The sequence below is a fragment of the Dermochelys coriacea genome, chromosome 3, assembly GCF_009764565.3.
Source record: "Dermochelys coriacea isolate rDerCor1 chromosome 3, rDerCor1.pri.v4, whole genome shotgun sequence".
NCBI classification, from domain to species: Eukaryota; Metazoa; Chordata; order Testudines; family Dermochelyidae; genus Dermochelys; species Dermochelys coriacea.
In genome coordinates this window covers 13,432,658-13,567,652 of record NC_050070.1, presented here as the reverse complement: position 1 = coordinate 13,567,652, position 134,995 = coordinate 13,432,658, and the positions used below count along the sequence as shown (strand labels likewise).

Sequence of the window (134,995 nt, the reverse complement as noted above, 5' to 3'; positions counted from 1 at the left end):
AGCAGGGCTAGAGGCAGTGAAGGGGATATTGGAAGAGAAGTGGAGCAAGGGAGTTAAGAGGTGATGGGGGCAGGGCTAGGGGAGCTAGGAGTCATGGGGGTGGGAGCAGGGCTCGGGGAGGCAGGAGGGGAGCTAGGGGGTGTCAGGGGAGGCAGGTTTGAGGTGGAGACAGAAGTCTGATTGGGTGTAAAGGGAGTGACGGGCAGAAGGAATGTGCACACTGCAGGAGAGGGCCCTGAAGGGGGAATTATGAGTTGGGGAGGTGGCAGAAGGATGTTTTGGGAGGGTAACCGATTAGGGATAGGGCAGGAGGGGTGATTACATGTCCAGGAGGCAGGGGCAAAAGGAGGGAATTAACAGGCAAGGGAGATTTGGGGGTAGGGGGGTAGGGCAAAGACAAAAGGTAAGTGCAGAGGGAAGAAGACAGTCTTTCTGCAGCTCAGCTCAGCAGCATAGAGGATGCCAGCTTAGGAACTGGCCAATGGATACTCTGGCACTTTGCTCAACATTGCCTCTGGGAGCCAGGACTGTCCCCATTCATGAAGGGCCCCCCTGCTTTTGCCCCCATAATTCAAGCACTGCATTTCATATGAGAATGTGTAGAGTCACTCCCTGCTCTGCAGTAATCAAGAAGTTGATGTCTAAGACAGAAATACGATATCCATGATTGAAGACTGTCCAAAAATCCTTTAGATGTTTTTAATTAGGATTAGGCTTTATGGCAGTTGAACCATAAAAGATGTGAGGAAGTTCTGTGACCACCACCATCTAAATAAAATTGTGATCTAGCTAGCAGTGAGCAGATATGCAATGAGCTATAATTTAGTTTTCCCACAGTTATCAAGAAAAACATTTCTCTCTTCTTTAAACCTGTGGTTCCCAAACTTTTTAGTAATGTGGCTCTTACAGATATTTTCAAACTTAGTGGCTCCGCACAACCAAATACCGTCTTATTTTTTTTAACCGAGGACAGAAGATTCTAGAGTTCAGGACACTAGATTCAGGAGGGACACTATAGCGTGGATTTTTGCAAACTTATTCAATTCCAGTTTAATTAAATAATGTGATCTGAATTGGGTTTTTAAAACTATCATTTGAAATTATGGATTTTTTTTTTAGTATGTCCGGACACAGCCTAAGATTTTAGTGAGAAAAATGGGCCTGTCTCAAATTGCATAGTTGCACAATGTTTGGCTAAATTTCTGATAGCTGCAGGTGTAAGTCATTTTCCAAGTTTAAATATTTCTGTGCTTAATTTTCCCAGAAATCCTTGCTGAAAACCCAAACATAGATATAACTTGAAGTGAATGGAAGCAGCACTTTCATAGCTTCATCACTGAGTTCTCCATATTCTTCTTTAACAGAAATCTAGAATTCCTGGTATTTTTAGATATGAAACTTGGTCTTTAGCATAGTGATCACTTGACAATTCTATGAGATTTTGTTGAGCTATACTTAACACCGTTCCAGCCTTAACTGTTATCAAGAATGGGTTATCAAGAATCCAATAGGGATCAGGAGATCATGTTAAACACCAGGAAAATATCCATAATGGGAATACAATCCAGACAAATGAGTAATTATTTGGTCTTGAGCATTTTGATCCCTTTCACTCTGTTCTTTTAAAAAGTCTAACACCAGAAACATCTCAGCATCTCCCTTTTCAGTGGGGTATGTCCAAAGACAAAGCTTCTTTATGACTTCCTGGATTTTCTCTTTCATATCTACTATTTGTTTTCCTATCTTGAAGTGTTGTGTTTAGTGCATTCAATTTGCCATATATACCTACTAGACCCTTGAAAACAAATGACCTATTGATCTCCCACTCCCCACCCCCACCTCCGAGCCCCAGCAGAAGCCTCAGGGCTCAAGTCTCAAGTCTGGGCATTCCCCTCATATAAGGATACATATGGATAAAACCTATATATGTCTATCTGTTCCCACTCAGGCCATTGCTAGATGCTTTGGGAAGATGCTGGTGCTGAACTGTTCCTTGAAACTGCAGATGCTGGAGAAAATGTTAATGCAGAACTTCCCCGAATCGGACAAGGTAATAGATCTGATCATCTTTTTTCTGAGCTGTCTCCTTTGGGGAATCAATGTTGGACAAGATGGAAGCACAGCGTGGGGGAGGGGGGTAGAGAAGTTTCTTTGCTACTACAACTGACTATCAAGGAAGCCTGCATCTGATAGCAGTGGATTTAACAATGTGACAGTGTAACCTACTGGTCAGTGTGTCTCTAATGGACGTCCCTCTGTGTCTGATCAACAGAGGACACAGATCTGTTGGAGAGCCTGATTCTTTAGTTCCAGCTCTTGGAACTTGTGCTTTTAGCTCTGGGAGTCCTTGGTTCAGTCTCATGTGTGTCAGCCAAGATGGTAGGCATCACAATAGCAAGCCTCAAAATGGTCTCTCTGGTCCTTAATGTTAACCCAGCAACGTTAACTATGATGAGGATGGTATAGGCCAGCTATACCTTGCAGCTAAGTAGCAGGATCTTGGACCCTTATCCGGTATCTATCATCCAGGGCTTAGAAGGGAAAGATAGTATACCTCCCTATCCCATGATGCAAATGGCTAAAGAAGAGAAAAGAATAAAGTAAACAGATGACGGCTTTTATTTAAAACAGAAACAACAGTGAGATGTGGTTTGATAGTTTGGGTTTAAAACCCAGGCCCAACCAAATTGATACCCTGGCAATAAACAAATAAACCTAAAACAAAATCCCAGATACTGCACTGTTTCTAGGTGTTGATACGCAGTAGATGGTAAGACACCGTTGTCATGGCAAACTGATGGACCCTGAGTCTCAACTGCTTCTTAGCAGGAGATCAACAGGATCTGCTGATGCTAAAGAAATGCCTGGCTCTGCAATCATCCCAGGGTGAGCGATCAACAGGACCTCTGTACCTTTCTCTGAAAAGAATGTGGGATTCAGAGATTGGTAGCACAGTCTCAGTTCTTAATGCTGTTGTCTTCAGATGCCGTCTTCTGATCTTCTAGTCCACGTAGCTGCGCAAATACAACAATACTGTGGCTGTCTCTAGGATGGACAGCAACGAGGCAGCGGATGCTCAGAGTTTATATCGGCACGAGTGCACCAAAGTTCTGAGGTAAAACTGGCAGCTCCCCAGGTGGAACCCCTTTGAACCAATTCAGACGGTTAGCTGCCTTTTCCACCAGAGTTACAAAGGGCCTGAAAACTTTAGCAAGAAGCTAAACAAAGAATGGAATCGAGCTGTTTGTCAGGCATGCCGTTTTGAATTTCAGACTCCATATCCAATACATGGTCAAATACCTTAACCAAATGTAACGGCATAAAGTACAACTTATTCTAAAGCACAAAACTATTTATAATCTCTATTTCATGTTACATTATCTGGCAGGTTTATGGAGCAGTGCTGAATATCAACAGAGGCAATCCCTTCAGGAAGGAAGTGGTAGTGGATTTGTGGCCAGATCTCAAAATTGTCATCACCATGCGGCAGACGGAGGTAGATCAAAACATTTTTTTAATCTGAGCTCCAGAAGAGCAAATTCACTGTGGAGCCTGTTGTGATTGAATCCTTTCCTTTAGCTTCTCGGGTGGTGTCAGCTTGGAGTGGGAAGGGAATAGCAAGGCTTGCATGCTCCAACACCCTGCAGAGTAGGTGACTTGGCTGATTCCTAGGAACCCACCTATTCCTTATTAGTGGCAACTACAGGTGTAAATGTATTAGGCCAAATTCAGCCCCAGTGGAAGCCGACACAATGCCCGTTGACTTCAACAAGAATCACTCTTGCTTATGCCGTGCTGGCTTGAGCCAATCACTAAAAGACAAAGGGACCAGAAGCAGCTGGGGGAAAGGCTCTCAGACTATTAAAATGGCCAAAAGCTTCAGGAAACTGCAAAGCCCAGGTTACTCTTCACTTAGTGACTTGGAAAGATGAGGGTCCACCTCCATCACAGCTGTTAGTTACTGTGGGGTTGTGGAGAATAAGAAATAGATTCTATTCTGATGCCTGGTGTTGAGAGACACTGTGGACAGTGCCAAAGAAGAATATCCTAATCAGGGAACTCCTGAAGATCCAAGGAACCGCTGGATCTTCAGATCTCTGCTCGTGGATCTCTGTGAGCTTTGGTTTCCAAGACAAAGGAAAAGGAAGGAATTTTTCTTAACTATTCCATGCCTTTTCTACTCAGGATGAGATGGATGACCTTGACCATTACACCAATGCCTATGCAGTTTTCTATAAGGACCTACGGACTTACCAGGAGCTACTGGCCAACACAGATATCATCAACTGGGAACAGATCTTTCAGATCCAAGGTAAAGTCCAACTTTACAGAACAGGTTACCTGGGTGGTATAAAACATTCTGAGGGGGAATAGACCCTGCCATTGTATATTGGCTAAAGATTTCTTATAATAACGTGAAATACAGAATTCAGGAAAGAGGTGACAGTTGGACAGAACCCTCCTTGAATTTCACCCATGCTGTCATTCTTCATCATTAGGCCAAGTTCTGCTCTCAGAGGTCCAATTTCCTTGCTGCAGCAAGGGTATTTTTATTTCAGTCTGCTCTTTGTTAAAGGCAAGGATCCCTAGAGAACATCCTGCTCATTAACATGACAGCTGATAGAGAGCTGGTTAATCTAGTAGAAGGGGGTAATGAGATCCAATAGTTGGAAGCTGAAGCTAGATAAATTCAAACTAGGAAGAAGGTGCACATTTTAAAGAGTGAGGGTAATTACCCTCAGGAACAACTTACCTAGAAATATAGTAGATTCTTCACCACTTGAAATCCTTAAATCAAGACTGGATGTCTTTTTGAAAGGGGTGCTCTCTTACAGAAGTTACAGGTTTGATGTAGAAATTACTTGGTCAGGCCTGCATTGTGTAGGAGGTCAGAGTAGATCATAATGGCTCCTTCTGGCTTTAACATCTATGAAATTGTGGAGAATGTATTGAATGGGGAAGAAAAAAGTGCAGTGACACTGAGGGTTTTGAAGATTTCAGATGTGCAAACAGTGAATCCAAGCTTTTTTTTATTTATTTCCATGTGCGTTTTGTTTTTTAAATGTCACTATTTATCTTTGCCTACACAAGGTTCCAGGATGGATCGTATGAAGCTTCCAACACTGACTCGTTTAGACCTTGCAACAATGTGAAACTATCCTCTTTCCAGATGTTTATCCTCCCAGACCCTGACATGCTGCCAGACGTCAGAACTCAGTATGTCCAATTGCATCCATCCTATTTTCAATAAATATGATAATACTTGGCTCATATCTAGCACTTTTCATTAGATGTTAAAACAGGGGTCTCAAACTCAATTTACCTTAGGGCCAGTGCCAGTCCTCAAATCCTCCCAGCGGCCCAATAATGTCACTGAAGATGGTGTTTAGAAAAGAAAACATTTTATATGTATTTTTATTTTGAATTTATTAGAAATAAAACTGTCATACAACTTTATACAATTCTTCGCCTGCCAGACTTTTTAATGTTTGCTAGACACCTGGCAACGCTTCAGTTCTGTCAGTTTGAGGTTTGGCCTCAGTGAGCAGTTGAAATCTTCAGGATTGCAGCAAGGTGTGCATCAGATAGTTGTGTTCGGTTTTTTGACTTGTTTATATTCATGGGGTGGGGGAGGAAGAAGTGATGCTGACTCTGCCCGGTGCCTAGTGAGGTCTCTCTCCCCCAGCCAATGGGAGCTGTGGGGGGCAGTACCTGTAGCAGACATTGCCAGCAATGTGCCTGCATGCGTCTCTCCTCCACGGGCCACAGTGGGGTGATTCTCTGACTGCAGATGACTTTGAGACCCCTATCTTAAAGAGCTTTACAGATGTGGAAACTGAGGCACAGAGAAGTGGAGTGGCATAACCTCGGTTCCCCAGCAGGCCAATGACAAAGCTGGGAATAGAACCCAGGTCTCCTCAGTCCTAGTCAAATTCTCTGTCTACTAGGCCACACTGAAATAGGCAGAATGGTAGGTCATTGGGACAAACTCTGGCTGAATGAGGGAGAGCCTGGGAGTGGGGAGGCAACTCCAGGAAGTGAGAGGCACTGTATATATATTTTAAGGGCCTTAATAATTTTTAAGGAAAGGCAGACCTCGAGGCGTGTTGTTGACCATGATTTATTTTTCACTCCAAATCAGGTCCTCAACTTCCTCTAAAGGATCATGGGTGGTGCAGTCCAACAAACATTTCTTGTACTAAGAACTGCCACAGTTAAACAATTTAAAACATCATGTGCACATATTACTACAGGGGTGAGGAAACTTTTTTGGCCTGAAGGCCACAGCAGGGCTCCAAAACTGTGTGGAGGGCCAAGTAGGGAAGGCTGTGCCACCCCAAACAGCCTGGCCCTGCCGCCTATCCAACCCCTCCCACTTCCTGCCCCCTGACTGTCCCCGCTCAGAACCCCTGACCCATCCAACCCCCCATGCTCCTTGTTCCCTGATCACACATTGGTCCCCACCCCCATCCAAACCCCCGTCCCCTGACTGCCCTCCAGGACCTTTTGCCCCTTATCCAACTCCCATACCCCCTTACCATGCTGCTTGGAGCACCAGGACTGCCAGCCGCCACGCCACTGCAGCCAGAGCCAGCCGCTGCAGCCACAGCACTGGCGGCACGGTGAGCTGAGGCTGTGGGGGAGGGGCCGGGGGCTCAAGGGCCAGGCAGGATGGTCCTGTGGGCCGGATGTGGCCTGCAGGCCGCGGTTTGCCCACCTTTGTATTACAAGCTTACTCCCAGGACTCAGACATAAGACCTCCCTGGGCACCTGGCAGATAAGGACTGGACCTCCCATCTAGACTTCCTATACAGTAATGGCACTAATCCTCCAATTTCTAGTCTGGGCTAGCAATCTTTAGTTTCCTTTTCTGAAGTAGAACAGGAAAGCCATTGAACTGGGAAAGATGGCTCTAATTCTGCTTCAGTGGCTTAGGGATGAAGTATTCTGCCTAATGCATTTCCTATACCTTCTCCCAGGATGGACCCTGCACCAAGATTGGCTTACCTTGATGTCTCTCATACCAGCCTGCTGAATGAAACCTGGTCGCGGGGAGGCAACAAGTAATGCCAGAGGTAAATTGCCACCTCATTCACTGCTTCCCCACATCTGCGTGCTAGATGACAACGGACACCTTGTCTCCTGGAGTCTGACAGATCAGTTTGCCACCATGATTCACAGTTATATCCTTCCTGAGCACCGCAGGAAAGGTTATAACCATCTTGTTGCTACCCTGTTAGCTAAGAAGTTACATAGCCAGGGCTTTCCAGTTCAGGGTAACGTCCTGGAGGAGAACATACTAGCTATAACATTGTTCAAAAGCATGAACTCTCAATTTCTGCCCTGCCAATTTTTCAGACTCTTCCACATGCCTTTCCGGTTTTTAGCCAGTCCTGACTTATAGTCTAAGCACCGGTATAAGTTATTGGTCTCCTGAGTATTCACTTACCTCCTCCACTGTAACTAGGTGAAATATTACAGCCTGTGTTATATGGGAAATCACACTAGATGATCATAATCCCTCTTATAGCTTTGAAAATCTCTCATCTAATATACCCTAATAACTGTTCACGGCATCTCAGTTCAGCAAATCAAAGAAAGATAGGAATGGATTTAAGTCTAGCATTTTGTTATTGCAGTTCAACTGACATCTCCCCTGCATTCCCTCTTATTAAAAGGACAATTTCTTTAGTTTAGCGAACTGTCTTATAAGATCACCTATCTTGTCTCTCCGAAGATACATCTTATTAGACCAACCCACAATTACTGGACAAACCAGACCTCTGACCCCTCCTGGCCTCTTCAAGTACACCCCATCTAGATCTCAGGCCCTGGGCTGTCACTTGTCTCTTGGGGGCAAAAATCACATGATTCTCCCACTCTCAGACCAGGCCCTGGCTTGCAGTCCCCTGTGTATCAACCTCAGCAGACATGTCCAGACCCTATAGTTCTGTTCCCTCTAGGGGCAATGACAGTGGTAACCAAACAGCCTCCTTCAAGCAAAGTATTATTTAGAACAAAAGCATTTCAGAGAAAAGTGGTCTTTAATAATAAGGCACACTACATGCCTCTCTAGCTCACCAGGTGGTTGTCTTACTACAGACTCCATGTGGAAGATAAACTTTCTATTGACTCTTCTGCAAAACCACTCTGTCTGTCAGCCTCTCTCCTCCCTGTCAGAGCTCCATGATATTCTCTGGACAGCCCTGGAGACTTGCTCCCTTTCCCAGGGCAAGGCACTATGGATATGCCTACACTGCACTTAAGGTGTGACTGCAGTTCCTGTAGACATGCCTGAGCTAGCTTCAGTCTAGCTAGATCAAAGATAGCTTGACTAACAATAGCAGGATAGTCACAGCAGCCAGGAGGTGGGATGAGGGGGTGAGGGTGGGGAGCCCGGGTACATACAGGAACAGCTAGTGTGGTCATCTGTCCCTGCTGCTGTGGCTACACTGCTATTGTTACTCAAGCTAGCCTTCGCCTAGCAAGATCTAGGATAGCTCTGGTACAGCTACATGTGCTGCAATCACACCTCCTAACTGCAATGTAGAGATGCCCTTTAATCTGGTAAATCTATCTCTGGCAGAACAATGTTTACAACTCAGAGGCAGAGGAGCCAGGATCCTTGAAGCTTACACTTGGCCCATTGCCTTTCAAGTGTATCTAGGTGTTCTTATCCGGGAAGCTCCTGTATTGCTTTGCTGTTTGTTCTTTCCACAGCCACTATTGTATAGTAAACATTTCACTACCCCAGCATAAATTATACAGTCTCTCAGTAACTACGTTCTATCACTATTCATAGATTAGCACACAGCAGCTCCATGACTGTCACGCTCATAGTTTCACACCAGCGAATGATTAAGCAATGAATGGCACTGTTTCCTTTGTTAACCAAGCCCATGGGGATGTTCACAGTACCTAGGAACATGAACTCCTGCGTTGGGCCTGCAACAATGCAGTGGGAAAATTGAATGGTATATTAAATACAATGCTTATGTTAGCAGCTTCCCTTTGTGTATTTGGGACACATCTGATTTAACTACATCCCCCCCAAGAGACATCAAAGATAAAAATATGCTGAATGTTAATCAAAAGAGCAGTTCTCAGGTGCTGCAAAGATCTCTCTCCTGTGATGCAAAAGAAATGGCTTGTGGTTCTTTCAGATGTTACATTCAAGTGAATTCTCATCAGCAACAAGCTAACATGGGTCCATCCTTTAAAAGACATTTTGTCTGCAAACAATGCTAGCATGAATACAAACATAATTTTGAGATGTCACTTCCATCTGGTCACCCAGTGTATTATGTGCTGGAAGTCTGTGATATATTGTCCAATTTAGGGCCAAATCTCATGAGTACTTTCTATTGAAGGTAACAAGTGGTTCTGCATATAGTCATTTAAAAAAAAAAATCTCATTGCACTTTTTGAAGGAGAAAGGATTTGTCCTAGTGTATTTTCCTAAAGTTTCCCCTCTTCCTGTAATGGTGTTGTCTTCTGCATACTAGCTACTACCCTCCACCCCAAAGATGTTGCATTTCAGTTTGTAAAATGCTTTGGGAGTGTTGTAATATTTGGGCCTATAGATTTACCTTACTTGTGAGCCTGCTGTGGGAAAAGTCGATACAAGTTCATGGTGACACAATTACCCGCAGAGTCCACTCACTGCTGGGGTGCCATCTCCTGGCCTCTCTGGAGATTAGCTCTTTCCATGGCTGATGCTCCCTTCTGCCCCTTGCTTCACATCCTACTACCTCTCTCTCTCCCCCAGTCCATGTGACTGCAAGTGCTTCTTTGTGACTTGGCCCTCTGCCTAGGTCACTATGCATCTTTCCCTATTCTGGGATATCAAAATCTTTCCTAACAAATGGCCTCAGGCAGTCTTCCCATTTGCTGCCTAGCTGGTTGCCACTTCCCCACAGGCTAGCAGAAGAACCCATGCCCACCTACTACTTCAGATTCCTACTCAGGGACCCTCTAATCAACAGCCAAGATCTGCACCCTCCTGAACCTTGATGCCTTACCTTACCATCTAGCTCTCCCCACTTCTCTGGGCTCACCAGCCTCACAACTCCCTCCTCCCAAGGAGTATCTGTCACCTATTTTAATTCTATAGCCACCAACCATACCTCCCAGTCCCTGTCCCTGTCCCTGTCCCTGTCCCCCAGGGAGTGACTTCAGCCTATTTCTCTGTCACTCCTTCCACTAGGGGCTTCCGACCTTTATAAACCCAGCCTAGCTACTCGCTCCTCAGTTGGGCTCCCTCAGTCAGTCAGGGGATTCCTTAAACCACCTGGTTCCCCTCAGGTGTGGCTTGTTTGGTTAATTGGCCCTCTTCTTAGCCTGCATTAACCCCTTCAGGAAAAGTGGGGGGTGAACACCCATTACAACCTATACCAACAGATGTTGATGGGAAAAGGTGCAATAGGGAGGCAGACTGAATTAGTCCAAACAAAGAGGCCTAGGGATCCAAGCATGGGACCAGAAATCAATGAACCAAAATTGATGTGCTGGCAATTAGGCCTAATTAGTGGATACTAATGGGGATGGGCTATTCCACACACCACTCACTGCCCTTTGGAGTTCTTGAAAAAAGTAAAGACATTGAGGAAAAAATATGGACAGAGGAGTACGCTACTTGACTGAAAGACAAGAGAAAGAGAGGGAATGAGCTTCACCATCATAGCTGCAACCCCAACCCTCTCCTGGGATTCTAGTATCTAGCCTGACACCCTTGTGCCTTCTTTGTCCTAATCTAGGGAGCTGTACTGACCAGACCAAGCCAGAAAGCAGGGTCCAGATGATACCTCTGGCTAAATTCCAAACATCACCTGAGATATGAGACTTTGTTTCCCTGGGGCCAGTGTCCTACACCTTCCCTATGTATATTTCCTCTCCCTCCCCCCACTTTTCCTTCTGTCTTATAACAATGTTTTAGTCAGCCAAGACTGCATATTTTACAACACTACTATAAGCCTATGACCAGAAAGAGACAGCTAAAAGCAATGTCCTAAAGAGCCCAATACTTACACAAGTTTGCCAGGTCTCTCACTGGCTGATAAGACCATTTGCTGAGTTTGTGTTTCTCCAGCAGCAAGGTTGCAAGTGAGAGTCAACACCAGAGACATAAGCTGCATTTTCTCTCCTTGCTGTTCTTTTCTCCCCCTTTTCGTGTGTATGTCTTGTTTCGTCATCTCAGAAATGGGGTTGGACTTTAATAACAGCAATAACAGCTCCAGCCCATCTCAACTGATTTCTACTCTTTCCTCCCCAAAAAGTAGTCTCTTAAATGGTAATAAACTATCAGAAAAGAGGGGTGTGTGTGTGTGCGCGTACGCGCGTGCAGGAGGGGGGCTCTTTTTAAATACTTCCTCCAGCTAAAGGAACAGAGAACAAAGGATATTGTTAAAATAAACCTTACTTAAAGCATTTGAATTGTAATGTATTCATGGTGTTTCCTTATCTTTAATAAAAGGTTTAAAAGAATATGTTTGCTATGGTACTAAACAGGCTGAGGCATCTGTATAACAAATGCCAAAAGTTATTTAACACCATATAATATTTGACAGGGATAGGAGCAAGTTAACACTTGCGACTCTTTGAGCCCATATGCTCCCTCTAAATGGATACAATAGATGAAAACTACTCTATAAATGTAATACATGATTATTTGATCTTGCTGTAGCATGGGGCTGTTTACTGCCTCCCAAGTGCCCCCTCATGGCTAGGGTTGCTTATGTGGCTATCCTGCCTCTATTTCCCCTTCATCCAGCTCCTTTAAAAACCTCACACAGTCCCCAGGGACCTTCTAAACTCAAGCCTTTCATTGAATCTTCACTAGTTCTTCTCAGGCTGGCAACAGTCTGCCAAAAAAACCCACAACTCAAACATCCAAACAAACACACAGTTTTTCAGCTCATCTTCCCTTCTTCAACAGCCAGTTACAGGCTTTATCTGGCTAGGGCTCTGCAGAAGCCCAACTTGCTCCTTAGAGCAGCTCAATCCACCAGCCCCAGCTGGCTTCCAAACCAAAAAGTAGGACAGGCCCCACTACAGCTTCTTGCTGCCTTTTATTTTGGAATCACCTGATTCCTCTTCGTTGGGGCTCATCTTGTAATCAGAATTGTCTTGGGCCCAGGCACTCCAGCCTATGGGCAAGGCACCCAGTTACACTTGGGACTGGGGGGAAATATTTTAAAATGGTGAATAATAACTATATCTCTGGGCAACGATGATGGCTGGTTTGAAGAAATTGCCATGTGCTCAGGGTTGGAAATGAATCTTTCACAACATTGCAAGAGTTTTAAATTTGTTATTTTTTGGTAGAAATTAGAAGGTTATTAGAAGGGTAAAATTCTGTGAAGATATCCATAGATACTGAAAATAAAGATAAGTCACATACCTGGCTGTATCTGGGAGGGATAAGCAATAGGACGGAGTGAGTTTGTGAGACTTTCCCAAGAAGCTGTAGTTTATCTGCATAGCACAGCACAGATCTTATGGGGTATTGGGGGTGTGGTAAACCCAACCACCAGGGTGAGGTCCAGGTCTGAGCTGGCAACTCCAGGAGGAGGATGGAAAGTGAACCTCTGCAGGAGGCTTGTAAAGAAGAGGAAGAGCTCCATTTTGGCAAGAGTCTCGCCTGCATAGATCCTCTGACCTGTAATGAAATTTACCAAGGATGGAAGGATTTCAAAAGTAGCAGCAACACAACAGATTTGAGTTTTATCTCTAGGAAAGAGATGTAGATAAGTGCTTATCAATTATTAGCTAATTCATCCTCACAACACCAGCAAGTCTTATCACCTCTATTTTACAGATGGGAAAATATGGCATAAAGTGGGTAAGTGACCTCTTTGAAGTCATACCGGACGTAACGGGCAAAGGAAGGATTAAACGTTCCCTGTTCCTAGTACCTTGCTCATTCCACCAGACCATAAGGTCATCCAGGCAACCTCTAGAGCCCATATACAAGGGGACAGTCAGAACCTCCTTTCCAGCCTAAAGGCTGGGAGGGAGCACGCTGTATTCTTTCTAAGGACCATTTTATCTTGCTCAAGGAATGGCAATGATAGGTTTTGGAAAGAGCCATCTCCTGCTCTCCTTTGGCTCAGGGTCCAAAGTCAGGGGCCATTCAATCTGCTGTCAGTTTTGTGATAGATCACCTTCAGTTCTCTTAAGTTAAAGAGAAAAGGGAATATTCAAAATATGTTCTCCCTTCTCATTCAAATCTGCTTATGTGATCATGTGCCTCTCTAGGGTTGTGCTAGCTCTAGTGAGGAGAAGGTCCTACTACCTTGTCAAGATCTATCAGAGTAACTCCTTTAGCTGCAGTTAGATGGGCTAGTACTGTTGATGCTGAAGGCCCCAGGTTCAATCCCGACTGACCATCATGATGTTTATGTGCATGAGGTCATGTGATTTCTTTTCTGGAGGAATTTAAATAATCCATTTTTATTCTGTTTTAATTGGTGAGTTTGAAAGTCCTGGTAATTAAAGTCCCTCTTAAAAACTTACTTTAGGAATAACATAGCCATTAAATCTGACATCCTCAATAGTCTCATGAGCTAAGCTCATTGGCAAGATATTAGCAAACCTCTGAATTTCATGGATGACTGTGTCCGTATATGGCATTTGTGTCCGATGTTCATAACGAAGCTGGGCAGATCCTATAACTCTTTCGATCTCTTGGACTTTTTCTGAACAATTAAGAGAGTGAAAGCAGGTGCTTATATGGTCAATGCCCGCCCATAACGCACTGGATGTCTGTAAGCACTCATCCCTATACCTCCACCCCACCCCGCCTCCTTCCCCCGCAAGGTAGCCATAAACATTTGATGCAATTAGGATGACCTCCTAATGTACATACTGTTTTTATTTTTATTTTTGTTCAGGGTTCTCTCTTGACTTGTAACAATGTCTGTCTCTGTATGTACAGATAAATGCAAATGAATTGATAAGAGAATGTATATAACGGGCCACTATGGCACCATATCTTTGAAGCTGCTTGTCAGTCTTCCCGGTACTGTAAATAAACCCCCTTCAGTATTGTCTGTGCTTGCCTGATTCTTGGGGAAAGGAATCTTTTTGCCTAACATTTTACTTTCATGATAGCTGAGTCTGTCTTCTCCCTACTGCGAGGGATGACATCATACCAGAGGTCTTGCATTTGAACATGGGTGAGGACTGTTGTGTCTGTATGCGTATGGACATAGTTTGTACAAAAGCACACTCAATACATACAGAGCAGAGTAAGAGAAGTGATGAACAGTCAGAAGGGCTCAGAAATCTTACTCTGAATGGCTGGGTATTTCATCATAAGCAAAAGGCCCCAGCGGAGTGTGGTGGAAGTTGTTTCCATCCCAGCCCTGAACAGATTACTCACCAGGCTTTGCAAATTCTCATTTTTGAAATGGGAATTGGGATTAGATATTTCCTGCAAGTACAAAACTCTCTGTTAAAGTTTAAAGAATATTGGCAATCAGGGAAAATCTGCATTAACCAGCCCCCTACCCCATCAGTACCTCCTGCTGCCTGATGAGAAAGGTATCAATGAAACTTCTCTGGTCATTGGGATCTAATTGCTTCAGGTGTTTGATGAAAGTCTGCTGAATAAAGGAGTACAGTTCTTCCAGATTATTAAAGACAGTCTTGTGATTTCCTGGTAGGAACCAAAGGAAGGGAAACATATTGAACACCTAAAGGAAGGGAATAGCACAATTAGCAAAAGGAAACAGAGCTTATAGTGGTTAACAAATCATTCATGATCAGCCTGTGGCTTTACAGTAATATGTATTGAGATGATAAACATGGTCTTGTAAATAATAGGGCCTGTTTCTATACGCCTTCCATATGCAGAACTCCCATTGAGGTCAATGAAACAACTCTTAGAACTCATCATCTTCAGCAATGAATTAATTACAAGAGTTAACATGAGCATTAATATTAACAATAACATTAAATCTATTACAAGTGTACATCCACAACCAGTTTTGTTATGCCAAACCTTTTGTTTAGATAGACCATTTTTAGGTGGGTTTGTTCAATACCCCTTTTGAGTCTTTGTAGCTTTTCGTTTACCTCAGGGTTTTCCTTGACATAGGCTTTTAGTTTAACCACATCCTTTGGGCTTTGTTTTTTTAGAGATGAGTGAAGCAAGTTTGTAAAGGCACTTTGCCTTTCAGGAATTCTTTTCCCTTTTTAGAGGGTTGAAATTTGAGCTTTCTGGTATACCATAATCTATGGTCTGGCTGGCTATGTTCTTATTGCCAGCAGCTATGGGCAACTTTGTTCCTCCCTTGTCAGCTAGGTAGTTTGCATGGACACCACACCTTAAAGAGTCACAACCATTTTCTATCATCATGTCTGAACTACAGTTCTGCTTTTCAACAACTGAATTTTTGCATCCATAAGGCATTAGGTGCCTCAGAGCTTACTTAGAGGTGATAAAACATATCCAAAGAGTCCAGGAGTCTGTTTACAAGGCTGCTCTGCTGTGTAAAGCCAGGAATCCAGCCTTCCTATTGAACCTGACACACTAACTGTTCACTTTCAATATTAGTTAACAAACAAGCCTCCTTTAAGTTATCTGCAATCATAGTGCCGTCAAATCCCTTCCACTTAAGGTGGATTTTAGCCAAAGGCATTCTTACAAAATATTCAGATAATGCTACAACAGTTACACTTTCACTTGGCAAATAATCTTCCTCCCTGACAAGACTTGCTTTAACCAAAGTAATATCTGCTGTGGTGTTCCTCCATGCCATACACCTTATTCCATTAACTTCTGCACTGCTAATAAACTCTGTATTATTATTCCCATAGTTAGCTTTAATATGAATTTTAAGGTCAAGTCCGTCAGAGACAATAGTAATAGCATTTGCACACAAGGCAGCAGCACTGGGCTCTGTTTGGTTTGCCTCTGTGTTTGGAATAAATGGATTAGCATTTACTGGGTTTGCTGGTTTATTTTTTACATTTGGACACTGGTTTGATGACAAATGACATACCACTTGTCTTTCATTAGAATATGAATTTTTCTGTTCTGGGCTTCCATGAGCTTTTTTATGAGAGTTGGGGTTAGTTTTATTTTTAAACTCTTCCTTCCTTTTAAACCGGGGTGAATAGTGATTATTCTTTCTGAGGGACTTATTTCTTTCATGACTTTGATTCTGCACAAATTCATCTGCAATTTCAGCAGCATGCAAGACAGAACTGGGCTTTTTATCACATATAGCAGCCTGGACCTCATCTGGCACCAAATTTAACATCTGTTCAAGGATAATTAATTGCATTAATTGTTCAAAATTACCCCAATCTTTCTCACCAGTAATCCACTTCCTGACAAAACCTAACAGATTATGAGCACATTTTACATTTTAAAATTTCTAAATTTCAACCTGTACGTTTCAGAGATAACCTTGAAATGTTTTAACACAGTATCTTTATATTTTATATAATTCAAAGCTTCATCCATACCCATTTCATTGAACACTTCCCTAGCTTTCACAGTCAATCTGGTCAGCAGGACAGGCATGCACTGCACTTCTGGGATATGGTGAATTTCACATAGACGTTGAAAGATAGATAGAAATTCCTCGATGTCTTCAAAAAGAAAAGGAGTACTTGTGGCACCTTAGAGACTAACAAATTTGTTAGTCTCTAAGGTGCCACAAGTACTCCTTTTCTTTTTGCGAATACAGACTAACACGGCTGCTACTCTGAAATCGAGGTCTTCAGTATCTTTGTAAATGGGACAAATTTTTTTCCAGTTTTTGTTGTCATGAGGGGATTGATTTCTAGGCTGTGGCAGCTTTTTCTGCTCTTCCAAGACTTGGAGCTGAAGTCTGGCAGATTCTTGTTCCATCTGGTGAGCCTTCTCCTCAGCAGCTAGCTGTTCCATATGCCTTAGGTGGGCAGCTCTTTCTCTTTCTCCTCTTTCTCTTTCAGCAGCTTCTTGTTCCATTTTAGCGATCCTTTCTCTAGGTTCTCTTTCCATATCAGCTATCTTTTGCTTTTCCTGCAATCAAAGATCTGCCATGGTTTGTTCATGTTCAAACTGCAGCTTGTTTTTCTGATCACTGGCCATTAACAGATTTTTCAGTTCTTGCTCTGGGGCCTTTTTCTTAAAAGACAACCCCCTCTGTGAGCACAATTCTTCCAGGCTTTTTCTATCAAGATCTTCATATGACGGTGGGTCACTCATTATAACTGATTTTTAACCTTTAAACTCTCCAATATCAAAATTAATTTTTTACAAGCGTGTGGTTCTGATCCAAAAACCCAATTAACCTGTGGTAATGTGTATCCTAGCCAGACTATGCCACTGTGATTGGAGTCCCAGAGGAGCCACACCAAGATTACCCAATTAGGGCAAACCGCAAAGAATGGGGCAGACAATCCCCCAAACTGGTGGATATTCCAGTACTTAGATTTACCAAGACAGCAAAAAACAGCTTCTATAATACTTTACTGGTTACCCAGATTTAGCCAACAACACAGTTCCCTTAAAGCAACCCAGCCTTAGGCCTCCACCCAGACACCCAAGTTAAATATGATGACGATTACTGAAAATCTTATTCATCATATAAGAAAGCTCTACCAATCCCAAAGGAACGAACACATTACCTCCCATCTTAATGAATATATCAGATCTTACCCAAATACATGCTTACAGCCAAGTCTTCTTAACTAAGATAACATTTATTAAAAAAGAAAAGAGAGAGAGAGAGAGAGTATTAGTTAAAATATCAGTATACATACAGACACGAGTATAGGATTGAGGGCAGAGGTAGAGTCAGGGTGTAGCCATGAGTAGAGGGGGGTTCAGCACTCACCGACGCGAGCAGAAGACTGCACCTATGCTCCCAGGGCTGCCCCTGACAGAGGCGCCAACTTTCTATTTTCCTTGGGGGTGCTTGATCCCTGCTCCTTCCCAGGCCCTGTTCCCACTCCATGCCTTCCCCTAAGACTCCATCCCTGCCCTAACTCTTCCTGCCGCCACCCTGCTTCTTCCCACCCCATTCCACACACTTCCCAAAGCATACCCCGCCCTCGCTCTGCCCCCTTCCCCAAGTGCCTCCTGCATGCCGCTGAACACCAGCGGGTGGGAGGTGCTGGGAGGGAGAGGGAGGAGCTGATCAGTGGGGTCGCCGGTCAGTGGGGCTCCTCTCCCTTCCCCACACAAGCTCCTTCTGTGCACCCACCTATGCCCTTCTTTGTCAGGGACACCCTACAACTCCCCACAACCTCCCCCATGCTAGAGGTTCTGTGAATCTCAGTTCCCCCTCCTCCCATACCAGGGTCCCCCATTCTCTCCTCCTGCCACAGTGGCTCTGTGTGCACCCCATCTCCTAATTCCCTCCATTCCCCTCCATGGCTGGAGCTCTGTGTGCCTCCTACTTCACCATACCAGCTTCTCCCAATCTCTCTACAACAGAGGATGTGTGCTCCACCCCCATGCTCCCCTCTCCCTTTTCCAGGGTCCTCCATTCTCTCCCCATGGCAAAGGATCTGTGTGCACCCACACTCTCCTCTATGCTCCCCATTATTTCCTTTCCTATACTATGAATACTGTGTACCCCATTCCAAACTCCCTCCATTCCCACCTTCCCCTCATGCCAGGGGCTTTGCGTGCCCCTCTTCCCCAATTCCAGGGTCCCCCATTCTCCACCCCCATGGCAAGGGATCTGTGTGTGCCCCAATTCCCCCCTTTACCACCCATATTCCCCATTTCCCCTCCCTCCATACCAGGGTTTTCTAATCTGCATCCTGCCAGGGGTTCTGTGTTCCCCATTCACCCCATGCCCCCTGTGATGATTTCTGGGGATCCCAGCAATGTGAGTCACCTTATTACCCTCCCCCTCCCTCCTCCAGTGAGAGAGAGACTTGCCAGCTCCCTGACCTCTGCTTTCTGTTAGCTACCCAAGCACTCTCCGCTGGGCTATGCAGCCCTCACTTTGTGTTGCAAGTTACCAGTAGGTGCACCCCAGTCCTTCGCCGTGTTCCCCTGTGGTGCCCAGCCCCTTAGCCACTGAACATGCACAGTAACACGAGGTCTGCTGTCCCCAAGGGGCCAGCGATGACACCAGCTCGTTTGATCCAGCGGATTATCAGCACTTAATACCACAGGAAGCATAGATGACTCTGTGCCTGCTGGCAGTGGTGGGGCACAAGCCAGGAACAGCTCAAGTCAAGACTAGCCCTGCCTCATATGGAAAGCAGCCCTGCCTCTCTGCGGAGTTAAAGCAGCCCCTCTGAGCAGCTTCCAGCTGTTCCTCCACTCCTGCCTCTGCCTCTCCCTACTTGATGCAGCTCCCTGGCTCAGCTGCTCTGTAGGGAGGGGGCCTGGCCAAACTATGTGACTGAGCAATCTGGGGTGTGTGTGTGACCCCGTATGCCCCCCGCCCCCATCGCCTCTGCCAGAAAGTCTAATTTGCTTTCTAAAGGCTAAACTTAACTTGCCAGGCTAACCTCCAATCTAAGTAAGTTTATCTCACCCTAAATGTCGTTTGCAGCATTTCAACCACGCCTGGTTGTGATCCAGTTTTCAAAAACATAAACATGCTGTTTGTTTACATCCTAGTTGTAGGATGCCAAGGTCTTCTTTGTTCCCCATATACACTCCCCCATGCCTTAGAAGTGTATTTTAGGACAAAGGTTCTTGTCCTCTGCTGCGAGTCTCTAGCTGTTAGTTCCTTTCTAAAGTTCCTACAATCCTTCATCTGTGTTCAGCCTAGATGGATGATGGGAGACACATTGTGAAGGACACAATGCTTAATTTATATCTCAACAGGGAGACAGGTAAATAAATATCCCAGAAAATGTTTGTCAACCCTGCCTTTAAAACATATTTTGATAATATACACTTAACTCTTTACATAGTCTCTGCACATGCATTTCACAACGATATTAACGGCCAGCTTGACCCTGCTTTCATTTAAGATCTTCCATGACACTCTTTGGTGAGCCAGAGTGTACATACCAGGATCAGAATCTGCTTGTAAGCCCATTGCCAGTTGGTATTGAGGGGTTTTAGGGTCACATCCTTATACCAGAGTTCTCTATTCTCCACCTCATGCCAAAGGTTGTGTGCACACCCCCATTTCCTGCCATTCCCACTTTGCTCCAACCATTATTCTTCTTTCTGTCTGGGGGGCTAAGTAATTCCGGATGTCACCATTGTGACGGGTTGGGTCACAGAAACCTCCTTGGGCACTGCCACCTGATGTGCTAGAACTACTTCTGAGCCCATTTTCCCTGGCAGCTTGCGACTTCAGTGCCTTGCCTGGTTGTGCCAGACTCGCTAGCCTGCTACAAACACAGACACAGGTCTGAACCACATCCCACAAAAGCTTCAGGCTTAACTGAAAACAGTTTAAGAAGTGCTCCTGTCTCCAAAACCCAGATACCCAATTCCCAATGGGATCCAAACCCCAAATAAATCCGTTTTACCCTGTATAAGCTTTATACAGGGTAAACTCATAAATTGTTCGCCCTCTATAACACTAGAGATATGCACAGCTGTTTGCTCCCCCAGGAATTAATACTTGCTCTGGGTTAATTAATAAGTAAAAAGTGATTTTATTAAATATAAAAAGTAGGATTTAAGTGGTTCCAAGTAATAACAGACAGAACAAAGTGAATTATCAAGCAAAATAAAATAAAACATGCAAGTCTAAACCTAATACAGTAAGAAACTAAATGCAGGTAAATCTCACCCTCAGAGATGTTTCAATACACTTCTATTACAGACTAGACTTCCTCTTAGTCTGGGTCCAGCAATCACTCACACCCCTGTAGTTACTGTCCTTTGTTCCAGTTTCTTTCAGGCATCTCTTTGGGGTGGCAAGGTTATCTCTTGAATCAGCTGAAGACAAAATGGAGAGGTTTTCCAGGGGCTTATATAGCCTCTCTCTTGTGGGTGGAAACTCCTCTCCTTCCCTGTGTAGAATTACAGCTACAAGATGGAGTTTTGGAGTCACATGGGCAAGTCACATGTCCATGCATGACTCAGTTCTTTACAGGCCAACACCATTGTCCACATGCTAGTTTGAATGTTCCCAGGAAAGCTCAGATGTGGATTGGCATCTATCAAGGTCCATTGTTAGCCAAGTACTCCCAATTACTTGAATAACCCCTTCACACTGTGTTGACCAGATTTGCCTTAGATGCTTCCTACAGCAAACACTTTAAATACAAGCATAGAGCCAACACTCATAACTTCAGATATAAAAATGATACATACATATGAATAGGATGAATACATTCAGTAGAACATAACCTTTGCAAAGATAGGTTACATGGCATATGTAGCATAAAACATATTCCAAGTATATCATATTTACATTCATAAGCATATTTCTATAAAGCATTATCGGGTCCAATGTCACAGCCATGTTGAACTCTATGAGGAGGATGGGTAGAGTTAAGAGAAATGGGTATTGTTATACTAGAAACAGTTACAGCCATCCGCCAACTGTTTGAGCTCTAGACAATTGCAGAGGTGTTTGAGTCTGTGGCTGTGCTAAAGAGCTGGCAGGGCTTTATGTGTCTCCCATTTGCCCCTTTTGATTTTCTATTTCCCCCCCCCCAACCAATAGAATTTTGACCAATGATGCCTAGAATAGTCCACAGAGAAAAGGAGTACTTGTGGCACCTTAGAGACTAACAAATCTATTAGAGCATAAGCTTTCGTGAGCTACAGCTCACTTCATCGAAGCTTATGCTCTAATAAATTTGTTAGTCTCTAAGGTGCCACAAGTACTCCTTTTCTTTTTGCGAATACAGACTAACACGGCTGCTACTCTGAAACCTAGAATAGTCCAAGTACTCTTTCTCTTTTTGCGGATACAGACTAACACGGCTGCTACTCTGAAACCTAGAATAGTCCTTGAAATTTTAGAATTGATTGGATATGGCATTCAAAAGTTGTTGTGATACAGATAGAGAAATGTCAAGTTGAGTGTAAGGCCTTCACACAGGGCAGGGTTACTCCATCACTGGGCCCTTGGTGACCACAGGGTCACAGCACTGCTCAGGTTTGGCCTGGCTGCCCTTCTGTTACGATGGAGGAGCAAGTAAGGCCAAATTTGAGTGAGTGCCATCGTAACCTGGCACATGGGCTCACAGAACTGCTTAGGTTTGCCCCACCTTATGAATTTGGGCCCTACACACGTGCCTACTTGCCTATTAATTAATCCGGCCCTGCCTTCACAAGATCAACCAAGCAGGAAAAAGGCAAGTGTAGCTGTCCCACTCGTGTTTGTACCTTGACCAGCTGACAGGTGTTATAACTACAGCTAGCTTTCGCTGCACTAGGATTGCAACATTTATTGATATGTTCAAAGTACACTTTTTTTCCTACTGCAGACAAGCCCTTAAAGAGAGAAACAGAAGCAGAGGGTAAGGTTGAAATTTTCAAACTTGCCCAAACCTGTTTATAACCCCTTTGCCAATTGGCATTGAGGGGTTTTGAGGTCACACCCCCATACCAGGGTTCTGTATTCTCCCCCTCATGCCATGGGCTGTGTGCACCCCCCCCGCCCTCATTTTCCCCCATTCCCACTTCTCAACCATTATTCTTCTTTCTGTAAGTCATTCAGGCTATCAGAGTGGTTAGACAAACACCTGGCTAGAACGGTCTAGTTATTACTTAGTCCTGCTTTGAATGCAGGGGACTGGACTAAAACTAGATGACCTTTTGAGGTTCCTTCCAGTCCTTACTTCTATGATTCTATGAAAGCTCTTTTTCCTTCTCTTCCAGTTCTAGGACTACATTTTGGGGAAATGCACATTAAAAGGCTTTTAAAAGGATGCCAGTGTATTTAATTTATTAAAAATCCGTTTCCTTTGCTAATTATGAAAATAATTAATATGAGGCTAACATTTGCATTTCTTTATTGTCTCCTATCAACTCAAATACAGTGATAAATGTATATTGTTTAAATAATCAATTCTGATCAGAAACTTCTCAAAAGTAGAATATCTTGTCCTATAAGTGCAGATTCTGTCTGCACTTAAAGTCTGGGTCAATATGAATAATGTGATGTATTCTGAAAGAGCTGATCATCATGAATATAGAGTGTTTATAAGTTGCTATGTGGTTTTCTATAGATGATCTTTTAAAATTAAAAAGCCTGATCTAATATAACAAGTGCATGCTCTCTTTGTCTTAGGTACTTATGTGGCTATTCCTGTAGTATCTGAGTACCTTGGAATCATTTTAGTGTATTTATCTTCACATCCCCCCTGTGAGGTAGGGCAGTGGTATTATCCCCACTTTATAGATGTGGAATTGAAGCACAGAAAGGCTACATGACATGCCCAAGGTCGCACAGGAAGTTTGTTGTGGAGCAGAAAATGGAACTCTGGCCTCTGGCTAACACCCTAGCCACTGAACCATTCTCTCTCTCCATTTGTATTATTTATTTATTTGTAAACCTGGTTTAAATTGATGTAGAATGCCCATTCATAAAGTTGCACTGAAACCAGTGCAAGGTTGTGTGTTAAACAGATCCACATAGGTTTATTCCAGCACACAAATTCTTTCGGTGATCCGCCTTTGGTGCAAACTGTTTATTTCAATGGAGCTGTGCCCATATACGCCAACAGAGGGTCTGACCCCAGATGTTATCCTTCAGCATCCTGCACAGCTCCACCCTGGTTTGCATCTTGTTTGTTGTTGCATCCCCTATCTCTGATCTGCCAAGAATGTTGTGTTGCCCTCCCATTTGGTTTTTTCTCTACTTCCCACCTTGTTGACTTCTTCCATGCTTCCCACTTTGTATGGGGCCTTTGACCAAACCTTAAGCGCATGTGTGGTGGAATAAACATTGGTGGAGTATCTAGACTAGCATTTACAAGTGAATTGATTAATTTGAGTTAATTGGCAATCAAAACATTTGAGTTAGAACAGGACCACAGATTCTTGACTAAACAAGCCCACTAGCCTCATTCAGGGATCTCACAATTTAATTACTGTTAGTTTCCAATTTGTCACGCATAGGATCCTTATCAAAGAGCCACAGTTACATGGTTTGGTTTAGCTTCTTGTTTATTTGAACCCCCACTAGTTCTCATTTGAATTTGTCTGGATCTGGCTTCCAGCCAGGGGTACTTGTTATGCCTCTCTTGGGTAGATTAACATTTCTCCAGCCCTTGATTAAATTTTGTGGCTCCTTTCTACACCCTCTCCAATTTTGCAACATCCTTTTAAAAACATTCTGTTCTCTTTTCCCTGCTGCTCCCAGCCTACCAGCTCAGTGACTGTGGGATTTCTCTGGCCACCTCGCAGGGGAGGGATGCACAAAAGAGTGGGCAGGATGAAGAGTGTGGGGGGACAGTGCTATTCACCCCCACAAGGATGAAACAGGATGATGACTCCATCACTACTAAATCCACACTCACATGTTTTTAAAGCTGAAGTTTCTGACTGTATGCAGATTCTTTTCCAATATGCAAATTAGCCAATTTGTTTAAAACATTAATGGGACACAAGTTCCTTAACTTTTTTCCTTAGCTGGTGGCAACTCTAGAGCAAGGATCATTTCTCATCCAAACTGAGAGTATGGTCACAACATCATCCCACATATCTCACCACTCCCTATAGTCACTATCTTTCATCAAGGGTGATGTGTGGGCAATTACTGTGGCTATGATTGATAGTCAAGTGGCAGCCAGCAGAAAGTGAGCTGACATATGACATACGACCAGGTTTGTGTGAGACATGCCATGACAGATGTCCCGGTGTTCTGCTCAAACCCCAGTTTCACTAGAACCAGTATAATCCCAGTAAACCAGGATGTCCAGCCATTCTGTCCACAGTATTTTTCAAAGGAAGGAGCTGCAGATAACGTTTTCATAACAAATGATTTTTCACCAGCAATAATAGGGTTAAGTTAGGCATCATGGAATAGGGAGAGGAGATATAACATATTGTGTACAGGCATTTTTAACAAAGCTGATCACTTTGTTTGTGGACACAGCTGGATTAGGTTGCATTCTTTCCATACATTTTTTTTGGAAAATTCCTGACTAGTACGATATTAATCCCAAAGAAATGACGCTGGCAGATCCAATTGTCATACTGCTGCTGTTTGTGGTAACTTTTGTTTCTATTCTTACTGTGAAAAGGAGCTGGAATAAGAGAGTCTGCCTGAATTTCCCCCCAGGACCAAGACCTTTACCCGTCCTTGGAAATCTACACCAGCTGAACCTGAAGAGACCTTATCGAACTTTGCTTGAGGTAACAGTTTCGAATGGGATGGACTGGGTAGGCTATAATTGATCTCATAGTTGTAAATGGCAGATGGAAAAATGCAAGCTAAGTAAAATGCAGGAGTCCCCATTTTTAGAAGCAGTGTGCACTGCGAGGGGAAACGCTTAGTGCAGACAAAACGCGGGTAGCACGGCTTAAGAGTTAGCTAGTCAGTGAGGCATTGATCATTGATTTACCATTGACTTCAGCCAATCTGGGATCAGGCCCTTCAGTCTGGCATTATATGTATGTTTATTTGGCCTATCTAGAACTTTGATCTGTGCTGGGCTTCACGCAACATATCTTAAAGCCTGTCACAGATCAGTGAGAGAATGTGACAGAAAAGTTCATTAATGATAATAATTAATAATACTTGCAGTATAGGCTAAACCCAGGTAAGGGGGGTGAACATGAAGGGACCATGAGGAGGATGAACTTATCCTGCCTGCCATGGAGCAGGGTATGGGGGGCATGGCTGGGGATAAGCCCCTCTGGGGTCTTCCTGCCTCACACAGAGGTGTTGTGTAAATGCCCTATGGCCATGTGGGCACTTTCAGCCACTGAGCTGAAGCGGTCTCTGAAGAGCTGCTTTATGCCCAGGGTGAAAGACTAATCCAGTGTTTGAATTGTATGTATATTTATCTAGCCTATCTAGAACTTTGATCTGTGCTGGGCTTCACTCAACATATCTTAAAGCAGCGCTGCGCATACCTGTCACACGTCACTGAGAGAATGTGACAGAAAAGTTCGTTAGTGATAATAATTAACAATACTTGAGGTACAAGCTAAACCAGGGGGGTGGACATGAAGGGACCATGCAGAGGGTGCTCTTATCCAGTCTGCCATGGAGTTCTGCCCATGTAAGCCCCCTTCCTGCAGCAGGAGCAGGTGGGCATGACTGGGGATAAGCCCCTCTGGGGTCTTGCCTCACACAGAGTTTGCTGTGTAAGTGCTCTATGGCTGAGCTGAAGTGACAGGTTTCAGAGGGGCAGCTGTGTTAGTCTGTATCAACAAAATGAATGAGGAGTCCTTGTGGCACCTTAGAAACTAAGGTTTCAGAGTAGCAGCCATGTTAGTCTGTATTCGCAAAAAGAAAAGGAGTACTTGTGGCACCTTAGAGACTAACAAATTTATTTGAGCATAAGCTTTCGTGAGCTACAGCTAGAAACTAACAAATTTATTTGGGTATAAACTTTCGTGCACTAAATTCCACTTCATCAGATGCATGGAGTGGAAAATACAGTAGAGAGGTATAAATACACAGCATACGAAAAGATGGGAGTTGCCTTACCAAGTGTGTGCGGGGGGTCAGTGCTAACAAGCCAATTCAATTAAGGTCGAAGTGGGCTATTCTCAAGAGTTGACAAGAAGGGGTGGAGATCACTTTTGTAGTGCTAATAAGGCCAATGTAATCAAGCTGGCCCATTTCAAACAGTTAACAAGAAGGTGTTTCTCAAGCGGCCACCAGGGGGTTTTCCTGCGGCCATGACAGCCTCCTAGGTGGTGATGGGGGAGGGGGAGATGGCAAAGCATTGGCACAGCCCCTGGAGATGAGCAGGGGGAAAGGGGACAACGCTGCAGGAGGAAGGTGAGTTCTCCTCTCTATCTATGGGGGTTTCAGCCCCTGGGGTAGTTGGGAGGCGGCTCCAGTGGCAGGACTTAGGGAGCCTGGCTGTGCAGATCAGGGTGCCAGCAATGGTGCTTCGGGTGCAACACCCAGCTCCTGCCCCCAGCTCCAGGCTCTGGCCACTGGCACCAACCCCAGCCCCAGGTTCCAACCCCAAACCTTGGTGGCCGCCACTGGCCCAGGCACCAATTGCCGGACGCACACTCCAACTCCCAGCCCTGGCCGCTGACCCTGGGTGCAGATCCCAAGCCCCAGCTGTGTGGCAGCAGGCGCTGACCCTGGGCTCCAGCAGACATTGGCCCTAGGTGCCGATCCCCAGCTCCAGTTGCGTGGCAGCGAGCACTGGTTTCGGCATAGTGGCCCTTGCTGCCTCCCCCAGCTCACATCCAACCCCCGCCCCATTCCCCCTGGCCCTTCTGCCTTCCTGGCCCTGCATTCATTCCTCCATCATCCCTGGGCCCCGCTGCCTCCCCCAGCCCACCTCCAACCCACCATGGTTCCTGCTGACAAATGGAAAGCGGGCTGACAAATGGAACCAGGTTCAAGGAAGAGAAACAGAAACGACTAGAGGTCTGGAAAACACATCATAAAAGAAGAGACCAAAGAAGGTTGGTCTGTTTCACCAAGGGAAGGTTAAAAGGTGATTTGATAGTTTATAAGCACCTGAACAAGGAGAAAGTATCTGACAATAGGGGGTCCATGAAGTTATCCAACAAAGGCATAATGAGATCCAGTAGCTGGAAGACCAAAAGCATAACTGGATTAAAAAAAAATTAGATAAGTTCATGGAGGATAGGGCCATCAATGGCTATTAGCCAAGATGGCCAGGGATGCAACCCCATGGGCTGGGTGTTCCAAAACCTACAAGTGTCAGAATGTGGGACTGGATGACCAGGGCTGGATCACTCAAAATAGCCCGGGAATGTTCATTCCCTCTGAAGCATCTGGTACTGGCAGCTGCCAGAAGACAGGACACTGGGCTAGCTGGACCATTGGTCTGACCCAGTATGGTCATTCTTCTGAGACAGCCCGTGTGCTGAAGAGCTTATATTAGATGGCCTGATAGAGTCACATCTCATCACTTGCCTCTTGCTGTATCCCAGGCCCCATCCTTCATCTCTTCATTGTCTATCTGGGCCTTGATCCTGCATCTGGATCTGCTAGCACAGACCCCTGTGCTCGTGTCGTCATGCTGAACCCAGTGGTACATAGATTTTATGCCCCTTTGAGCAAGGCCCATTGTTATGTTCTGTGTTTGTACAACATCTAGCACAATGGAGTCCTGGTCCTGACTGGGGCTCCTAGATGCTTCAGTAACACCGATGATAAATAATAATAATGAGAGTCCATGCAGATAGAAGGGTCTGCACAAGCCTCTTTCAAAGCAAGATTGGAGCCATAGCTTGTCAGCTATTCAGGGAAAGCACCTTGTATTCTTATTTGTCTTCAAAGCACGGAGCATATATTTGGTGCCATTTATAATAACAATAACAAGCCCATCTAAAGTAAAACCACTGATACACTATCAATTTTTTTCAAGGCCAAGGTGAAAGAACTACTCTCAGTAAAGTTGGTCACAAAATAATTCATTTATTGTTAATTGTTTTGTTTTGCTTTAATCAAAAAATATTTTTTTTTAAATGAAATCCTGAAAAATGTCAATAAAAATAATTTTTGTCAAATTTGTATGTGTGAAAAGGAAATAAGTTCCTGTCCAGCTCTAATGGTATACTGTAGCCCATTATATTGTCTGTAATTGCTGTATGCAGGTAAAACCAGATATAGGTAATCCTTTACATTATTCCCTCCTGCGGGCAATTCCCAGGGAGCCAAGCAGTGTGTCATTTGTAGAGCCTATTTTTTTAACAGGGTTACAAAAGTAATACATGTACATGGTAAGTTTGTCATAGACATTAGTGCAAAACCTGGTCCCGTGTTTCAATAAGTAGGACACTAGCCTAGGACTTGGAGACTTGTCTTCAATTCCCTGTTCTGCCAAAGACTTCCTGTGTGACCTTGGGCAAGTCACTCTGTGCCTCAGTTCCCTGCCTGTAAAATGGGCTGATAGCACTTTCCTACCTCATAGGGTGTTGTGAGGGTACATTAAAGATTGTTTCAGTGGGCATTGGACACTCTATGTACTAGGCATTCTTAAGCTCTATGCCCATATTATAGCAAAACTTAAAAACCTTATAATGCTTTTTCCAAACAAAATAAACAACAGCAAGAGAGCAGCAGTGTGTATAACGGTCTCCTGTCTGGATGCTGAACTTGGCACTTGTTCATTCAGCTATATTTGCAGGCAGAAGAAAAAAAAACAGCTCTAGCTTATATGTTTTAAAATCAATTGAAACCCAACAGTTGGTATAACAGTAGCATGGAAACATATAATGCTTCCCCCCACCCCACCCCTATATTTAAGCTGTCTGAGAAATATGGCCCAGTCTTCAACATTCAGATGGGACCCAAGAAAATGGTGGTGCTGTCGGGATACAAGATGGTGAAGGAGGCTCTTGTGAACCAGGCAGATGCGTTTGCAGAAAGGCCTAGAATCCCAATATTTGAAAAATTTTCAAGAGGAAATGGTGAGATTTCTTTTCTCTCTTACCTAATGATAAGACTGTTTTATGCTCTGACCATTGGAAACATTCTTCTTCTGTCAGGGGTGTGTTCTGCAGGGTTAAGAAATCGGAACAGTTTGGAGAGCATACATTTTTACTTGTATACTTCCATGAAGCAGTTCTGTTGCTTCCAAAGATAAGACCAAGACACTGGGGACTCGACACAAAAATGTTACAGGAGATAGACAAAGGGGCATTATTAAACGATGGAGTAAGTCCATCCCTGTCTATGGGTGCAAGATAGAGACCCAGTAAATGTAATGTAAGGTCACAAAACCAAATCTGAGGTGAAAATAAAGGAGCGGGAAGACTTGGAGGCAACCATCTCATACCCTTTGCAGACGTCAGTGTGGAAACACTGCACAAAACCCCTGCAAGTTACAACAGTTACAAAAAGACTCAAAGAAAAAGAAATTAGGCTTGCCTACTCCTGGCTGTCTGCACTGCAGAACGTGTACACTAAACCCACCTACTTTCTTTTCCAATAACCCCAGAGGCAACGGAGTACCTGGACTTTGCAGACCTCCATGACTGACAGGTTTGCAGGGACGCAGCAGGTTTCTCTGATTAACCAGTGAGGCTGCTGCCCTTAAATCTCATGTGATAGCTCCCCATTCAAGGCTTCCTCTTTGAACTCACCTCCTTGGTCCTGGCTTTCCCTGCATCCTCCCAGATCCTGCTTTCTCTTCTTAACAGGCCACCCCCTGCTACAGGCTTCCCTGATAACCCTGCACTGATCACGCCACCGCTAAGCTTTACCCAGTATCTTCCTTGGTGGCTGAGTACCCTCCTCACGCCCAGCTTCCTCCTATCTGGAAACTCCAAGAAACTCCCTGTTTGCAGCTGCCATCCTCGCTTGCTACCATCGTAGGCATTGCAAAGCAGAATGCAATAACACCTAACTTTTAATCACTTAGAAAATCACAAGAACAGCACTGCAATCCACAAAGCCTGAGTCAGGCATGTAGGTTCCCTATACAATGAAAGGGAAGAACTAGACACCTAACAATTGATTCACAAAAGCCAGCATGCGAGGCAGGGAACTGCCTAAATTAGCCAATGGGAGATGTTGATGAGAGGGGTGTTTCCTAAACCCTGCCCCTTCACTGGGATAGGTTCCTAAGTCTGGGCTGCAGGGAGGCACCTAGATGTGCTAGCAATCCGCAAGCAGAAACCCCTCTCCTGGAGTCAGACAGCTTAGGTGTGTAACTCAGTGTTAGGTGCTTGCCTTCACAGGCCTTAGGCTCCTATGTTTCTGCATCTTTCTAGGCCTCTGGACACCTATCTCCTGCTATGTCCCAGTACAATCCACACAAAACAGCAGGAGGAGGAGATGCTGCTGGCACAGCCCACCTTATAACGTTTAGCTCAGTGGTTAGAGCACTCACCTGGATATGTAAGACCCAGGTTCAATTCCCTCCTGAGGCAGAGGGGGGAAAAAAGACTGGGAGGGGCATCTCCCACCTCTCAGGAGAGTGCTCAACCCACTGAGCGATGGGATATTCTGAAGTAGGGCTCTCAATCTCTCCTGCTGTCTTTGTGTCAGCAAGTGAGAGAATGAATGTCTCTTAGCCTGGTGGTCAGGGCACTCACCCAGGGGATCCAGGGGCCACTCCCCCTGCTCGAGTGACTCTAATTATTCAAAGTGGAACAGCTTCAACAGGAGAGGTTGAAGGAGACTATCCCATAGCTGGATGGTGAGTGCACCTTCTTGAGAGGTAGCAGACCCCTGTTCAAATCTCTTCTCTGCCTCAGGAGGGAAGTGAAACTGGGTCTCCCACATCCCAAGTGAGTGCTAGAACTATGGGGCTAAAAGTTATAAGGTGGGTACCACGACCATCACCTCTGCTTCTTTTATTGGGATCAAAGTGTGACATAGGCAAGTGAACACCCCAGTTCATGGATTGCATGGGGGTTTAGGCAGGAGATACGTGTCCAGATGCCTAGAAAGAGACAGAAACATGGGAGCCTAGGGAATGTTTATCCTGCAAATTTTGGCACCAAATGAGTTCAGGCACTTATGGGGTTTGGCAGGATCTAAGTGGAGCCTAAAATTGCGAATTAGGCCCCTAAGTACCTTTGTGAATCCCCCCATATAAAGTTTATAGAACCATAGAAATGTAGGGGCTGAAAGGAACCTTGAGGTCATCTAGTCCAGCCCCTGCATTGAGGCAGGATTGAATACAAGCTTGTCTTACCTAGCCACATAACTCAATGCATGACCAAGTGAAGTTGAAAGCAAAGCAGCCCTTGTGATTGAGTTACTCTTTATGCATGATTAATAACGACTTGCTGTGGACTGCTCTGAAAATGTAACCTGTGGTGGTTGGGAGGCTGAGCATTATGGACGTTTAAGGTTAGTTGACACTGGCTACTCATATTCAAATCTAAGGAATGATATTTCAGGTGTTATTTTTGCTCATGGTGAAAACTGGAAAGTGATGAGAAGATTCACTCTCACGACCTTACGGGATTTTGGTATGGGCAGGAGGACCATTGAAAACAAAATCCTGGAAGAATGTGCTTATCTGATAAAGGATTTTGAATCTCGCAAAGGTAAGTACGTGTTGAGCTTCGTAGTGTAACACTGGTAATCATTCAAAGTCCTTAACCACATCTGGCCTGTGAAGCCCCCTTTCTCCCACCCTCATGGAGTCACCTCACTTGGAAATTAATTCAGTCATGACTCTTGCCTTTGATTCCAGCTAGTCAGAATTTAGAGGAGGAGCCTGAACCAGTTGGAGCAATTGGTGGCTCTGTAAAGGGTGGGAGTGGAAGGTGCTGGGGGATTAGCCTAAAAATAATGGGCCAGTTCCTCACTGAGGCAAATCTCAGACCTGAGGATCTGACATAAGGGAAAAGTGTAACGAGTCCTCCTTCTCTGCACACCAGTAGTGCCTCTGCTTAAAGGAGCCCAGAGACTGCTCCCTTCTATTGTCCCAAGGAATGCAAGTCATCCCAAAAGGGGCAGGGGAGGTCTGTTATTTCAATGGTTTCCAGTAGGAAACCTGTTGGATACCAACAAAATGATGAATGTTGTTGTTTAATGTTTTTTAGGACGCCCCTTTGACACCATGAAGATGATGAATGTTGCCGTTTCCAATGTCATTGTGTCAATAATGCTTGGGCACCGGTTTGATTATGAGGATCCAAAGTTTCTCAGACTTATCCATTTAATTAATGAAAGTGTCCGGCTTTGTGGGAGTCCCATGGTTACGGTAATATTAGTTAGTCTGGTTTAGCCTGTGTCCATTTTTGGGATTTCAAAATATTTCCAAAGAAGAGAGATCCTAATCCCAGATTATCCAATAGCACAGTGATTAGGGCCCTCAACTCGGGTGTGGGAGAATCAGGCAAAGCAGCCATTTGAACCTGGGTCTCTCATATCCTGCATGAGTGCCATAAACACAGGGCTATTGGCTATTCTGCGGAATTGATTGTGTCCCACCCTCATCCCCTTGAGGCTTGGCCAAAAATTCCATCCTGGAGCTGCAAAACCTTTCCTGTTGAAAATGTCATCGAAACAATAGGCTTCCGTGACACATTCTAGTTTCAGTGATTTGGGATTTTCTGATTAAACCATTTCATCTAAAACTTGCTGAGCAGCTCTAACATCTCTAACAGGAAGCAGCCCCATATGCTCCAGGGAACAAGCAAGAACCCTTATGACGGGCAATGGTGGAAAAACCTGCTTACAGTGAATAACCTGTCCATGGAAAACCCTGCCCATAATCCTCACCACCATCAGTTAGCTGACTGGCTTGTGCCCCAATCATGAAAGTTTATATCCTTTCTAAAAGTCAATTGACACAGGTGTTAAAAGGCCAGTGACCACTCTACACAAGCTCTCCCACCATTGCTATCATCCACACAACAGCACCAGTGGCAGCGACAGCATAAAGTGTTAGGGTACAAAGGTTATAGACACATCCCAGGAGTCTAGCTGTCTTAACCTTCTGAATGTAAAATTATAGTTTTGCTCAACATCTACACCAGCCATATGAAGAAGAAGAAGCAGAAGAAGGAGATGAATTCCAAGAGTTGTTTCATTGACCTCAATGGGAGTTCTGCATGTGGAAGGCGTATAGAAACAGGCCCTATTATTTACAAGATCATGCTTATCAACCCAATACATATTACTGTAAAGCCACAGGCTGATCATGAATGATTTGTTAACCACTATAATCTGTGTTCCCTTTTGCTAATTGTGCTATTCCCTTCCTTTAGGTGTTCAATATGTTTCCCGCCCTTGGGTTCCTACCAGGAAATCACAAGACTGTCTTTAATAACCTGGAAGAACTGTACTCCTTTATTCAGCAGACTTTCATCGAATACCTGAAGCAATTAGATCCCAATGACAAGAGAAGTTTCATTGATGCCTTTCTCATCAGGCAGCAGGAGGTACCAACGGGGTGGGAAAGGGAAAGGGAGTTATTGCAGATTTTCCCTGATTGCCAATATTCTTTAAACTTTAACAGAGAGTTTTGTACTTGCAGGAAATATCTAATCCCAATTCCCATTTCAAAAATGAGAATTTGCAAAGCCTGGTGAGTAATCTATTCACAGCTGGGATGGAAACAACTTCCACCACACTCCGCTGGGGCCTTTTGCTTATGATGAAATACCCAGCCATTCAGAGTAAGATTTCTGAGCCCTTCTGACTGTTCATCACTTCTTTTACTCTGCTCTGTATGTATTGAGCGTGCTTTTGTACAAACTATGTCCATATGCATACAGACAGTCCTCACCCATGTTCAAATGCAAGACCTCTGGCATGATGTCATCCCTCGCAGTAGGGAGAAGACAGACTCAGCTGTCATGAAAGTAAAGGGAATTCTTTATTGAGGCTGCTGGACTCAGAGAGGGCCCTGGAATTTTCCCTGGTCATTTAGCTCTCTGACTAAATCACTCTTTGCTGCCTAATGTCTCCACACAGGGTCTCCCTAAATCCTGAACTGCACTAAGGATGGAAGGGGCCACAGTGTATTGTAAACCTCAAGAGCCTGATCATAGCAGATGTGGAACACACTCAACTCTCATTAATCGTGGAACTTGAGGATGTTTAGCACCTCACAGGATCGAGCCCTCAAAGCAAAAACCCTATCCTTTGCACAGAGACAGTACCTTCTCTGCACTCAGTAGGTTACTACATTACACAGCTAGAAAAGGCACGCTTACCTCTGCTCCTAAATTACCCATCTGAGCCTTGTACCATTTCAGCCTTGGTAACTAAGGTTGTCAGCAGCAGCATTTTAGAAACAAGATGTTTGTGTCCTAAAGAGTGTCGATTATATTCTTTACTAGGTGTCAGTTGTATGTTTTCTTCGCTCTGTCTAGTTTCTCATAGGGGTTCCCACCACCATAGTATCTGAGCACCTGCTTTCACTCTCTTTTAATTGTTCAGAAAAAGTCCATGAAGAGATCGAAAGAGTTATAGGATCTGCCCAGCTTCGTTATGAACATCGGACACAAATGCCGTACACAGACGCAGTTATCCATGAAATTCAGAGGTTTGCTAATATCCTGCCAATGAGTTTGCCTCATGAGACCACTGAGGATGTCAGACTTAACGGCTATGTTATTCCTAAAGTAAGTTTTTAAGAGGTACTTTAATTACCAGGACTTTTAAACTCACCAATTAAAACAGAATAAAAATGGATTATTTAAATTCCTCCAGACAAGAAATCACATGACCTCATGCACATAAATACCATGGTGATCAGTAGGGATTGAACCTGGGGGCTTCAACATCAAAAATGCTAGCCCATCTAACTGGAGCTAAAGAAGTTACTCTGATAGCTCTTGATAAGATAGTAGGCCCTTCTCCTCACTGGGGCTAGCACAACCCCAGAGAGACACACAATCACATAAGCAGATTTGAATAAGGGAGGACATTTTTTGAACATTCCCTTTTCTCTTTAATTTAAGAGAAACTAAAGATGTTTTATCATGAAACTGACAGCAGATTGAATGCTCTGTGAGCACTTTGCCTTCAAATGTGGTAATGAGTTCACTGAAGCTGAGTCCTTCCTAAACAGCACACCACCACCTCCTACCCAACACAATCAGTTCTGGCTCATAGGGCAGGAAGCCAGCCACACCACTTCTGGCAGCATTCTTGACTTAATCTGGACAACTCCCATCCACAGACTAATCAAACTTTAAACTTTGTAGCTGCTGAGCTCAGATAAGACAAACCACAAAGTAATACATGCAGTGATGTCTGCAGTGCTCTGGATCAAACCTCTGATATGTTTATGGGAAAGAGGGCAGGGGGGTGCTGTCCTGAGCAATTGTCAATTATGAAGACATGAAATATTAAGAAGGCAGGGTGAGAAGTGGAAAGAGCCCTTCTCTGGGCACCCCAGAATGGATATATCTGCAGGATACTGTTCCTGGATCAGATCCTCAGCTGGTGTAAATGAAGTGAGCAGAGCTATGCCAGTTTACACCATCTGATGATCTGGCTTGTTATCTTTCTGAATGAAGCTCACAGTTTATGCTCAATTTGATATTTTTATTAGAGCTGGTAGAAAAATGCAAATATTTTTATTATTTATTTTAAGGATTTTATTTTTAATTGAGGGTTGGTTTTTTTTTCAATTTCACAGAAATTTCCAGGAAAAAAACAGAGAAGCTGTTTCTGGGATTAAAAATAATTTTTTGTGAAAATTTTATATTTTCGAAAATAGTTCTTAGTAAAAATGTTGGTTATCAGTAAAAAATTTTAGTTTGAGGAAAATTTTGCCGAAAATGGAATTTTTCCATGAATTTTTTTTGTTGCCAACAAAATACCTTTTTTTTTGGTTGAAATCACAGTTCAATGGAAAAGTTTTGACTGTTCTAATTTTTATTTTGTGATGCTTTTTAGGGTACTTATATCATCCCCTTACTGGCCTCTGTTTTGTGTGACAAGACTCAGTGGGAGAAGCCTGGAGAATTCTATCCTCAGCATTTCCTCAGCACAGATGGAAAGTTTGTGAAGAATGGGGCATTCATGCCTTTTTCAGCAGGTAACTTCCCTTCAAGGACAGCAGTTTGCCTTTGTCTTGTATCTTCCCCCTTCTAAGGCATCATGTTGGATCTCAGTCTGCCTTTGCATTCAAGGAAGGGCTGGGCGAAACTCTCTCAGTGCTGCTCCACAGTTGGCTGGCAGATACACTCCAAAGGAATGCTAGATATTCCTTGTCCCTGTGGGTTGAGTTTGTTACTTCCATTGCACTTCCAATCCCTGTCTGAATAAGAGACATGCTGAATAAGCATGAAAATCACATTGTTTTCAGAGATGGACCAAAATCCAGAACCAGACACTCTGAAACCTTAGTGGCCGTGGATTCTGGACCCTGAGCCAAAGGAGAGCTGGAGATGGCTCTTTCCAAAACCTGTCATTGCCATTCCTTGAACAAGCTAAAATGCTCCTTAGAGAGAATACAGAGTGCTCCCTTCCAGCCTTTAGGTTGTTCAGGAGGTTCTGTCTGTCCCCTTTCATATGGGCAATAGCTTGCCTGGATGACCTTATGGTCTGGTGGACTGAGCAAGGTACTAGGAATGGGGAGCTTTTGATTTCTAGTCCTTCCTTTGCCCGTTACATCTGGTGTGACCTCAAAGAGGTCACTTACCCACTTTACGCCATATTTTCCCATCTGTAAAATGGAGGTGATAACACTTGCTTTCTGAGATGGTGTTGTGAGGATGAACTAATTCATAATTGCTAAGCGCTTATCTACAACTCTTTCCTAGAGTTAAAACTCAAATCTGTTGTGTTGCTGCTACTTTTGAAATCCTTCCATCCTTGGTGAATTTTATAACAGGTCGGAGGATCTGTGCAGGCGAGACTCTTGCAAAAATGGAGCTCTTCCTCTTTTTTACAAGCCTCCTGCAGAGGTTCACTTTCCATCCTCCTCCTGGAATTACCAGCTCCGAACTGGACCTCACCCCGGCGGTTGGGTTTACCACACCCCCAATGCCCCATAAGATCTGTGCTGTGCCATGCAGATAAACTACAGCTTCTTGGGAAAGTCACAAAAACTCAATCTCACTCTGTCCTACTGCTTATCCCTCCCAGATACATGTGACCTATCTTAATAGCATTTTACTCTAGGCCTTAGAAACCACTGTAACCTGCTAATTTCTACCAGAAAACAATAAAACCATATATAACTCTTGCAATGTTGTGAAAGATCCATTTCTTCAAACCAGCAATCATCATTGCCCAGAACTATAGTTATTATTCAGCCATTGTAAAATATTTCCCCCCAGTCCCAAGTGTAACTGGGTGGCTTGCCCATAGGCTGGAGTGCCTGGGCCCAAGACAATCCTGATTACAAGATGAGCCCCAACAAAGAGGAATCAGGTGATTCCAAAATAAAAGGCAGCAAGAAGCTGTAGTGGGGCCTGTCCTACTTTTTGGTTTGGAAGCCAGCTGGGGCTGGTGGAAGGAGCTGCTCTGAGGAGCAAGTTGGGCTTCTGCAGAGCCCTAGCCAGATAAAGCCTTGAAGAAGCTTAAACTGGCTGTTGAAGAAGGGAAGATGAGCTGAAAAACTGTGTGTTTGTTTGGATGTTTGAGTTGTGGGTTTTTTTGGCAGACTGTTGTCAGCCTGAGAAGAACTAGTGAAGATTCAATGAAAGGCTTGAGTTTAGAAGGTCCCTGGGGACTGTGTGAGTTTTTAAAGGGGCTGGATGAAGGAGCAATAGAGGTAGCCACATAAGCAACCCTAGTCATGAGGGGGCACTTGGGAGGCAGAAAACAGCCCCATACTAGAGCAAGATCTAATAATCATGTATTACATTTATAGAGTAGTTTTCATCTATTGTATCAATTTAGAGGGAGCATATGGGCCCAAAGAGTCACAGATGTTAACTTGCTCCTATCCCTGGCCAATATTATATGGTGTTGTATAACAAATGCCAAATGATATATAGAGGCCTCAGCCTGTTTAGTACCATGGCAAACACATTCTTTTAAACCTTTTATTAAAGATAAGGAAACACCATGAATACATTACAATTCAAATGCTTTAAGTAAGGTTTATTTTAACAATATCCTGTGTTCCTGTTCCTTTAGCTGTAGGGAGTATTTAAAAAGAGCCTCCCTCCTGCACACGCACACACACATACCCCTCTTCTCTGATAGTCTCTTAAATAATATGGCAGATGGCAATAACTACTTTTGGGTGGGACGAGTAGAAATCAGTTGAGATGGGCTGGAGCTATTGTTGCTGTTATTAAAGTCCAACTCCATTTCTGAGAAGACGAAACAAGACATACACATGAAAAGGGGAAGAAAAGAACAGCAAGGAGAGAAAATGCAGCTTCTGTCTCTGGTGTTGACTCTCACTTGCAACCTTGCTGCTGGAGAAACACAAACTCAGCAAAATGGTCTTATAAGCCAGTGAGAGACCTGGCAAACTTGTGTAAGTATTGGGCTCTTTAGGACATTGCTTTTAGCTGTCTCTTTCTGGTCATAGGCTTACAGTAGTGTTGTAAAATATGCAGTCTTGGCTGACTAAAACATTGTTATTAGACAGAAGGAAAAGTGGGGGGAGGGAGAGGAAATATACATAGGGAAGGTGTAGGACACAGTGGCCCCAGGGAAACAGTCTCATATCTCAGGTGACATTTGGAATTTAGCCAGAGGTATCATCTGAATCCTGCTTTCTGGCTTGGTCTGGTTGGGACATCTCCCCGTATTAGGATGAAGAAGGCACAAGGGTGTCAGGCTAGATGCTGGAGTCCCAATGGAGATAGTTGGGGTGGGCAGCTATGATGGTGAAGCTCATGCCTTTTCTTTCTCTTGTCTTTCAGTCAAGCAGTGTGCTCCTCTGTCTGTATTTTCCTCCCACTGTCTTTACTATTTTAAAGAACTCCAAAAGGGAGTGGTGTGTGGAATAGCCCATCCCCTCATTATTTTGTCCACCAGTTAGGCCTAATTGCCAACACATCACTTTTGGTTCATAGATTTCTGGTCCCATGGTTGTTTACCAGGCATGATCTTAACACCGTCCTTATGTTATATCACTAGGCCTTTTCGTTTGGACTAATTCAATCTTTCTGTCTCCCTTTTGTACCTTTTCCCATCAACATTTATTGTTGTGATGGGTGTTCACCCTACACTTTTCCTGAAGGGGTTAATGCAGGCTAAGAAGAGGGCCCATTAACCAGACAAGCCATCCCCTGACTGAATGAGGGAGCTTAGCTGAGGAGGGAGGAGCTAGGCAGGGTTTATAAAGCCAGGAAGCTGCTAGTGGAAGGGGTGGCAGGGAAGTTGCACCAGTTGGGCAGTGAATGGGAAGGCTGCCTGAGCCCATTTGTTAGAAAGATTTGATACCACAGAACAGGGAAAGATGCATCGTGACCCGGGCAGAGGGCCAAGTCACAAAGAAGGAGCACTTGCAGTCACATGGACTGGGAGAGAGAGGAGTAGTAGAGTGTGAAACAAGCAGCAGAAGGGATCATCAGCCCTAGAAAGAGCTAATCCCTAGAAAGCCCAGGAGAAGGTGCCCTAACAGTGAGTGGACCCTGTGACAAGGTTGTTGTGTCACTATAAACTTGTCCACAGCAAGTAGCTATTAATCATGCATAAAGATTAATTCTATTGCAAGGGATGCTATGCTTTCAACTTCACATGGTCATGCATTGAGTTATGTGGCCAGCTAAGACAAGCTTGTACTTAATCCTGCCTCAGGGCAGGGGCTGGACTAGATGATCTTAAGGTTCCTTTCAGCCTTACATTTCTGTGGTTCTATAAGATCTTATGGGGGGATTCACCCCCAGAGAGGTTTAGGGTCCTAACTACTAATTTTAGGCTCCACTGAGATCCTCCTAAACCCTGTAAGTGCCTGAACTCATTTGTGCCGAAATTTTCAGAGTAAACATTCCTGAGGCTCATATGTTTCTGCCTCTTTCTAGGCATCTGGACACGTATCTCCTGCCTAAGCCCCCATGCAATCCATGACCTGGAGTGTTCACCTTCCTATCTCACATTTCGAGTCCAATGGAGGAGGCAGAGGTGGTGGTATCCACTTTATAACATTTAGCCCAGTAATTAGAGCACTCAGCTGGGATGTTTCAGTTCCCCCTGAGGCAGAGAAGAGATTTGAACAGGGGTTTGCTACCTCTCAAGAAAGTGCGCTCACCATCCGGCAATGGGATAGTCTCCTTCAACCTTTCCTGTTGAAGCTGTTCCACTTTGAATAAATAATTAGTCACTGTAGCAGGGGGAGCAGCCTCTGGATCTCCCAGGTGAGTGCCCTGACCAACAGGATAAGAGATTTTCATTCTCTCCTCTGTGACACAAAGACTCGTCTCCAAAGTGGAACAGCTTCAGCAGGAGAGACTGAGAGAGCCCTACTTCAGAATAGCCCATCACTCATTGTGTCTCACACTCGCTTGAGAGGTGGGAGATGCCTTCCCAGTCTTTTGTTCCCCCTTTGCCTGAGGGGGGAGTTGAACCTGTGTCTCCAACATCCAGGTGAGTGCTCTAACCACTGGGCTAAAAGTTATAAGGCAGGCAATGGCATGAGCACCTCCTCCTCCTACTGTTTTGCATGGAATGAGGCAGGCACCTAACACTGAGTTAAGCACCTAAGCTCCCTGACTCCAGGAGAGGGTTTCTGCTTGTGAATTGCTAGCAGAGCTAGGTGCCTCCCTGCAGCCCATACTTAGGGACCTATTTACCATTGGCTAATTTAGGCAGCTCCCTGCCTAGCATGCTGACTTTTGTGAATCAATTGCAAGGTGCCTAGCTCCCCGCATTCATTGTATAGGGAATCTGTGTGCCTAACTCAGACTTTGTGGATCGCAGTGCTGTTCTGGTGATTTTCTAAGTTACTAAAAGTTAGGTGTTATTGCATTCTGCTTTGCAACACCTAAGATGGTGGCAAGTGAGGATGGCAGCTGCAAACAGGTCATTTCTTGGGCCAGATAGGAAGAAGCTGGGTGTGAGGAGGGTACTCAGCCACCAAGGAAGATATTGGGTGAAGCTTAGCAGTGACGTGATCAGTGCAGGGTTATCAGGAAAGCCTGTAGCAGGGGGTGGCCTGTTAAGAAGAGAAAGCAGGACCTGCACTGCCGGGGCTGGAGGCTGCAGCCAGAGCTCGGGATCGGTGGCCTGGGCCAGCATCTGCCTGATCCCAGGGTCAGCGCCTGGTGCCGCACAGCCAGGGCCCACTGCAGCATGGCCGAGGCTGGGGATTGGCACCTGGGGTCAGCGGCCAGGGCGTTGGAGTGCGTGTCCAGCTACCAGGGTCTGGGCCAGCGGCTATCCCCAGGTTTGGCGGTTAGAGCTTGGGGCTGGCATTATGCTGCCAGAGCCAGAGATTGGAGCCTGCACTGAAGCCAGGGCCACATGGACAGAGTTGGGGGTCACTGCCTGACAGGTCAGGAGCTGCATGGCCAGGGTTGGGGTCAGTGCCAGTGGCCAGAGCCCAGAGCTGGGGGCAGAAGCCAGGTGTTGGCACCTGAAGCCCCATGGCTGGAGCCCTGGTCTGCACAGCCAGGCTCCCTAAATCCTGAAGCCCACCTCCCAAGCACCCCAGGGCTGAAGCCAATGCTTCTTCGTCTCTCCCCCTCTCGCCCCATCTCTGCCCAGGAGGTTGTTGTGGCTGCAGGAAAACCCCCTCATGGCCGCATGAGAGACACTGCATTAGTCTTTCCCCCCAGGGCATGGAGCTGCTCTTCAGAAACCACTTCAGCTCAGTGACTGAAAGTGCCCACACGGCCATAGGGCACTTACACAGCACCTTTGTGTGAGGCAGAACGCCAGAGGGGCTTATACCCAGCAATGCCCACCCACTCCTCCTGCAGGCAGGGGGCTTACATGGGGCAGGGCTCCATGGCAAGCAAGATAAGTGCATATGTTGTAGGTCACCTCACTTCCTGCTGGCTGCCATTTGACCATCAATCATAGCCACAGTAATTGCCCACACATCACCCTTGATGAAAGATAGTGACTATATGGAGTGGTGAGATATGTGGGATGATGTTGTAACCATATTCTCAGTTTGGATGAAAAATGATCCTTGCTCTAGAGCTGCCACCAGCTAAGGAAAAAAGTTAAGGAACTTGTGTCCCATTAATGTTTTAAACAAATTGGCTAATTTGCATATTGGAAATATGATCCAGACAAATTCAAATGAGAACTAGTGGTGGTTCAAATAAACAAGAAGCTAAACCAAACCATGTAACTGTAGCTCTTTGATGAGGATCCTATGCGTGTGTCAAGGTTCCTTCTCCACTCTGAACTCTAGAATCCAGATGTGGGGACCTGCATGAAAACCTCCTAAGCTTACTTTTACCAGCTTAGGTTAAAACTTCCCCAAGGTACAAACTATTTTACCCTTTGCCCTTGGACTTCCATTGCCACCACCAAATGTTTGACTGGGTTTCCTGGGAAAGCGTTGTTTGGAAACGTCTTTCCCCCCAAAATCCTCACCAAAACCTTGCACCCCCCTGCCTGGGGAAGGCTTGATAAAAATCCTCACCAATTTGCATAGGTGACCACAGACCCAAACCCTTGGATCTTAAGAACAATGAAAAAAACATTCAATTTCTTACAAGAAGAATTTTAATGTAAGAAAAGGTAAAAAGAATCACCTCTGTAAAATCAGGATGGTAAATACCTTACAGAGTAATTAGATTCAAAACATAGAGAATCCCTCTCAGCAAAACCTTAAGTTACAAAAAGACACAAAGACAGGAATATCCATTCTATTCAGCACAGCTTAATTTTCTCAGCCATTTAAAGAAATCATAATCTAACGCATATCTAGCTAGATTATTTACTAAGTTCTAAGACTCCATTCCTGTTCTGTCCCTGGCAAAAGCATCACACAGAAAGACAGACCCTTTGTTTCTCCCTCCCTCCAGCTTTGAAAGTATCTTGTCTCCTCATTGGTCATTGTGGTCAGGTGCCAGCAAGGTTATCCTAGCTTCTTAACCCTTTACAGGTGAAAGGATTTTTCCTCTGGCCAGGAGGGATTTTAAAGGTGTTTACCCTTCCCCTTATATTTATGACAGCGTTACAAATTGGAAACTAACAGTAATTAAATTGTGAGATCCCTGAATGAAGCTAGTGGGCTTGTTTAGTCGAGAATCTGTGGTCCTGTTCTAACTCAAATGTTTTGATTGCCAATTAACTCAAATTAACCAACTCACTTGTAAATGCTAGTCTAGATACTGTACAAATGTTTATTCCACCATACATGTGCTTAAGATTTGGTCAAAAGTCCCATACAAAGTGGGAAGCATGGAAGAAGGCAATAAGGTGGGAAGCGGAGAAAAAACCAAATGAGAGGGCGACTCTGGCATTCTTGGCAGATCAGAGATAGGGGATGCAACAACAAACAAGATGCAAACCAGGGTGGAGCCTACAAGATACTGATGGATAATATCCGGGGTCAAAACCTCTATATGGGCACAGCTCTACTGAAATACATAATTTGCACCAGAAGTGGATCACCAAAAGAATGTGTGTGCTGGAATAAACCTATGTGGATCTGCTAAACACACAACCTTGCACTGGTTTCACTATAGGTGTGATGTTACACCGATTTAGCTAAACCAGTGCAACTTTATGAATGGACATTCTTCATCAATTTAAACCAGGTTTACAAATAAATAAATAAATACTAATGGAGAGGGAGAATGGTTCAGTGGCTAGGGTGATAACCGGAGACTTGGGAGACCACGGTTCAGTTTACTGTTCTACAACAAACTTCCTGTGTTACCTTGGGCATGTCATGTAGCCTTTCTGTGCTTCAATTCCACATCTATAATGTGGGGATAATAGCACTGCCCTACCTCACAGGGGATTGTGAAGATAAATACACTAAAATGATTACAAGGTTCTCAGATACTACAGGAATAGCCACATAAGTACCTAAGACAAAGAGAGCATGCACTTGTTATATTAGATCAGGCTTTTTAATTTTAAAAGATCATCTATAGAAAATCACATAGCAACTTATAAACACTCTATATTCATGATGATCAGCTCTTTCAGAATACATCACATTATTCATATTGACTTTAAGTGCAGACAGAATCTTTATTTATAGGATAAGATACTCTACTTTTGAGATGTTATTTGATCAGAATTGATTATTTGAACAATATACATTTATCGCTATATTTGAGTTGATAAAAGACAATAAAGACATGGAAATGTTAGCTTCATATTGACTACTTTCATAATTAGTACAGGAAACAGACTTTTAATACATTAAATACACTGGCATCTTTTAAAAAGCCTTTTAATGTACATTTCCCCAAAACATAGTCTTAGAACTGGAAGAGAAGGAAAAAGAGGTTTCACAGAATCATAGAAGTAAGAACTGGAAGGGACCTCAATAGGTCATCTAGTTCTAGTCTAGGCCCCATGCACTTAAAGCAGGACTAAGTAATAACTAAACATTCCTGCCAGGTGTTTGTCTAACCCCTTTGACATGGCTTAGTGTCCATACAGAAAGAAGAATGATGGTTGAGGAGTGGAAATGGTGGAAAATGGAGTGGAGGTGAGGGATGCACACAGCCCCTGGCATGATGGGGAGAATAGAGAACTCTGGTATAGGGGTGTGACCCCAAAATCCCTCAATGCTGACTGGCAAAGGGGTTATAAACAGGTTTGGGCAAGTTTGAAAAACTCAGCCTTACCCTCTGTCTCAGTTTCTCTTTCAGGGCTTGTCTGCAGTAGGAAAAAAGTGTACTTTGAACATATCAATAAATGTTGCAATCCTAGTGCAGCGAAAGCTAGCTGTAGTTATAACACTTGTTAGCTTGTCGCGGTACAAATGCTAGTGGGACAGTTACACTTGCGTTTTTCCCGTTTGGCCGAGCTTGTGAAGGCAGGGCCGGATTAATGCATAGGGAAGTAGGCAGCACATGTGTAGGGCCCAAATTCATAAGGTGGGGCAAACCTAAGCAGTGCTGTGAGCCCATGTGCCAGGTTACGATGCCACTCACTCAAATTTGGCCTTACTGCTTCTCCATCATGACAGAAGGGCGGCCAGGTCAAACCTGAGTAGTGCTGTGACCCTGTGGTCACCTAGGGCCCAGTGATGGGGTAACCCAGGGCTGTGTGAAGGCCTTACACTCGACTTGACATTTCTCTGTGTGTATCACAATAATCAATTCTAAAATTTCAGGGACTATTCTAGGCATCAATGGTCAGAATCCTATTGGTTTTGGGGGGAAATATAAAACCAAAAGGGGAAAATGGGAGACACATGAAGCCCTGACAGCTCTTTAGCATAGCCACAGACTCAAACACCTCTGCAATTGTCTAGAGTTCAAACAGCTGGCGGATGGCTGAGTTAATGCTTTCTAGTATAACAATACCCATTTCTCTTAACTCTACTCATCCTCCCCATAGATTTTAACCTGGTGACATCTGGAATGACTAAGCCCCCAGACAGAAAGAAGAAGAATGGTTGGGGTGAAGTGGGAATGGCTGGAAATGGGGGTGTGCTCACAGCCTTTGGCATGAGGGGGAGAATAGAGAACTCTGGTATGGGCGTGTAACCCTACAACCCCTCAATGCCAACTGGCAACGGGGTTATAAGCAGATCCTAATCCTGGTATGTACACTCTGGTTCACCAAAGAGTGTCATGGAAGATCTTAAATGAAAGCAGGGTCAGGCTGGCTGTTAATATTGTTGTGAAATGCATGCACAGAGACTATGTATATGAACTCAGATGAAGGATTGTAAGAACTTCAGAAAGGAGCTAACAGCTATAGAAACTCAGCAGAGGATGAGAACCATTGTCCTAAAATACACTCCCCCTTGCCTTTGATGTGTATTTGGGGAGCAAAGAAGACACCTTGGCATCCTGCACCTAGGATGTAAACAGACAGCATGTTTACGTTCTTGAAAACGGGATCACAACCAGTCTTGGTTGAAATGCTGCAAAGGACATTTCGGGCGAGATAAACTTACTTAGATTGGAGGTTAGACTGGCAAGTTGAGTTTAGTCTTTAGAAAGCAGGTTATACTTGCTGGCAGAGGTGATGTTTGTGCAAGGGGCATGTGGGGTCACACGCCCTGCCCAGATTGCTTAGTCACTTGGTGTGGCCAGGCCCCCTCCCTACAGAGCAGCTGAGTCAGGGAGATGTGCCGTTGAGCAGCCGCTGCTTTCCCATGGGGGAGCACTGCCTTGGGAGGATGCGGGGGTGGTCTTGACTTGAGCTGTTCCTGAGTTGTGCACCCTCTCCCCCCCCCCCACTGCCAGCAGGCACAGGTCGCCTATGCATCCGATGGTATTAAGTGCTGACCATGAGCTGAATCAAATGAGCTGGTGTCATCGCTGGCCTCTTGGGGACAGCAGACCTGGTGTTACTGTGCGTGTTTAGTGGCTAAGGAGCTCGGCACCACAGGGGAACACGGTGAAGGACTGGGATGCACCTACTGGTAACCTGCAAGGCAAAGTGAGGGCTGCATAGCCCAGCGGAGAGTGCTTGGGTAGCTAACAGAAAGCAGAGGTCAGGGAGCTGGCAAGTCTCTCTCTCACTGGAGGAGGGAGGGGGAGGGTAATAAGGTGACTCACATTGCTGGGAACACCAGAAATCATCACAGGGGGCATGGGGTGAATGGGGAACACAGAACCCCTGGCGGGAGGCTGATTAGAAAACCCTAGTATGGAGGGAGGGGAAATGGGGAATATGGGTGGTAAAGGGGGAAATCAGGGCACAAACTGAGCCCTTGCCATGGTGGTGGAGAATGGGGGACCCTGGAATTGGGGAAGGGGGACACACAAAGCCCCTGGCATGAGGGGAAGGGGGGGATGGGGGGGTTGGGAATGGGGCACACAGTATCCATGGTATAGAGAAGAATGGGGGCATAGAGGAGAGTGTGGGTGCACACAGAACCTTTGCCATGGGGAGAGAATGGAGGACCCTGGGGAGCACACAGCCTCTGATGGGGAGAGATTGGGGGAAGCTGGTATGGGTGAAGGGGGCACACAGAGCCCTGGCCATGGAGGAGAATGGGGTGAATTAGGACATGGGGTGCACACAGAGCCACTGTGGAAGGAGGAGAAAATAGGGGTATAAGAGGAGGGGGAACTGAGATTCACATTCTCCCTCTAACATGGGAGAGGTTGTGGGGGTTGCAGGGGGTCCCTGACAAAGAACTGGATGGGAGGCTGAACAGAAGGAGCTTTTGTGGGGAACAGAGAGATGCCAGGAGCCACTAGTGTGTGCAATGAGCTTCTCCTACACAAGGTACAACACGTGTGATCCCCTAGTGTAGACACAGTCTCAGAGGTCAGGGGCAGTCCTGGGAGTGCAGAGGTTCCTTCTTAGTTACTGAATATCACCACCACACCTCCCTCCGGAACAGACTCCTCACTTCTACCATGTCCCTCCCACCGAGTTGGAAATCACCAACGTAGGGAGTAATAACAACTGAAGATGCAGGGTCAGCATCTGTGGAGATAGCAACATCCAGGGGATTTCGGTGCAGAGGACATTTGACCTTGTGTTTTGCATCAGTCTATGCTGTTTCAGCTCCCTCTCTGGTGGACATTGCCTCTTGGTTGCACAGCAATGTTGATATTGCGAATGGCCAAGTTCTAGGCTAGGCATGGAGGCTCCTCTGAGGTTGTACAACGTAACAGACAATACAAGACTCTAGTCCCAGGTACAACCGTGCAACCTTGCTAACGTCAATGGGGTTGCCCATTGGTATAACTGAGGCTAGGATGGGGTCTTAACAAATCATGGGTCAAACCACAACCAAAGGCCAGTGCACGGCAGTGTACCAGGGAGAGTTTGTAGAGGGAGGGCCGAAGATACACATGAGTAAGGGTTAGTCTACACCACAACGGCTTTGCTGATATAGCTACACTAGTGTAACTATACCAGCAAAACCCTGTAGTGGACACACAGTGTATGCTGGCAAAATGAGTTATTTTGCCAGGACACTTAAACCACCTCCCTGAACAACATCAAGTAGATCATCAAAAAAACTCTTCTCTTGATATAAGCTTCATCTACATGGGTGGGGAGGCTATTGCTGGCTTAGCTATGTCAGGCATGTGATTTTCTGACCATCATATTTATATCTGCCACAAACTTTGTAGTTAGACCTGGCCTAAGGCAAGGAGCTCTAAGAACGTGGCTCAGCACAGACCTTATGGGGCATTGGGGGCGTGGTAAACCCAACCGCTGGGGTGAGGTCCAGGTCTGAGCTGGTAACTCCAGGAGGAGGATGGAAAGTGAACCTCTGCAGGAGGCTTGTAAAGAAGAGGAAGAGCTCCATTTTGGCAAGAGTCTCACCTGCACAGATCCTCCGACCTGTAATGAAATTCACAACAAAAAACAGTTGCTTGTTTAACTCTAAGAAGGAATAAAAACCACAGCACAACTTCTTAGTAATAAGGTGTAAATTCAGAGTATAAACATGGATTTACTTCAAGAATAAACAGTGTGACTTAAAACAGGACTTCTTCCTATAAATACACCTACTAGTAAAAAAAAATGGAAATTGATTATATTCTAAATCTTTTGATAGGAATAAATTTGTTTTTTTTAAAAAAACTATATTAGTGGCTGCACCAGTAATATTTTTGAAAATAATTGTCCAGGCAGCTATTCCAGGAGAAATTAAAACCTCAACCAAGCAAACAAAGACCTCCCGCTCCCCCCGTTTTTTTTAAATGTTCAGGGTTTTTTTGCTTTTATTTTTCATTTACCATTTTCAGGGTTTGTTTTCCTTCTTCATTTTCAGTCTTGAGTTTGGATTATTTTTTGTTCTCCATTGCCAATTTTTTAGAATTGAATTTTTTAAAATAAATTTTGACTTTGTGAAAAAATTCATTTAAGAAAACTCCAACTTTTGAAAATAAAAAAGAATCAGTGCAAAATTTTGTGAAAAACAGTCTGCTTCAAGACCCCACAGCATTTAGTTACTTTCAAAATTTTTGTGACTATTTGTGTAGCCTATAGGGCTAACCTGCCCGCTTAACTATATATCTTTTCTTATCTTTTCTTATAGGTTTCTTATTTTCTTAGAGTTTTGATTGTTTTATTATTATAGGTTTATGTTAAAGTAGTTTGGCTGTAAAGCAAGGGACCTACCTACAGGCCACATCCTATATGTTGAACTAAGGCAAAATTAGCATACATATGTCTGGGACTTTCACCTAGATCAGGAGTTCCCAAACTTGGTTTGCAGCTTTTTCAGGGTAATCCCCTGGTGGGCCACAAGATGCTTTGTTTACCTGAGGGTCCACAGGTACGGCCACTCCTAGCTCCCAGTGGCCATGGTTTGCTGTTCCCAGCCAATGGGAGCTGTGGGAAGAGGTAAACAAAGCATCTCGCTGTGGCTTGTTACCCTGAACAAGCCACAAACCAAGTTTGGGAACCCCTGACCTAGATAGATAGTGATGAGTTAAGGTACAATGTCCATATATGGCTGTGACCTTTAACATAGATAGGTAAAAGATGCTTGAAGCAGGTTGGCACAAGGGGCTTTCCTAAGTTCATACTCTCTGTAAACTTTACAGGTACACCATAAGGAAAGAACTGAAATAATTGGGAGGACAAAAATAATAAATATGAGAATGAGCTAATGTTTTTAATATGTATGTATATGTCATCAATACATACAACATACCAGTCCATGCAGTAAGTGCACTTTTTTCAGCTTCTGAGTTGATTTACGGTATAACCTCAAAGGGGTATGTCTACACTGCAATTAGAGACCCATGGCTGGCCCAGCCAGTTAACTCAGGCTTGCAGGGCTTGGGCTACAGAGCAGTTTAATTGCAGTGTAGACTTTAAGCCTCAGGCTCTAGCCCAAGCTGTGGGACCCTCCCACCTTGCAGGTTCTAGAGCCTGGGGTCCAGCCCGAGCCAAATGTCTACACCACAATTAAACAGCACATTAGCCAAAGCCCAAGTTAGCTGGCACAGGCCAGCCACGGGTTTTTAATTGCAGTGTAGACATACCTAGATAAGCACTGTCCTTAACTGAAGCCTAACTTTAAGCAAGTGCTTAAGTCCCATTGAAGTCAACAGATGATCACCTTAATTGGAGCCATAGTATGTATTGAAGTAGCCTAATAGTGAAGTGACAAAGGCATGGATGATTGTAGCAAGATCCTCATTAGAAAGGAATGATCGCAACCTCCCAGCCAGATATAGGCGGATAATAACCCATCTGGGTCATAGCTGCTATACAGAATCACAGAAATGTAAGGCTCAAGATGTCATTGTGAAACTCTATACTTCAAAGCAGCACCCTGGAACCCCCATATTAACCACTGTCTTATAATTAGGATATATTTTGTACACAGTATGCCTTGTGAGGTATCATTTTAAAAGTCTTGATCTGTTGAACATTAACATCCTGTTGGACTGTATGTGCTGTCACTGTATGTGAAATTATGAAGTTTTGCTATGTGTGTGTCACTGAAATATGTTGTGAGGTTGGGAACACCCACAACCAGCCTTTCAGGTACAACAATGGAGTAGCCAGACAGCAGTGAATGGCTCCTCAACCCCCATCAAGGAAAGAATCCACTATCCTATGTATACAGTGGAGACTTCTGAGATAGCACATATGCAATGGAGACTGTTGACCAAGGGGGACTGACTGACCCCCCAAATCACAGCATAGATCTTTCCAGCAAGCTGGAAGAAACTATAAAAGAGGGGAAGTGACATCATCACTTGACCGCACTCCCCCCACAATGCAACACCTGGAAGCACGTCTGGAGGACAAAGACCGAACTGTGGGAGGGTGATCCCAGGCTGGAAGGCAGTTTCAGCCTGTGTACTGAGGATCTGTGCCCTGCTTGTACCATCTGTCAGGGTGAGACTCAGCTTGATTCAAATCCTGTTTAGTTTGTAGAACTCAGACAACAAATTTATTTTTGTTTCTTGTAACCAACTTTGATTTCTATGCCTGCTACTTATAATCACTTAAAATCTATCTTTCTGTACTTAATAAACCTGTTTTATATTTTATCTAAAGTTTTGGTTGAAGTGCTTGAGAAATCTCAGCTCAGTTTACAAAGGCTAGTGTGTGTCCTCTCCACATCAAGGGAGGGGCAGACTGAATAATTAACTTACAGTGGTCAGGCTTCTGACCAGGGCAAGATGGCACAGTTCTGGGGAGCAAGACTGGGGAGAATTGGCTGGAGCCTCCCTATTGTTGGTTCATAAGTGTCTGGGAGAAGCATTCATTTAACTCAGTTGGGTGTGTCCCTGTTTGTGGATGTCTGTGTAAGTGCAGTGCCTGCCAGAGATTTGAGGCTTGACAACAGCATCACAGAGTGAGAGGGATACCCCAGGTTGGTGGGACAGAGGGCTCAGTGGTTCAACAGTCCAGGTTGCACCCAGGTACCCCATCACAGTAATCTAGTCTATCCCCTCCACACTCAGGCAGGACCACGTATACACAACCATCCCTGACAGGTGTTTGTCTGGCCTGTTCTTAAAAACCTCTACGGATGAGGATTCCACAACTTTATTAGGTAACATTTGAAGACAGTTATCAGGTTCCCCTTGATATATGATCATTTAAAAGCAGCCAGGACTCTAACAGCACCATCAAGTTGCAAATTAGAGTACCCAACGGTGCACATGTGCTTTCAGCAGTAGTACAGTCTAAAATGGGAGATTATCTCACATAAGGGGCAAATAGAGGATGAGATGTAAAGATTCACAAATTTATCTTATAGTCTGTTGAATATTGGATATCTATCCCCACAGCAGTAAATAAAAATAGAAAGTACCTGCTGAAAAAGGCATGAAAGCCTCTTTCTTTACAAACTTTCCTTGGGAGTCAAGAAAATGCTCAGGATTGAATGTATCTGGCTTCTTCCACTGAGATTCATCCTGTAGTACAGAGGCCAGTAAGGGGATGATGTAAGTTCCCTGTAAATCAAGTCAATGGAGTTATTCTATAGGTCATTATGGTCTCTTGACTATAGCTTGGTATAAGCATTCATAGAATATCAGGGTTAGAAGGGACTTCAGGAGGTCATCTAGTCCAACCCCCTGCTCAAAGCAGGACCAATCCCCAATTTTTGCCCCAGATCCCTAAATGGCCCCCTCAAGGATTGAGCTCACAACCCTGTGTTTAGCAGGCCAATACTCAAACCACTGAGCTATCCATCCCCCCCTTACTATTTAAGCTATAGTAAATGAATAATGCTATTGTAAATACTGCCATGGGACTTCCAGTATGATTCAACATTAAACAAAGAACCAGGACTTAAAAGGGTCAATCATTTGAACCAGGACTTTAACAATGTCGCAGATCACAAGAAAAGCAATACCACAAACTGTTCACCTTTGGAATAAAGTAGCCTTTAAGAGTAACATCCTCAGTAGTTTCATGAGGCAAGTCCATGGGCAGGATATTAGCGAACCTCTGAATTTCATGGACAACTGCATCCGTATACGGCATTTTAGTTCGATGTTCAATTCGTGGCTGGGCTGATCCTATAACTCTTGTAATCTCTTCTTGGACTTTGCCTGAGAAAATACAATAGAGATCAGAATTCATTTATCTATATGTGCATTATGGCTTTGAGAGGTGCACAAGCTCCTGTTAAAGTGATATTATAAGCTCTCCAAAATCTGTGTCTCTTTCCAGAAATAATGGGGTGCTGATAATATTAGAGCTTATAAACATTTGTTCGTCAATATCAAAACTAAATAGAGAACTTCCAAAAACACATAGGTAACCTATCCTATTACTTGGCCTGCCAAATAATAATATACAGTCATTTCAACTACAGCTGGTTGTAGAAACTTTGATGGAACATATTTGCTTGAACATGCCCTTCTGTTAAAACTGAAACGCTTCATGAAATCATGTCAAGTCTGCTGAAATTTTATTCTGGAAGAAAACTGGGGAAAAGTAAGTTCTGGCAATGTCAAAAATGTCCCATTTTAAACATTTTTGCAATGAAATATTTTGATTTTTTCTCTCTGAAACAATTTTTTGTCTAGAAATTTTATTTTTTATTGTATTACATTACATATTTTATTTGATAATATAATACAAAATTAAGATGTCAAGTTTTGACATGAAACATTTTTGATTTTGTTGAAACAAAATATTTCAATTGCCCCCAAACTTTTTTTTTTTTTTTGAATTTTCCCGTGTGGGGGGATCTCAAAAGCCTTCATGAAATGGAACTTCCATCTTTGCACAGTTCTATTTTTAACCATCAGAGCACTTACAAACATTAACTAGTTAACTTCCCAACAATCCCGAGATGCATGAGTACTATTATCCTCATTTTTACAGAAGCTGGCAAGGCCACAGTCAGTTCAGCATTCAGGAGTTCCTACCACCCAGGCTTGCATCAGACCACTAGATCATGCCCTTCTGTACTTAATGAAATAGGCTGTGGGCCACTGTGACCTGTGATTAATACAGGATTTTATTTCAAACAGTTTTCAGTGTCTTTGCAACTTAGGCTTCCCTGTTGACTCTGTCAATTTCATGCACAAAGGATTTTCCCTGTGGTGCCCTGAAGCAGCCTTCAGGCAAGAAGTCACCAAATAGAAATGAGTTAGGGGAAGCAATTGCAAACGTATAAAAGAAAAACCAGCAACAACAAAAAACTTGCTTTATTATAGAACCAAACTCTGGGTCCTTCAGTACATAGGTGGTCAGAGTTTGACCTCACCTCATTGTAATCAGGAGTAACTCCATTGAGACCAGTGGAGCTGTAGTGATGTAAATGAGAGCTGGTGGTATGTGGTCTATATATGCAAGGTATGCCCGACTTACTGTTTGCTGCCCAGCTGGCAGGATGAATCTGGCTTGTGGGACAATTCTGTCCAGCCCGCATGGAGGATTCTACTTTGTAGAACAAACCTCTGCACAGTGTGGCCTCGCATGTGCCTCGTATGAGGTAACGCTGCACGGAGTACATCATTTTGACCGGAAAAGAGGTCTGTGTAAGCTCAAAAGCTTGTCTCTCTCACCTATAGAAGCTGGTGAGAACTGAAGTGAAAGGTATTACCTCACCCCCTTGTCTCTCGAAGGCATACAAGCAAGCTGTTGCATGGCTTACTAAAACTAGCTCAACACATGACAAGTGAGATCAGTTCCTTTGTATCTTGTATTATTTTGTCTGTCTATTGAGACTGGAAGTTCCTTGGGGGCATGGACTCTGTCTTATGTTTTGTACAGTGATTAACATACCACTGGGATTTAACAAGTAATTAGAGCTGGATGGAATATGGGGAACCACCAAAGAAATGTTCAAAAAAGCTGTGTCTATTTTTTGTGGGGGCAGAGAAGGCAAAATTTTATTTTCCTTAAAATTTTCTCACTATCCCTAATTATAATAATTATCTGTGGAAAGATCTTGGAGGGTCTTCAAGTTTGGAGGAAGACAGAAACTTAGGGTCATATTCTGCTGTTCTATTGAGTTAGATGGAATATGTGAGCCCAAAGAGTTAAGGATATTAATGTGACCCTGTCACGGTCCAATATTAAAGAGTGTTAAGCAAGATTTGGAGTTTGGAATAAAGAGACCTTGGCCTACCTAGTATCATGGCAAGCACATTAAGAAATTCATGCCAGTGGTTAAAAGTGTATTGATTGAAATGTACAAAAGGGAAAGAATCAAAACAAGGCAAAAACCACTGCAACTGAAATGGAGTGATTATGCAAAACAAACAATGAAAATCTGTCAGCGTCTTTTTTTTTTTTAATTTTTGAGAGGGTGAATATTGGTTAAAATTTCTTATTCTAGCAAACAGTCCTTCTTGGTGGGGACAAATGGATTATTTCTGTTTAATTCTGAGTCGGGAATACATTCGCTTTCCTGCTTTTGACAAAACATGCAGAAACAGAAGGGAGAGAAGAGATAAGATAGGTCAGGTTGGGGAAATACAGCTTTTGTTGATATTCTCAGAATACAGGGCAGCGGGTCAGTTACAGACAGATGCTTTAGGCTGACAGGTTGGGCCATGACAGTTGTTGCTCTGGACCCCAGCTTGATTCCCCGGCCAATCACATCATCTGGTTGGTCGGCTCAGGTCCCTCTCCTTCACTGGTCCTTAGGCCAACCAGAGCTGGATGGGTTGTCTCACTGGTCATGCTGGTGCAGTACAATGCAGTTGATTTCAGGATCAGGTGAAAAGCTGAGACACACACACACAGGACAGGTCAGGAGGAAGATTGTGAGGGATGGAAAGAGACGCACGAGGGAAGGGAAGACAGAACAAGATCTCACATGTATCAGGTTGGGTCCTTACTGGGGCAGTGATGATGGTCAAGCATTCCTACTGGAGTAATAAAGTCAGAGTGTTATGGTAAAAATCCTTCTGCTGCAACCGCAGTGGTTGTAGAAGTTCCTTTTTTAATTTCCCAAGCGTCTTTTTAAGGTCCACCCCAAAAGAGAGTTGGGTAGAATGGTCCATCCTCTCATTATTTTGTGCACCAATTAGGCCTAATTTCCAAAGTAACAATTTTGATCCATTGATTTCTGGTTCTCTTTTCCTCTTGTTTACTAGTCATGCTCATAACAATGTCCACTAGAGACCTCCTTCCCCTCTCCCTGTTTAAATTAATTCCATTTGTCTCCTTCTTAAATCTTTTCTTAAACAATTTTATATAACTTGTCATTGTGACAATTCATGGCCCTTCACCCACTTTCCATGGGTTAGGCTCACAATTCAAGTAGGTCTTTATGGTCTCAATTATTACAACTGTGTTCACAGTTATGAACATTTAAATTCTGCTCTGAATTGTTCTGCTTATCAAAAGCAAAATTCTAGCGTAAGTCTGGAGCAATTCTAATAAGTAGAATGGAATCGCTCCAGGTTTACATAGGTGTAACTGAGATCAGAATCTGGTTCTAAGGAAATAAAAGTATAACCCACTGGTAAGCATAACCCACTGTCCCACTCTGTGCCTGATCTTCTGAGGATATGGGTCTGTTACAGCTCTCTGCTGTCAAGCGTGACTCTTTCTCTCAAAAGCTGTAGCCATTTATGCCGTTAGCTCCCCAGGTTTCCTGTTCAACCCTCCCATGCCAGCCAAGCTAGAAACTGTCACAAAAGCACTTACTCTGAATTTGGGGGTATTTCATCATTAGCAGAAGTCCCCAGCGCAGCGTGGTGGAAGTGGTCTCCATGCCAGCAGCAAACAAGTTGTTCACAAGGCTTATTAAGTTGGCATTATGGAAATATCCATTGGTATTACTTTTCTCCTGAAAACCCCCCCAAAAGATTAGCACACAAAGAACTTCAGTGGGCAGTTATAACATGGAGAGCTAAAACATATTTACTAAATAATAAAGTATATAGTAAAAAATAAATGTAAAAGAACCCAGAGGGCTTTGATCAGATGCCTCAGAAACATATAGGTATCTTCTCTACTAAGGATCAATCCTGAAAAGTGCTGAGCACTCTGGATCCAATTCACCACAACACATAAACATGTGCTTAACTTTAAGCACAGGGGTAGAGCCACTGATGTCAAGAATCAGGAATATGCTTAAAGTTAAGCATGTTTTAAGTGTTTCACTGGATCGCAGTTAGAGTGCTCAGCACCTTCCACAATCAAACTCATAGAGAAGTGTATTTTTCCTATGCAATCACAATCAGCCTGAGTGCCACAGGCTTAGGAAGCTAACATGTTGAGTATAGTTCAATCCATGGTCTTCCAGACCTAAATGAGTCAGCTCAGGACAATTACTCCATATGTGATTGAGTCCAAACTCAGAGACACACATGTGCAGCTTGCCATCTTGCACAATCAACCATCTGTACTCATGCATCTAAGCAAACAATGGAGATCAGGACAGGTAATTATTGTAACATTAAGATGGTGAAATATTCTGCACTGAATTAGTCCTGGCCAGTAAAGGTTACATATGCAAAGCCTACTGGGCACTGATTCTGCTCTTCTTGGTATCAGTTGTATCTTTTCGAGAGGCTTCAGTGGCAATGCGAATGGACTCTTAATAACATTAATACTTATTTCATAAACAATCATTAGTAGATCTCAAAGTGCTTATAATGGAGGCAAATGTCATTATGCCCATTTTATAGATGGGGAGATGGGGACACAGAGAAGCTAAATCCAAGGTCACCCAGGAGATGAGCGGCAGAGCCAGCAATCATCCGAGTCCCACTACATTGCTTGATCCATTAAGCCACAATCATGCCCTATTCTTTTTGCTCTTTTTATACTTTATCATTATTTGTAGTTCATTCTCTCATTCTTTTGTGATGCATGTGAATTGTATATACGTCTGGGCAGCTGGGAAATAATCCAGCAACAAACAAAAAAATCCACAGGAAATTCGGTTCCTTTTGACCAAGTATACCAACCTTTCTGCAAATATTTGAGATACTGATTTTTCCTGGCATTTCTATTCATAGAAAATGCATTTCAATGTGGCCTGCTTGCCTCTCTGCCCAAGAAAACACCCCTCTATGCATCCCTCCACTGGCTTCCCCTTCTGATTGCTTCCAATAGACAATCATAGAAATGTAGAGTCAGAAGGGACCTCAAGAGTCATCTAGTGCATTGCCTCATGGCAAGGCAAGATTAAGTATACCTAGACTATCCATGACAGGTGTTTGTCTAACTGTGTTCTTAAAAACCACCAGTGACAGGGATTCCATACATAGGCACCAACTCTGTGGGTGTTCCGGGGCTGGAGCACCCATATGGAAAAAAAGGTGGGTGCTGAGCAACTCTCCCTCGGGGCCGGCGGGCTCTGCCAATCAATGCCTCCCCATCCTGTTGCTCTCCTCTAGACTGTCTCCATTCTGTTCACATCTGGTGCCCAAAACTGGACACAGTGCTCCCACTGATGCCTCACCAGTGCTGAGCAGAGCTGGACAATTATCACTTGTTTCTTACATATGATACTCCTGTTAATACATCCCAGAATGACATTTGCCTTTTTTTTCAACTGCATCACAGTGTTGACTTAAAGTCAATTTGAAATCCACTATAACTCCCAAATCCTTTTCTGCAGAACTGTTGCCTACTCAGTGATTCTTCATTTTGTATTTTTGCTTTTGATTTTTTCTTCCTAAATGCAGATTTTGTCTTTATTGAATTTCATCTTATTGATTTTGGACCAATTTTCAAATTAATCAAGTCTTCACTTTCAAGGCCTTTCATCACCAATTCCCACCCTGCCTATCATCTCTCATTCACTATTAAGATGTCGAGTTCTGGCTCCAACTGACTAATGACACCAGCCTCCATTGCCATGTGTTACATTTTCAAACTCACACTCTAGTGTTTTCATAGAATCATAGGACTGGAAGGGACCTCGAGAGGTCATCTAGTCCAGTCCCCTGCACTCAAAGCAGGACTAAATATTATTTTGACTATCCCTGACAGGTGTTTGTCTAACCTGCTCTTAAAAATCTCCAGTGATGGAGATTTCACAACTTCCCTAGGCAATTTATTCCAGTGCTTAACCACACTGACAGATAGGAAATTTTTCCTAATGTCCAACCTGTAGTAGAGTGATGACTCACCGGCGTGGCGTCTCCTGCTGGTCGTCTTGGGAATTAGCTCAATGCCTGCTCTGGAGCGCCCTCTGCTGGCCGGTATCTCACCTGCCTGAGGCCCCATGTCCCTCCCGGACCCCAGTGCCCCTTTACCTCGGGGTTCTACCCCAGCAGTACCCCCACTCTGGGTCTCTCCTCCAAGGGAAACCTCCAACCCTCTTAACCCACCTTGCCTCAGTGGCTACTGCCAGTCATCATCTAACCCCTGCTCACTGGGGCAGACTGCAGTGTAATGGCCACTCACCATTGGCAAGGAGTTAGGACTAGCTGCCTCTGCCTATCCCCTGGCTACACCTCTGCAGCCCCAGTACCTCTGTAGGCCTTCACCAAGGCCTCAGTCTGGGGGTTTACCAGGCTGGATTGGCACTATATCTGCCCTTTTCCAGTCTTCTGGAATCTCTCCCGTCTTCCATGACTTTTCAAAGATAATCACTAATGGCTCAGATATCTCCTCAGTCAGCTCCTTTCTCCAATGCTGCCCCAAACAATTGGAAGGAGCTCCCCACAAGCATCTCTGAAACTAACACATTGTCCTTCTTTAAATCCCTCCTTAAAACTCTCTTTTGCTGTGATGCCTTCAGAAAGCTTGACAGCAGTTAGGCTACTGGTCTACTGAGACCATGGCCTATCATGCTGACCAATATTGTCTCACTGTTTCCCTGTGCTTCCCCATGTCCACATTGCCTCACATCTCCATATCCATCTGTTATCTCTTGTCTTATTCTTAGACTGTAAATTCTCTGGGACAGGGACTGTCTATTTACTCTGTCTTTTCTACACTGCCTAGTGCAATGGAGTCCTGGCCCATAACTGGGGCTCCTAGGTGCTATTGTAATAATAAAATAGTAATAGAAGAAATACTATGTGACTAATCTGGCCAATCACAAGTAACCAAAACAGTTAGAAGTTTGAATCTTTCTGGATTCACCAAGTAAACATTTGGAAAGACATTTGTCAAGCAAGTTCAAACAATGAATACATTTGAGGAAATTGCAATTAACTGAGGGATATTCAACTAGCACTGAAAGAGATTTTGATCCCTGGTTGCTGCAAGAATTGCAAAGGTAGACCTCCTGAACTACTGAAATCAGCGGGACTCCATGCTGGCCAGATGTTCCACCCATGCAATTCTTATTGCAAAGTTGGGGCCAAAATTTGCTCAACTCTGCTAGTTTGTTAGGTGCATACTTTACCAATGCTAAATTTCCATGCAAATATGTTTTTAAATATAAAATATGAAAAGGAAACTTACAAGTCTGCAGCAATCATATTTACCTCTTGCTGTCTTACAAGGAATGCATCAATAAAACTTCTCTGATCATTTTTGTCCAGTTCTTTGAGGTGTTCTATGAAAGTAAGCCGTATAAAAGAATGCAATTCACTTGTGTTGTGCAAAAAAATCTTGTAATTCCTGAGTAGAAATCCAAGGGCTGGGAACATGTTATATAGCTGAAAGAATTTAAGATGGCAGAGTAAGCAAAAATAAGTAATGAGAATACTTAACACTTATTATAGCACTTATCTGCCAAAGATCTAAAAACAATTCATAAAAGCAAGTGACTGTCATTATGCCCATTTTGCAGATAAGGAAATTGAGGCACAAGAAGATTATATGCTGTGCTTGGGGGTATGAGCAGCTAACAAGCCCTAAATCCTCAGAGGCCCCACCTGTCTTGAGGCACAGGATGGGGCAAGAATTCCTAGGCTCTGTCCATCCTGGGTCTTTCACCTTTGGCATTGTGCCACCAAGCAATCATGAATTTTCTATCACTTGAACATGTATCCCAGAAGGTAGATTAAGTAGCGGCATTTTGTATATATTGTAACAATCTGGACAGTGTGTATGTGTAACTACTGCCCTCCACTGGATGGAATCAGAACTGCTCAACTGTATCTCAGAGGCTCTATATTGCTAACCAGAGCTAGTCAAAAAAACCCTTGAAACATCAAATTTGTACAGAAAAACCCCCACAAGTAATGATTTTTTTCAAAAGTCTCATTTAATTTTTCAACCAGCTCTACTGCTAATACAGATTTTCTTTTAAACTCAGTGTGACAGAAGGGAGAGTTGAAACAGAATAAATGTTATGAATCCTGTAGGAGAATCCATGAATACTGACTTATATCGTAGTTATTTAGATGGACCATATAACACATATTAGTGTAGGGGAATGTTTGTTATAAACTATAATGCTTGAATTCAATAGAGGCTATAGGAAGGACAAACAAGGAAGCCACACAATGGCATCTGAGATAAGAACAGCCTAGTACAGACTTAAGGGACAATGGACCAAACTGCTGGCTTCAAGAATCTTGCCTCCTCCCTCAGGCCTTGTTTTGCTAGGATGGGAGCTTGGAGACACTAAACACTTAAAAGGCCTCTAAGAAGAGTGGGATTTCACCTTCCTTGGCAGCCGAGAGTCACCTTTTAGGATCAATTGGCCATGTCCTACCTCATCATTTCCATGCCACAGCAGGGGCCTCAGGCATTGGTGGCACCTTGGTCTCTCCTGTTCTCTGCCTGTGGTACACAACAGTTTAGTCTCCTCGGCACTGAAATGCTTTAGTCCAGTGGTTCTCAACCTATTTACCATTGTGGGTCACAAATGCAGCTCTCTATGTGTTATGTGAGCCGCATCCACACAATAGATACCCTACCTGTATGGTCCTGAGGGTGTCACATAGGCTGCAGCTGCGTGCTGATTGGGCCACAAGTGGCCTGTGGGCCGAGAACCACTGGTTTAGTCTAACCCAAGTTATTGGGCTCAACACAGTGGTAACTGGGTGAAATTTAATGTTCTGTGATATATTGGAGGTCAGACTAGATGGTTTTATGGTCCTTCTGGCCTTAAGCTCTCTGAATCTCTGATGAGGTAGGGGGTAGTCAGTCACCAGGGGCTGTCCAGGGGGTCACCACTCTAAGATGGCAGGCGGACACTGACAGGTTCTGTGGAAGAGTCTAAAGGAATTGGGCCCAGGGCAAGGGCAGCCTTAGGGAAGAATTAGACATGCATATAGGAGACTTTTCAACATTACTTTATAGTGCAGAATGCTGGGGAATGACAAAGTATGACACATGTCCCAATTGTCTTCATTCCACCTAACCTGTCTCAGAAAAATCCTCCGTATCTTTCGGCCCAGAACAATCTCAAACCAGGATCTATTCACACAGTGCAGCCAAGAAGATATGAGCAAGAAACACTGGAGATGGATTGGCCATGTGCTTTGGATGGAAACCGATTCCATCACCAGAGTAGCAATAAAATGGACGCCTGAAGGCAAGCGAAAATGAGGCTGCCCAAAAACAATATGGTGAAGAGCTGTGGAAGACGAGCTGAAAAAAAAGCCGAGCTGGGGCACAGCTGGGGAACCACTGAAAGACTTGCCAGAAAGAGACAGGAGTGGGAGTTTCGTCGCTGTCCCAAACGTTTGTTTTCAAGGTTGTTTTTAAGGTTTTCTCTCAATTGCTTTTTGTTCTAAATAAATAATACTTTCTCCTAAGGAGGCTTTTTGGTTGCTAATTACTACTGTCATTTCCACGGAGGGAACAGAACAGAGAGTATAGACGTAGGCCAGGAGGGACACCAGATCATCTAGTCTGATCTTCTACACATGCCACTATAAACCCCAGTCAGTTACCCCTTATTGAGCCCAATAACCAGGTTGAGACTAAACTATTGAGTGCCACAAGCAGAGATGTTTTGACAATTTTAGTGAAAGGGGTGACTCGGATAATTGACATTGATCCCAGGTAAGATGTGGGACTGGGATTAATAAAGAATTAAAGGAGAGTAATGTAATTAATGGAAATCAACATGCACTTGTTTAAAATAGATCCGGTGAAATGAACTTGATTTTTTAAAATGAGATTACAGATTTGGTTGATAAAGATAATAGTAATAAACTTAGACTTTTATAAGACCTTTGACTTGGTACAGCACAACATTGTAATAAAAAATCTAGAGGGATATAGAATTATCATGACAGGTTTCAGAGTAGCAGCCGTGTTAGTCTGTATTCGCAAAAAGAAAAGGAGTACTTGTGGCACCTTAGAGACTAACAAATTTATTAGAGCATAAGCTTTCGTGAGCTACAGCTCACTTCATCGGATGCATTTGGTGGAAAAAACAGAGGAGAGATTTATATACACACACACAGAGAACATGAAACAATGGGTTTATCATACACACTGTAAGGAGAGAATTATCATGGCACACATTAAACGGATGAAAATTGCCTAATAGAGAGGTCTCCAAATGTAATTGTAATTGGGAATTGTCATCAAGCAGGTGTGTTTCCAGTAGCGTTCTGCAGGGATCGGTCCTTGGCCTACACTATTTAACATTGTTATCGTTGGCCTGGAAGAAAACATAAAATCACCACTGATAAAATTTTTGACACAAAAATTGGGGGAATGGTAAATAATAAAGAGGTCAGAGTGATTTGTATTGTTTGGTAAACTAGGTGCAAGCAAGTGCTATGCGTTTTAGCAGAGCTGTCCCTAGGGGATTTGGGGAGCCCTGCGGGTCAGCGCAATTGGCTAGTGCCACATGGGCAGTGTGTGGACCGCTGGCTGGGGGAGCCTACCCCCAGCCCTGCCCCTTCCACCTGAGGAAGAGCTTTTGCTTCTGCTCCAGGCCCCACACTGCCCTAGGTACAGCCCTGCATTTTAGTATGGCTAAATGTAAATGTATACCTCTAGGAACAAAGAATGTAGGTCATACTCACATGATAAGGGACTCTCTCCTGGGAAGCAGTGACTCTAACAAAGATTTTGGGGTGGTGGTGGATAATCAGCTAAACATTAGCTCCCAGTGTGAAGCTGTGGCCAAAAGAGCTAATATAACTCTGAGAATCCTGGGCATAAACAGGGGAATATCGAGTAGGAGTAGAGAGATTATTTACCTTTATAATTGGCATTGGTATGACCACTACTGGAATACTGTGTCCAGTTCTGGTTTCACAATTCAAGAAGGATGTTGAAAAATTGGAGAGATTTCAGAGAAGATCCACAAGAACAATTAAAGGATTAGAAAACCTGCCTTATGGTGATAGACTAAAGAAGCTCAATTTATTTATCTTAATAAAGAGAAAGTTAAGGGGTGACTTGATCACAGTCTATAAGTAGCTACATGGGGAACAAATATTTTATAATCAGGACTTCAGTCTAGCAGAGAAGGTATAATATGATGCAAAGGCTGGAAATTGAAACTAGACAAATCCAAATGAAAATAAGGTGTACATTTTTAACAGTGAGAGTAATTAAGAACAATTTACTGAGGGTTGTGGTGGATTCTCCATCACTGACAATTTTTAAATCAAGCTTGGATGATTTTTCTAAAAGATCAGCTCTAGAAATTATTTGGGGGGAGTTCTACAGCCTGGCTGATACAGGAGGTCAGATTAGATGATCGCAATGGACCCTTTCACCTTGGAATCTATGATCAATGAATCAAGATGCACCAATGCCCAAGGCCTCTGGAGTGGAGTGATTGTGGTTGTTAAACAGGGGAATGCAACCTAGGACCTAGTCTGAGAGTGGGCGAATTCCAGGATTCCATCTTGAGAGGCAGGTGATGGCCTAGGGCATGAGACCTAGAGGGGCTGTGCTCAGAGAGACTAGAGGGGATTAGAGGTGCTGGTACTCTGGGAACTGAAACACTCAGTTTTTCTGGAGCAGAAAGGATTTTACCTGTATTTCCACTACCACCATGCTGGGAAATATCTGAACTACTAAGGAATTCATTTCAGAACTAGTTTGGTTCATGTCCTCCAGACTTGATACACAACTGCCACTGTACTTCAAATGAATTATTCTCAGACAGGTTTAATGGGTTTGTTATTAGGGAACTACGTTGGGATCCAGGAGAGGTAGGTTCAATTCCCAGCTCTGTCACTGAGTTCCTATGTAACCTAGGGCAAGTCACTTAATCTCTCTGTGCCTCATTTCACCATTGGTCAAATGAGGAAAATAATATTTCACATGGATGTTGTGAGGATAAATCCATATATATCTGGCAGACACCCACTTAATATGATGGTAAGTGTAGGGGCGAATAGCTAGATAGATATATGTATCATCCTCTAATTTGTTGGACTATTCTGATTGGTAGAAATGATTTGATGTCATATACTGTATACAGCACACAGTTATGGTATGAGTACTGCATGCACTTGAATAGTGACTTTAAAATCACCAGAATTACCATAACTGATGGACTTCCAGCCAGCCTGATGTTTTCACTCATCAAACTTAGTAGTCTTAAGAAGGTGGGGTTTTTGTAGTCAAACCGTTCTCCAAGTAATATTGACACAATGATATTGGCCACTGCAGCATTCATAATTGTAGAGATCTCAAAGGGCTTTCCTAAAAACAGTGTTCAAATGCAAGAAGAGATTGTGCAAAGAGAGTGGTTAATAGTGAATTATTACAATGTATTTCTATTACAGTAGTACCTAGAGGCTGGCAAATCAAGATCATGGCCCTGTTGTGATAGACATTGTAAATACACATAGTGAGAAACAGTCCCTGCTTCAAAGTGCTCACAACCTAAATAGACAGGAAAAAGGGTGGAGACAAGAATTATTATTAATTCCCATTTTACAGATAGAGAACTGAGGCAAGCAAAGATTAAATGGTTTTCTTGAAGTCTGACAGACGCAGGCATTGACCCCAGCTCTATCTGAGTTCCAGCCTAGGGCCTTAACCACTATCATAGGCCAAAAGTCCTTTTCCGCAACACTCACCAAGCTGCTGGGTTTGGGCCCATTTGCTGGCTCTGTGATCTTTTAAGCTCTGAGAGTCTTCTGGCACTGTCTCTTTCTTCAGCCTCTAGGCTCGCTCCCTGGGCATAGATTGTCCGGTACCCATTCTCTGGAAGTGTGATCCTGTTAAGGTTACCATTCGTCCAGGTTTTCCCAGACATTTCCTCTTTTTTGATCCTCTGCCCTTCGTAGGGCTGCCAACTTTCGAATGGCACTGAAAACTGAACATCTACGCCTCACCCCCGTCACGCCCCTTCTTCCAGGCCCTGCCTCCACTTGCTGCATTCCCCTCTCCCTCCATCGCTCGCTCTCCCCTACCCTCACTCACTTTCACCAGGATGGGGCATGGGGTTGGGGTATGGGAGAGTGGTGAAGGCTCCGGTTGAGGGTAGAGGCTCCAGGTGGAATCAGAAATGAGGGGTTCAGGGTGTGGGAGAGGGCTCCAGGCTGGGCCAGAGGGTTGGAGCGGGGGAGGGGAGGGTGATGACTCCACCTGGGGGTGCAGGCTCTGAGGTGGGGCCAGGGATGAGGGGTTTGGGGTACAGAAGTGGGATCAGGGCTGGGACAGGGGGTTGGGGTGCAGGAGGGGGTTTGGAGTCCTGGCGGCGCTTACTGCAGCTCCCAGAAAGCAGCTGCCAGGTCCCTGCAGCCCCTAGGTGCATGGGCGGCTAGAGAGGCTCCACCCCGCTGCCCTCACGCCTGCAGGCGCCGTCCCTGCAGCTCCTATTGGTTGCAGTTCCCAGCCAATGGGAGCTGTGGGGCAGACACTCAGGGTGGGGGCAGCACGCGGAGCCTCCCTGGCCACCCATGCACCTACAGGTTGCAAGGACCTGGTGGCCACTTCCGGGAGCTGCACAGAGCTAGGGCAGGCAGGGAGCCCTGCCTTAGCCCTGGGTGCCTCCTTGTGCCGCGGACTGGAGCCACCAGGGTCCCTTTTCAACCAGGCGTTCTGGTCGAAAACTGGATGCCTGGCAACCCTCTGAGTGGGTGGATTTTCCACATCAGAGGAAATGCCTGCAATTTTTGCTGAGCAGACATTGCATCTCAGAAAGAGCAGGTCTTTGTGTCCCAACTGGTCCCACCCCTGTAGGCACAGCTGATTGGTCCATTCCCCGCAGCCGCAGGTTCCCGCCAACCCCGGCTCTGGCTCTCAACCCTGGGGCAAGGGAGAGTCCCGCAGGGAGGTGCTGACTGTTGGCTGGCACTGTGTCCTGGGTCTGAGCCAGCCGCCCTGCCACCATGACAGGAAGCGACATTCCATCCCACCTGAGGCATGAGACTGCAGGTCTCCCTTCAGCAACCCCCAGATAGCCCCTCCAGTATTCCCCAAATACCTCCTCCCAGTGCACACATACCCCTCCAGCACCCCCAAACTGTACCCTCCCTCAATCTCCCCTCCCTGTATGCCTCAATTTCCTCACCACTCTTAAGCATTCTTTTGGATCTGTTCAATGTCTTTTAGGGTCCAGGAAGGGTTGCCGGATGCCTGGTTTTCAACCAGAAAGTCTGGTGGAAAAGGGGACCTGGCAGTGTCTGGTCAGATGCACTGACCAGACACCAAAAGTCTGGTTACCGCCACGGGTGGGATGCAGGTGCTGGGTCATCAACCTGTGCCAGCCCCTGGTCAGCCAGTTCCACCTCCTATCTGCAGGCAGGCAGGCTCTGAGCCAGGCTACAACTCTTGTCCCAGCCCCGGAGCAGACTGAGCCCAGCTGGGGGTGGGGGGAGGGAGGTAGAGACAATCCAGTGATGAGGAAGTGGGAGGGAGGGGAGGAAAGGAGTGAGCGGGGGCGTGGCCTTTGAGAAGAGGTGGAGCAGGGCCATGGACTCAAGGGAAGCCGTGGAGCAGAAGCAGGGGGAAGAGGGGAAAGTGGGGTGAGGATGGGACCTTGGGGGTCTGGTTTTCAGTAGTTAGAAAGCTGGCAACCCTAACAGGTCCCCTCTCATAGACCTCACTTCTCCAGGTCAGTTTTCTCTTCCTGTTCTGGTTGGTGTGACAAAGCTGCTCAGAAGAGACCTTCTCGTTTTGTAACTTCTAATCCCTTCTGTCATGTGAACCTCCTGGTCAGCCTCAAAACTTCCCTCAGGTAACCAAGGACTTCTCTCTGGTGGTTACCATTCAACAGAGTCCACACTTGAAAAACTGGTTTTACTTAGGTTGCAACCATCCCATTGTTCTGCTAGGGCAAGGCTCATTCAACTGATGATCGTCAAAGACTGTTCCATTCAGAGGCAGACATCCAGACACCAGCCCCCCTCTCCTTAGCACAAGAAGTATGATTCAAGAATACAGCAGAGGACAGCCATAAGGGCATAAATATGCAGAGAGCTGATGAAATCAAGCAGCATTCACGAACTGTATATAGATAAGTGCCACATGTCATCACAAACACCAAACTCTAATAATCTAACAACTGTCTACTGCAATGCACAGAAATGGTCAAAAAGCCAAGTAAGAATAATACTGAATAATACTGGGTCATAATACTGGATGATACTGAATAAAAAGAAAACTAACTGTATATTAGTGCTCAGATCCTCAAAGGTATAATGATTTCAGCTGGAATTAGACACCTAAATCTCTTTGAGGATCTAGGACTATGTCCCCTATTCTAGGGCATCTTACATCAAAGGGTATTTAGGACTCTATGTTAAACTAGGGAAACAAACATGTTTGTTTTATAGATATTCTCTTCTTGCAGACACCTTTCATTTCAACTCCTGGTGCCTCTGAACTAATCAAAGATTGTCACTAATGAAGGAACCGCACACGGAGGGACACATTTTGTCCACTGAACATCTGGCCTAGTGTTTAATAGATCTGCTCACATGCCTCACAGTGCATGAGGCCTTCCATTTCCAGGTCCCACTGATTGGGCATGAACAAGGGGAGGGGCTATGAGTTCACACCTTCTAGATTGAAAGGCTGGCTTGAGCAGGCCATGCGTGCCCAGCAGAAAGAGAGAGCAACGGAGTGGTGTAAAAATCTCACGGCTTCACAAAATGCTTTGCAGTGCAACCAGTTGCTGAAAAAAAGATGTCAAAATCAACACAGCCTGGATGGTGACATTTCCTAAAAGGTGGACATTGGATGAGACGATGACAAATTTTGTCTTGGTGCCTCTACAGAGGCACGTGCAACAAATGTTAGAAGTGTCTGTGAAGTGAAACACACACCCACCTTTATGAGATTCAATATCCTTCGTCAGAAATCCGTTCTCTTCAACAATCCGGTCCTCTATGGCCCTCTTGCCCATTCCAAAATCTCTTAAGGTCGTGAGAGTAAATCTTCGCATCACTTTCCAGTTATTGCCATGAGAAAAAATAATACCTGAAGTGGAGGGAGAGCTTCAAGTCAGCAGAATAATTAAAATAAATGCTTCTTAGAGATATAACCTTACACCCAGAACATTTGTTTTGATGCACTAGAGCGGGTCAAAAATGGGGGAGGGAAATTTTCATGAAATTGTTCTTAAGTTTTTGGGGGGATTCTGGGGTCAAAATTTAGACAAAAATTTTCATTGAAAATCTGAATGTTGAAAATGTTTGCCCAGTTGCACATCTGATAGAAGAACAGCTTTTTTTTCGTGAAAATGTAATCAACTTTTTTTCTGTTTTTTCCATCCCAGTATCATTGTCTTTTTGAAATGAGAAACACTTCCACCAGCCTTAAGACACACCATAATAAATTAACAAATTATTTATAAACTACAGTAATCAGAATGGTTTTTGCATGATATTGATTTGCTATGGTTTTGCAATGTGGTAAATTAGATGAAAGAATTTATCTAAATTCTTTAAATTGTAATTTATAAGACATATTTGCTGAGCTTTATAATCACTCAATCTAACAAAAACATCCAGAAAAATCATTATCTCAAGTATAGGCCAAATTCAGAGATCATACCCAAGGTACATTCCCTTCCTATCAGTCATACTCCTTTGAGTATCTCAATGAGGCCCTGATTCAGGAAGACATCTCTATTTAGTAAAGTATTAAGTGATGCTCAATTTTAAGCATAGTTTAAGTTTCATTGATGTCAATAGGAGTTAAATACGTGCTTAAAGTAAAGAACTTGCTTATGTGCTTTCCTGAATAGGGAAGATTATCTGCCCTAGACCTATTTACAACCATCCCACCAATGGTTAAGAGAGGCTAATTACTCCAGTTTTGGTATTAGCTCTGCATGGGCACAGAATTCCATTGCATGGAGCTCATTGGAGAATTGGGGCCTATGATGGTGGCTGAGGACCCAGAAGGGGAGGCAGGGGAAGGTGTAAGTGAAACTAGAGGAGAGACTATTTCCATATTGTCAACCCCAAGCATTAAAAATCACCAGTCAGGTCCCAAAAAATCATAAGATTTTAAAAAGTAATGAATTTTAAAAAAACAACAAATTGTATATTCTGTACTTTTCTTCTGGATTTTCAATCTTTCAGATTCATATTTTCAAGCTTTTACCTCGTCCAGACCTAGTGTAACCGGGGCTTTCATGGCTGATACAAAGGGGATTAAATCAAGCACATCCATTGCTAAAAGCACTAGCCGCTACTGTTTGAGCTAAACAGCCAAGCTATTGTAATTTGGGGTTGTAACAACTCACATCCTCTGTGGAGCAGCACAGTGTGGAACCTGTAACACACTCACCAGCATTAGAAACTAATTTTTTTGTTAAATACAAGCAGATGTTTTCACATGATTCTAGGAGCTGGGGCTTTATAAAAACACCCAATACCATGAGGCTCACAACAATATCATGAAAGTCGGCAATGCTGCCATTTCAGTGTCCATCTCCTTATGCTTTCGCAGCATGTGACCTCAACTTAGTCTCCCTTAGACATGGGTACAGGGGGTATGAGTAGTTCTAAGGAACTCATGGCTCATTAAGGCTGTTTCTGCTCTCACTCACACCACTTTTAGCCTCAAGTCCATGGACTTCTCTGAAGTTACTCCTAATTTATGCTGATTGACATACATACTGATCCAAATTGGCATGCCAGCCCCTAAGCCATTTGTTCCCTCCACAAAGAAACCATTCCACTTGCCGGAGTAAGTTAGGCTTATGAGTAACAAGAAAACTGTCACCATATCCTTTTGAAGTATCTGCAAATACTGGGATTTTAGGTCTCTCTGCAAATGCATCTGCCTGGTTCACAAGAGCCTCCTTCACCATCTCGTATCCTGACAGCACCACCATTTTCTGGCATCCCATCTGAATGCTGAAGACTGAGCCATATTTTCTGGACAGCTTAAATGGGGAAGAAAATACAATGACTTAAAGAAAGAAGTGAAATTCACAGCTGGTTCAACACTATTTTGCCATCATGACTGTATGTTATTCCAATGTCAAATTCTTTCCTAAGTGCAGAGAAAAAGAACCAGTGGTTAGTAATATGGCTATCATTAGATGTTTTAATTATTAATTATGATAGGCCCAGATCCTCAAAGGTATTTAAGTGTCTAATTCCCACTGGGTCATAATGCCCTAAGTTGACCAGAGGTCCTGATATTAGGGGCTTTGTCTTATATACACAACTAGATTCCCCCTCCAAAAATGTGTCCTGATTTTTCACACTTGTTAGCTGGTCACCCTATAGTTCCCAAAGTGTTCAATCTGTACTAGAACCTTATTGTGCTAGGTGCTGCATAAATACAGTCATGGTGACAAAGCTCTTACCGTCTAAATCAATCTGTTCAGATGACGAGCATGAAAATATAGGGACAGTTTCTTGTCTGTACCCAATGTCCACAGGGTGCAGCTCAGCGGAGAATAGAGAGTGAAAAGGAGCTGGTTGCACCTCTCTGATCTGGGGTCCAGTTCCATTGCAGCCTAGAGACAGAGTTTAGAGCAGTCATGGGGCTGCTCTAAAGTATGCTGGCTGAATTGGTTCCCTGGGTTCATTTACACTAGCCTGGGATTGTTGGAGCACAGCAGCACACCAGTCAGACCCCCTCCCACTTCTTTGCCAGATGCTATGTGGGATGGTGACCCAGAGATATTAGCTCTATGCAGGTCTGAGGACTCCTCTGTGGTGAAGGAGCTGCCCAACCCGTTAATCAGGTTAGCCTCATTTTGAGCTTAAAATCCTAACTCTGCTTCTCATGTTACCATTTTCCTTTTGTTTCATGCTTTTCAGATCAAATCTCCTCTTCTGCTGGCTCAAAGAGGCAGGGAGAGTTTGGTTTCAGAGTCTTTAGTTAGTATTGAAAATATTCTCATTGTTTATATGTGCACACACCCCCATAAGTATATTTGCAAGCAGTATTTCACAGATTTGTTTCGTCCAAACTTGAAGTTGATTTATTTGCATTACAGATATATTTTCAGATGCCTGGACTTCCAAGTCCCTGGGCTGGGCCTGGTCATTTCATTGTCTGCATGCATCTCATGAAGCAATTGAATTAAAAAAAATGCAATTATTCAACAACCACAGGAAATATGAATCTAGCTAATTATAAGCAATACTATAGAGCCAGCTATACTTGTATAAAACCAGTGTAACTCCATTGATGGTGTTGCAGTAGGGTTGCCAACTTTCTAATCACACAAAACCGAACACCCCTTCCCCGAGGCCCCCCCCGCTTGCTCCATCCCACCTCCCTCTGTTGCTCGCTCTGCCCCACCTTCAGTCACTTTCACTGGGCTGGGGAAGGGGGTTGGGGTGCGGGAGGGGAGTGAGGGCTCTGGCTGGGGGTGCGGGCTCTGGGGCAGGGCTGGGGATGAGGGTTTGGGGTCCGGGCTGGGGCAGGGGGTTGGGGTGCGGGGAGGTGGGCTGGGGGTGCAGGCTCTGAGGTGGGGCAGGGGATGAGGAGTTTGGGGTGCAGGAAGGGGCTCTGGGCTGGGCAGGGGGTTGGGGAGCCAGCAATTGGTGTGAGGGCAGCGCATGGAGCCTCCCTTGTCACCCATGTGCCTAGGGGCTGTAGGAACCTGGTGGCTGCTTCTGGAAGCTGCGTGGAGCCAGGGCAGGCAGGGAGCCTGTCTTAGTCCCAGGGCCCCGCTGCGTTGCCAACCAGACTTTTAACATCGAAAACCGGATGCCTCGCAGTTAATCCAATGTTAGGCTATTGCAGCTGCGAGCAGAATTTGGTAAAAGTATGTTCTCAAGTCAGGGTTCTCTGTAATTTTAAACGTTTCAATTCAGTGTGACTATAAGGTTTCAGACTTTTTATCTATGTATCTAGCAGAGGCTTGAATACTAAATGCTAAACATAGTGGGCCAAATTCATCCACTGAAGTCAGTGGTGTTGCACCAGGGATCTATTTGGTTCAGTTTGCTTGTAAAATTTGTTGTGGCAAAAAGAGTAATTTAGACAAATATTCAAAGAAATGGTCATACAACACAACTCTGACTCCTCTGAGTCTGATCTTTAGGGAAGGCATTCATGTTTGTGGATACCAATTTGCACCTGCTGTTACAGTATTGAAACATCTAACTTGTACACATAAACTGCAGAGTAAAATGTCTAACTTCTATTTGCACCCAGAATTCGTAGTGAGTAGACTTATTTGTTGACGCAAACTTGTGCCCCCCAAAGTGGAATCTATTCAGATCCAGCTGAAAATCAGACCTTTGTGTCAGTTTCTAGCATGCATTAGAATTACTAAGAAGCTCTGTCAAATTTATGCTAGATGTGGCAAGTATAAGCATGTGAACATTTATATACAATGCTGGGCTCATGGACATGCGGAGGGCAAAAAAATTATTAGGGGGCTGGAGCACATGACTTATGAGGAGAGGCTGAGGGAACTGGGATTGTTTAGTCTGCGGAAGAGAAGAATGAGAGGGGATTTGATAGCTGCTTTCAACTACCTGAAAGGGGGTTCCAAAGAGGATGGATCTAGACTGTTCTCAGTGCTAGCAGATGACAGAACAAGGAGTAATGGTTTCAAGTTGCAGTTGTGGGGGTTTAGGTTGGATATTAGGAAAAACTTTTTCACTAAGAGGGTGGTGAAGCACTGGAATGGGTTACCTAGGGAGGTGGTGGAATGTCCTTCCTTAGAGATTTTTAAGGTCAGGCTTGACAAAGCCCTGGTTGGGATGATTTAGTTGGAGATTAGGTCCTGCTTTGAGCAGGGGGTTGGACGAGATGACCTCCTGAGGTTCCTTCCAACCCTGATATTCTATGATTCTATGACATGACTGATGTTAGGGATCCATAACATTCCAAAGTAAATGGAAACCATAGGTAAGATCCTGGTCATATTGAAGTCAATAGGAGCTTTGCTACTGCCTTCAATTAGGCCAGGTTTTCACTGCAGGTTTCTGTCTCTAAGCTCTGTCTCTCTCGCTCAACCTACACTGGATAATTTTTCCGCAGGGTCAGGCAAAATGATCCTATATTTAACATTGCATTACACATCAGAATAGTGACAGGTAGAAGGGATGGAGGATACCCTCTGACCTTTGGATAATGTGGTTTGGTGAACAATGTGACAATACAAACACCAAAAAGAATTACCTCCAGCATAGTCCGGTAGGGCCTCTTCAGGTTCATTATATGCAGATTTCCAATGATGGGTAAAGGCTTTGGTCCCGGGGGGAAATCCTCTCTGAAGCTGCTATTCCAGAATTTTTCAGTTTTCATAATAAACAGAATAGTCAGGACAAAAAGTAAAAATATGGAAATGGGATCTGTCCACTCCATTGCCTTTCAATAATTAATTTGCTGCACAGGGTGAAATTCAAGGGTGTAATAAAAATATGATCAGTGTTTGTCAGCAGAAATTAGCTGCATGAAGCACTAATGCCCGTCAGATTACCTACTGCATAGACCTTACCTATAATATAGTATTTAAACTATCAGATGACTGCAAAATAATTTATTCTCCTCCCCAGTCATTTGCTAATCCCCATTTAGTGAATAAGTGACGATTGCAATACACAGTGAAAGGGGCAGTGCCTGGCTTGTCAAACCAAGCTTATGTAACAGATTGACAGAGAAGTCTATGGATCTCGTGCTGTCTGAAAGCCCCGCAGTCCAGTTTAGCAAGAAAGTCAGTCCAGTTAGTGATTTAAGTAAAGAGTGAAATTCCAAACTCTGCAAAGGTTATTGAGCATTAAGCTGCTTTCTTGTATACAGACTGACCCCTGAAGCCAGGGGGGTTGTCAAATGCAAGTGCCAAAGCTGGATGAACAGAGCTGTGAAGATGGGATTTTTCCAAAGTGTTCAGCATTGGTTTAACCCTACTTCCTTTGAAGTCAATGGGATATTTACCACTGCTTCAACAGGAACAGAATTAGGCCAACACTGAACTTTTCTGAAAATTCCACTCTACTTCATTCAGTCAAATTCAGCTGCTACTCCGGCTGAGACCTCATAGGCTCTTAACATAATGGGCCTACTCTAATATAACCTGGGATTTTCAAAAGACCCTACAGGAGTCAGGAATCTAACTTTTACTGACTTACAATGGAAATTAAGTGCCCAATCCCCTTAGACCCCTTTGAAAATGACTACTACAAAGGCCAAATTCTGGTTGCCATATTCATATGGGTAGCAGTAGCACCTCACAGGATCGTGCACCTTGCATTTGCAGACTTAAGATGTATGGGGAGATTTTGGTGGACCAGCAAAATGCCTGGACTACTACTGATAATTAGAATATCCGTGATCATGCTTATTGCCCAAAGCAGTTAAATCAGTAGGTCTTAGATACGCTAAGCCTGTTGCAGAGCTTCTGCTAAGCAAGAAGCTAGGAGGAGAAGAGGGTCGTGGGGGACACCCTGTGTCCTTCCTGTTAAGATCTCTGTTGAAGTTGCTGAGGTATGTATTTCAGAAAAACAGGAAGCTTATCTATACCTGCCCTTTGGAATGTGTTTGTCAGGGTCCTCAAAACACGTGGGCAGGGCCGGCCCTAGACCAAATGGTACCCCAGGTGATGAGCATCTTCGGTCTCCCCCCCATTTGTTAAACTTTTGAATACCTTATTTTTTATTGCATTTGTAGCCCATTTCACAACTTTGATGCATGATTTGCATGTATGATTTATCCGTCATATAAGATGATAAATGTGCATGCTAGGCTCTGTATGTACATCTGTATTTATTCATGCCATATATATGCAAATAAAGAAATATTTCCTCTAAGCTTATAGAAACATTTAATTTTAAGCATAACTGAAGTGTACTCATATCAAGAAATTGAACTGTGCACTAACACTGGGTGGATGACCGGTATTAAATAGTTTTACAGTAGGTGATAGACTTAGAATGTTGACCATAGTCCTTTAGTTCAAAAGCTTGCTATTCTCGCCTTTCAAGCAATACAATACCAAGCGATGTCAGTCTCTCTCTTTGGTGCTGACTTTCTAATGTGCTGGGGGAGGGGAAGAGGTAGTCCTCTGGCTCTACCCCAGGCCCTGCCCCGTTCCACTCCCTCCTCTGAGCGTGCTCCACTCTTACTCCTCCCCGGTGCTTCCTGCATGCCGTGGAACAGCTGATCTGCGGTGGGCGGGAGGCGCTGATAGGGTACTTTTTTCCCACGGATACTCCAGCCCTGGAGCACCCATGGAGCCTGACCTGTGGTCTCTCTTGAAGTTCAAGTCTTAAAACACAAGTACAATTTCACAATTACACAATAAAACAAGGTTTTCAGTATCACAGTTGAAAGAAAAGGAGTACTTGTGGCACCTTAGAGACTAACAAATTTATTAGAGCATAAGCTTTCGTGAGCTACAGCTCAGTGAGCTGTAGCTCACGAAAGCTTATGCTCTAATAAATTTGTTAGTCTCTAAGGTGCCACAAGTACTCCTTTTCTTTTTGCGAATACAGACTAACACGGCTGCTACTCTGAAACCTGTGAGTATCACAGCTGGGCTCACATTTCAGTTTGTTCTTATATCTCGCTGATTGATTGGCGACACACCAACCCCGTATATACCTGTGAGGGCATGACTGACATCATTCTAGGAGGTTTGAGGAAAATGTAGTTCTCAGAAAGTCTAGAAGGTTCCATGAGATTCTACAAAGTTTCAGAAGATTCTAGGAGGTTAGTGAAAAATGAATCCACATACAGAATACCTGAAACATTTTATTTCAAACATTCTATTTTCCCTTTTGTTGCTAACAACAAAAACAGCACCCGCAGCCTGGTGCCCCCCAAGCCTGGCACTCCAGGTGGTCACCTGGGTTGCCTGCCCCTACATTTGGCCCTATATGTGGGCTCTTCAAAAACCCATCTATCTAACTGATGGTTTAAGAGAAACCTCTTGCTGGACCTTTGAAATTGTTTGCTTAACAAATTATTTTATTGACATGTTATTGTTACATTAATACCCATTTATTTATTTGCAGGAGTCATGCTAACGCATAAAGGCGCAAGTAAGTGAGAGCAGGCTCCATCTTACTTAGGCAGCGGCCCCTCAAGGAACCGTCCCAAGTCTTAAAACTCCTCCATAACACAAAGAGTGGTAGGCAGCTCGGAATTGAAAAACTCACCCAAAATGTTTAGAGCTGCTATTTCTGGTCAAGTTGGCAAAAGAGTGGTGCAAGTGGCACTAGAAAAATGGCAAATACTACACCAAAAGCACCTATGGTTTTGCCACAGACTGGAAGATCCATTGCCATATACTGAAAGAGGCAATTGTTATAATATATTGTTGGAGCAGCTTATTTTTCAAAATAGGCAGAAGTCTACTCAACCAGGAAGCTCAATTTGTTACCAGTATTTTTATTGAAAAATCTGTCTGTAGATTTGGGGTCCATGTTCCATAAACACTGATTAACGTCAACATTTGAATCAAAGTTATTTTGTGTGTTGTGCAGGTTGCCAGAAATACACAAGACTTGAACAACTCCATTCCACCCACAATCAGCTAGGGCAGCAGAGTGCTTAAACTCTACACAATCATCCATGCTGGCATCTTTTGTAGGGACAAATCAGATAAATTGCAATAGGTTGCTTCCCTATTTTATGATGCCTTAGCAGGGCAGTGTCCAGTCATTGACTGGTTACACACTTCATAAGGTGTTGTTGGGCATGAGTTTACCAGTTGAGCTCTAAAATGGGACAGCTATTCAGAAGAAATAATCGAATGTAATGGACTATGTAACAATATTAGTTGGTTACCTTAGTACAGTTGGTGAAGCTGTTAAAAGGTGCCAAGAAAAAGCCTCTAAGATGTGAAAAAGAGTATTATGACGTAAAGGCTAGTCCACATGGAGCCGGGGATGGGATTTCTAAAGTGTACTAATGTATTGCACATTGATTAGTCCATGTAGAGCCTGCTCTTGCATACTAAAGGTTCCCTAGTGCACTTAACATAGTGCTGTTTGAAACGGTACAATGTTAAAGTGTACTAGGGAACATTACAAAGAGATTATTCATTACAGTATACATTACTCCTTACAGTATCTACAAAGAGAAAGCCCTGACTCTCCCTGATTTTGAGACATGTATGTAGAATTAAAAAATTGCTAAAAATAAACCCCGAAAAACAAAATGACTAAATCCTAACAAAAGGAAGCCCTAAACATATACTACCAGTGGATTGTTCAGATGAGAGACAGAGAGAGAGAGAAAGGAATATTTAACTCAATATTTAGGAGATGGGAACAATGAAACTGACCATTTCATCAATAAATGTTATCAGTAATGGAGCTGCATTAAAATTTTCTTTGACATTTTGTTGGGAAGTGTTCACCAATTATTTTTCAGACAATTTTATACTCCTAGAAATTCAGTGAAGTTGAATCAAAATAGGCAAAGATCTGAATGTCAAACTTCAGATTTCAGTCACTTATATCCAGAAATGGGCCGATTTATATTAACCATGTTTTTTTCCTGCAAAATGGGCCCATTTGTTTTGACTATTTCACAAGCCTCTCAAAAATAACTACTCTCTGCTGAAGAAGTTTCACTTATGTGATTTAAGTCCAGAACTTTTAAGGCATTCATTCAAAAACGAGCCTGCATCTGCCTGTTTTTACCGTTTTAATGAGAGATGGACCCCCAAACAACAAAATCCTATTCAAACCTTTGAAATTTTTTTTAAACAAGAATCCATCCCAATTGTGCTGATTCCAGTTTGGTTCTAAAACAGAAAGGGTCTTATTTTCTGGTTCTGGATTGGCTGAAAATAATACTGCTCATGAACAGCTGATCTTGGGAGATTTCTGATATTTCTGGTGAAAATCTGACAAGAGCAACCTGTCTCATTAGGTTTCAGAGTAGCAGCCGTGTTAGTCTGTATTCGCAAAAAGAAAAGGAGTACTTGTGGCACCTTAGAGACTAACAAATTTATTAGAGCATAAGCTTTCGTGAGCTACAGCTCACTTCATCGGATGCATTCCACCAAATGCATCCGATGAAGTGAGCTGTAGCTCACGAAAGCTTATGCTCTAATAAATTTGCTAGTCTCTAAGGTGCCACAAGTACTCCTTTTCTTTCTGTCTCATTAGGTTTCTACTATTCTGGGCAGAAACCTCACAAAAATGGCTTGCAATATTTCGTTTTATTGAATCTAAATCAAAACCTAAACTAGATACAGTTATGGTCATCTGGGAGCAGGATGAGTTGCTTTACTGTAGCTCTGACCCTGAGTGAGTGCTCCACAAAGACAGATGGAAAACAGAGAGAATAGGTCTCAGCAAGGAGGCTTAGGGTGTTTTCTGTACCCAGCCTGGGGAGTGGTTTATAAACTGGAGAAGCCAGAGGAATGTTTTCATAGGAAGAGACTCTGGGAAACAAGCTGGCAGTGTGGGCAGTTAAGGGCAAGCAGCCAAGTAGATAGGGCCCCAGGGCCGGTTACCTATAGCAGAGGGTGGGTGTGGGTACCACCTATGCTGCCACTTTGAGAGATGGTGTAGCCACCCCGTCAATCCCTGGAACAAAGGGATTGGCTGGAGCCCAGGAGGGCTGGAAGCTGAGTCCAATGGAGTGGCTACAGACTGTTGTTAAAAAGACCAAACCCTCCGAGGAAGGACTGTGTCCCAGGTGGAAGATCTGTGTTTTCATTCCACTTATTTTCTCTTCTTGAAAGGGCTGAACTTTGTGACAGAAAAGCACCGAAGAGCATCCTGGTGACCTCTCAGCCTAAGGTGGAGGTGCTGAGCGATATGGAGGCAAGCTAAGGGAGAGGAGGTGTCCACAGCCCTATCCTGAAAGGAGAACTTCTATTGCTCTGGAAAAACAAAATCTTTGTAAGAAGATGTTTTAATTCAGATAGTTAAATAATGATAATAACTGTGGATTTCTTGTCAAGCTCGTGTTAAGATTGCAAAATCATTTCCCCCTTGTTTTCTGTTTTTCAGTTTTGTTAATGAGAAAACAAATTTGTTAAAAGTTTGTTACGTTGGCCCCAAAAGGTGGATCATTGGCATTTCCTTTTATGGTTCATTGATTCTTGGAAAGTAACTTTATATTAAATTTGATAGTTAGCATTTTAAAGTAGAGTTCGATGTACTTTAACCACAGATTACCTTTCACTGCCATGTTTTCTGACTCACATTCTCACTCCTCCTGTCCATTTTCTCCTCTTCTCTCTTCTTTTTTGCTTACATCTATGTCCTTCTGTGTAATGTTTAAAAGAATTTTTTTCAGATAAAAGCGATTAAGATGCAGTTAAGGTTCACTATGTATCAGTAATTTAAAGTATAACACTGCAGGCATATTGTAACTATCCCTAGCACTATAAACACAGGGAATTTGGAGTTAAGATTAAAAACTTAAACCTCAAATATGTTAAGGTAAGGAAATGTACAATTAAGCATGCAAACATCTTGAATTCTGGGCTGGACTGATATAATGAAATAACCCAATTATGACCAATGCATATTTGTGTTTATGGTTTCACACTAAACTGATTTCTAAAAACAATTAGATTTTTTCAAATCTGGAAAATGTCCCTCAAGACTCACCGCTCTGCCTGTACTTGCATAGCTAGACAAGGCCTGTGCTGACTTTATGTGGAATCAAAAAAAGTCAGATACATGGGGAGCTAGAGCCTGTTGGGGAGAATGAGGGAGTTACGTATATTAGTTTTCATAAATCTCATATCCCCTTCAGGTTGTTTGTTTGATACTAACCTGCCTGCCTGCCAGGATTTAAATCAAAAGAGGCTGTTTGGAGGGAAGCTCACTAGAAATGAAGCAAAGCCAAGGATAAAGATTCCTTGAGGAGACAGGTTTCAGAGTAGCAGCTGTGTTAGTCTGTATTCGCAAAAAGAAAAGGAGTACTTGTGGCACCTTAGAGACTAACAAATTTATTTGAGCATAAGCTTTCATGAACTACAGCTCACTTGCATCCGATGAAGTGAGCTGTAGCTCACGAAAGCTCATGCTCAAATAAATTTGTTAGTCTCTAAGGTGCCACAAGTACTCCTTTTCTTCTTGAGAAGACAGTGGCTGGGCCATCCATGGGGAAGCAACTACCTGTCTGGTGCCATCCAGGCTAGCATGGTTTACTCTTCCAAAGGGTAAAGCCTGGGATCAAAGTGGATAAAATCTCAAAGACCCTAGAAAATAGGGGGTGGGGGTTGGTGAGCTAGGAGAAGCTGACAGGCTGTCAAACTCACCTAGAGGGGAAGAGGTAGGAACTGCCTGCAGGGGCAGTCTGTTTCTTCCTGCCGGAGATGGAGTTAGCTGGGCTGAGAAGAGTTTACCAAGGTGTAAATGATACCCACACCCGTGGGGGCCTTTTATTGTTATACCCTTTGCTCTGTGCTTTGGAACCTTTGAGGTATGAATCAATAATATTTTGTTTTGAAGATGCTGTTTCTGTGACACTGAAAATTTATGCAGTCGCAGGCTCCCGAAGATTTAGGGTGGAAGCGCTAATTGATGACTGGCTCAGCTGTGTTTTGGGATGGTGCCAAATTGGTGTGGCCATACTGACTGAATGGTGCAAGAACATGGCTTGACGTAACTGAACTGCGAAAGAGGATTCTGGGAGCAGTATCCTTCTCTTAGCATCAGGCAGATGGCAGAGGTGAAGCTGACTGGTTCCATGCTGCATGTATGATCAATACTGATTTTTGGGTCAGAAAATATGTCCACTTGAAAGCAAACAACACATGCAGAACATCCTGAGTGAAGCATGGGCTGACCGGGGCATCTCAACCCTGTTGTAGGACATCATGCAGGGGGCTGATGTGAATGCTTGATAAGGGAGTGAATGTGAGGTAATTTTCGGTTGGCACCACTCAGCAGTCTCCTCCTAAAATACTAAGTAGGTAAAAATTAGTAACCACATGCCACTGGGCATGCTTTTAAGACAAGTGACTCCTTTGACGAAAAAGAGTATAAAAATCAAGCAAATTCAATTACTGTGGGGATTCCTTAATTAACGCTTAAAGAAGCAACGCTGCTGGACAGAGTAGCCAAAACTCTGCTCCGTGGGGTCGAGTAGGACTATAAATCAGAGGGGTCTCAAAGCAACCAGGGCCTTGCTTTGGGGGAATCTGAGACAGACCAGAGGTCTGTGAAGAACTGACAAGGAGAGAAGAAGCCGTCTATAAAATTGGTAACCACCTTCTCTGTTTGCCAAGCAAGAACTGCATGAGGCTTGTGTATGTATATGTTTGTGAAAGAGAGACTGGTTAAGAGGCATGTATAGCTCTTAATGTTTAGCTCTTTATGTCTAACATAGGAGTTATGTGCTTGATATAACCTTTTACCGCTTGTGTAATTCCTCCTCAATAAACTGCGGTGCATTGAAGAGAATTACTGTGGACCTTTTTACCCTAGCCCCTGAGAAGAGGGAGTTGGAGGCTTGCAAACCCAGAGAAGGGGTAAGCCCAGGGAAAGAGCAGCAAGGGGAAGGACTGTACAAGGACTGTGGCAGCTTGTTGTAAGGTCCCTGGGCTGGAACCCCATGTAGAAGTCAGGCCTGGGTTCCCCCACCAGCCATTGGGGAGTGGGAAGGGCATTGGAGGCACCAGCCAGACAGCAGGTCTGGAAAGACTGTGAATTCCCTGGAAGGGTCAAGTCACAGAGAGGAAGCTGAAGACCCAGGAGTGAACAGGGCAGCCAAACAAGACAAGACAGGAGAAGACAACACTGGAGGGAGAGTGCAAGCTGGCAAAGCTAATCCCCAGGACAGCCAGCAGGAGATGCAGCTTGCAGTGGGTGGACTCCATGCCACTCTTCCTCATGTAGGTACTTATAGATCACGATCAAGGCATTTCTTACTTTCTCTTGGATGAACTACATAGATGGAGCTTCTTAAGCCTCTTACTATAAGCTATGTTTTCCATACTTCAGATCTTTCTTGTAGCAATTTTCTGAGCCCTTTCCAATTTTTCAACATGCTTTTTAAAATTCAGACCACCAGAACTCACTAATGCTGTTCCGAGAGGAATTAACACCTCTCAACTCCTTTACTCATTGCATCCCACATCAGCCTTTTCATGGCTGAGGTCAGGCTAATCTGCCTCAAGCTAGGTGGGTCATCCCCTTTATCCTTTTTAAATATTGGCACAACATTATTTTTTTCCAGTCCTCCGGAACTTCCCCAGTGTACCTAATTTTGTTAGAAATTAACTTTAATAGTTCAAAAAGCTCTTCAGCCAATTCTTTTAATTAGCTTTTTGAATGCAAGTTAGCTGACTTAAAAATGTTTAACTTATTAAAGTTAAATTATCAAGTTGTTATTCTAACATCCTTCCTAGTTACTGATGGAAAAGCAAGTATTTAATTATCACTGTAAAATGGGACTACAGCATCCTGCTTCTTTCTTAATACAGAACAAATATTTATGAATACTTCTACCTTTTCTATGTCATGATTGAAATTTTTATCATCCTTATCTAGTATCAGACCTATACCATTGCTAGATTTCATGTGTTCCTGATATATTTAAAGAATTCCTTTTTATTGTCCTTAACTATACTGATCACAAATTTTTGATACCTTTAGTGTCCTCCATCAATTGTATGCATTTCTTAGCTGCTATTTTGTACTCATTTCCATCAGCTCCCCCATTTTTCTATTTGCTATATTTATTTTTATGGTTGTTTTCATCTCCCCTCTTAGCCAGGATATATAATCCCCCACTCCTCAAAAAAAAAAGCGCCTTTTCTGTGATTGTGGAATTGTGTTTTGGGGCATCTAATAAAGCAGTGGTTCTCAACCAAGGGTCCATAGGGTTACACAGAAGTCTTCGAGGGGGAAATCAGCTCATCTAGCTATTTGCCTAGTTTTACAACAGACTACATAAAAAGCACCAGGGAAGTCAGTATAAATAAAAATTTCATACAATGACTTGTTTATACTGCTCTACTATACACTGAAATGTAAGTACAATATTTATATTCCAATCAATTTATTTTATTATTATATGGTAAAAATGAGAACGCAAACAATTTGTCAGTAACAGTGTGCTGTGACACTTTTGTATTTTTATGTCTGATTTTGTAAGCAAGTAGATTTTAAGTGAGGTGAAATTTGGGGGTACTCAACACAAATCAGACTCCTGAAAGGGGTACAGTAGTTTGGAAATGTTGAGAGCCACTGTAATAAAGCATTCTTAAGCTCTTCCCAATTATTATACTTGTCTTTAATTTTTTTTTCTTCCACTTAGTTTCGTGATTGTCTTTAGCTTTGGGAAATTAGCTTTTTTAAAGCAGCAATTGTATATTGGGATTATCTTCTGTTTGCACATACCAAATGAAATTAATTCATGATCACTTGCACATGGGCAACCTTTATACATAACAAAGTGGCTGAATGACTTGTTTAACTACAAAACTCTGTTCAGTATTAATTATGGAGCTGTGACTAATGCCGTCATAATCTCGTTATCAAAAGAGGTCAGACATTGTTAGTGCCAACAAAAGAAAAAGAAATAGGGCTTACTTCACCATGTGTTTCAGTGCAATTTTATGATGGTGTAACTCCTCTGAAATAACTGATTTATGTGAGTGTGAAACTGAGTACTGCTGTAGTGAATTAGGCCCATAATACCTGCAAAACTAAACAAAGATAAAAGCTCCCCCTAAGCATGGATCTAATCTGTTAGTACCTGTTGTAGAAGTACTTCCTTGCTAATGTTTACCTATAACTTTTTCATCTCAGTGGATCTAATAAACAAGAGCAACAAATGCAGTGACACTAGCATCTCCAAGTACACACCTGAACGCTGCCGATAACCTGGACACTTACCATTCAGGTTTTAGTGAAGGATATGGCACACATGTTATTCACACTAGTCAACGATCTCCCGGACATGTGTAATTTAAAACAAAGAAACCTCTATTAAGGAAGCGAAGTTGGATTATTCTGAAATTCATCAATTTTGAAGGCAAGAAGAGAATTATGATAATCTAATCTGACCCCCCAGTATAACAAAGGCCACAGATTTCACCAGGTGATGCCTTCATCTAGCCCAGGGATTCTCAAACTTCACTGTAATGTGACTCCTTCTGTCAATAAAAATTGCTACACGACCTCAGGAGCGGGAACCAAACCCTGAGCCCGCCCGAGCCCATAGCCTCAGGCGGGAGGCCAAAGCCGAAGCCCAAGGGCTTCAGCCCCAGGCAGGAGGCCTGCAACCTCAGCCCCTCTGCCCAAGACTGAAGCCCTCAGGCTTTGGCTCCAGGCGGTGGGGCTCGGGCTTCGGCCCCCAGGCCCAGCAAGTGAAACGCCAGCCCTGGCAACCTCATTAAAACAGTGTCCGCGGCCCAGTTCAGGGTCCCGACCCACAGTTTGAGAACTGCTGAAGCCAGACAACTTGTGGTTGACCTAGAGCATTTCTTTTAGAATGATATCCAGTCTTGACCGAAGGACTCCACGTGATGGAGAACTTACCAGGTGGTTACTGTGGCAAGATGGCCGATTTTAGTCTGGTGAGTCCTGTGCTTTTCTTGGCGGGGAGCTAAGATGCCACCCGTTGCCCCTGCTCTTGCCCCACTACTAGCCCGGGAAGGTGGTGGAGGAGGGAAGCGGGGGAGGGGTCTGGGTTTGCTCCTTGCTCTGAGTCCCAGCCCCTCTCAACCCCTGTGGGTTTCTTACTCTCGTCCCCCTTAGGTGGGGTTACCCTTGGTCCTTAGATGCTGGGGGGAAGGGAGTCTCCCTGTCTGCTGGGCAGGGTCTCCCTTACTTCAATTCTCAGGTCTTCCAAATCTCTAAACACACCTCCAAGCTCCCGTCCTTTCTCCTTCCTCCTCCTCCTCTGTCTGCCTGAGGCAGGGGGTTTTATTAGGTTATTAACAGGGCCTTAATGACTGCAGGTGCTCCAATTAACCTGCAGCTACCTTCCATAGTCTACAGGGAACCATGCCTTAATTAGTCTTGACCTTATATATTTCCCCTCTAGCACTCTCCAACTGCTCCCTGGCCCTCCTGTATCACATATTCACGCCCCCCCCCAGCCCTGCTCAACACCACAGGGTTGGGCTACTTGGGATGAGAGACAGTATTGTCGTGACTGCATTGCCATGTTGGCTTCGAGCTCTATGCTGTATCCAGAAGTGGAAAGGTTGTAGGGATAGAAACCATCTAGTCACTCGTGCATTCCTCTCCTTGTTTGTGTGCATCCATTGGAGTGGGGCATGATCTGTCACAAGGGTGAACTGCCACCCAAGCAGGTAGTACCGTAGAATCTTTATGGCCTACTTAACCACTAGGCATTCTTTTTCTACTATGGCATATTGTTGCTCCCTGGGCAGGAGCTGTCGGCTAAGGTAAAGGATTGTGTGCTCCTCATCCTCCACCATCTGTGAAAGGACGGCCCCAAGTCCTACCTCTGAGGGGGTCTGTTTGTAGGATGAATTTCTTTTTAAAATCTGGGTCTATGAGCACTGGATGACTGCAAAGGGCCGTCCTTAGGCCTGTGAAAGCTTCTTCTGCCGCTTCGGTCCACTTAACTATCTCCGGGCCCCGAGCTCTTATCAGGTCCATCAGAGGTGCTGCCCTTGTGGCGAAGTGAGGGATGAACCGGCGATAGTACCCCACTATTCCTAAAAATGCTCTGACTTGCTTCTGGCGGATCGGGCGGGGCCATTCCTGTATTGCCTTCACTTTGTTCCATTGGTGCTTTACCAGGCCTCTTCTGACTACATACCCGAGGTATATGGCCTTGGCTAACCCTATTGCACATTTGGATGGGTTAGCGGTGAGGCCAGTCTGTCTGAGAGCATCTAGTACTGCTTCCACTTTCCCCAGGTGTGTCTCCCAGTCAGAGCTATGGATTACCACATCATCTAAATAGGCGGCAGCATACTTGGCATGGGGTCGAAGTTATCTGTCCATCAATCGTTGGAAAGTCACGGTGGCCCCATGGAACCCAAAAGGGAGGACGGTATATTGGAAAAGGCCACCGGTGTAGAGAAAGTGTTTTTTCCTTGGTGTCCTCAGCCAGGGGGATCTGCCAGTAGCCTTTTGTCAAGTCCAAGGTGGTTAAGTATTGGGCCTTGTCTAACTGATCCACCCTCTCATCAATACGTGGTATTGGGTAGGCATCGAATTGGGATACCTCATTTAACTTCTGGAAGTCATTACAAAACCTTAGGCTGCAATCAGGCTTGGGGACCAAGATAATAGGGCTGGACCACTGGCTGTGTGATTCCTGAATCATCCCAAATTCCAGCATCTTCTTTACTTCTGCCCTAATTTCTTTTCTTTTTGCCTCTGGTATGCGATAGGGTTTTATTGTCACCCTTGCTCCGGGACAGGTGACAATGTGGTGCTGGATCAGCGTCGTACGGCCTGGTTGTGTGGAGAACACGTCTTGGTTCCTCTGGATCATTTTGACAACTTCTGTTCGTTGTTCTGGGGCTAATTTGGGGGATATCTTTAACTGCCCTTTTGAGCCATCTGCCTGGGATGGAACCGGCAGGACAGTCAGGCATGTCTCCCGATCATGCCAGGGTTACAGTAACTTGACGTGTTATATCTGCTCTGGCCTTCGGCGGTCTGGCTGCTTCACCTTATAATTCACCTCCCCAACGGTTTCCATGATCTCATAGGGTCCATGCCAACTGGCCAGGAGCTTATTTTCTGTTGTTGGTACCAGCACCAGCATCCATTCTCTTGGTTGAAATTTTTGTGTTTTTGCCAGACAATTGTAGTAGGTTAGCTGAGACTCTTGTGCTTTTTCCAAATGCTCTCGTACTATAGGGGTCACTTGGGCTATCCATTCTCTCATCTGGGCTACATGTGTAATGACGTTCTTCCCCAGGTTGGGTTGTTCCTCACATTCCTCCTTCGCGATGTCTAATATGCCATGTGGGTGGCGTCCATACAGTAATTTGAAGGGGGAGAATCCAGTAGATGTTTGGGGAACTTCTCATATTGCAAACATCAGGTATGGGAGGAGGGTATCCCAGTCTTTTCCGTCTTGGGCCACCATCTTTTGGATCATGCTCTTGAGAGTTCAGTTAAATCACTCAACCAGACCATCTGTTTGGGGATGGTAGCCCGAGGTTCGCAAGGCTTGGATGTGGAGCAGGGTAAGTAAGTCTTTCATTACTCTCGACATAAAGGGAGTCCCTTGGTCTGTCAGGATCTCATTAGGGATGCCTACCCTAGCAAAAACCTGCACCAGTTCTTTTGCAGTTGCCTTGGATGTGGGGTTTCTTAAAGGAATGGCTTCGGAGTACCGTGTAGTGTAGTCCAGAATGACGAATATGCTTCGATAGCCTCGGGCCGTTCTTTCTAGTGGGCCCACTAGATCCATTGCTATCCTTTCAAAAGGTGCTTCAATTATAGGCAAGGGTACCAACGGGGCCCTTAACTGAGGTTGGGCGCTATGCTATGGGCACTCAGGGAAGGAGGTGCAATAGCGCTGGACTTCTGCCCGTACCCCCGGCCAGTAGAACCTCCTTAGGACTCTATCCAGGGTCTTGCCTACACCTAAATGTCCCCCAAACAGATGACTGTGAGCTAACTCTAATACGGCCCTTGTGTGCTTCCGTGGCACCAAGAGCTGTTCTACTACTTCCCCCCATATTGACACTACCAATACAACAGATCCTGCTTGATTATATAGTAGGGCCCTGGGCCTTGCACGCCATTTACCTCTACTACTTCCTCCCTCACATTCGCATACAGTGGGTCATTGGCTTGGTCCTGCCCAAAACAGTTGTGTGCGGGACCGATCTGACCTGATTCTATTGGAATGGGCTCCCCTCCTTCTCTTGGGGTCCTTCCGCTCATGCTGGGGGCCATTTCTGGGTCTCCCTGGGACCTCCTCCCAACCAGGGCAGCTCTTTGTTTTGCTGCTAAAATCCTGGTTCCTAATCTTTTGTCTGCCCTCCTTTCCTGTTTGGATTTCTGAGACTTTCCAGGGGGTGAAAATAATTCTGGGGAAAACCCAGCAAAAATTGTGCTAGAGTCATTCATGGGCACCTCAGACTCTGCTCGAGGTTTACTTCCCTCCCCTAACTCGATGGGGAGAAGTAAGCTTTTGAACCCAGGAAAGTCCCTGCTGTTACCCGGGGTTCTTTCAACCCGAAGCTCTTGGTAACTTTTACTCTGTGTGAGGTGGTGTCAGGAAACAAATCAGGGGAGACACGGCCATCTGACCGATAGATGGCTGGCACAAACAGGACAACACAAGAGTGCTTTCACTTAAAGCTAAACTTTATTTAGTCTCAAGCCCTTATACGCACGTCCACAACAGGTTAGTAAAACACCCTCAACCCTTGATAATTACCAAAGCTGAGTGTGGCTCTTGAGTGGCACAGCGGCAGCCTGTCTGCGAGTGGGGAACACAAGATGTTTCTAGAGGGAGACTCCAGTCCTGAAGAGTCCACTACCTCAAACTTTCCCCCCTTATTTATACATTAGTAACAGAATGACATGTCCCTTAAAGAAAACTTGTTAAGCAAGCAGTTCCAATGGGCAAGCAAAAGGCTCCTTCTGATTATCGATTAACCAAGTGTGGGTTTTTCCAGAGTTTGCAGCCTTGAGGCCCCAATGGACATTCCTGGGGCACATCCTGCTCTTCTAAGATGCATGTATCAGCAACTTCAACACGGTTCTTATCAGGAAGGACTGGGGTCAAGCTGCCCTTTCTGTGGCACCCAACCCCCCCCCCCTCCTGCCTTGGTTAAGGTAAGTCTGCTGACTTGGCTGCTTTTAGCAATAAGCCATAGTGGCTTCAGGCACTTTACTGGTTTGCCAAAGTCTCTCCGTACACTGCCAATTAAGACCGAATAGAGGAGCTTGGGGACCACCCCTGCAGTCATCTTGGTTGTGTTTCCCTGGATCTTAATGCATATTAGAATTGTGGGGTAGAAATTTACTGTGCCATGGACACATGTCACTCCAGTGCTCTTGGCCTGGCTCAGCTGGTCTTGTCCCACTAACTTCCAGAGTCCACCAAAGCTATGGTCTGGATGCCGTTCATTTTTAACAGCCTGGTGTACTCATGTGGGGCCATTGCGACCCCTAACAGGCTGATTAGTTCACATTGCTCCCCGGAATGCCTCAGATTACATTGCATGGGCTCCTCCCTATTGGGGCACTGGACTGCTATATGCCCCAACTCCCCACACTCATAACAACGATATCTCAACCCGGAGGTTGCCCTCTGTCTTAGACCCTCTGACTTGCTCCCCCAACTCTCTCCCCCTGGACGCCCAGGTCCTCTTGGGGCCTCAGGCCACTCCTTGGGGCCTGTTCTTCCAGCTATGGCTTTCCTGGCATTCTCGATGATCTGGGTCCTTGGTCGGGACTGGTTTTCTGAAACACCGTGTTCCACCTCTTGGGGTTTTGAACAGTTCACAGGCTGCCAGTTGTTTCTTGACGAGGGTGACCAATTCATCACAGGTGGAGGGGTCATTCTGGCCTACCCAGGCTCGGAGGCCAGAGGGTAGTCCCCTCATATAGTGGTCCAGCACCAGGAGCTCCATCATTTTCTCTGAGCTGAAAGCCTCCAGGCGTAACCACTTCCAGGATAGGTGAATTAGGTCAAATAGGTGTGATCGCGGTGTCTTGTCTTTGCAGTACTGCCATTCATGGAACCTCCCGGCTCGCAGGGCTGTCGTTACCCCTGCCCTGGCCAAGATCTCCACCTTCAGTCACGGGTAATCTGCCACCTCCTCTGTGGTCATATCATAGTCGGCCTTCTGGGCCTCCCCGCACAAAAATGGGGTGAGGATGCCTGACCACTGGCATGGTCAGCATGGCCCGATCTTGGGTGGCCAGGTCATCAGCAGGTGATTGGTCTCTTGCTGCAGTTGCATGGCCTCCTGCTGGGCAGCTGCCTGGACCCGGATAGCTTCCTGCTGGGCGGCAGTGACTTGCACCAGTGCTTTGACCACATCCTTCATCTTTGGGCAGGCTGGTTGTGACCCCCCCTGGACTATGTTCACAGTGGAGAAATCCCACTGCTGACACCATATGTAGCAAGATGACTGATTTTAGTCTGGTGGGTCCTGCGCTTTTATTGTCGGGGAGCTAAGATGCCACCCTTTGCCCCTGCTTTTGGGTGCTGAGGGCCCCGCTACTAGACCGGGAAGGTGGTAGAGGAGGGAAGCGGGGGAGGGGTCTGAGTTTGCTCCTTGCTCTGAGTCCCAGCCCCTTTCAACCCCTATGGGTTTCTTACCCTTGTCCCCCTTAGGTGGGTTTACCCTCGGTCCTTAGATGCTGGGGGGAAGGGAGTCTCCCTGTCCTGCTGGGCAGGGTCTCCCTTACTTCAATTCTCAGGTCTTCCAAATCTCTCAACACACCTCCAAAGTCCAGTCCTCTCTCCTTCCTCCTCCTCTGTCTGCCTGAAAAAAGGGGGTTTTATTAGGTTATTAACAGTGCCTTAATTGACTGCAGGTGCTCCAATTAACCTGCAGACACCTTCCGTAGTCTACAGGGAACCATGCCTTAATTAGTCTTGACCTTATATATTTCCCCTCTAGCACTCTCCCACTGCTCCCTGGCCCTCCTGTATCATATTACTTACCGTCACAGTGAAATGTGAGTTCCTTATTTCTAGTTTGAACATCAGCTCCCAGCCAGATCTTGTTATGCCTTTGTCTGCTACACATTGAGCTTGTTAAGATCAGGTAACTTCTCTCTATGCTGGTATGTTCAGACTGATCAAACTACTCCTTAACCTTCTCTTTAATAAATTGTATGGATTGATTTTGATTTTCCATATAAGGCATGTTGTCCAGACCTTCAGTCATTCCTGAAGCTTTTTTCTTAACTCTCTCCAATTTTTCAACATCTTTTTAAAGTGCAGACAGCGGAATTGGACCCATCACCCAATCAGTGGTCTTACCAATGCCTTACATACACTCCGGTACTTCCTCCCAGCTCTTAGAATACCATGGGTCTGAATCCAAGTCAACAAAACCAGAGATGGAGATTAAAATATTTTGTTTATTAATTTTAGTTCCTTTAAATTCACGGAGCTGTGCTGTGTTGCAATTACTGTAGGTTTGATTCTGCAAGACTTACTCATGAGTAGCACTTGCAAGTAGTTCAATTGAAATCAATACCCACAATGGCTGAAATTCACCCCTGGTCTGATGGTGAATATAAGGCTATGTCTACACTACACACCTTTTAGAGACACAGCTGTAGCCACTCTTTATCGGCAGGAGACAGCTCTCCCATCGGCAAAAAATTTCCACCCTCAGTCAGTGGCGGTAGCTTTGTTGGTGGGAGAGCTCTCCTGACGACAAAGTGCTGTTCATACTGGCGCTTTTCGTTGGTACAACTTTTGTCGTTTGGGGTGTTTTTTTCACACTCCTGAATGACAAAAGTTTTACCGATGAAAGTCCAGTCTAGGCAAAGTCTGAGTCCTACTTAAGTCCTCAAAATAGGGTCTAAATAAATCTTAAGTGGCAGCCTTGAGCTGTCTCTGCACAGAGATTAATGTAATTCGTTGCATATATGGTTTGCAGAACTGAAACTACGTTTGGGATCTTTATCAATAAAGCTTTGGCTTTACTGTTATGCCTTTTTTTGGTAATGGCAACTCTTTGTTTCTAAAGTATGCACAGAATATTGATAAGATCTTTACATGTTCATCGGAGTATTTCATCCAATCAACAAAGGAGTAAAATGTGGCACCTGGAATATCGCAAAAGGAAACATTTCTATGTTTCTGAAAATAGCATAAAATGTGTTACAACAAACAGGCATTTCATTCAGAGATAAAAGTTTATATGTAAAACAGTACACATAGAATCTGCCATATTGGTCTGCCTAGCCCAGTCTCCTATTTTATGTTTGTCATAAATATAAAGGGAAGGATAAACACCTTTAAAATCCCTCCTGGCCAGAGGAAAAATCCTTTCACCTGTAAAGGGTTAAGAAGCTAGGATAACCTCGCTGGCACCTGACCACAATGACCAATGAGGAGACAAGATACTTTCAAAGCTGGAGGGAGGGAAAAACAAAGGGTCTGTCTGCGTGATGCTTTTGCAGGGGATAGAACAGGAATGGAGTCTTAGAATTTAGTAAATAATCTAGCTAGGTATGCGTTAGATTATGATTTCTTTAAATGGCTGAGAAATTAGACTGTGCTGAATAGAAGGAATATTCTTGTCTTTGTGTCTTTCTTGTAACTTAAGGTTTTGCCTAGAGGGATTCTCTATATTTTGAATCTAATTACCCTGTAAGGTATTTACCATCCTGATTTTACAGAGGTGATTCTTTTTACCTTTTCTTATATTAAAATTCTTCTTGTAAGAAATTGAATGCTTTTTTCATTGTTCTTAAGATCCAAGGGTTTGAGTCTGTGGTCACCTATGCAAATTGGTGAGGATTTTTATTAAGCCTTCCCCAGGCAGGGGGGTGCAAGGTTTTGGTGAGGATTTTGGGGGGAAAGACGTTTCCAAACAACTCTTTCTCAAAAAATAAACCCGGACGTTTGGTGGTGGCAGTGGAAGTCCAAGGGCAAAGGGTAAAATAGTTTGTACTTTGGGGAAGTTTTAACCTAAGCTGGTAAAAGTAAGCGTAGGAGGTTTTCATGCAGGTCCCCACATCTGTACCCTAGAGTTCAGAATGGGGAAGGAACCTTGACAATGTTGTTCAATTCTAGATACTTCAGAAGAACATGTAAAACCTCCAATGGGATATTTACTTTATGCAATTCTACATTATAGAGGGAATTTTCTCCCCAAGCCACAGAGGCAAGCCCTAAAACAAGGTGACAAATGGCCATTTTAATTTCATGCTTTAAACTTTTCAAAATCTTTCTGGTACTGCTATTTGTCAGACCTGTCGCTTTAAGGAATGAGTTCCATAGGTTAATCTTAGACAATTCCTCTTATTTTTAAATTAGTTTTTTTTCTGGTTCATCACGCACCGTCTTGTCACTGGACTATGACGCATGGTGAACAGGAGCTGATCTTCTCTGTACTATTATTTTATGCACCTCTTTTCATAGGGAATTTTGTGGATGCTTTTGATTTTAATTTTTGTTGATATTCTTGGCAGTTTTCCTTCTCTGTCTGTTCAGACGTGGTGTCCCCAGAGGAGGAGGCAAAACACAATGACATTCTAATATTCTGCCTCTGATTCTGCTGTGATTTGAACAGATGTCCTTACTGACATTTCCTTAATGGTACAGATCTTTTTATTGAGACTGCACTTAGCTCAGAACCAGTCCATGTACTTGAATAGGCTTCAGTTTTTCCTTCCAATGTATGGTATCTTCCTCTTGTATATACCGGTTACTAATTTTGGTAGGTCCTTCTGGACTGGCTCATCAAATCCAGCCCCGACTGGATTAACCTAACTAATTTAGTGCCAATAAAAATATTGTCACCTTACTATTCAATTCTTTCTCCAGGTCATTAATAAATGATATATTGAAAAAAAAACCCCTGCATCACGCTGTCTGGCTTTCCCAGTCAACTTGGTTAAGAAGATAGGCATCTCTTTATTCATAGATTCATAGATAGACTCATAGAGACTAAGGTCAGAAGGGACCATTATGATCATCCAGCCCGACCTCCTGCACAACGCAGGCCACACAATCTCACCCACCCACTCCTGTGAAAAACCTCTCACCTATGTCCGAGCTATTGAAGTCCTCAAATCGTGGTTTAAAGACTTCAAGGAGCAGAGAATCCTCCATCAAGTGACCCATGCCCCATGCTACAGTGGGAGGCGAAAAACCTTCAAGGCCTCTTCCAATCTGCCCTAGAGGAAAATTCCTTCCCAACCCCAAATATGGCGATCAGCTAAATCCTGAATATATGGGCAAGATTCACCAGCCAGATACCCAGGAAAGAATTTTCTGTAGTAACTCAGATCCCATCCCATCTAACATCCGATCACAGGCCATTGGGCCTATTTACCATGAATATTTAAAGATCAATTAAATTATCTTGTGAATCCCACACAGTCTCTCAAAGATTGACAGTTACTCCTCAATGCAGTCAGTCTCTTGATAAATTGGGCAGGCTTTCTCCCACTCCTTTCTGGTGAAAGGGGATGTGCTCACGGTCTGAGGCTGCTCCTGGTGCTGCTCCAGGACATTGAGCTGCAACGTGTGAGCTTACCTCTGTTTCTGTGGTGCTCTTTCCTCAGCTTCTAGTTGTTCAATGTGTCTTCCGTGAGCTTCCTCCTCAATTTCAGTGGTGGCTTCGTGTCTTTGGTAGGCTCTCTTCTCAGCCTCCTCGGTTTCTTTCTTCTTGATCTGGAGTTCCACCATCAATATCTGGTGCTCATGTTCTTTCTGGGCTTCCAGGAGCTTTAGCCGAACCAATTCCATTGCGGCAATCTCTGTGGCAGCTGAGGTAGGGGGTGTTCAAACCCTGCTGCTTGGTCAAAATCTATGTGCAAAGCCTCAGCTCCTCATTAAGGCTCTCTTTTTATGGGATATTCCCCTATTTTTACATAGTTTTTTCAAAGTCTTTGTGTCAGGGCCCTCATACAACACGATTCACTCATCATGACTAATTTTTAACCCTTAAAACTCTCCACCAAATTTAAACTTTTAACAGGTCAACTCAATTTATCAGTGGCAAGTGAATCCTGCGAAGACTATGCCAATTGTCACGCTGTCTGGAGTTTTCCTAACTGAGTGGCTACCTCAGGGCAGACTGTCAAACTGGTGGGGGTGTTCTATAAATTAGATTTCACACGCCAAGGGACAAATGTGATACTCCTGGAATCACTATACAGTCTTATCATGAAGTCACAGACAGTCCTCTTAGGACTCTCCAGAGTAGCAGCCGTGTTAGTCTGTATTCACAAAAAGAAAAGGAGTACTTGTGGCACCTTAGAGACTAACAAATTTATTAGAGCATAAGCTTTCGTGAGCTACAGCTCACTGAGCTGTAGCCACGAAAGCTTATGCTCTAATAAATTTGTTAGTCTCTAACGGTGCCACAAGTACTCCTTTTCTTTTTAGACTCTCCAGTCTGTCTTGTGACCAGACAAACTAGACTTTGTGATAAAAGATTATTTACACCAAACTCACCACATTTAGGTTGCTTCCAGTGCCAAGAAAAGAAAGAGTCTGTAGGAAGCAAGAGCTCCCAGCCAAAATACAGACATTTGCAATAACTGCCAAAGATCATGCAAATCTTGGATTGGACTATTCAAGTCACATGAGGCATTGCAAACCATCTATATCATAGGCTGCATTCCCACCGTCTCTTGCAGATGAAAGGATGCCAACAAAAGTCCCAAGAGACCAGTCAATTGGTACTCTAGATCTTACACCAAGTCAATGCCTGTAGCCAATCCTGTAATAAACAATCTAAAGTTTTATTAACTAGGAAAAAGAAATAAGAGCATTATTTACAGGTTAAAGCAAGCAAACACATACAAGCAAATGAGTTACTATCTAGATCCTAAGAGTGACAGAGTTGCAGTGATCTGTCAATTCAAAGGTCTTTCAGGGAGGATCCAGGAGATAAGCCCTGGGGATCTCCAGCTTCAGTTTGGTTTCTCTGGCCTGTGAGGCAAATGGCAAAAGAGAGGAAAATCTTCAAGTCCAGTACTTTTATTTCCATCTTCCAGCATTCAAAGGGATGGATGAGTCCTTCTGCATGTACTTCTCCATGGGTGGATGGGCAATTAACAAAGCTATTACCTTATATGGCCCACTTAAATTTTGATAGCTCTCCTGGATGGGCTGGGGGAGGGGGAGAAATTCCCTTGCATGGGTTGACAAATTCAGAGCAAACATTTTCAAAGTTACAAAGCAAAACTTGCATATTTTCTTATAGCATGGAATATAGACATTACAAGTGAGATTAAGGCATGCAGCAACTTAAAAACATTTCACAGAGTCTAAACACTAAAAACATTCTTATATGACTAATACCTATTTTGAACAAAACTAACATACAGGTGAAATCAACTGGCCTCCAGCTATGAGTTTGTCAGTTCTTAGCTAATGCCTGAAGTCTTGGAAAGAGCTGGCACCTGCTCTGCCAGCATCACAACCTGATTATTGTACTGCTGCCTGGGATATCTCACTGTTACCCATTTTTCATACTTAGAATTAGCTATAAATACCCAATATTTTGATTCCTGTCACTTATCCAGTTTTTAATCCATGACAGGATTCATCTCTTGACCCAGAGTGAGGTAAGGAAGGTTTCATAGAATCATAGGACTGGTAGGGACCTCAAGAGATCATCTAGTCCAGTCCCCTGCACTCATGGCAGGACTAAGTATTATCTAGACCATCCCCGACGGGTGTTTGTCTAACCTGCTCTTAAAATCTCCAATGATGGAGATTCCACAACCTCCCCAGGCAATTTATTTCCAGGGCTAACCACCCTGACAGATAGGAAGTTTTTCCTAATGTCCAACCTAAACCTCCCTTGCTGTAATTTAAGGATATTGTAGTGAAAAAACCTTTTGGAAATCTAATAACCTACAGGAACTGATTCCCCTTCAGCCTCTAATTGATTATAGCTAGTAGGTTAAAGGGTATGTTTTTAAGTTTTTGTGACTCAGTATGTTCTATGTGTAAAAGGAAACATTCCTAAATCTTGCAGTCAAATATGGTACCAGGGTGAAGGACACATTAGAACACATAGATAGGAAATCTGTATGTTAAACAACCTCAGTGATGATGGATGGTTAAAATCCAAAAAGAAAAGCAGTACTTGTGGCACCTTAGAGACTAACAAATTTATAGAGCATAAGCTTTCGTGAGCTACAGCTCACTTCATTAAATGCATCAATGAAGTGAGCTGTAGCTCACGAAAGCTTATGCTCTAATAAATTTGTTAGTCTCTAAGGTGCCACAAGTACTGCTTTTCTTTTTGCGAATACAGACTAACACAGCTGCTACTCTGAAACCGGTTAAAATACAAGGAATACTGCATATCAGTTAGCATCTTTCAGTTTAGATAAATAAATGTATGTCAAGGATTCTCAAATGTGTTTGCATTGTGTGTATCACATTTGTCAGTGATGACATATTCTAAATAAAGTTTGTTTGGGTTTTAAAAAGAATACAGCTATCTACACCTGCGTTTACATATTGAAAACAATGAGTGGTATGGATGATATTTAGGTGTTGTCTCTTTGAATGAGAAACTGGAAACAGCATTGCTAGGACAAGAATTAATGATGGAGAATTCATCCTACATATTGATGTTGACTGTTCTTTGATCCCCATAGTCACCGAACTGACCAGCAGGTTGTGTCTCTTCTGCTGGAACCTAGCATGAAAACCAGACAAGAGGTTAATGCCACATCATGACATTTGGCGATTCTTTCTACTTATATCAATTGTCAAACATGCACAGTCTACTAAAGACTGCTGTGCTACCCAGAGTGATCACGGTTTGCAACGTTGCATCAGGCATCATGTACTGAAGTTCCCAGGTCTGGCTCATGCATTTCATTATTAACAAGATGACCTAACCTGCCATGTATGCCTGTACTAAAAGCAGCGATTCTGAGTTATTTAATGTCTTTTTAAACTGGAACTGACTCAAAGCTATGCCAAAGGAAGTATTTTATAACATACGCTATAACCATCTGTATAGCGTAAAGACTCCATCTGTGATTTTCAAAAAAGCCTAAAGGAGATTGGTGCTAATTCCCACTGAACTTCAACAGGAGTTGGGTGCCAAACTCCCTTAAGATCCTATAAAAATACCAGGCTCTATTAGTGTCATAGGCTAATTAGTGTCATGGTCTTACACAAGTAGATCCATTGACTCTAATGTGACTCTGTGGTGGTGAGGTGAGCAGATCCATATTTATTGTTAAAATAATGTTGAGTTTCTTTGTGAATCTTTCATCAAAACCTCAAAACTTTTCCACTCCCTCTAACTGTTGTTGTTGTTAAATATTTATATTATGGACACACATTTCTGGAACTTCTGCAATCTAAGTTGCATGACTTTCCCAAGATCAGACAGAATCAGTTGCAGAGCTCTCAACAGGAGTGTCCTGAACACTCCACTCCAGATGCTATCCTTTTTGATCACAGCTGCCCCTTAGGCAGTCAGCTTCCCTGGGCCACTGGATCAACCAAGTTGCATTTCTAACACTGGAGTGGTTTGTATTGCCCAGCACATTACTACATTCTCCTCCTCTCACCAAGGTAAAGAGCCATGATTCACATACAAACAGTTTAGGTCGGGTCTTAAAAGACAGATTGACTTAGCTATATCACTCAGGGGTGTAAAAAATTCACCCCCTGCATGTTGTAGTTAAGCCAGCGTAGCCCATGATAAAGACATGGGTAGATTGATGGAAAAATTCTTCTGTCAACCTAGCTACTGCCACTCGGGGAGGTGGAGATGGGAAAACCCTGCCCACTGATCTAAGAAATATCTACTTTGAGGTGCTACAGTGGCAGAGCTGCAGAAGGGAAGCTGTGTCGCTCTAGCGCCCATCGTGTAGATGTGCCTTTACTTCCCACAGAACTTACCTCACTTCCTTCCTCTGACATTGCACTTTATGGGCTCACACTAGCACACAACGTTCAGGTATTTCTCTCTTCTTCCGCATATTTTTCATCTGAGTTTGCTGGTGCCTCCCCTCTCCCCACAATATAACTTACTGGAGACCTTAGCTCTGACAAACGTTCATGACCAGAGCATGACAGGCTGAGGACAATGCCAGCTTCTAAGGGGCCAGAAGCTTCCTGGTGCCTAAACCCTTCTCTCTGAAAGCTAACTGTAGTCTTTGGTGTACTCTTGATTTTGGAGGGCATGGTGGCTTTTGTTGTTTGTGAGATTACAGTGCCAAGAGGCCTTAACTGAGATCAAGGCCCCATTGTGCAAGGTGCTATACAAACCCATAGTAAGAGTCTGTCCTTGCCCTGAAGCGCCTACCATCGAAATAGACCAGTCAGAAAAAGTAAGTGACTTTCACTCTCCTCATTTTACAGAGGGGGAACTGGGGTCTATAGGCAGTTAATGACTTCCCCGGCATTACAAAGGTAGAGCCAGGAAGTGAACTGAGATCTGATGAGTCCTAGCAGAGTGCCTTTACTATGAGGCCTTCCTTGCACCTACACTGCAAAGCATGAGATTTTCATTTTGGCTCCCCTCTCCCCCCCAGCCCTGTCCCCAAGGTTTCTCTTTATCATGTGAAAAAAAAAAAGTTTGTTTTTTAAAACCATGAGCAATAACCATCTCCTGATGTGCAATGACAGTGGATTTAAAGAGCTGTTTTCTCTGCAGCCTGCTTATAGAGGGCCCGTCTCTCTATTCCCCCACCATTCACTTTCTCCCAGCTGCAGCACCAAAAGTCTTGCGATTTTGGAGGCAGGCCTGAGAAAATCCTAAACCTGAGATTAGGCAGGATTTTTGAAGCCTGGCTCCCATGCGTAAGTGACTCCCCAGTTTAACAAAGATTCAACGAGTCCTCCCTTTCCTACTAGGAAAACAGAATTGCCTTGTATTGTAATCTTCTAATAAAAGGCAACGAAAGCTGCACTTCCTGACGGTCTGATTATTCCGCGGTTATATCCTACCTCCCAGTAAACTGAGTCATCGTAGCAGTTCTCATCAGGTGGTTGTCCCAAGAAAAGGGCAAATTTAGAACTAAACCTGCAGGAGAGAAAATACGGTAAACCACAATAGGCAAATCTGCCATAACAGATGCATAAGAGCTAGCCTTGAGGGGGAATCATGGCCTTTGTCCTATGGCCCTATCTACCTCTCTGATTTTGTACTTCCTGAGAGGTACTGACTTCCTTCAGAGAAGCACCCAGCACCAAAGGATCAGCCCCTACAATATCAAGCCACTCAATAGTCTAGGCAGTGCAGATTAAACACTTTCCGTTATAAAACCCCATTTTCAGTTGCTTATAGCTTTTCCAAACATAAACTGTTGGGATCCTGAACTTTTCCACACTGAGGGTCTCCTCCCGCTGAATCTTTTTGGAAAGTATCAAGCTAAAAGGGCTCAGCCATTTCCGAGAATAAGGTTAGGCAAAAATACACTTATTCCCTCCCCTGCACATTAAAAAATTCTTACAGCTGTTTCATTGAGAAGTTCTCAGCCCTCCATGTTTCAGGGCTTGAAATTTGGCATGCAATTGCCCTGGTGTTAGGGATGTGCCTTTGGCTGTGCTTGTGAAAATCAGCTGAAATTTGGTCAAATTGTAAGCCTTTGGAAAAAAAAATCAGTTTGCACATGTTCAGCAGAGGCTGGCTGTTAACTTCTCTGAAGAGTTCATATTTACTGAACATGGTCCATCCCCTTACAGTTCCTACCTGAGACTCAGGAATTCTAGGTTCAATTCCAGCTTCTGCGGAGAAGTGTTCACTAGTGACTACGGATCCTTCTGCCCCAGCCCTCCACCAGCTGTCCTTGTCCATCTCTGCTTCTATTCCCCCCTTCTCACCCACTCCCAGCTCCTGTCCTGGACCCTCCCATTACTTCTCATACTTCCCACCCCATTGCAGGTGGAGTGGGAAGTGTATTTAATTAATTAAGTCTATAAGTATAATTCTGCCATTTCCTAACTTCTGAGTGCTTCACTTTGTAACCTTAACCTTTTTTTTACAGCACAGGTTTTTGGTTTTGTTTTTTAAAATAATATATACATAATAATATATACTGCCTGATTCTTGGATTCCCATGCAGGATTTCTTAACAAGCGTTGATGGTTTGGAGGGGATATGTTATGTGTCTCCTATTGAGCACCCACAAATATACTGGAAAACAAACCAGAAGCTTTATTACAATTCTACAATCAGATCCTTATGCCTGCACAGATTCTCTGTGAGTGTCCAGCTACATGGTCAGACATTCCAGTCTAAAACTATTTACCTAACCTATCTGATTTATACCCACTGGCATATGGATAGATAGCTATTAAATTATTCACTTTCCAAACTTCTTTTACTGAAGTTTCCTTAATTATGGATAAAAAATAACCCAACTGCCTAAAGTGACATATATCAAGGACAACAGCTTTCAATAAAACAAGAAGATTCCCAATGTGATCCTTGTTTCAAAATTCTTTATTCAAGGTTTAACAGTGGTTAGGTTGTGCAGGAAGTCAGACTAGATAATTATAGTGTTCCCTTCTGGCCTTTAAATCTATCGATCTGTTTTTCGGTTGAACATTGTTTGCACCACAAAGTGCTACCCGCAGGAGGTCTCTATAGTTTTCAATCTTACTGACCTGCATTTGGGTGCTGTTTGCATCTTACTAACCTGCAAATGTTCCTCTACCAGAGCTATCCCAATGGTACAACCCAGGGCAGCAGCCTGCATGGGAGCAGAAGGAGTGTCAGTCTCCCTGAAAATCAGAAAAAGGAAAATGACAAAAGATTAAACTACCACTGAGTTTCCAGAGCTGTTATTCTGCTAGCTTATATGCATGTTTAATATCATCCCCTACTGGATGATGGAATTTTTAGGGAAGGTCATCTGCAGGAGAGCGTGCTTTCATCACAAAAACTGAAACCCATGTAATATTACTTCCCTTTGGGTTTTGTTTCAAACTTAGAGCACGGCACAGACTAGTTGAGTGTTTACTGAAGTTCTCCATGCAAAAAGAGCAACCCTGTATTTTCATGTAGTTTTCATGAGAGAAAAAGGGAGCACAGTGCACAGTGCTGTCAACTATTGTGATTTTATTGCAGTAATAGGTTTTTTTCAATTCAGGCTGCAGATCCTAGATTCAGGTGAATTCGTGAGAACCTGTCATTAGAAAACAAAACTAAGGGCTTGTCTACACTACAGGGGATCGACGTGTGGTGATCGATGCATTGGCAGTCGATTTAGCGGGTCTAGTGAAGACCCACTAAATCGATAGCAGATTGCACTCCCGTCGACTCCTGTACTTCACCTGAATGAGAAGCATAAGGGGAGTTGACGGGAGAGCATCTCCCATTGACATAGTGTAGTGTGGACCCTGCGGTAAGTAGATCTAAGTATGTTGACTTCAGCTACATTGTTCATGAAGTTGTGTAACTTTGATTGATCTCCCCCCATAGTGTAGGACAAGGCCTAAGGTTCTAGCTCTTGTAGGTGCAAAGAAAAGAATGAAATGTGACCTAAGTGCACCCTAAAGGTTCAGAAACCAGAAGACAAATAAAACGAAGGCCTCTTCCCCAGTTTTTTAAAAAATCTCACTATTTAAAGCCAATCTCATGATTTGTGAGCATTCAGGATAAAACACAAATAGCAGCCAGTGAATTCAGAGAGGAAAAGCTTCCAGAGGTTTAAAGGTGTAGTATATGGAAAATCATATCAGTTACATAGCTCAACACCCACACATTCAAGCAAGCCTAGGGCCCTTTTATGTTCTGACTGTACCAGGGGGTTGACAGATTTACTTTGAATTGTTAGGTATGTTTGGCTTTGCAGGTGTGATTCCATTGAAAATGCCTAAGATATGACTGCAGTGGAAGAAGTGGCTTGTAGGACCCACTGGATTTTGCACAGCTCTGTTGTGTGCTAGTGAGACTGTTCTTTTAGGTAACTGGCAGTGGCATTTAGTTCTAGTGTCAAAGACCATGAATCTTATACCTGGTGTGTCATGTATGTGATTAGCTGTGATGTTTTTATGTAGAGAAGCTGCTAATTTGAGAAAGAACTCAAATGTGAAATTGTGGAACTATTAACTATGGTTTGTAACCTGTCCTTTAAATCAGCTTCTGTACCCAATGACTGGAGATAGCTAATGTAATTCCAATATTTAAAAAGGGCTCTAGAGGTGATCCCGGCAATTACAGACCTGTAAGTCTAACGTCAGTACCGGGCAAATTAGTTGAAACAATAGTAAAGAATAAAATTGTCAGACACATAGAAGAACATAAATTGTTGGGCAAAAGTCAACATGGTTTCTGTAAAGGGAAATCATGTCTCACTAATCTATTCGAGTTCTTTGAAGGGGTCAACAAACATGTGACAAGGGGATCCAGTGACATAGTGTACTTAGATTTCAAGAAAGCCTTTGACAAGGTCCCTCACCAAAGGCTCTTACATAAATTAAGTTTCAGAGTAGCAGCCGTGTTAGTCTGTATTCGCAAAAGAAAAGGAGTTACTTGTGGCACCTTAGAGACTAACAAATTTATTAGAGCATAAGCTTTCGTGAGCTACAGCTCAAATGCATCCGATGAAGTGAGCTGTAGCTCACGAAAGCTTAGGCTCTAATAAATTTGTTAGTCTCTAAAGTGCCATAAATTAAGTTGTCACGGGATAAGAAGAAGATTCTTTCATGGATTGAGAACTGGTTAAAAGACAGGGAACAAAGGGTAGGAATAAATGGTAAATATTCAGAATGGAGAGGGGTAACTAGTGGTGTTCCCAAGGGTCAATCCTAGGACCAATCCTATTCATCCTATTCATAAATGATCTGGAGAAAGGGGTAAACAGTGAGGTGGCAAAGTTTGCAGATGATTCTAAACTGTTCAGATAGTTAAGACCAAAGCAGACTGTGAAGAACTTCAAAAAGATCTCACAAAACTAAGTGATTGGGCAACAAAATGGCAAATGAAATTTAATGTGGATAAATGTAACGTAATGCACATTGGAAAAATAACCCCAACGATACATACAATGTGATGGGGGCTAATTTAGCTACAACTTATCAGGAAAGAGATCTTGTAGTCATCATGGATAGTTCTCTGAAGACATCCACACAGTGTGCAGCGGCAGTTAAAAAAGCAAACAGGATGTTAGGAATCATTAAAAAAGGGATAGAGAGTAAGATGGAGAATATCTTATTGCCCTTATGTAAATCCATGGTACGCCCACATCTTGAATACTGCATACAGATGTGGTCTCCTTACCTCAGAAAAGATATACTGGCATTAGAAAAAGGTTCTAAACTGGCAACTAAAATGATTAGGGGTTTGGAATGGGCGCCCTATGAGGAGAGATTAAGAGGCTAGGACTTTTCAGCTTGGAAAAGAGGAGACTAAGGGGGGATATGATAGAGATCTATAAAATCATGAGTGGTGTGGAGAAAGTGAATAAGGAAAAGTTATTTACTTGTTCCCATAATAAGAACTAGAGCCACCAAATGAAATTAATGGGCAGCAGGTTTAAAACAAATAAAAGGAAGTTCTCTTCACAGCGTGCACAGTCAACCTGTGGAACTCCTTGCCTGAGGAGGTTGTGAAGGCTAGGACTATAATAGGGTTTAAAAGAGAACTGGATAAATTCATGAGATTAAGTCCATTAATGGCTATTAGCCAGGATGGGTAAGGAATGGTGTCCCTAGCCTCTGTTTGTCAGAGGGTGGAGATGGATGGCAGGAGAGAGATCATTTGATCATTAACCTGTTAGGTTCACTCCCTCTGGGGCACCTGGCATTGGCCACTGTTGGCAGACAGGATATTGGGCTGGATGGACCTTTGGTCTGACCCAGTATGGCCATTCTTATGTCTTAGTTTTGGACATATTTGGGTGTGGAAAAATGTATTTACATTTCGGCACCTCCATAAGAATCACGTTTTAACTACAAAATAGAGGCAGTATTTAAAAAGGTCTGAAATCAAACCAGAGGTGCATCTTCTGAAAGAAATAGTGTTTAGGGTGACCAGATGTCCTGATTTTATAGGGACAGTCCTGAAATTTGGGGCTTTTTCTTATATAGGCACCTATTACCCCACCCTGTTCCGATTATCACACTGCTATCTGGTCACCCTATCAGTGTTCATGCTCCTTTTGTGTTTCTCCTGTGCAATTCTCTAACAAATGGGTTTTCTGGCAGGAATGTTCCTTGAAACAGAATTTTTTAAGTGATTGTTCAAAATAGTGACCAAAAATGTGCTTCATATTTCAATCCAAAGGATTTGTACTAGAAACCTGATTCAAAGAGGCAAATAGATAACCCAGGATCACTGTCTATGAATGGACATGCACCTAAGAGGCAGAGGGAAGGCTGTGAATGCACACTTCCTGACTTTTAGTACTTAACTTACGGCCTTAAGTTTGCAACAGGACAGTGCCTGATTCTCCTCTCATTTACACCAGGGTAAATCAGCAGTAACTGCATGGAAGTCTATGGAGTTAACTGGATGTAAAAAGGTATAAGTGAGGGGAATACCAGGCCCACAGGTTTTATATTTAATGTAAATGGTATGAAATTTATTATATAAATTCTTATGCAGGGCTACATGAGAGGATTCAGTTTAGTCAGTCTGATCTCCACAGTAAAGTGGTGAAGGGGAATAAAGGCATTCTTGGGAATTGCCTTGGTTCATAGTTGAGTAATTCTAGATCCAATACTGCAACAAGGGATGCCATATAAAACATGTAAAGAAAACAAAGTAGAATGCAACTTCACTGAAGATGCCTCCCTTCCACCTTCTTTCTTTCTTTCTTTCTTTCTTTCTTTCTTTCTTTCTTTCTTTCTTTCTTTCTTTCTTTCTTTCTTTCTTTCTTTCTTTCTCACTCACCTCAATTTGACGTGTGCCACAGCTGCAATGATGCTTGCAAGACCTCCCAGTAATCCAGGTAAACCATGTAAATTATGAACTCCACAGTGTCATGAATTTTCAGTTTAGAAAAAAAGAATGGCTAAAAGGAGAGGGAAATATACTTTCATGTCAGGGTATGGTCTACAGGTTTCATTGATCAGTTTTGCTAGGCAAATTAACTGGGGGAGAACACAAAATACTAAAATATGTTTCCAGGACTGTCCCTAGGGGGGTATGAGATCCAGGACGGAAGTGATGACACTTCCGGGACAGAAGTGACATCACTTCTGGGACCAACCTTGCTGGGGGCAGGTAGGGGAGGCAGAACCTCTGGGCTCCATGGGGTTGGGACCACACCATCTGCGCTCTCCCTCAGGTGGAAGCGGCGGGGATACGGTAGCCTCCCCCAACCAGCTGTTCGCCCACTGCCCATGCAGTGCCGGCCAACTGCATTGGCCTGCAGGGCCCCCCAAAATGCAGGGCCCCAAGCGGTCTCTCCCAATTCGCTGTCCCCTAGGGATGGCTCTGTATGTTTCAGATGTCTAGTAAATCAGGAGTACCTCCAGTGAAATCAATGAAATTACAGTGCTGTGAAGCCAGTGTAAAAGAGATCAGAATCAGGTCCTGCATATTCTACCTTATTTTATACTTACAGTCAAGAACTTGAACCCGATGACAGAGATGAGACCAGCAATACTACCAATTAACATAGCACCAAATGGGTAGATGCTCATGTCGGCACAGGAACCCACTGCTACTCCTCCTGCTAGGGTGGCATTTTGAATGTGAACCTGTGCAGGACATAAAACCCTGAAGAGTAAGATGACAGCTGGGAACGGAGGCCAGGTCTGTATGTGAATGACTAATAGCACAAGCCTCCTCTGTCTTCACACATGATATTTACATTGTAAAGTATTTATCAGTGAAACTTAAAAGTGCATCTCCAATACAGTGATGTCAGACTGAGGCAGTCCAGGAATGAATTAAGACCAGCTGAGGCCTGGTTTTGGTTCTACAGCACAATCACTGCTCCGTAGGGTGCCCCTCTCTACACATATATAGATTCATGGATGCACACTAAATCCATCTACTGGCATTAAGGGTAGGCTACGTGGATAGTTAATTAGGCTGCTTAATTTTCAAAGGCAGTTCCTATGCAGATTCCCAACCCAACCAGTAGGCAGGACAGCTTTGAGGGAGGTCACACTCTGATACCCTTTAAAGACATCCTCCCACTACAGGGAGCAGCAACAGGGAGGACTAGCCAGGATCTGACTGTCCCATTCCCATCACTTAGGACATTGTAGCGGAGAAGAACATCCACTCCTTCAAGGTCAGCCCCACCAAAGCTACAAGGGCAGCAGCAGGGACCACGACTCCTCATTCCAGTGTGGATCGAACCTGGCCACTCCCTCACCCCAGTGGCCAGCTTCAGGGAGGTGGGAGGAGGAGGCTTGGCCCCTTGAGCACCCTTTTCCTCCCTCAGTAGCACTGGCCTAGGGCACTAGAGTGCCTAACATCAGCCAACTGAGGGGTTTTTTTTTTTTGTTCTGGAAGATGGCCAACTCAAACTATCACTTGAGGGAACACTTGAATAGGATGGTGCAGAGTGGGCCTACACCATAAATGGTTCTCCCTGTCTCAGGGGCTGCTGTTGCTGGTGGTGGTGTGTATCCCTAGAGGGCATAAGGAGGGACTGTCTTTGTTACTGACCCCAATGTGGTCCTTGCTTTTCCCTCCCAGACGGCCCCACCCCTTTAGCCAACCCCAGTTGGACCAACAGCTGGGTTTTAACCTCTGGGTCTTCAGTACTACAGCTTGAGTCAATGGACTAACTCCTCTAGCTGGGAGCTGTAGCAGACACATAAATAGCTATGGATCACAGCCATTAGAGGGGGAACATGCACAGAGCAGTGTGGGTTACACACAGTGATGAGCTGCCGAAATCTTAACAACTGGTTCCCTCCTCACCCCACGAGGGGGTCATTGCCCACCCCCGCCCCCTGGGACTTCTGCCCCATCTAACCCCCTCCTCTGTCCCCTGACTGCCCCCAGAACTGGGCAGGAGGGTCTTGTGGGCCACCATAGTGGGTGCCCACCCATCCCTAAGAGCAGAGGGACCTGCCGGGGGCGAGGTGGGGAGTCCCGGCGGTGATTACCTGGGGTAGCTCCCAGGAAGCATCCGGCAGGTCCCTCCTGGGGCGGGGGAGCGTAGCTAGGGGGGAGCAGGGGGAGCGGTCACTCCCCCACTGATCACATCAAAAGTGGCGTCTTAGGTGCTGACTCCGTGCGTGCTCCGGGGCTGGAGCCCCCACGGGGAAAATTTGGTGGGTGCAGAGCACTCACTGGCTGCTCCCCACCCTGCCCCACGCCCAGCCCCAGCTCACCTCCGCTCCGCCGCTGCCTCCTCCCCTGAACGCGCCGCCCGGCTCCGCTTCTCCGCCCCCCCCCGGCTTCCGCGAATCAGCTGTTCATGCGGGAAGCGGGGCGGGCTGAGATGCAGGCGGCAGCTTCCCACTCAGGCCGAGGAAGGCGGAGGTGAGCTGGGGTGGGGAGCGGTTCCCCTGCGCCCGCCCCCCCCGGGTTACCTGCTGCAACGCGGGGGCCCTCCTCACCCCCTCTCCCCGTCCCAGCTCACCTCCGCTCCGCCTCCCTGGGCCTGAGCGGGAAGCCGCCGCCTGCTTCTCAGCCCGCCCTGGCTTCCTGCCGAAGAGCTGATTCGCGGGAAGCCTGGGAGTGGGGCGGAGAGAAGCAGAGACGGGTGGCGCGTTCTGGGGAGGAGGCGGAGGCGGAGCGGAGGTGAGCTGGGGCCGGGGAGCTCCGGTGGGTACTCTGCACCCACCAATTTTCCTCTTGGATGCTCCAGGGTTGGATTCAACGCCTAAGGTGCCACTTTTGGCTGGTTAAATTAGAAGCCCTTTTAGAACCGGTTGTCCCTCGCAGAACAAACCGGTTCTAAAAGGGCTCTAAATTTAACAACCGGTTCTAGCAAACGGTGCGAACCGGCTCCAGCTCACCACTGGTTTCACACACACACACACACACACACACACACACACACACCACACACACACACACCACCCCCCCTACAATACAACCCTAACTTTTTTGAACCATAAACCAGGGTCTAGTTTAGTCTGAGTTTGGAGCAAAGGCTCCAGCTAGCTCTTATATTTTCTGAACCAGCCCATTCGTTGACAGCCCTCTGTCATTTTTCAGAGTAGCAGCTGTGTTAGTCTGTATTCGCAAAAGAAAAGGAGTACTTGTGGCACCTTAGAGACTAACAAATTTATTTGAGCATAAGTTTTCATGAGAGCTGTAGCTCACGAAAGCTTATGCTCAAATAAATTTGTTAGTCTCTAAGGTGCCACAAGTACTTCTTCCCTCTGTCATTGTCATTCTGTGCTAGATTTAATGGCAGACATGGGATTTTGAGGTGACTCTTACCATATCCAACTTGCTCTGGTTTCGACCAGGCTTGAGAAGGCAAAGGCTGTGAGTGTGTGCTTGCAGCCATGGAAAAGTAAGTGTTAATGATCGCTCTCTGCTGGAGATCAGGGTGCGCAATGGCAGAGTTAAAACTGGGCCAAAGAGCCAGAGGAAAAGGGTACCTGCACGAATGCAAAAAAACATTAAATCGCAAGAGGGTTTTCAATGTCAGATACTTAATTTAGCCGAATGAGCTTGCCAAGTATGGGGAAGTGCAATAAGAAAGGATTAGATGATTGGAAAAATGAGGGACTATTACCCAGAAGCTTTTGACACCAGAAGACAAAAGAAACCCCCCAGCCCATATGAGCTCCATTACCATCTTTTGAAGTGGACAGGAATTCAGGATGCTCAGGTGCTAGTTCTTCCAAAGACTCACTGTGATTCTGCAATGCTCAGTCACCCTGAATAGGATGTTACTCTCAAAGTAACTTCTAGGGAAACCGCAGAGAAAGGACTCCTTCAACATGAATAAAGGTGGCAGAATCTGGCCTGTAACCTCCTTTCTGTCTCAGTTCTCTAGCTGTAAAATGAGCATAATACTAGTACTTACCTACTTAGCAGGATGTTAACTCATTAATTAGAGCTGGTTGATAGTTTTCCATTGAAACCTTTTTTTTTTTTGGACAGAAATTGACTCTTTTTTCCCCTAAAATAAATTTTTTGCAAAAAATGAACCATCACTGAAATTTTCTGGTTTTTTTTTTTTCAATGAAAAATCAAAACATTTTAGGTTGCATTGAAAACAGATCTGCAGCGGAAGAAAAGAAGCATGCTGCAAGGAGGAAACAACAAATCTCTAATATAGCAACATTAGTATTTACAATGGATCAGATGCAGGAAGGAACAGCTGACCCATGCTCTCCATTCTTTTGACAGTACACCTCTCCTGACTCACCAATCATGGCAAACATGTCTGAGTGGTAGGCTGACTCTTCATTTTTATGTCCCTCTTTCAGACCAGGACGATACAAGACTCGTGCTGCAGACAATCCAAAATAGGCTCCAAAAGCATGGATAGTCATCGATGCTCCAGTATCAGTGGCCTGCACAGGGAAAAATTTGAATCCTAAACTGGCACCATCTGTACTGGGAACAGGGAGGGAGTAGGATTCTAATAAAGGAGGAATTTGGATGGGTCTGGTTGTGCACCTTCCGTGGTGGAGACCAGAGTTAGAAGTTCAGGCTACTAAAGAATGACACAAGTAAAGATTAAAATGGGATCAGTAACTCTTACCCACCACTTAAACAAGATGCTTTTCTAGTGACCATCTTTAACAATGCTTCACAGATCAGTTGTTTAACAGAGATTGACCCAAACCTAAACTCTGGCTCCCAGCATCCCTAAAGCTTGGGAGGGGTAACACAATCCCAGTCCCAAATTTCAAGTGGCTCCTCATTTACTAGTGAGTGAATCAAAACTCCAGTTCAGAACATCCTCAAATTTTTCCATATTAGAAATCTGGGTTTGGATTGGAATTCTGTGGCTCGAATGCATCTCTAGTTTATTCTAAATTACCTTATATATATAAACTGTGAGAATTATCTGCCAACTGTTAGCCAGGCAGTACAATGTTCTACAGGAGATGCAGGGCAGATATATACAGACATGGGAGATACAAGAGGAAAACAGTTTAGTGTCAGGGATGGATGACTCAAAGATTTCTTGTCTTGGGAACAAAGTAAGGTCTGGACTAAAGACAATGAAAAGAAGTCAGGACATCTCCAGAGATCTGGATGAGCAAGTTTCATCTCTCAAAAAGTTGATGGTGCCATTATTTTCAAAACAGTTCTCTGGGCTCTCTAATGCAGAAAACCAGAATCATGCCTTTAGACCTAGAAGTCAGCTGCTCTTCATTTCTCTTTGAAAGCCATTTGTCAACCATATACAAGATATTACTATGACCTTTTACCCAAAGGAGGGTCGTCAGGAGAGGATTTTGAAGCATTCAGCAGTCACAAGTTACGCTGTAGCCAGGAGTCAACAAAGAGAAAGATAGAGGAATTGGCAAGTGAGTTGAGGAACACAAAGTTGTGTCACACACACTGAAGCAGTATCTGAGTTTGAAGCTAAGCAATGAGATATCCGGAGAGGAGACGACAGGTGGAGATGTGAAGAAGAAGAAGGAGGGAGATTTGATTCACCCTATGACAGAGCAAATGAAAGGGAAATAGAATTCTCCAAACACAGAGATTTCCTATAACTAATGGAGATATTAGGAGCTTTTCCTCCTCAGTAAATGTATGTTTCCTACCCCTAGTACGTTCACAACAAGATGTTCGTTGCATGAAAAGATTGTGATTTCCAGAATGGTCATGATCAGCATCTGGACTGGACTTGTTTTCCCCAGGACAGCTCCAAACGAAATCAAGACGGTTGCTGTACTGAAGTCTGCATTTATCATACTGTATTTAAGAACATAAATAGAAACAAAAACCAGTTTAATATGATGAGAAATGAAATGGATCCAAACTCCTATCAACACACTCCATACAGCTAGAACACTCGAAGAGTGAGATATCAGTTCTTGCTTATTGTACATAAAAACTCTAGGACTGTTTCAAAGTATGGGCCCTGTGCTGTGGGACAAATAGTGGGTCCCAAGGAAGATTGCATACATGCACAGACCACATTCTTGCCAAGCAGGATGAAATCAAAGAAAAAGTTAGATGAAACAAGGCAATTGAGGGACACCACAAGAAGATGTTATTATCTGATTTTATTAGTTTGCAGATGTTTCCAAAGGCAGCTGTAAGATGAGTAACTCCCTTGTTCTGGGTAAGATTCTCCTCTTGGTTACATGGTGTAGCTCAGCTCGAAATTCTACTCCCCCATATGTGCCATCCTCCCATGTCATCAGTGATAGGTTTGCCTGGATAGGTGTTGGAAGGGGGTTAGTGTTAACTGGTTACTGGAATGGAAGAAAGGTATGTTAACTAGAGATGGGTGAACAACTGATTTTGGGTTTGGCCAGGACAAAACTCAGAAACATACTTCGCTCCAAAATATTTGGAATTTGTCAGCAAATTGGAAAAGGCAAACTTCAGAAAAGTGTCTTATAGTTTCATAGATCATAGATACTAAGGTCAGAAGGGACCATTCTGATCATCTAGTCCGACCGCCTGCACAACGCAGGCCACAGAATCTCACCCACACACTCCTACAAAAAACCTCACGTATGTCTGAGCTATTGAAGTCCTCAAATTGTGGTTTAAAGGACTTCAAGGAGCAGAGAAGCCTCCCTCAGTCACCCATGCCCCATGCTACAGAGGAAGGCGAAAAAACCTCCAGGGCCTCTTCCAATCTGCCCTGGAGGAAAATTCCTTCCCGACCCCAAGTATGGCGATCAGCTAAACCTGAGCATATGGGCAAGATTCACCAGCCAGATACTACAGAAATTCTTTTCTGGGTAACTCAGATCCCATCCATCTAATATCCCATCTCAGGGGATTAGGCCTACATATCATAGTCTTCCTCGTAACCATTGGCCTTATGGTTAGGGCACTTGTCTGGGCTGTGGAAGACAGAGGTTTGAATCCCCGCTCTGGGTCAGGGCCTGAACACAAATCTCCTCCCTTCCTCAGTGAGTATCCTAACACCAGGCTTTGGGCTATTCCGGGGTGGAATATAACAGTGTCTCCTGTTAAGACTGCTCCACATACACACCACACACACACACACACATGAGCTATTGCAGTCAGGGGATGTTTGGTGTTAAATTAACTGGAACACTATTGGGCCTGAGTGAGAGTTACACTTACCTTTTGATGTCAATATAATTTTTGTGCCTTCATGTGCCAAAATCCTTGCAACAGGGTACCCCATTGAAGACCAAGCGCAGCAATGAGCATGTTGATTCCGACACTGCCTGAATCCATATTTCTTCAGGAAGGTCATCAAGAAACCAAACCCAACAAATATCATCACGTGGACATCCTGAAAGACTGCTGAAAGGACCATGGCCCATAAAGAGGAGGTATTTGGGGGAAAGGATAGGTAATCTCTTTTACTACCTAGCTGTTTGGCAGAGAACTACACCACACAATCAATGCTGACAGCACAAACTATGAATAGCAAGAATGTTTGGGTGGCTTCTGTCTGAAAGATGGGGAGATCTTTGTACTACAGTTAATGAAAATGTTATTTTAAAAATTTTATTACAAAATTGCAACCTACATCATTATATTAATGTGGACATTTACCAATTAACAAACAAATCCCCCCCTCCCCAAATCCCTTCACTTTTTCTACAGTGCCTTACATACTTCTCAAGGAGAGCTCTGAACCCAAAGATCAGGATCCATTTATGAATATGAACAACTTATTTTTCAATCTAAGTTGGACTTCCTAGTCAGAAAATTACTAGGGAATAACTTATTCATTCAGTCTTCCCAACACTTGTCACATACAGATGTCCAGCAACAACAGGGACAGTGGACACTGTAAATGGAATACTTGGCTCGAAGATCCATCCTCCACGAGTATTATTTGCATACTTTCTATTGGAACTACCATCAAGACTGTATTACCACCTTATGCCACAAGATAGAGCGCAAAGTGCATTCACTGAAATCTAAAGTCAAAGCCATTATATGGTAAAAGCCTGCTTACTGCCTGCAGATAGATGAGTCAACATTACATTGGTGAACAATTAAAATCAAACAATATTTATAAATAACTTAGATGAGGTCCCTAATCAAAGTGTTCTATGTATTTTATATGTACCGGCATATTATGGTCCTGATCCTGCATGGCATGCACACAAGCAGACCACCAGCACCTCCATGGAGCCCCATTGAAGTCAATGGGGCACAAGTGTTGACCTGCACTCTTCTCACCACAGGATGGGGTCTATATGCAGATTATATGCAGAGCCTTATCTTCAAACTGAACATTTTCAGATTTATTTATAATATAGGATCCTCTCCTGCCATCCATATGGATCTCTGCTCCCCACTCCAGAACTGCTCCCCAAACCTCTCTGACAATCATGGTTGTGGTTACTATTTATTTTTAGGGTTATACAATAATCTTAGATTTTCCATTTGGGTTGTGATGTTGATTTACAGATGAATTTTGACTGTGATTTAAAAAAACCTCTGAAACCTGTTCAAAAAACAAACAAACAAAAAATGACAGGTTTCAGAGTAGCAGCCGTGTTAGTCTGTATTCGCAAAAAGAAAAGGGAGTACTTGTGGCACCTTAGAGACTAACAAATTATTAGAGCATAAGCTTTTGAAGTGAGCTGTAGCTCACGAAAGCTTATGCTCTAATAAATTTGTTAGTCTCTAAGGTGCCACAAACAAAAAATGCTCATCTTGATTGCTCTCAAAAACATTTTCCTTCCTTATAAGAAGGCAAGTTGAAATGCCCCTAGAGGGTATGACTGTGTTATAGTATAAAGCTTATATAAAATTCACTATCACTGAATCATATTGTTATCTCAATGGAATATATTTATTCATTCTGTGTTTCACAGAACATCTGGAATAAAGAACAGGTTCTCTCGGCATTCTCTCTGCTTGATAGGGTGGCTGCGGTGATGGTCTTGGATAGTAGGAAAGAAGATCAAATACAGTTTCACACATAAAATGTCTCACCAACTGAAATGGCAGAATTAACAATACACATGGAACACAATGGAAAACACACAAACCTTAGAGGATGCTTTTCCTCTGAGGACTAGTGATGAGGTTGTTATTCTCTAAGCTGGCTGGCAGATTAACTACATGACTCCTATATACTCAGTGGAAGTTGTGAGGTTAAATCTCCTAGAACTCAGCTTTGAAAATCTCAGCACAGGATCCAAATGCTATGTGGAATAAGCACTTTTTCTATGGCCTAGGTGTGAATGAGCTGGTCATCAAGCCTATTTCTCCGGCTCATAATCCGTTTGAAATCCCTCTCCTTTCAGCAAGCACACTCTTAACCACCTAAAGGCAACAACATTAAGCTCACTAAATTCATAGATTTAAGGCCAGACTGGACCTTTATTATGATTACTGGTCTGACCTCCTGCCCAACACAGGCCGTAGAATTTCACAAATGTTTTCGCCAAACCAATTCCAACTGATTTCCATCTCCAGAACGTCCCCACTACAAAGACAGAGCAGGCATGCTCCTACTCTTTGCATATAGTTGGCTGTGCTTCTGCAGCTACAATTTCAGGCCCATTCTCCAGTGGAAACTTCCACAGCTGAATAACAAGCCTAGAGGAACAGTCCCCACTGTTATAGGAAATCTAGCAGCGGCCTCCAGATAGTCAGTATAGTAGTAAATTAAACACCTCACATAGCATCAGAGACATGCCTGATCTGATCTTAATCCCTCAGTTAAAATGACATTACCAGGATCTTTCAGAGTAAACTGCCACGAGCAATAATTCTCCCCAGATTCAGGGGGCACAACAGCCCAGAAGGCGTCAGTCACAGATGGTCACTGACCTTTTCTTTTGAATGAAAGAGACAAAGTAAGTTGATAGGTTCTGGATTCATGTCAGAATGATATTCACAGATAATCAAATGAAGTGATAGTTCCTGTTTCCCCCTCATTTGGAGAAACAAGGGTCAAAATCAATAGGAAAAAAAGTTTATAGCTGCTCTACAGATATTACTAATTATTATTATATTTTATTATTGTCAATTCTCCACCCCTGCAACCAATAGCTTGTGGGATCAGGGCCTGAAATTGTAAGCATAAGACAATGCACAGAGTTTATTAAGTGTTATGACCCTTGCAAAGCCATCCATGAAATCTGTACAGAGGATAAATCTGTAAAAGCTCTACAAAACATCCATCATGGCTTTTATAGAGAAACAACCTATTTGCTCTGCTTCCCCAGAAATGAATGTGAAGCGTCTCTATAAGTATTTGAACATTTTGTGATGCAGCTCTCCATTTCTTTTGGTCAAACTCACCGAGGGTATAACAAGATAGAGTGGACTTAACACTTGGTGGAACTCCGTTGACTTCAGTAGAGTTACATCCCACATGATTTGACACACTGAAGTGGAAAGTTGCATCACAACATGACTGAATGCTTATTTTTTCTACTCGCAGTCAACCTAGCCATGTACATCCCCTGAGAAACAGCAAGGACAGTAATCATGTCCCTCACAGAAACAGCTCTGAACAACATTTTTTCCCCTCCTGGTGGAGGGTTATGGTTTGTTCTATCAAACTGTTACTTGCTATTGTTTGTAGTTAGTTGCTTAATTCATCACAGAAACAAAACAAAGAAGTCTGTTTAATTTAAACAATCAAATTATGTCTTATATAGCATCCCAGTACACCATGTCTTGAGAAAAGGATACTGGGTGGGGGGGGGACCAGATAACAGTTTTTAAATATGTTAAGGGCTCTTATAAAGAGGATGGTGAGCAATGGTTTTCCATGTCCACTGAGGGTAGGAGAAGAAGTAATGGGCTTAATCTTCAGAAAAGGAGATTTAGATTAGATATTAGGAAAAACCTTCCAACAATAAATTTGGAATAGACTTCCAAGGGAAGTTGTGAAACTCCCATCATTGGAGGTTTTTAAGAACAGGTTGGACAAACACCTCTCAGGGATTATTTAAGTTTACTTGATTCTGCCTCAGCAAAAGGGGCTGGAGTCATTTCTGTCTATGCTAGAAAAAGCACTGCATTTTATTGAGTGTTAATGAAAACGATGCTAAGCATGATCTAGGGCAGCTTTTCGCGAACTGTGTTCTGCTGAACACTGGTATTCCACATGATGTGAATAGGTGTTCAGTGAAAGAATTGTAATGAAAAAAAAGGGTCTTTAACTTTTTTTTTTTAATTTTTAATTTGGCATATTTGAAGTGTAGTTTACAATTCTTTTTGAATGACTGTAATTTAACATAAAACTCTTTTTCCGGCATTATTCCTAATATTAAGCGAATTTGTGATAGAAAAATGCAGAAATACCAATCCCATTTAATCCAAATTTGTATTTCTTTTTATAAAAATAGATTTTCCTAGTAAAAATCTAATTTGTTTGGTGTTTGTGTATATGTAAAACAGGGTTTTTTTTAAGTAGAACACTGTTTTTAATATTGACTCTTGCACTTGATTTTTGTACTACTTTATACATGCTTTTCAGTTAGAAATTGTTAGTTCAAGTTATTTTAAATTTGTATTTTTGCTTTGTTTTATAAAATAAATATATTTGAGCATAATAATACAATTTTTTATTTGTTTACCAAACGAATACAAAATCATATTATAAGTGTCCATAATAGGCTAAACAGTGTTCCGTGGCCAAAAAGTTTGGGAAACGCTGATCTAGGGTAACATTTTCATAAGAGCCCACGTACCATTTTCAAAACTGTCTTAGGCTCCCTGGTGCCTAAAGTCACCATTGCCTTTTGTTGAGGCTCCTTAGTCTCTTTTGAAATTGGATGTAGCTGTTTTGAAAAAATTCCCCCTAGCCCTTAGTGTGTACAGGCATAATTGTGTTTAAAAACACGTTAACTGGTTGGTGCTTATCCTAGGTCCTCCTAAAGGTTGACGATGACTAGCTGACACATTTTAAGCATGTCTGGCCTTATTTACACCAGGTTCAAAGCCATATTTAAAATTTTGTCAATTCATAGATTTTAAGGCCAAAAGGAACCAATATCATTGTCTCATCTGACCTCCTGCATAGCATAGGCCAGAGAATCTCATCCAGAATCTGTCTCCAGCCCACAGCATCTTTCTGAGATACCTTTGAGAAAAACATCCTGTCTTGATTTGAAGATTCCAAGTGACGGTGACCCTACCACATTATCGGGTAATAATTTCAATGGTAATTGCCCCCACTGTTAAAATGTATTCATTAAAATGTGTTAATGTTCATAGATACTAAGGTCAGAAGGGACCATTCTGATCATCTAGTCCGACCTCCTGCACAGCGCAGGCCACAGAATCTCACCCACCCACTCTTATGAAAAAATTCACCCATGTCTGAGCTATTGAAGTCCTTAAATCATGGTTCAAAGACTTCAAGGAGCAGAGAAGCCTCCCTCAAGTCAACCATGCCCCATGCTACAGAGGAAGGCGAAAAACCTCCAGGGCCTCTCCAATCTGCCCTGGAGGAAAATTCCTTCCCGACCCCAAATATGGCAATCAGATAAACCCTGAGCATATGGGCAAGATTCACCAGCCAGATACCCAAGAAAGAATTTTCTATAGTAACTCAGATCCCATCCATCTAATATCCCATCTCAGGGGATTTGGCCTATTTACCCTGAATATTTAAAGATCAATTATTTACCAAAATCCCATTATCCCATCATACCATCTCCTCCATAAACTTATCGAGTAGAATCTAAAGCCAGATAGATCTTTTGCCCCCACTGCTTCCCTTGGAAGGCTATTCCAAACTTCACTCCTCTGATGGTTAAAAACCTTCGTCTGATTTCAAGTCTAAACTTCCTGGTGGCCAGTTTATACCCATTTGTTCTTGTGTCCACATTGGTGCTGAGGTTAAATAATTCCTCTCCCTCTCCTGTATTTATCCCTCTGATATATTTATAGAGAGCAATCATATCTCCCCTCAACCTTCTTTTAGTTAGGCCTAAACAAGCCAAGCTCCTTAAGTCTCCTTTTCATAAGACAAGTTTCCATTCCTCGGATCATCCTAGTAGCCCTTCTCTGTACCTGCTCCAGTTTGAATTCATCCTTTTTAAACATGGGAGACCAGAACTGCACACAGTATTCTAGGTGAGGTCTCACCAGTGCCTTGTATAATGGTACTAAAACCTCCTTATCCCTACTGGAAATGCCTCTCCTGATGCATCCCAAAACCGCATTAGCTTTTTTCACAGCCATATCACATTGGCAGCTCATAGTCATCCTATGATCAACCAATACTCCAAGGTCCTTCTCCTCTTCCGTTACTTCTAATGATGCGTCCCCAACTTATAGCTAAAATTCTGTTATTAATCCCTAATGCATAACCTTACACTTCTCACTATTAAATTTCATCCTATTACTATTACTCCAGTTTACAAGGTAATCCAGATCCTCCTGTATAATATCCCGATCCTTCTCCGAATTGGCAATACCTCCCAGCTTTGTATCATCTGCAAACTTTATTAGCACACTCCCACTTTTTGTGCCAAGGTCAGTAACAAAAAGATTAAATAAGATTGGTCCCAAAACCGATCCCTGAGGAACTCCACTGGTAACCTCCCTCCAACCTGACAGTTCGCCTTTCAGTAGGACCCGTTGCAGTCTCCCCTTAACCAATTCCTTATCCACCTTTTGATGTTCATATTGATCCCCATCTTCTCCAATTTAACTAATAATTCCCCATGTGGCACAGTATCAAATGCCTTACTGAAATCTAGGTAAATTAGATCGACTGCATTTCCTTTATCTAAAAAATCTGTTACTTTTTAAAAAAAGGAGATTAGGTTGGTTTGGCACGATCTACCTTTTGTAAAACCATGTTGTATTTTGTCCCATTTACCATTGACTTCAATGTCCTTAACTAATTTCTCCTTCAAAATTTTTTTTTTCCAGGACCTTGCATACTACAGATGTCAAACTAACTGGCCTGTAGTTACTCAGATCACTTTTTTTTCCTTTCTTAAAAATAGGAACTATATTAGCAATTCTCCAATCATTCGGTACTATTCCTGAGTTTACAGATTCATTAAAAATTCTTGCTAATGGGCTTGCAATTTCAGGTGCCAATTCCTTTAATATTCTTGGATGAAGATTATCTTATGTTAAATAAGCATATTGACTACTAATTACATTAATCATTCAAAATTGTTAATTAAAATGTGTTTGAAACACTACCCTTTTTCCTAGTGCAGACACAGCCATTGCAATGTGAGATTCTGGGGCAGTCCCCACCTCAACACTGCGCTCCCTTGGCTCCTCCCCTTGGGGAGGTGTGGGAAGACCAGGGTCTGCATAATTTAAAACCAGACTGGGCTGGACCACTGTTTCATCAAACCTCTGATAGGGGCCAACACCTTCCAAAAGTCAATGGTGCTAAGCTGACCCACACCAGCCCATACTTCTGGCCCATTTCTTTCATGTAGAACTTCATCTGGGGTATGTACAGGGCCCTGTACTGTTTTGGAGGGATACTAAGTGGCCTGTGAAATACAGAGCTTGTGAGCAGTATCTTGAGAAAGGCATGAGACAGGCAGGTGCTGTTCAAAGCCACAACACGCAATTCTGTCAGTGCAGCCCAATGCTGGTTTAGCAGTTCCACTGCTGGGTTGCTCTGCATGATTGTTGATCTTTGTGCAGGAAATGTGTCAGTCCCATAGGGATTCTCTGGGGTGTAAAATAAATAATAGTGACTTCAGCTGAGACCAGTGAGAGAACAGTGTTGCATAAATACTGGCATCAACACAGCCAAGAGAATTTACACCTGCTGAGGATCTTCCCTAGAGGCTTTAAAGTAGAGTTAGGCCCCTATACCAGTGGTTCTCAAACTAGGGGCGCCGCTTGTTCAGGGAAAACCCCTGGCAGGCTGGGCCGGTTTGTTTACCTGCCGCGTCTGCAGGTTCGGCCAATCAAGGCTCCCACTGGCCACGGTTCACTACGCCAGGCCAATGGGGGCTGCAGGAAGCAGTGTGGGCCGAGGCATGTGCTGGCCGCCCTTCCCGCAGCCCCCATTGGCCAGGCAGTGGGAGCCACGATTAGCCAAACTTGTGGATGCGGCAGGTAAACAAACCGGCCCGGAATGCCAGGGGCTTTCCCTGAACAAGTGGCGCCCCTAGTTTGAGAACCACTGCCCTATACTCTGCTCAACAGCATATAGAGGCCATGAAGATGCTGCAAATAACTGGGGGAAAATTCCCCTGTGCAGGGAAGCTGTATGTAGTTCTGTGCTGCCTCAATTCCAGCCCCCAGCCAAAGGAGTTCTGCTAGGAGCTGTAGGAAGAGTTTCTATAGCACTTAGCACTATGGGGACTTACACTTCTTATCCTTGCTTTCAACACCCTACGTCATGGGTCCTCTGCCAATGTCATGGGCCTGCTCTGCTTTCATGTCCTTCCTCCACTTCTACATCCTCTCCGTGTCATCTAGGATGCCAGACTTGATAGCCCCTTTGTCCCCTCCTCCTTCTCTGCAAGCTCTTACGCTTGGAACACCATCCCAAAATCAATTAGACAAGTCTCCACCATCACCTCATTCCAATCACTTCTGAAATTCCACTTCTGCGGCATCACTTGCAGAAACGAGCATGTCTGTACTTTAATGTATAAAACCAAAAGCAACAGGAAAATGGAATGTTTGAGCTAACCCAACCATACATGCTCCCTCAGTTTAGGTAATAAAGATGCATAATAACCTATTCTACCTCACATCCTCAGGCAGATCCAATGGGATTCCAGACAGGTGCAGCAGTTCACACTAGCAGATCTGATTAATATCTATATTAAACTAATCTAGAAGCCCTGAAACATATCGAGGCCCCATTGTGTTAGGTGCTGTACATATGTAGTGAGATTCTGTCCCTGCTCTGAAGAGTTTACAGTCTAAGTTTAAGGCCTGATTCAACAAATACATTTAGCCAAAAAATATTGGTGAGGGAAGGTGAAGGGGCTAATTGTAATACTAACACAGCTCATGTGTGAGTTTTTACATAATATATTAAATCTGTGTGTACTATTACAATCCAATTATATAGTACAGTATATGAGCACATGTGTTACATGGTAGTATGTCTGATTCACCACGGCCTTGTACCTGTCATTTATACCTGTGCAAGGTAAGAGTTGAACAATATCAAATCAGAATGGTAACATTTAACCCGCGCTTTGCAGCCCAAAGAGCTGGTCAGTGGAAAATCAGGCCTAGGGGGTCAGATCCTTGGCCCAAAGATCACTCTGGCAGTGAAAAGGGACCATAAAGCTGCCTAGAATGGGTAGCTGGCGATTCCTGGCTCTACCCTATCTCCTTCAGGCCTCCCACTGTATGGAGCACGTCAGGGGCCTGCCAAGGAGAGGAAGTATGGCTGGAGCACTACTGAACTCTGGCAATCCCTGGTGGACGTAACAGCATTTTTTGGGTGAGTTACCAGCCTACTTAAAGTGGAGCAGCCTCAGAGCTGCCATAATTGACGGTAGGGTCCAAGCAAGGCTCTGGCAGCCCAGAGAATTGGGAGAGGACCCAGGTGGTATAACACCACCTTTTTCCACCCCTGGGTCCTGTGCAGTTCAGAATTAGGTGCTTAGCTGCAGGCACTGAGATTTCAAGGGCCCCTTGAAGTCAATGGAAAGACTCTCAAACTTCAGTGCTCTTTGGATCAGGCCCCTGGTGCTTAGATATCAGTGATGGGTTCATTAAAAACACTTGATATACATTTAGATAGGAGATGGGAGACTGAACTAGATGGATCATTGCTCTGCTCTAGGACAGAAACTCCTGTATTTCTGTTCCAAGGAGAATACTCAGGGCAAAATTCTTCTCTCAATGATTCTGCTGCATTGACTTCATTAGGGTTGCCCCAATGCAGCTGACTTTGACCCTACATGTTGGTCAATTCACATCTGAATAATGTACTGTTTTCCCGGCTCCCCCACAGAGAGAATGTACTATGTGAGCGTCATATTAGCGGCACATGACTAAGAAAGAGGAATCAATGAAAAGAGTCCATAGTTCTGTCCTGCCTGTAACAGTCACTAAAAGAGCAGTTGAAATAATGCACCAAGAATGATGCCTACTAACATTTAGCACACTAAGGCCCTTGTAGTCAAAAATAAAAAAAAATGTTGAGATGGCAGTTTCAGAAAATAATATCTCAATTGATCTCAGCAAATCACACAATCCCCATTTGTAAAATGTCCTTGCTATTATTTCATTCCCATGGATCAGCTCTTCATGAGAGGAGAAAGAGAAGGCAACCAGCAATATTATTGTCCAGGCAAAAGAACCTCCCAAACAGCTTCAAACTCTTACAGCGTAACAAACAAAAATGCATAAGGATCGTATGTTATAACTTTCCCAAATACCATGATTCAGCAAGTGGAACCCTTTGAACTAGGGCTAGAATTCTGGTTAGTGGCAACTGCATACCCTGCCCAATCCCTGGTGCCGTTAGTTATAGAATAAACAGAACAGAAGGGTTGATAAGCAGCAATACAATTCATTTTAACATATGAGCCTGAATTCCTGTACAATGCTAGTGATCACTCAAAGGTCTATTGCAACCTAAGCTTCTCCAAACCTTACCCTGCTATATAAACAATAATACTTACATGGATATAGAAATATATCCTTTGTGACGGGCTGGGTGTTTTCATATCTTACAAATATCCCAAATAAAATGATAATGAACACCTCCAGAAAAATTGCCAGGATAGAGAATTTGAACCTCATGTTGGTAGCAAAGACTTAAGGCATAGTGAGAGTGCTCAAGGCTGCAAGGGCTTGATAAAGAGAGAAGTTTGCTGTTTGCCTTCAATGGGGTTGGATGATACTGCCAAGAAGAGAGACTGGCCCAAGTGTCACACCCAGCAGGGGAGGGGAGTAATAGGGTTCAGTTAGTCGATTCCTATTCCACTGGCTGCTTCTGGTATGAAATGTTATTAAATGCTAAAACAAGCCAGGTGACTTACATGTTTCATATAATTTATAGTGCAAAGTTTCTCTTCTAGTCCTTCTCTAGTAATAGATAATGTTGTCACTATGGTCCTTAAAAAAAAAAAAGGGAAAACAGCAGTTTGGAAATCTGGTGCACATAGCTATCAACTCCAAAATGCAGTAGTACTTAGTCATTTCACCAAGATATAAATTGCTCTCATTAAAAAAGGGGGAAAAAACACCTTTATCTGGTACGAAGTATGAGAAACCACTTAACCCTTAGCACTATGACTAGCTTGGCACAGAGAATTGGTTTTACTAAGTCTAAGAAGCACCCCTTGGTTCTGTTTTACAATCTCTAAAACATACAAGAATTAAGTAGAAAATCTTTTGAATGAATAATTGTTTAAAGGGGAAGAGGTTAAATACCATATTTTTTAAAAAACACCAATGTCTTTATTTGTTACAAATAAGACTTAGATTACTAACACCAAAAGATTTTTAAAACTGTACTTTGCATTTCACTATTTAGTTTAATTATGCTCTGGTTTAAGCAGGAATTATTTCGGGGATGTTCTGTGGCCTATGTTATTCAGGAGGTCAGACCAAATGATCACAATGATCCGTTCTGGCTTTGCAATGTAGGAATCTATAGTTATTTGTTCTTTGGGTTTCTCTTTGCTCAGACAGAGAAAATAGATCAGTCAGTAAAGCTGTTGGAACAGCAAAAATATGGATAAAAAAACCAAAGTCTGAGGTTCACAAAGATTTGAGGGGGTAATATACTAGTTCAAGAGTATTCAGACAGCCACTGGAGTATTTGTGAAACTGTTTGCCAGTCCTGAAAGTGTTATGGATTTTAGGGCAAACTTTTATTTGGATGAAAATTCAACCCAGGAAGTTCCCTACTTGTGAATTGCTAGTCACTATATTCCTGTTTTCAGTCCACCAATAAGGGTGCAGCAATAACAACATGTGACAGTTGTTGACTAACCTATAGGCTGAAAATGACAATCCACACATTTAAAGAAAATCTGGATCAACTCACCAGTGTCGCTAACATCAGCCCTGACCATACAGTTAGATCTATATGGATGCACTACTGCTCCTGCATGAAGCCCTGTTGCAGGATTTGAAACAAGTCATTTGAATATCTCTACTACTTCAGTTTATATTTTGATACCAGTCCATTATATTTCCAGGATCTCATGCTTTATAACAATTCTGCAATGTCTGGCTTGCAATCACATCAAAGGAATGGGGTTTTCCTGTTGCCATATGTACCATTTTAAACACACACCCACAAAAACCCTTTAGGAATTGTTTTTGTCGGTCTTTGATTTGGAAAAAAACCTTCTTGTTGTTTTTCTTTTATTCAAAATTTGCATTTTGGATCAAATTAACATGTCTGAGTGCCCCTTTAAACAATCTGTTTGGGAGAAAGTGGAGTTAGGCTTAATACTTGATTTGAACCACAGAAATTGTAACACTGATGAAAGATCAGTACTATCACATGGCACTTGAATGAGCCGTCAGCATTTGGCTGACCAAGAGCAGAATATGTCTTAACCAAATAATGGCCACTTAAAACACTAGATGATTCCTCTTACTCTGCACAGTGTAGCAGCTGTTCAAGTTGAGCTCCTCGGACATAAAGGCCTTGATCCAGCAAAACACTTAACCCTGTGTTGAGCTTTAACCTTTAACACTTAACCCCGTGTTGGATATGGGCCTAAAACTGAGCACGCTTTTAAGCCCTTTACAGAATAAAGACCAAAGCAGCAGAGTCAGCAAGAAAATAGAAAAGCTCTTATTGCTCTGCAGAGTGTTTTTTAACTAATATAATACACCTCTACCCCGATAGAACGCAACCCTATATAACACAAATTCGGATATAATGCGGTAAAGCAGCGCTCTGGGGGGCGGGGCTGCACGCCCGGTGGATCAGCCCATTAGGCTCTGACACGCTGCTCTGAGTGGCATGTTAAGGGTGTCAGGCCGGGGCTGAGGGGTAGGATAAGGGGCAGAGGGTGTCAGGGGACTGGGGGGATTGGAGGTTCTGAGGTTCTGGGGGCAGTGCGATCAGGGGATGAGGGCATTGGATAGGGCGTGGAAGTCCCGGGGGGCCTGTCAGGGGGCGGGGGTGTGGACAGGGGTAGGGCAGTCGGGATGGGGGCGTTGGATAGGGCGTTCTGAGGGGTCAGTCAGGGGGCGGGAAGTGACTATTAATAACGGAAATGCTTGAGGCCAAAGCAAGTTCGATATAATGCAGTTTCACCTATAACATGGTAAGATTTTTTGGCTCCCAAGAACTGCATTATATCAGGGTACAGGTGTACATAGAAAGATATTTCCATTAATATCCATTGCTTCTCTGCAAACTCTTTAAAGCTTAGAGGAAATCAAGCTTAAAAACTGACCGCTTTCTAAAGTGCTGCTGATCAAGTTTGCAAAAATTGTCGTAGTAAATAATGAATGTGGCATGTCACATCAAAGAAAAAAATCTTCAGGCTCTTCAGTTTTCAGATATCAGCAGGTCTGTCAAATTTTGCTTGTGGGAGGGGAAAAGTTGCTGTCTGGATACAACATCTTTGGGTGATTGAATATCACAATCTGATTACGATTTCATGGCTGTAACTATGCTGTAGGGTAGGCCTAATTTAGAATGATCTTAGCACCAACTGGGGAAATGGAAGATTGATCTGTGGCCCTGGAACTGAAAACAAGTGGTGTAAAGAAAAGGGCATGAGGCTATAACAGAGTTAAACTTTAGTGTGGCATAGCTAGGTTGAACAAATTCATCCTTTTGTGGTCTGAATGACTGGCTGTTTCATTTTAATGGTGCAAAGACGAGAAGCTGAACATTGTTGAATACCCACTGGTCATCCTGGTGGGCAGAGCGGGAAAGTCAGGAACTATAGTGTTGCTGTAGGAAGCCGGGAACCCACTCTCTTAGTAAGAGAGAGGATTAAAAATCATTCAGAGGCATGTTTATTGGTTCCAGTAAAGAAAGAATCGTACAAAACCAGCATTATGAAATTGAGAGCAAAGTTCACATTTTATTACGCATATATCGTATGTGAATCTCTCACTTATTCTGAAATGAAGGCCATTTCCCCTTCTAATGCATACACTAAATACATCCAGTTACTATCTAAATGTTTCCTCTAGCTAACGTCTCATTTTCAATATTTACTATCTTTGTGATTGCTAAATTATTTCAAAGGGAAAAAAGCTATTGGTTATGATTTATTTATTAAAAGTGCCATTTATTGAATTTATTTGAAAAATATTGATCAGATTTGATTAATTTAACCAAGGTTGAAATTTAAGGATTTTCCAATATTCTGCTGGTACATATTATTGTGAACCTACATATTAAATCACACACATACAAATATGTGAAAAGAACATTAGTTAGATTGCAAAGTCAAGCACTTTCAAGTTAATAAATGCCAGATTTATGATTGCTTATATAACCTTAATTCTGGCCCCTTCTGTGTCCAACCTGCGCATTGAATGAGAAACGTGCTTTAAAACAGGCATTGTAACATTGAAACAAGAATTGTATCATAATGCATATGCATGAGGGCAAGCATAAATCTGGCATATCTTGACTTCCAACGCTTGGGCTTTGCAACCTTAATAAAGTTTTTGTAATGAAGGGAATTTTGCATATCATTTCCTAGATTTCTTTTAAAAAACAAACAAATATATATTTGCGCTTATGCATAAAACCCCTCCCATTCATAAAGTCATCCCTAGGGTTAAAACCCTGAACTTTCAGCATGCACAGCTACTACTTGAGCTACAGCACTAACAAGGCTAGCTACCAGCTGGAGAAGGTTGTTTTCCTTGAGTGCAGACTGTGTTGCTGGGGGCTGTCCGGGGGCAGCCCAGCCTGGTGCTCTCTCTTTTGTCCCACTCCTGGTGCTGGAAGAGCTCCTGCCCCACGTATTGCTCTCAGAGTGGGGATTAGCCACTGGCACCACTTGCTGTGCCTGTGGAGTGGTTGCAGAGAAACATGGCCTGTTTCTCTTTATTCATTGCACCACCTGCCCCTCTGAAGGAGGAGGGCAGATAGGCCATGGGGATTTACAGGTAGCGGGAGCTTAGCCCAGCCAGTTTCCCGCTCCTGCTCTGGCAGCAGCATCTGCTGCTATGAGTTGGGAATGGCCTTGAACTGGTCAGTGATAGTGGAAATTTCCAGTGGCAGGAGCACAAGTGAGAGAAGGGAAATGGCAATTTGTGACGCTTTATAACTCAGGCCGTAAGAATTCGACATAATGGAAAGTGACAGGAAACCTCAATGCAGCGGTCACTAGGCCAACTCCCCCTATAGTCAGGGGAACATTTCTTTTGTGATCTCTTTCTATACACTCCAGTGTGTGACGTCTGGAGGGAGAGTGACACATCACTCATGTCACCTCTGTATTTAACTGATACACGATGATTGAATAAGTGAGGTTCTACTGCACATTAAGGGCGTGATTCTGGAAGGACAGCACTTCAGCACCTGCTTGAAATCAATGAGATTCAAGCATGAGCTTAACTTTAAGCACATGCTGAAGTCCTCTCCTGAATCCTGGCCTAATTCAGTATTGGATCTGCTTAAAGAGCTCTCTATATACACTGTGAGGGCAGTAGAGATAGGAACATGGATACATGAGCATGAAGTGAACTGCATGTTTCTGGGGGCGGGGTGTGGGGAAGTCACTTCTAATGTGATGTGAAATAAGGGCCTGATCCAGTGCCCACTAAATGGAAAGACTCCCACTGCCTCTAATGGGCTCTGGAAGCACCCTTTGTGAACAGTACAATATGCCAAACATTTTAAAGCCATGAACACAATCACTTTATCCTCCAATTGTTCTTCTGCAGCAAAGTGGAAGCTTGCTGCTTGGGAGAAAGTCAGCCTCTGCAGAAGATTTAATAAATGAGAGGCTGGATTGTTTGGAATGGAGACAGGAGATAGGACGGATGCCAGGAGTTCATTATGGAGCTTTCATGCAACATAGATTTATAGATTTTAAGGCCAAAAGGGAACAGTATGATCATCTAGTCTGATTTCCTGAATAACCCAGTCTAGAGGATTTCACCTGGTGATTTCTGTATCAAGCCCATAATGTCTGTTTGACAGAAGACATCTTTAAATGGAGACTGGATCTGGCAGTCAAGTGATAGAGAAGCCATCACATCCTTAGGTAAATTGCTCCAGAGGTTAATTAGCCTTGGTTAAAAAAAGCAGCTCCTTATTTCCAGTCTGAATATGTCTTGTTTTGATTTACAACCATTGGATCTCATTTTGCCCTTTTCAGCTAGATTTAAGAGCCGTCTGCTCCAGAAATCTCTGTCAGAAATATCTTCTCCATACAGGCTCTTGTAGACTGTGGTAATCAAATTGCCTATTAATCATCTCTTAGATAAACTAAAAAGACTGATTTCAGAGTAGCAGCCGTGTTAGTCTGTATTCGCAAAAAGAAAAGGAGTACTTGTGGCACCTTAGAGACTAACAAATTTATTAGAGCATAAGCTTTTGTGAGCTACAGCTCACTTCATCGGATGCATTTGGTGGAAAATACAGAGGGGAGATTGATAAACACACACAGAGAACATGAAACAATGGGTTTATCATACACACTGTAAGGAGAAAGAAAAGGAGTACCCGTGGCACCTTAGAGACTAACAAATTTATTAGAGCATAAGCTTTCGTGAGCTACAGCTCACTTCATCGGATGCATTTGGTGGAAAAAGCAGAGGAGAGATTTATATACACACACACAGAGAACATGAAACAATGGGTTTATCATACACACTGTAAGGAGAGTGATCACTTAAGATAAGCCATCACCAGCAGCAGGGGGGGGGAAAGAGGAAAACCTTTCATGGTGACAAGCAAGGTAGGCTAATTCCAGCAGTTAACAAGAATATCAGAGGAACAGTGGGGGGGGGGGGGGAAGGGAGAAATACCATGGGGAAATAGTTTTACTTTGTGTAATGACTCATCCATTCCCAGTTTCTATTCAAGCCTAAGTTAATTGTATCCAGTTTGCAAATTAATTCCAATTCAGCAGTCTCTCGTTGGAGTCTGTTTTTGAAGCTTTTTTGTTGAAGTATAGCCACTTTTAGGTCTGTGATCGAGTGACCAGAGAGATTGAAGTGTTCTCCAACTGGTTTTTGAATGTTATAATTCTTGACGTCTGATTTGTGTCCATTCATTCTTTTACGTAGAGACTGTCCAGTTTGGCCAATGTACATGGCAGAGGGGCATTGCTGGCACATGATGGCATATATCACATTGGTAGATGCGCAGGTGAACGAGCCTCTGATAGTGTGGCTGATGTGATTAGGCCCTATGATGGTATCCCCTGAATAGATATGTGGACAGAGTTGGCAACGGGCTTTGTTGCAAGGATAGGTTCCTGGGTTAGTGGTTCTGTTGTGTGGTGTGTGGTTGCTGGTGAGTATTTGCTTCAGATTGGGGGGCTGTCTGTAAGCAAGGACTGGTCTGTCTCCCAAGATCTGTGAGAGTGATGGGTCGTCCTTCAGGATAGGTTGTAGATCCTTGATGATGCGTTGGAGAGGTTTTAGTTGGGGGCTGAAGGTGATGGCTAGTGGCGTTCTGTTGTTTTCTTTGTTGGGCCTGTCCTGTAGTAGGTGACTTCTGGGTACTCTTCTGGCTCTGTCAATCTGTTTCTTCACTTCAGCAGGTGGGTATTGTAGTTGTAGGAATGCATGATAGAGATCTTGTAGGTGTTTGTCTCTGTCTGAGGGGTTGGAGCAAATGCGGTTATATCGTAGCGCTTGGCTGTAGACAATGGATCGAGTGGTATGATCTGGATGAAAGCTAGAGGCATGTAGGTAGGAATAGCGGTCAGTAGGTTTCCGATATAGGATGGTGTTTATGTGACCATCGCTTATTAGCACCGTAGTGTCCAGGAAGTGGATCTCTTGTGTGGACTGGTCCAGGCTGAGGTTGATGGTGGGATGGAAATTGTTGAAATCATGGTGGAATTCCTCAAGAGCTTCTTTTCCATGGGTCCAGATGATGAAGATGTCATCAATGTAGCGCAAATAGAGTAGGGGCATTAGGGGACGAGAGCTGAGGAAGCGTTGTTCTAAGTCAGCCATAAAAATGTTGGCATACTGTGGGGCCATGCGGGTACCCATCGCAGTGCCGCTGATTTGAAGGTATACATTGTCACCAAATGTGAAATAGTTATGGGTCAGGACAAAGTCACAAAGTTCAGCCACCAGGTTAGCCGTGACAGTATCGGGGATACTGTTCCTGACGGCTTGTAGCCCATCTTTGTGTGGAATGTTGGTGTAGAGGGCTTCTACATCCATAGTGGCTAGGATGGTGTTCTTAGGAAGATCACCAATGGACTGTAGTTTCCTCAGGAAGTCAGTGATGTCTCGAAGATAGCTGGGAGTGCTGGTAACGAAGGGCCTGAGGAGGGAGTCTACATAGCCAGACAATCCTGCTGTCAGGGTGCCAATGCCTGAGATGATGGGGCGTCCAGGATTTCCAGGTTTATGGATCTTGGGTAGCAGATAGAATACCCCAGGTCGGGGCTCCAGGGGTGTGTCTGTGCGGATTTGTTCTTGTGCTTTTTCAGGGAGTTTCTTGAGCAAATGCTGTAGTTTCTTTTGGTAACTCTCAGTGGGATCAGAGGGTAATGGCTTGTAGAAAATGGTGTTGGAGAGCTGCCTAGTAGCCTCTTGTTCATACTCCGACCTATTCATGATGACGACAGCACCTCCTTTGTCAGCCTTTTTGATTATGATGTCAGAGTTGTTTCTGAGGCTGTGGATGGCACTGTGTTCTGCATGGCTGAGGTTATGGGGTAAGCGATGCTGCTTTTCCACAATTTCAGCTCGATCACAGACCTAAGAGTGGCTGTACTTCAACAAAAAAGCTTCAAAAACAGACTCCAACGAGAGACTGCTGAATTGGAATTAATTTGCAAACTGGATACAATTAACTTAGGCTTGAATAGAGACTGGGAATGGATGAGTCATTACACAAAGTAAAACTATTTCCCCATGGTATTTCTCCCTCCCGCCCCGCACTGTTCCTCTGATATTCTTGTTAACTGCTGGAATTAGCCTACCTTGCTTGTCACCATGAAAGGTTTTCCTCTTTTCCCCCCCCTGCTGCTGGTGATGGCTTATCTTAAGTGATCACTCTCCTTACAGTGTGTATGATAAACCCATTGTTTCATGTTCTCTGTGTGTGTGTATATAAATCTCTCCTCTGCTTTTTCCACCAAATGCATCCGATGAAGTGAGCTGTAGCTCACGAAAGCTTATGCTCTAATAAATTTGTTAGTCTCTAAGGTGCCACGGGGTACTCCTTTTCTTTTTGCGAATACAGACTAACACGGCTGCTACTCTGAAAACTGTAAGGAGAGTGATCACTTAAGATAAGCCATCACCAGCAGCGGGGGGGGGGGGGGGTGTGTGGAAAGGAGGAAAACCCTTCATGGTGACAAGCAAGGTAAGCTATTTCCAGCAGTTAACAAGAATATCTGAAAAAAGAAAAGGAGTACTTGTGGCACCTTATAGATTAACAAATTTATTAGAGCATAAGCTTTCGTGAGCTACAGCTCACTTCATCGGATGCATTTTCCATCAAATGCATCCGATGAAGTGAGCTGTAGGTCACGAAAGCTTATGCTCAAATAAATTTGTTAGTCTCTAAGGTGCCACAAATACTCCTTTTCTTTTTGCGAATACAGACTAACAGGGCTGCTACTCTGAAAAGAATATCTGAGGAACAGTAGGAGGTCGGGTGGGGTGGGGGGAGAAATAACATGGGGAAATAGGTTTACTTTGTGTAATGACTCATCCATTCCCAGTCTCTATTCAAGCCTAAGTTAATTGTATCCAGTTTGCAAATTAATTCCAATTCAGCAGTCTCTCGTTGGAGTCTGTTTTTGAAGCTTTTTTGTTGAAGGATAGCCACTCTTAGGTCTGTAATCGAGTGACCAGAGAGATTGAAGTGTTCTCCAACTGGTTTTTGAATGTTATAATTCTTGACGTCTGATTTGTGTCCATTTATTCTTTTATGTAGAGACTGTCCAGTTTGGCCAATGTACATGGCAGAGGGGCATTGCTGGCACATGATGGCATATATCACATTGGTAGATGTGCGGGTGAACAAGCCTCTGATAGTGTGGCTGATGTGATTAGGCCCTATGATGGTGTCCCCTGAATAGATATGTGGACAGAGTTGGCAACAGGCTTTGTTGCAAGGATAGGTTCCTGGGTTAGTGGTTCTGTTGTGTGGTGTGTGGTTGCTGGTGAGTATTTGCTTCAGGTTGGGGGGCTTGACTGTAAGCAAGGACTGGCCTGTCTCTCAAGATCTGTAAGAGTGATGGGTCGATTACAGAGTGATGGTCACTCGATCACAGACCTAAGAGTGGCTATCCTTCAACAAAAAAGCTTCAAAAACAGACTCCAAGGAGAGACTGCTGAATTGGAATTAATTTGCAAACTGGATACAATTTACTTAGGCTTGAATAGAGACTGGGAATGGATGAGTCATTACACAAAGTAAAACTATTTCCCCATGTTATTTCTCCCCCCCACCCCACCCCCCACTGTTCCTCAGATATTCTTATTAACTGCTGGAAATAGCCTACCTTGCTTGTCACCATGAAAGGTTTTCCTCCTTTCCCCCTCCCCTGCTGCTGGTGATGGTTTATCTTAAGTGATCACTCTCCTTACAGTGTGTATGATAAACCCATTGTTTCATGTTCTCTGTGTGTGTATATCAATCTCCCCTCTGTATTTTCCACCAAATGCATCTGATGAAGTGAGCTGTAGCTCATGAAAGCTTATGCTCTAATAAATTTGTTAGTCTCTAAGGTGCCATAAGTTCTCCTTTTCTTTGTTCCAATATTGTCACCCTCACTGTGAAAAATTTGTGCCTTATTTCTAATTTGAATTTGTCTGGCTTTAACTTCCAGCCACTGGTGCTTGTTACGTCTGTGTTTGTTGGACTATAGTGCCCTTTAGCATCTTTAGATGCTATGCAAGAGGTTTTCTTCCACCTGCTTCTCTCTTCGTACCAGCATCACCTCCCGCTTGCCTGGGCTCATTTTTAGTCAGCTGCTCTTCACCCAGGTGCTAACTTCAGTTAGGCATTCAGGGAGGGGGTAGAGAGCTGGGTGTCAGCCAGCTCTCAAGAGGCTTCCTGTAGATGCTGAATAAGAACTGGGACAGGACCGACCCTTGTGGGACTCCACAGGTGAAGGCTCTGGAAGAACAGCTGACCTTAATTAATCTCTGGGCTGGGTTTGAGAGGAAGGACTTAAATCACTTCAGGTTATTTCCAGCCTCTGGAAGCTGGGACCTGTAGCTGTCAGCAGTGCCTTGTCATAGGACACATCATGCATTTGAGACCCACATTTAGCATTGCAGTATATCAACATGAGGCAATATGACCTAGTGGATAGAGCACTGG

General features: G+C 43.7%; 5 protein-coding genes across 14 annotated transcripts; 2 read left to right on the top strand and 3 right to left on the bottom strand.

The window, feature by feature from the left end:
• Positions 1-1,972: 1,972 nt before the first annotated feature.
• GLYATL3 (glycine-N-acyltransferase like 3) lies at positions 1,973-8,353 on the top strand. The gene is made up of 5 exons (XM_043510010.1): positions 1,973-2,050; positions 3,389-3,496; positions 4,186-4,312; positions 6,560-6,623; positions 6,981-8,353. Exons 1-5 carry the CDS (start codon positions 1,973-1,975, stop codon positions 7,066-7,068), a joined length of 465 nt encoding a protein of 154 aa, XP_043365945.1. The 3' UTR covers positions 7,069-8,353.
• A 5,135-nt stretch (positions 8,354-13,488) lies between these two features.
• Positions 13,489-23,770, bottom strand: LOC119852624 (cytochrome P450 2B4-like). Its single transcript, XM_038394021.2, has 4 exons — positions 23,753-23,770; positions 14,523-14,696; positions 14,293-14,434; positions 13,489-13,697 (listed from the first exon to the last, which is right to left on the bottom strand). The coding sequence occupies exons 1-4, from the start codon at positions 23,768-23,770 to the stop codon at positions 13,504-13,506; spliced, it is 528 nt and encodes a 175-aa protein (XP_038249949.2). The 3' UTR covers positions 13,489-13,503.
• Positions 23,771-24,945: 1,175 nt separating this feature from the next.
• Positions 24,946-42,151, top strand: LOC119853576 (cytochrome P450 2K6-like). Its single transcript, XM_038396805.2, has 10 exons — positions 24,946-25,243; positions 29,305-29,467; positions 31,910-32,059; positions 32,561-32,721; positions 33,731-33,904; positions 34,000-34,141; positions 34,908-35,092; positions 36,375-36,516; positions 37,315-37,615; positions 41,779-42,151. Exons 1-9 carry the CDS (start codon positions 25,058-25,060, stop codon positions 37,500-37,502), a joined length of 1,491 nt encoding a protein of 496 aa, XP_038252733.1. The 5' UTR covers positions 24,946-25,057; the 3' UTR covers positions 37,503-37,615; positions 41,779-42,151.
• Positions 36,512-85,762, bottom strand: LOC119853575 (cytochrome P450 2K4-like). Of its 10 annotated transcripts, none has more exons than XM_038396799.2 (11): positions 84,884-85,762; positions 80,204-80,294; positions 74,244-76,328; positions 70,869-71,031; positions 68,964-69,113; positions 65,224-65,384; positions 60,293-60,466; positions 56,547-56,688; positions 52,800-52,984; positions 52,240-52,381; positions 36,512-36,738 (listed from the first exon to the last, which is right to left on the bottom strand). In XM_038396799.2, the coding sequence occupies exons 3-11, from the start codon at positions 74,427-74,429 to the stop codon at positions 36,632-36,634; spliced, it is 1,410 nt and encodes a 469-aa protein (XP_038252727.1). In that variant the 5' UTR covers positions 74,430-76,328; positions 80,204-80,294; positions 84,884-85,762; the 3' UTR covers positions 36,512-36,631. The 10 variants fall into 10 exon arrangements, with proteins under 10 accessions (XP_038252727.1, XP_043366057.1, XP_038252726.1 ...); XM_043510122.1 differs by lacking the exon at positions 36,512-36,738 and adding an exon at positions 44,525-48,794 and having other exon boundaries at positions 74,244-74,450; positions 84,578-85,756; XM_038396798.2 differs by lacking the exon at positions 36,512-36,738 and adding an exon at positions 44,525-48,794 and having other exon boundaries at positions 74,244-74,450; positions 84,884-85,756.
• Positions 85,763-98,062: 12,300 nt separating this feature from the next.
• Positions 98,063-124,344, bottom strand: RHAG (Rh associated glycoprotein). The gene is given in 18 exon segments (XM_038397998.1): positions 98,063-98,307; positions 100,581-100,634; positions 100,637-100,656; positions 102,275-102,289; positions 102,292-102,359; positions 106,474-106,561; positions 106,564-106,594; positions 107,148-107,285; positions 109,942-109,955; positions 109,958-109,997; positions 110,000-110,085; positions 110,088-110,105; positions 110,882-111,029; positions 112,239-112,389; positions 113,746-113,760; positions 113,762-113,853; positions 113,855-113,928; positions 124,200-124,344. Coding segments are annotated over 18 exon segments (1,275 nt in total). The 3' UTR covers positions 98,063-98,229.
• Positions 124,345-134,995: the final 10,651 nt, after the last annotated feature.

Bases quoted from the DNA above. Each gene is read 5' to 3' on its own strand.
- LOC119853576 (XM_038396805.2), top strand. From the start codon at position 25,058: ATGACGCTGGCAGATCCAATTGTCATACTGCTGCTGTTTGTGGTAACT. The intron at 32,060-32,560 runs GTAAGTACGTGT...AATGTTTTTTAG, and splicing joins GGATTTTGAATCTCGCAAAG to GACGCCCCTTTGACACCATG. The intron at 33,905-33,999 runs GTACCAACGGGG...TTGTACTTGCAG, and splicing joins TTCTCATCAGGCAGCAGGAG to GAAATATCTAATCCCAATTC.
- GLYATL3 (XM_043510010.1), top strand. From the start codon at position 1,973: ATGCTGGTGCTGAACTGTTCCTTGAAACTGCAGATGCTGGAGAAAATG. The intron at 2,051-3,388 runs GTAATAGATCTG...ATTATCTGGCAG, and splicing joins ACTTCCCCGAATCGGACAAG to GTTTATGGAGCAGTGCTGAA. The intron at 6,624-6,980 runs GTGAGCTGAGGC...ACCTTCTCCCAG, and splicing joins GCCACAGCACTGGCGGCACG to GATGGACCCTGCACCAAGAT.
- LOC119852624 (XM_038394021.2), bottom strand. The intron at 14,435-14,522 runs GTACTGATGGGG...TTGTACTTGCAG, and splicing joins TTCTCATCAGGCAGCAGGAG to GAAATATCTAATCCCAATTC. The intron at 13,698-14,292 runs GTAAGATTTCTG...TTAATTGTTCAG, and splicing joins GAAATACCCAGCCATTCAGA to AAAAAGTCCAAGAGATCGAA.
- LOC119853575 (XM_043510122.1), bottom strand. From the start codon at position 74,429: ATGGAGTGGACAGATCCCATTTCCATATTTTTACTTTTTGTCCTGACT. The intron at 60,467-65,223 runs GTAATTCTGGTG...AAATTCTTTCAG, and splicing joins CTGGAAGTCCATCAGTTATG to CTATATAACATGTTCCCAGC. The intron at 52,382-52,799 runs GTGAACAGTTTG...CTTGATTTACAG, and splicing joins AAGGCTACTTTATTCCAAAG to GGAACTTACATCATCCCCTT.